At 48.2% G+C, this 144,179-nt stretch overlaps 1 protein-coding gene across 1 annotated transcript; it reads right to left on the bottom strand.

Moving 5' to 3' along the window:
- Positions 1-68,862: 68,862 nt before the first annotated feature.
- On the bottom strand, positions 68,863-123,365 carry metrn (meteorin, glial cell differentiation regulator). Its single transcript, XM_072480820.1, has 4 exons — positions 123,066-123,365; positions 120,369-120,820; positions 84,739-84,798; positions 68,863-70,906 (listed from the first exon to the last, which is right to left on the bottom strand). The coding sequence occupies exons 1-4, from the start codon at positions 123,164-123,166 to the stop codon at positions 70,590-70,592; spliced, it is 930 nt and encodes a 309-aa protein (XP_072336921.1). The 5' UTR covers positions 123,167-123,365; the 3' UTR covers positions 68,863-70,589.
- Between the last annotated feature and the right edge of the window lie 20,814 nt (positions 123,366-144,179).

The raw sequence follows: 144,179 nt of genomic DNA, 5'->3' as shown, positions 1-144,179 counted from the left end.
CACGTTGCCGGGGCAGGCTCGGCACAGCAGCTCTCAAAAGATCAGGGCGTCCTTTTTAAAGGGAAAACTAAACAAAAAACCCTCTGACAGACAAGGAACTCCCTGCCACGAACCTGCCACTCCCATGAACATGAGATCTCCCCCAGGACAGCCTTCTCCATGAACAACCAGGAATGACACTTATCCCCCACCCCCCCCAACCCCACCTCCCCAGGCACTGCCCAGACATACCCTTGCCCTCATGAGGGCTGTACCTACCTATGCGCACCCCGGCAAGTACCGTATGCCAGATCCCCGCTTTACCCCGCCGTTGTAAACAAATCACGCCAGTGGGAAGCGAAATCCCTACGGTGGGAGGACGATACAGCAGGGAGGCCTGCTAAGTGTATGTTAATATACGCTAATAAAGTTCTTGACCTTCCGGACAAATGCGAGGTGATGCATTTTGGACGATCAAATCTAGGTATGAATTATACTGTAAATGGCAGAACCCTTAGGAACGTTAACATACAGAGGGATCTGGGCGTGCAGGTCCACAGTTCCCTAAAAGTGGCAACACAGGTGGCCAAGGTGATTAAGAAGGCATATATCATGCTTGGCTTCATCAGCTGGAGCATTGAATACAGGAGTTGGGAAATCATGTTGCAGCTGTATAAAAGCTTGGTTAGGCCGCATTTGGAGTATTGTGTGCAGTTCTGGTCGCAAGTCACACATTATCAGAAGAATGTGGAAGCTTTGGAGAGAGTGCAAAGAAGGTTCACCAGGATGTTGCCTGGTCTCCAGGGTGTTGGCTATGAGGAGAGGGAGGATAAACTAGGATTGTTTTCACTGGAAAGACAGAGGCTAAGGGAAGACCTGATAGAGGTCTACAAAATTATGAGAGGCATAGACAGGTGGATAGTCAGAGGCTTTCTCCAAGGGTGCAAGAGTCAATTACAAAGGGGTACAGGTTCAAGATGAGAGGGGGAAGGTTTAAGGGAGATGTGCGGGATAAGTTTTTCATGCAGAGAGTGGTGGGTGCCTGGACCGCGCTGCCAGAGGATGTGGTGGAAGCAGACCGAGTAAGGGCAGAAGATTTTTTTTAGTTCGGGCATTATTATCAGCACAGGCTTGGAGGACCGAAGGGCCTGTTCCTGTGCTGTACTTTTCTTTGTTCTTTGTTCATGATGTGAACTCCATTGCATCATTGGTGAAGGTGGGGGGATAATCGAGCGGGGGAATTCCACCAGCGTTTTACGACTCCTCCTCAATTCTCTGTCCCCACCGCCATTCCTGCCCACTTCTCCCTCCTCCGTGGAGCCTTCTGAAAATCAACCTCGTCAGTCCTAATGTCTCCTTTTGGGGTGGCACAGTGGCACAGTGGTTAGCACTGCTGTCTCACAGCGCCTAGGTCCCAGGTTCATTCCCGGCCCTGGGTCACTGTCTGTGTGGAGTTTGCATATTCTCCCCGTGTCTGCGTGGGCCTCGCCCCCATAGCCCAAAGATAGGTGGTGCAAGGTAGGTGGATTGGCCACATTAAATTGCCCCTGAATTGAGAAAAAAATAATTGGGTATTCTAAATTTATAAAAACAAAAAACAAAAACTTTCTGTTGAGCCAGGAATAACAGGTGTCTTCCCCTGACTCCACAGCCCTGAGCCTCTCAGTTTAGGTACAGTACTGAGTCTGGGCCCAATAAAGAACAGGAACTTCTACCGTGATCAACCAAGTCTAAATTTTATAAGCAAAGACTCAGTGCACTTATCAAAATTTTCCATCAAATGTTCGGTGTTACTTGTTCTCAAAATTCATATTAACAGGAAATGATGTTTAGTGTGAAGAGGTTTTAAATAAACCTATTTAGAAAACTCAAATCATTATCATTGCGATAATTAGCCCAAGCTTCTGTGTTGCTTCTGTCTGGCAGTAATTGAAGCGCACTGAGTCTTTTTTTGTATCTGTTGTCACTGTTTCTTTTTCAAACAGTTGAGCCTGAATTCCCACCAGTTGGATGGCATTTTACAATATGAGAGACTTGCCAATACAGTGGGAATTAACACTGAACCAGCCCCTGTACACCCAGCACACAGACTCTCGTCCTCTTACACTTTGATACAGTCGGCAATGAAGGGTCATTGCTGTGAATGCTGATCGGTTTGTTATTCAGGGGTAGGTCCACACAGATAAGCCAGCCTCAAAAGTATGAATTCTTAGGCTGGGAAGGAACAGATCATTGCAAGCAGGAAATCATCACTGGAAATCTCCTTTCATTCTCGTCACCAAGGCCCATTCACATGCACGGTTAGTGGTGAAGGTTACCATGGAGGGCTGCATTGGCTGAGTTTGAATTAATGGGACTTGTTCTCACTGTAACTTTGTCTACCCTTTCATAATAAAAAGTAGTTGCATGCTGCCAACGGAAACGTCAAGGAAACAATTGCCCCATGTTATCTGACAGCTGAACAAAGCGAGCAGATACATGACGTGATGTTGTTTGACCAATATAGAGAATCTGCTCCATCGGTCATTCTAGGGTATGATTTATTGAAGTAAATTTGAAGCCTCCTAGACGTTACACTTTTCACAACAGAAGCTCAGGAAGAAAGAGCATGTCATTCTTTCTTGCATTATGCCAAAATTACCCAGAAATGTAGAAATAAAAATGAACATTGCAGTTCAGTTAACTGGGTTAAATAGGAACAATTTTGGGGTCATTTGCATGCTCCTAGCGTTGGATTCCTTCAAATTTAGTTTCAGATGAACCATTTTATTTTAATGGTTTGACATATACACAGATAAATGCTCATGTACAGCATAGTTTATTTCATGACATAAGTTTATTCTGCTGTTGATGGTTAATTCCCCGCTGTCTGGACTTTGAGTCAATGTACACTTACGAGAACAGTGGCTTTTAGTCAAATTCTTTGAATACATAGAGATTTGTAGGCTGATGGTAGGTTTGTCATCTCTGCTCTTCGTTGGCCTTGTCAGCCTTGGATATCTGAGACGGATAGGTCAGCAATATTCAATAACAACTTGCGTTGGCATGGCGCCTACAACATAGAATAATGTCCCCAGGTGCTTCACAGAAGCTTAATCAGGCAAAACTTGACACAGATCATAGAATCGCTGCAGTGCAGAAGGAGGCCATTTGGCCCATTGAGTCCACACTGACCCTCTGAAAGAGCACCCTACCAGGCCCACTCCCTCACCCTAATCCCATAACCCCACCTAACCTTGGGACACTAAGGAGCAATTTATCATGGCCAATCCACCTAACTTGCACATCTTTGGACTGTGAGAGGAAACTGAAGCATCCGGAGGAAACCCACGCAGACATGGGGAGAACATGCAAACTCCACACAGACAGTGACCCAAGGCCGGAATTGAACCCAGGGGCCTGACCACTGTGCCCTCATGTCGCCCCAAAAGGAGATATTAGGACTGGCGAATAAAGAGGTTGATTTTCAGAAGGCTCAATGGAGGAGGGAGAAGTGAAAAGGCGAACAGGTTTTGAGAGGTTTGGGCAGCACGGTAGCACAAGTGGATAGCACTGTGGCTTCACAGCGCCAGGGTCCCAGGTTCGATTCCCCGCTGGGTCACTGTCTGTGCGGAGTCTGCACGTTCTCCCCGTGTCTGCGTGGGTTTCCTCCGGGTGCTCCGGTTTCCTCCCACAGTCCAAAGACGTGCAGGTTAGGTGGATTGGCCATGCTAAAAATTGCCCGTAGTGTCCATAAGGGTTGGGAGGGGTTATTGGGTTGCGGGGATAGGGTGGAAGTGAGGGATTAATGTGGGTCGGTGCAGACTCGATGGGCCGAATGGCCTCCTTCTGCACTGTATGTTCTATGTAATCTATGAGAGTGAATTTGAGTCCTTAATTGTGGATGGATGAGGTGAAAAATGTAGGGTTGTACAAGTCCAAAGTTAGAAAGTGTTCTTGAAGAGTGTTTTGGGGTTACAGGAGTTTATAAATATAGGGAGGAGCAAGACCATGGAGAAATTTAAACATGAGAATGTTAATGTTGAGGCATTGCTAGACCGGGAACCAAAAGAAAAGTTTGAATGAGAGTTTTAGCTCCAGTTCAGTTGAGGCAGGGACAGAGACAGATGATATCCTAAGGGTGTAGGTATACAGTCTATGTCATGGAGTTGAAACCAATGAGCAATCCACTTCAGCATGGTGCTCTGACCATTGGGAGGTGTGAGTGTGGGATCAGTGGCAAAGAAAAGGAGTTTATGGCAGTGTCAGAATCAAAGACATGGCATTTATGCTGCAAATAACAGTAAGGCCAACAGGATTCACTTATTATGAACTAAATTGAACAGCAACCTAAATGTAGAAATCCAGAGATTGCTAATCGGGTTACCTTACTTTGAACCTTCCGAGATGCGCTCTGAAAGTGTTGATGTCGTTGCCTTCTTCCTTATCCAGTAAATATGCTTGAGAAAGATAGGATTGATATATCAGGCGCAAGTGTACTTTTAATGGTGTGATATGTCTCAATTACTGCCAAACAACTTCTCTGACAATGAAAATGTAATTTTGCAAATGTGGAGTTTCATTCCTTCAAAATTTAATTAGTATTTGAAATTTCAAAAGTAAATTTATTTTACCATCTCATCTTACTGTCTTTCTGCTTCATTTATCTCTTTCTTAATTTGATCTTCCTTTCTCTCTCTTGTTATTTTCACATTCTGTACATGATTTTCCAATGAATTGAACTGAATTTACGCTTCTTGGGTTAGCCTCTTTGGGGGGGGAATTGTATGATGCACTTCTCAGGAGGTTTGGAGGCTAAGAGCCAGAAAAATAAGAAAAAGTTATGTCAGTAACACTCGTGTCTCGCAAATGCCAATGACTAACTCCAACAGAAGAGAACCATCCATTTCTCCTTGACATTAAGTGGCATTAACATCACTGAAACTCCAATATCAACATCCAGGGTTTACCATTGAATAGACAAGTAGATCAAAAGTTTGGAATTCTGCAGCGAATAAATTACCTCCTGACTCCCCCAAAACCTGTCCACAAGGCACAAGTCAGGAGTGTGATTGAACACTCTTCACTTGCTTGGGTGAGTGCAACTCCAACAACACTCAAGAAGCTCAACACCATCCAGGACAATGCAGCCAGCTTGATCTGTACCATCCAACAGCTTAAACATGCACTCCCTCCACCACCGACACACACTGGCACCATACATAAAATGCACTGTAGGAACTCATTTGTTAGAACGAACATTCCAAGTCCGCAACCTCATACCCAGCAGATCGAAGCTTTGAGAGTCTGAGACTTGTGGTCACAATCAAACTTTGGGTTGTCCCTTAACTTCCACTTGTGAAGCAGGTGACCACATGGCCCTGCCATGAGAGCTGCCCACTGTCATTCACCTGAGGCAGGAACCGCAATCCGAAAGCTAGTGATTCGAAACAAACCTGTTGGACTTTAACCTGGTGTTGTAAGACTTTTTACTGTGCCCACCCCAGTCCAACGCCGGCATCTCCACATCACTGTCTTTGAAGGAGTGTACGGTTATTGCGGTAATGATGAGATATGAGTTGTTAATGCTACCTCTATCCCACAATTCTGTCTATCTGGATGGTGGATTAATACAAGGTTCGCTAATATTAGCTGCTGTTTCCTAGCTGCGGGCTTAGTTTTAATGCGTTTTTCAGGTCTTCATTCCTGGCCGCGAGGTTTGCTAGTGTCACCCGGGAGGGTTTAAACTAGTATGGCGGGGGGTGGGTACCGTATCAATAGGTCAGAAGGTGAAAACATTGAGGGAGAACTAGGGAATAGGGCCAGTATGGCTCTGAGGAATAGCAGACAGGGAGATGTTGCTGTAAACAGCGGGTCTGGTGGCCTGAAGAGCATATGTTTTAATGCAAGAAATATAACGGGTAAGGCAGATGAACATAGAGCTTGGATTAGTACTTGGAACTATGATGTTGTTGCCATTACAGAGACCTGGTTGAGGGAAGGACAGGATTGGCAGCTAAACGTTCCAGGATTTTGATGTTTCAGGCAGGATAGAGGGGGATGTAAAATGGGTGGCGGAGTTCCGCTACTGGTTAGGGAGAATATCACAGCTGTACTACGGGAGGACACCTCAGAGGGCAGCGAGGCTATATGGGTAGAGATCAGGAAAAAGAAGGGTGCAGTCACAATGTTGGGGGTTTACTACAGGCCTCCCAACATCCAGTGTGAGATAGAGGAGCAGATAGGTAGACAGATTTTGGAAAGGAGTAAAAGCAACATTGTGATGGGAGATTTCAACTTCCCCAATATTGACTGGGACTCACTTAGTGCTAGGGGCTTGGACGGGGCAGAGTTTGTAAGGAGCATCCAGGAGGGCTTCTTAAAACAATATGTAGATAGTCCAACTAGGGAAGGGGCTGTACTGGACCTGGTATTGGGGAATGAGCCCGGCCAGGTGATAGAGGTTTCAGTAGGGGAGCATTTCGGGAACAGTGACCACAATTCAGTAAGTTTTAAAGTGCTGGTAGACAAGGATAAGAGTGGTCCTAGGGTGAATGTGCTAAATTGGGGGAAGGCTAATTATAACAATATTAGACGGGAACTGAAGAACCTAGATTGGGGGTGGATGTTTGAGGGTAAATCAACATCTGACATGTGGGAGGCTTTCAAATGTCAGTTGAAAGGCATGTTCCTGTGTGGAAGAAGGATAAATACGGCAAATTTCAGGAACCTTGGATAAAGAGAGATATTGTAGGCCTTGTCAAAAAGAAAAATGAGGCATTTGTCAGGGCTAGAAGGCTGGGAACAGACAAAGCCTGTGTGGAGTATAAGGAAAGTAGGAAGGAACTTAAGCAAGGAGTCAGGAGGCCTAAAAGGGGTCACAAAAAGTCATTGGCAAATAGGGTTAAGGAAAACCCCAAGGCTTTTTACACGTACATAAAAAGCAAGAGGGTAGCCAGGGAAAGGGTTGGCCCATTAAAGGACAGGCAAGGGAATCAATGTGTAGAGCCAGAGGAAATGGGTGAGGTACAAAATGAATACTTTGCATCAGTATTCACCAGAGAGAAGGAATTGGTGGATGTTGAGTCTGGAGAAGGCTGTGTAGATAGCCTGGGTCACATTGAGATCCAAAAAGACGAGATCATGGGCGTCTTGAAAAATATTAAGGTAGATAAGTCCCCAGGGCCTGATGGGATCTACCCCAGAATACTGAAGGAGGCTAGAGAGGAAATTGCTGAGGCCGTGACAGAAATCTTTGGATCCTCACTGTCTTCAGGTGATGTCCCAGAGGACTGGAGAATAGCTAATGTTGTTCCTTTGTTTAAGAAGGGTAGCAAGGATAATCCAGGGAACTACAGGCCGGTGAACCTTATGTCAGTGGTAGGAAAATTACTGGAGAGAATTCTTCGAGACAGGATCTACTCACATTTGGAAGCAAATGGACGTATTAGCGGGAGGCAGCACGGTTTTGTGAAGGGGAGGTCGTGTCTCACTAACCTGATAGAGTTTTTCGAAGAGGTCACAAAGATGATTGATGCAGGTAGGGCAGTGGATGTTGTCTATATGGACTTCAGTAAGGCCTTTGACAAGATCCCTCATGGCAGACTAGTACAAAAGGTGAAGTCACATGGGATCAGGGGTGAGCTGGCAAGATGGATATAGAACTGGCTAGGTCATAGAAGGCAGAAAGTAGCAATGGAAGGGTGCTTTTCTGATTGGAGGGCTGTGATTAGTGATGTGCCGCAGGGTCAGTGCTGGGACCTTTACTGTTCGTAGTATATATAAATGATTTGGAGGAATATGTAACTGGTCTGATTAGTAAGTTTGCAGACGACACAAAGGTTGCTGGAATTCCGGATAGCGATGAGGACTGTCAGAGGATACAGCAGGATTTAGATCATTTGGAGGCTTGAGCGGAGAGATGGCAGATGGAGTTTAATCCGGACAAATGTGAGGTAATGCATTTTGGAAGGTCTAATGCAGATAGGGAATATACAGCGAATGGTAGAACCCTCAAGAGTATTGAAAGTCAGAGAGATCTAGGTGTACAGGTCCACAGGTCACTGAAAGGGGCAACACAGGTGGAGAAGGTAGTCAAGAAGGCATAAGGCATGCTTGCCTTCATTGGCTGGGGCATTGAGTATAAGAATTGGCAAGTCATGTTGCAGCTGTATAGAACCTTAGTTAGGCCACACTTGGAGTATAGTGTTCAATTCTGGTCGCCACACTACCAGAAGGATGTGGAGGCTTTAGAGAGGGTGCAGAAGAGATTTACCAGGATGTTGCCTGGTATGGAGGGCATTAGCTATGAGGAGCGGTTGAATAAACTCAGTTTGTTCTCACTGGAACGACGGAGGTTGAGGGGTGATAGAGGTCTACAAAATTATGAGGGGCACAGACAGAGTGGATAGTCAGAGGCTTTTCCCCAGGGTAGAGGGGTCAATTACTAGGGGGCATAGGTTCAAGGTGCGAGGGGCAAGGTTTAGAGTAGATGTACGAGGCAAGTTTTTTACACAGAGGGTAGTGGGTGCCTGGAACTCGCTGCTGGAGGAGATGGTGAAAGCAGGGATGATAGGATGGGAATAGAGGGATTCGGACGCAGGAAGTGTAAAAGATTTTAGTTTAGACAGGCAGCATGGTCGGCACGGGCTTGGAGGGCCGAAGGGCCTGTTCCTGTGCTGTACTTTTCTTTGTTCTTTCTTTCTCCTTTGTTCATGAATGGAATGGTCACTGTTTCTCAGGACGTTTTCCATCACATGGAGCAGAATGGCACTGTGCCAAATGGCATGGACGGTATCAGAGGACATCAGGAGCCACCCAGTTGTAATGAACTTAAGTGTCTCTGACATCGTCCTCATGGCAACATTTAACTTCATGTCCAGTTTTGATGAGGCGAGAGTGCAGAGTGATTCCCAAGTATTTTGGTTGTGGGTGCGCACAGGAGTAGCATTCTGGTAGAAAGATGAAGCAGTATTTTAAACACAGAGCTAACAATCCCACAACCAATAGTTCAGATCAAATCTTTGTGATCATGAATGGTGGTGAACAATTAAACAATTAATGGAAGGACAAAGATTCATGAATGTCCCCATTCTCAATGACGGGTGGCATGGTGGCACAGTAGTTAGCACTGCTGCCTCACAGCATCAGGAATCCAGGTTTGGTCTGACCTTGGGTGACTGTGAAGTTTGTACATTCTTCTCGTGTCTGGGTGGGTTTCATCCAGGTGCTCCGGTTTCCTCCCACAATCCAAAAATGTGCAGGTTAGGCGGATTGACCATGCTAAATTGCCCTTAAGTGTCCAAGGGTTAGGTGACATTACAAATTTGCCAGGATAGGGTGGGGGAGTGGGCCTAGGTAAGGTGCTCTTTCAGAGGGTCGGTGCAGACTCAATGGGCTGAATAGCCTCCTTCTGCACTGTAAGAATTCTATGGGAGAGTCCAGCACATGACTTGCTCTCTGCCGCTGCTCCAGGCAGAAAGATGCCAGCGATTTAAAATAAAAGGTCTGCTCCTGGATCAGCGCACTGATATCAGGATATCGCTGGGCTCCGGGTATGCTCACTTCTGAGGGGGCACACTTGCGCGAAAAGACCAGCATTCTGAAAGCCTGTCACAGTCAACATTTTTAAAAGCCGGGCGTGCCATTGGGCTCTACTTTCCACACTAGGGAACGCCGTGGCGCATGGCCCAGCGATCGGGATTGCCAGGACGCATGGCCCACGACCTTCCCTACACCCACCCACGATCCACCCTCAGTTCGTGACCCTCGGTTGAAAATGACTGCTCTACATGATATCAGGGCTAGGTTGCGTCTAGTTCTGGAGCACAGGTTTTCAGTATTACAGCTGGGGTGTTGTCAGGACCCATACTTTCCTATATCCCTTGCACTCAATCATTCTTTTTTAAAATTCATTTATGGAATGCGGGTGTCGCTGGCTCGAGCAGAATTCATTGCCCATCCCTAATTGCCCTTGAGGAGGTTGAGGTGAGTTACCTTCCTGAACTGCTACGGCCCATGTGGTGTAGATACACCCAGAATGCTGTTAGGGTAGGAATTCAAGGATTTTGACCCTGGAAGAGTGAAGGAATGGTGATATATTTCCAAGTTAGGATGGTGAATGACTCATCATACTTGACAACCAATAACCTGTTCACTGATATCCAGATTGAGTTCCACCAGACTCATGTAGCTACAACCATCATTACAGCCCATTAACAACCAACCTGGATTTCCTGTACTGTTCTGTCATTTGGCTTTCCACCCTGTGTCTTGGGTCAGACCTGCCTGGGGCACTTTTTGTCCAGGATTTCTTCTGTATCTGTATCTTTTGTGTTTGCGTATACGCATTATGCTGCAGACCCTAACCCAAATAGCTATGAGGGAGCATTGGGAGGCAGGTTGGTAGTTTGGGTTTGGGACAGTCCAGCAGCTGTCCAGGCAGGTGGGGTGCCCGCCGATAATGACACTATCAGACTCGAGACAGGTCGCGCAGTTTCAGCATTAGCTTCAAACACCGGATAAGGCCCGAGCGTCCCCCACAGCTCCCATGGTCTTGCCAGCATCTTCTCCCCTCCCCGTTCCCTTCTGCCAACCCAAACACTAACACCCCCTGTTCCCACAGACTTTTCAGTGGCACCCACCCCCCATTCTGCCCCTGCTGTCCCCATGGTGTCAGCACCTCCCCCCAACTATCACAAAGTGTCCCTTGTTCTTTTTGGCCAAATTAGGTCACCCTGTTCAGCCTGTTACAGCCCTGTTCCAAACATGGACTAAAGAGCCCTGAATTCTAGAGGTGAGGTGCCCTTGATATCAAAGCAGTATTTGACCCAGTGTGACATTACCACTATCCTATGTACTGATGGCCAGCTAGATATCAAATTTAAAGTTCTCCAGCCAGTTGGCAACCTCCTCATCAGCCTGGGTGGGTAGTGAGACAGCCACTGAAGCACAGTTTGGGAACTTGTGGATAATATGCATCATGGTTTACACTTCACCACAGTTTCGCAGGGGTGATTCACCATGTCCCCAGCGGAAGACGTTGTTGTGACAGGGTCCGACCCGGTGCGAAACCTGTTCAGTTTGACCCATTTGACACATGGGAGGTCGAAGCCTGGGATTTCCAAGGTGGGATCATCAACCAAGTGCTGATTCTGGGCTGTGTTGTTGGTGCTACAGGTCCTTCCACAGGTCAGCAGCAGAATTGCCTACCTCAGGCAGCTTGGTCTAGATTGGCCACCTTGAGATGAGGCATTTGTTGGGTGGTGGGGATGTCTTTTGCCAATGGCAGATCTGGATTTTTGTGCACTCTTTCCAGTGTTAGCTACATGGTGGATTTGTGGGTGCACAATGTTGCAGAGCACAAGTTGCCAATTTGTGTTTGTTAACAGGATTACTCCTGAGATGTTCCTCGTGGCCTCATTCAGCTCGCCATCTTCCAGTTTCCAGTGCACAGAGCTCTTCCAGACAGAACAGCAGTACTCAGCTACTGAGTAACAGACAACCAAAGAGGAGGTTCTTAACATTCTGGTGTCGGCTCCCCAAGGGTTTCCTGCTAGTTTGCTGATGAGATTGTTGTAAGTCTTCAGTTTAGCTGAGATTTTCTCGAGGTGTGTCTTAAAGGTCAGTGTGCAGGCCAAAACGACACCAAGGTGTAGGGTCGTGGTTGATGTGGCTGCCATTTAGGTCGAGGTCAAGTTCTTGGTGACGTCTTGCATTCTCAAGGTGGTAGACACATGATCCATAAAGGATCCCTAGTAAGGCTGAAGTCATTGGGAATCAGGAGGGAAGCTTATGGTGCTGTCACAAGGGAAGATGGTTGCAGCTATCAGGGGCCAATCATCTCAGTCCCGGGAGTTACTCAGGGTAGTGTCCTAGGTCCTACCATCTTCAGTTGGTTCAGCAATGACCATTGCTCCATCAAAAGATAACATTTAAAATGTTTTGTGATAATTGCACAATGTTTAGTTCCAATTGCCACTACTCAGATACTGAAGCAATCCATGCCCATAAGACCTAGACAAATTCATTTTTCGGTTGCGAAGTGACAAATACAATTAGTGCCAGGCAATGACCATCTCCAACAAGAGAGAATTCAAACATCTTTCCTTGACATTCAATAACATTACCATTATTAAATCTGCACCCATCAACATCCTGGGGGTTACCACTGACCGAAACTGAATTGGGCTAAATACATAAAGTGTCTGCAAATGCGATTGGAGACTGGATATTCTGCAATGTGAATTCACCTCCTGACCCCCCAAAGCCTGTCCACCATTGACAAGGCACAAGTCAGGAGTGTAATGGAATACTCTCCACTTGCCTGGATGTGTGCAGCTCCAATAACACTCAAGAAGCTCAACACCATCCAGGACAAAGATGCCCGTTGATTAACACCCCATCCACCATATTAAACATTGACTCCCTCCACCACCAATGCCCAGTGGCAGCCGTGTGCACCAACTACAAGATGCAGTGCAGGAACTCACCAAGGTTCCTTTGGCAGCTCTTTCCAAATCCGTGACCTTTACCACCTAGAAGGACAAGGATGGCAGACACATGGAAACACCATTTGCAAGTTCCCCTCCATGTCACTCACCATCCTGACTTGAGAATATATTGGCCGTTCTTTCGCTGGGTCAAAATCCTAAAACTGCCATTGGAACTGTGTTAGCAGCTTCATCACATGGACTGCAGTGAGTTAAAGAATGCAGCTGCCCACCACCATCTCAGGAGAATTGGAGTTGAGCAATAAATACCTGCCTAGCCAATGTGTCTCCTGATCCTGTGAATGGTCAAAGGAAAAGCGACAATCACCTGCTTGGGAAATGTGTGAACGACAAATTGGCTGATGTTAATGTGCCCTATGGTAGAGTCTGGGACATTAAAGTTCAATACTGTGGTACCCTTCACTGCCAATGATTGTGTTGATCCTGTGATGATTAGATGGATGTCAGTTTCCAGGAGATGGGACATCTTTGTCACTGCTACCTCAATGAAACAAAGCGTGCAAAGCAATATCCTCTGCTATTACAAGGCAGGTGCACCCAGCTTTGTGGGTAAGGGCAGTTCACCTCTCAACTAATCAAATATTAGAAATTGACTATTTGGAATCTCACATCTTTGCTGGAGTATTTTTCTACCTAAGCCACCATGTCGAATCATTTGTCATACCTTTTAACATTCCTTCTTTGCCCAACAACTGGCTAATTCCTTTTAAAAAGAATCTATAGTCCGTGCTTCAACAGAGGTCTTTCTAATCTTTAATTCTTTTAACGGTCAGTCATTACCAGCTCAGCGTTTACAGAAAAGAATTGACTTTATCATAATTTTAAAGACCTCTATCATCCCCCAATGTTCTCAGTTTTAGCATCTCCCTTCAGAACTGTAACCCCATGTAACGTCCTAGCTAATCTAAGCTATAACTTTAACTATGCTCTAACCCCTGATAACATCCTAGTTAATCTATACTGTAACTTTAACTATACTGTAACCCTGGTAACATCCTAGTTAATTGATGCTGTAGCTTTTCCACTTGCGCTCATGAAGTTTGCATACAATATTCCAGTCATGACCTCACTAAAATTTTGCACATGTTTCACATTTCTTTCTTGCTCCACAGCAGTTTCCAGTTTACCTTCTTCACCTGCCCCTTCTTCATTCTCTTCCATCATGTGGATCAGGAATAGCTGTCAATTTACAAAGTTATAATTGTGAAGCCTAAAACTATGGCAGTCGAACGTCTCGGGCAATTTTAGAAGGGTGTTATCCAAAACCATGACAGCAAGGCTGAGAATCCTGGAATGCTGCGTCGCGCCAATTTTGACAATGAAAGCAAGGCGAGTGTTGGATAATCAGTGACGCAATGATGTGACGCATTGAGGCCGTAGAGTTGGTGTTTTTGAGATGAATAATGAAGATACCTTGGACAGGTCACGTTACCAATGAAGAGGCGCGAGTAATCTCTGAGTGCAAAAGAACTCCGCTGACCATAGTCAGGAAGAAATGGCTGTAATTTCTTGGGCACGTGATAAGAAATCATGATTTGGAAAGTCTGATGCTGGTGGGGGAGTTCGATGGTAAAAGTGATCGAGGTACGGAAAGACCGATCTTTTTAAAGAGCCTCACAAAATGGATGAATGTCCCACTAATGATCCACACCTCCAGAGCGAGGTTAACATGGAGAGCCATGGGCGGGATTCTCCGACCCCCCGCCGGGTTGGAGAATCGCGGGGGGGGGGGGGGCGTGAATCCCGTCCCCGGCTGCTGCCGAATTCTCCGTCCCCCAAAAAATCCCGTCGACGTGAATCGCGCCGCCCACTTCGGAGAATGGCGAGGACCGGGGCGACGCATCAGGCCCCGGGGTCGCCCGAATTCTCCGGGCCGGATGGGCCGTAGTAAATCAAACCACCTATTTAACGGCGTCAACCAGTCGTGATGGTTGACGCCGGCCAGCGCGGAGGTAGGGCTTGGCGTTGGGCGGCCGCAGGAGAAGTGACGGCACGGCCGCAGTTGGTGGAGGGGCGGGGCGCAGGACCCGTTGGAGTGTGCGTGCCAGGGGGGGGTTTGGTGGGGAGGTTTGGGGCGGGGGCTTTGGGGAGAGCGGGGGGTTCATGGAGGGCGTGGGGGGGGGGGGTTGGGGGAGCGCGTGCCGGGGAAGGGGGGGGCGAGTGCCGGGGAAGGGGGGGGCGAGTGCTGGGGAAGGGGGGGCGAGTGCCGGGGGGGAGAGGGCGAGTGCCGGGGAGGGGGGTGTCTGGGAAGGTTGTCTGCCTGGCCAGGTACCAGCTTCCAACAATCGCGACCCTGCAGCCCATGGCACCTGGCTGCGGGGGGGCGGGGGGTATGGGCAATGATGACCATGGTCATCAAGGTTACGGTGGCCCTGAACTTTTATGCCACGGGGTCATTCCGGGTGCCGAGTGGTGACCTGTCCGGCATCTCACAGGCATTGGTGCACTGGAGCTTCCTTGCAGTGACAGACGCCCTACATGCCATTGCGGACCGCTACATCCACTTACTTCCCTGTGGACCGGGCCAGCCAGGATGCCCGGGCAGCGGGCTTCACTGCGGCGGCCAGGATGCCCATGGTCCAGGGGCCAATCGATGGGATGCACGTCACCATGCGGCCACCTGAGGATAACAGAGCCGTGTTCACAAATAGGAAGGGGACCTATTCCAAGAACATTCAGGTGGTCTGCGACCACCGCATGATGATTCTGCATGTTTGCGCCCGGAACCCGGGCAGCGTACATGACTCATTCGTATTGGCGCAATCTTTCATCCCCACCATGTTCGAGGGATGCCCCCCCCCCCCCCCCCCCAGCTGAGGGGCTGGTTGCTGGGCAACAGGGGTTACCCGTTGCGGTCGTGGCTGATGACGCCTATACAGAGGCCACAGACTGATGCGGCGAACTGCTATAACGATGCCCATGCACCGACCAGGGGTGTGATAGAGAGGTGCTTTGGCCTGCTAAAAAAGTGTTTCAGGTGCCTGGACCGCTCTGGAGGGGTCCTCCAGTACCCGCCAGATAGGATTGGCCGCATCGTTGTGGTTTGCTGCGCCCTGCACAACATAGCCCAGCAGAGGGGCGATGTGCTGCAGGCTGAGGAGGGGGATGGGGAGGAGCAGCAAGACGAGGCGCAAACCTCCCCAGATGAGGAGGATGGGGGCAATGGTCAGGACAGACGGGCTGGACATGGACGGGAGGCTGCCCATCGTTACCGGCTGGGCCAGCGGGCACGGGACAGGCTGATAGCCGCCCGGTTCACGGACGAGGGGGGGCATGTGAATCGCCGAGTATGGGCACAGACTGCACACTACGGCACCAGCCTACCACCCTCACCCCACCCAGCCACCAGCCTACCACCCTCACCCCACCCACCAACCATCAACCACCCTCACCCCACCCACATGCACACCACCCCTCCATTGCACATCCACCTGCGGCACAACGGGCCGGGCTCATACGGTCGCCTTTGGAAGCGTGTCTATTGCAGGCCATGGAGGATGATGACAACTCACTCTGGGCTCTACACCCTTGGTCAATGTCTGACCCATGGCCACAGTACCACCCTCCACCCGGACCGTCCCTGCTTGTGGCCGTGACACTGTAGCGCACGGTCCCGTCGTCTGCCCGGGGGGTGGCGAGGGCCACCCGGGGGGAGGGGGGAACACACTCACCTGAGGCTGACGTTCTATCACCCCTCACACACACACTGGCGCTCACCTCACACCACACCCCCGCACGCATCGGACAGAGCACTAAGGCAGCTTCTGTAGGTGTGAAAGTAATTTTAATAATAAACAGTTCATACACGTGCCTTAGCCCCAGAACTAATCTGTGCCCCGCACCAGTGCCAACTTACTCAGTGTCTAATTGTTTGGCCTTACGGGCCCTTTGACTACGTCGTGATGATTCCCCAGAACTGGAGGTGGACTCCTGTGATTTCTGCCCTGTGACTAGGGACCCCTTTGACGGCCGTTTCCTGGAGTGGCCCGGCCTAGATGGGCCAGGCTGCGGCTCAGTTGACTGGAATGGCGAGCTGCCAGCCTGTCCTGCCCGTTGCCAACCAGATGCACCTGGGACGGAAGTGGGGTGGGGAGTCCGAGGTGTCGCAGTATTCCGGGGCCTCCCCGACAGGGGGACCCGAAAGGGGCCCAAGCCCCCGGGCCTCTACATGGGTCGTGGATGCGAACGGACCGAGCATCCGATGCCCCCTCGACACCTGGCGCTGCCAGTCCTGGAGGCCCACCCTGGTATCAATAAGTGTCTGCAAGTTTGCAGCCATGGAGATCAGGGAGTTGGCCATCCCTGTCTGTGTCTGGGCGACGCCGGCCAGCACCTGGGCAGTGGCGCCGATGCCCACAGCGATGGCCTGCAGAGACTGGGCCATTGCCTGCTGAGACTGGGCCACGGCATTGAGCGCCTCTGCAATCTGCAGCTGGCTCTGGCTCATGGCTTCCTGTGAGAGGGCAGCCATGTCCTGGGCCAAGGATGCCGCCTGCACGGAAAGCCCCAGTGCATCGGTGTCCTGGCGTCAGTGTCCTGTGCATCAGTGTCCTGGGTGGGTGTGTCCTGGGTAGGAGTGTTCTGGGTAGGTGTGTCCTGGGTAGGCGTGTCCTGGGTAGGGGTGTCCTGGGTAGGGGTGTCCTGGGTAGGGGTGTCCTGGGTGGGTATTTCCTGGGTAGGTGTGTCCTGGGTAGGGGTGTCCTGGGTGGGTGTGTCCTGGGTGTGTGTGTCCTGGGTAGGTGTGTCCTGGGTAGGGGTGTCCTGGGTAGGGGTGGTCTGGGTAGGGATGTCCTGGGTAGGTGTGTCCTGGGTAGGTGTGTCCTGGGTAGGGGTGTCCTGGGTAGGGGTGTCCTGGGTAGGGGTGTCCTGGGTAGGGGTGTCCTGGGTAGGTGTGTCCTGGGTAGGGGTGTCCTGGGTAGGTGTGTCCTGGGTAGGTGTGTCCTGGGTAGGTGTGTCCTGGGTAGGTGTGTCCTGGGTAGGGGTGTCCTGGGTAGGTGTGTCCTGGGTAGGTGTGTCCTGGGTAGGTGTGTCCTGGGTAGGGGTGTCCTGGGTAGGGGTGTCCTGGGTAGGTGTGTCCTGGGTAGGGGTGTCCTGGGTAGGGGTGTCCTGGGTAGGGGTGTCCTGGGTAGATGTGTCCTGGGTCGGCTGCGACGGCAGCCTGTTCCTGGATCTGGCCCGCTGGCGTCGCCGCACTCGCACTAGATGGAACGTCGTCTCCCTGGTGGTCCGGATCGGTCCCTGGCTCATGGCCGCCCTGGATCGTCCTTGGGGCGTCGTATGCCTGATGGGCCGGGTCTGTCCCTGGCTCGTGGCCGCCCTGGATCGTCCTGGGGGCGTCGTATGCCTGATGGGCCGGGTCTGTCCCTGGCTCATGGCCGCCCTGGATCGTCCTGGGGGCGTCGTATGCCTGATGGGCCGGGTCTGTCCCTGGCTCGTGGCCGCCCTGGATCGGCCTGGGGACAGTCGCCATCCGCGGGGATGGGTGGGTTGAGTTTGGTCCTGCAATACACAATATGCATGGTTGGACACGCAGGCAGGGATAGGGGGCAGGGGGGATATGGGGGAAGGGGGATATGGGGAATATGGGGTAAGGGGGCCTAAGGGTTTGTGAGTGAGCAGGCAGTGGGGGGTCTCACTTGGTGGTGCGCCCCCAACCTCTGCATCCGCAACCTCCCGGTCTTCGGGGCTGCCTGCAAGTTCCAGAGCCCTCTCCTGATGGATGGTGAGTGGTCGCAGTTCGAGTGGACCCCCTCCGGTCCTCTCACGCTCCGGGTTGTTGTGAGCGCGCTTCTCCTGTGGGGAGCGGGAGGGTGGCAGGGATAAAGGGCAACAGTGTTAGGCAGAGATATACATACGGACCAGCGGCTGTGTGTATGTTGGCAGAGGTTCACAACCCATCCTGCCACTGCAGCCTGCATGGGTGAGTGCTGCCATGTCGGTTGCACCTAGGGCTGTGCCGCCCATCAGAGGTGGGGGGGGGGGGGGGGGTGGTACTCACCCTGGCTGCCCTGACAAGGTCATTGATCTGCTTGTGACACTGAACGCCTGTCCTTGCTGTCATGGCCACGGCACTGACGGCCTCTGCCACCTCCCTCCACAGGCGCTGGCTGAGGTGTGGTGCGACCCTGCGGCCGTGTCCGGGGTACAGGGCCTCCCTCCTCTGCTCCACTGCATCCAGGAGCGCCTCGATGTCCCGCTCTTGGAACCTCGGCGCTGCGCGGCAGGCGGCCATTTTGACGGGTCTCCGGGGGGGGGCCCGTCTTTTGTGCTGCGATGCGGGAGGGCCGTGTTTTGTGCTGTGACGCGGGGGGGGCCGTCTTTTGTGCTGCGACACCCTCGCGAATGGCGTCACGCCGCTGCTAGCCCGGGCCGGAGAATTCGCGACGTTTCAGGGGGCCCGCCATCGGAGTGATTCGCCGGGTTCAGGCCATCGCGCCGATTTACAGAGAATCCCGCCCCATGTTCACCAACACCCTCTGAGGGCATAGTATCAAAAGAGAGAGGAAGAGATAGTGACTTGTCCAATGTAAAGTAGCACTAAGAATAACATCTAGCACTAATCTAATACACCTCCAGGTGTTTTCCTCTAAATTAAATGCCAATTCTCTTGTCACCTGACTTCAAAGGTCTGCTTTATGCACTCAAGTAAGTGCACCTCCAGGAGGAATCTTGGAAAAGAGAGCTTGAGTACAAAAATCTAGGCTGTCACTCCAATGCAGCTTTGAGGGAGTGCTGTACTGTCAGAGGTGCCATCTTTCAGCTGATAAATTAAACCGAGACCCCATCTGCCTGCCCAGGTGGATGTAAATTGAAGGTCCTGTAGGATTATTTGGAAGAAGAGCAGTGGAAGCTGTACCTGGTGTCGTGGCTGATATTTATTCCTCAACCAACATCCTAGAAACAAATTACCTGGTGATTATCACATTACTGTTTGTGCGAGTTCCCTGCAGACTTCTGGCATCACAATAGCCACGCAACTTCAGAAATACTTCATTGGCTGTAAACCATGTTTAGATGTCCAATGCTCATAAAAATGCTATGTAAATGTAAACAGCTAATTTTGCTAAGATATTAAGTGACGCCTATCTTGAGATCCAATAGGAAGTTTTGGCATCTTTTAAATCTTTACATATTAGAATGTGGAGGAAAGTACAAGACTTGTATTTCCAAGTAAATTATGGCTCAATAATAATATTCCTGCTTCTAAAGCACACTGCAGAGACTTGAGCATGAAAGTTCAGGCTGGCACTGCAGTGCAGCACCGAGGCAGAGTGATACTGTCAGAGGTGCTGTCTTTCACATGATACCTCCAACTGATGACCTATCTGCCCCCGCAGTTGTACATAGAAGATCCCATGGCCCTATTTTAAAGAAATACAGGAGTTTCCTCCCTGGTGTCATGGCCATAAAGGTACAGTCGCCATGGTCCCAGCTGACCATAGGCTGCTTTCCCCTTTGAGGGAGAGAGCTGACTGGTGGTGATTGAACCTGAGGGTCACCTCAGGCAAGGAACAAAGTTGAGAAGGCAGTCTTCACGAATAACCTCAGCCGATTTGAGAATTGAACCTGTGATGCTGGTCTTGCTCACAAACCAGCTGTCTTGCCCACTGAGCTAAATCAGCCCCCTCAGGATTACCTGATCATTGTTGCCCTGCTGTTTGTGTAACGGTGCAAATTGGCTGCTGTGCATCCTACAACAACGACTGCACTTCAAAACGTACTTAATCGGCTGTAAAGTGCTTTGCAACATCCTGAGGTAATTTTAGTGCCTTATGTTGTTGACATGTATCAACGTGCTTCCCACAATGAATTACTTTCCTGAAGCACAGTGACTGGTGCTCTGTAGGTCGACACAGTGGCTCTTTTCATTTTATTTACTTCAACCTCTATATTATTTAAAACTGTCATCATTAATCTGCAAAAATAAATGGTAAAATTGTCTGGGTTATATTTGGTTAGATATCAAACTGTTAAAATAAATGCAGAAGAAACAGCTTTTCAGGAGGTTTCTGGTCATCTTTTGTAATGCATCTGGGAAAAGCGCAAATTTAGTTTACCCAAACCTCACAGCTTAACATGAACAAAAGCCATTCATTCAATTCCTAATTAGGAATCCACATCAGTGCATTCACATCTATGCGAGCCTGGCAGCACCAATTAAAATCCTTGTAAAAAGGATACAGGAACAATGTTGTGACAGCCACAATTTTTTTAAAATTCATTTGACTTCAAATTAGAGGAACCTTTTCTCTTTGTAATTGGCTTATCTGATTTGGAGAGCCAGGTTAGTTCCCTAAACACAACTAAATTTTGCTTGGTCAGAATTGCAAACGCCAGGGCCAATATTACAAACAAACACTTGGCAACGCAACTTTTTACCTGGCAGGGACAGCAAAATGCAACGGAGTTTGAATCAATTGACTATTAATTAATGTGCAGTAAAAGTGATGCATGAAATAGGCATTGTGCCAATCATGCGTCTTGAATAGAAGGTCACATTTATTTCAGGCTTTCAGTAAGCTTTTTGCTAAACCTCTTAAAAGAGTTGAAGAGTCCAATCATTTCCAGCCATACAGCATGGTACAAAATAACCTGAGAAATCAAATAGGTGACCCGGAGACCATAAGAAATAGGAACAGGAGTAGGCCATTCAGCCCTTTGAGCTGCTGCACCATTTAATAAAATCATGACTATCTAAAACTCACTGGGCTGGATTCTCCAGTGCCCCAACCACCTGTTTCTTGACAGCACGCCGTTCGCTGGCAGCGGGATTCTCTACTCCTGCTACTTGTCAATGGGATTTCCCATTGAAGCCATCCCACGCTGCCGGGAAACCCGCCGGAGACTTCCGTCCACTAAGTCCACGTTCCTTCCTTTTCTCCGTAACCCTTAATTTCCAAATTGATTAAAAACCTTTCGATCTCAGCCTTGAAAATGTTCAAGGACTTGGCCTCCACAACTTCCTGGGTTGAAGAATTCCAAAGAGTCACCACTCTGAGAAAAGGAATTCTTCCTCGAATCCGTCTGAAATGAGCTCCCCCTTATTTTGCAACCATGTCCTCTGGTTCCACACTCTCCCATGAGTGGAAACATCCTCCCAACATTTACCCTGTCTGACCCCCGAATAATCTTATATGTTTCAATTATATCATCTCTCATTCTTCTGAACTCCAAGGAGTACAGACCCAAGCTTTTCTCATATGAAGAGTATCAGTTGCTGATTCTGCCACACCATTTAAATTTTAGGTGTATAAAATTATGGGGGACATGGATACGGTGGATAGGAAAGTGCTTTACCATTAGTGGAGCGGTAAATAACCAGTGGGCATAAATTTAAGGTTAAGGGCAGACGGTTTAGCGGGGATGTGAGTAAAATCATTTTCACCCAGAGGGTGATTGGAATCTGGAACTTGCTGCCTGAAAGGATGATAGCGGCGGAAACTCTCACAACATTTCAGAAGTATTTAGATGAGCACTTGAAATGCCATAGCATACAAGACTATAGGCCAAGTGCTGGAAATGCAATTAGAACAGTTCAGTGCTTGATGATCAGCGTGGACACGATGAGTCGAAGGCCTTTTTTCCGGGCTGTAAATCTCTAAAAATAAAAATAAAAATATGAGCCTTGAAATCTTATGAAAATGTAATTAAATTGAGTAAATTTTACTTATGTACATTTATAATAATAATAATCTTCATTGTCACAAGTAGGCTTACATTAAAACTGCAATGAAGTTACTGTGAAAACCCCCCAGTCGCCACATTCCGGCATCCGTTTGGGTACACAGAGGGAGAATTCAGAATGGCCCATTCACCTAACAGCACATCTTTCAGGACATTTGGGAGGAAACCGGAGCACCTGGAGGAAACCCACGCAGACACAGGGAGAACGTGCAGACTCCGCACAGACAGTGACCCAAGCCGGGAATTGAACCTGGGACCCTGGCGCTGTGAAGCAACAGTGCTAACCACTGTGCTACCGTGCTGCCCCTATGAAATCACCTACAGTTGTGCACACTAGCACAATGTACAATGTCAAGGAAGTAAATTCCTACTAAATGAGAACAATATTCTAAAACATCTTCAAGTTCTTGAGATTCCTATTTCACAATTACAAGCATTTGCAATGTGCCACTAGAGACAGAATAAGTCAAATTCTGTTTTCATTATGTAAGCTTATGTATTTACCAATATTTTAATTAGTGTCTTGAGAAACGTTTTTCTATGAAAACTGCAAATCAAGTCTTTGATGCTATTTCTATTCCCCTCTCGCTTACTCAATAGGAGCTAGTGCTGATTCGCAGTTGTCAGGACAGTCCTTTAGTTAATTTAGCTAAGTTCGCCACATTGCTAATTTGATACTTCTGATCCCATTTATAAAGAATCCATTCACCGACTCTAATGATTTTGCAAATAAATAAGAAATGAGAAATCTTTCCACTATATCTATGATGTCACTTAAACAAACTGATAATATTTTACATAATAGTAAACCTGTATCACAAAACAGTTTCTTTAAACCTATCCTGTCAGTGCCCGAAGGAACCGTTCTAATTTAACAATGTGCTTCACCAAACTCTCGTGCTCCAACTGAATAATAATAATAATCTTTTATTGTCACAAGTACGAAGTTACTGTGCAAAGCCTCTTGTCGCTGTTGTGCTGGGTGCTCCGCTACACAGACGAACCAACACGGTTGCGGATGGTACAACGCAGTTTTATTTCAAACATCTATTTACACTGGTAGACTGGTTACTGTGGTTCGTTCATTACCCTTAAATCTGTGGACCTATCCCTAACACTATCTTGGAGTGGCACTCAGCACATGGTGGATGTCGGAGTGGCTTGCTGTGAGCTCTGTGCCCTGAGCTGTCTCCTGCTGGAATCAGCGGGAAGTGTCGTGTTCCCTGTTTTATAGTGTGTATGCTCTTGCCTGTGATTGGCTGTGGTGTTTTGTGTGTTTTGATTGGTCCGTTGATCTGTCCATCAGTATGCATGTATATTTGCATCATGATGTTTACCTGAATATCATGACAGTCGCCACATTCCGGCGCCTGTTCGGGGAGACCGGTACGGGAATTGAATCCCCGCTGCTGGCCTTGTTCTGCATTACAAACCAGCTGTCTAGCCCACTGAGCTAAACTGGCCCTGAGATAAATTTGATGAGTCGGACTTTACTGTCAATGCTTCTGACCCTCACTGCTTTTTCTAGAGTCAAGCTAATTTCAATATTATCTGTCGAGAATGAGGAGATTAGAAAGTTTACCATTGCCACATTCTTGACAAAGAGGAAGACAATGGGCCCGATTCTCTGACCTCCCCACGGCATGTTTCTCAGCAGCGGGAGGTGGCCCGCAGTTAGCCAGCAGCCGGATCTTCTGTTCCCGTTGCCGTCAATGGGATTTCCCATTGAATCCACCCCACCCAGCAGGAAAACCCATGGCGGGGATGCACCATTGGCGGAACCGAAAGATCCCGCCCATATATCAGCTTTCCCATGACCCAAGCACTGCAACAGTAAACCAGATAAGCTGCAGTTGGGTTTCCTAACTGGTGGCACAGTGGTTAGCACTGCTGCCTCACAGTTCCAGGGACCCATATGGAATTCCAACCTTGTGTGACTGCCTGCGTGAAGATTTCACTTTCGCCCCATGTCTGCGTGGGTTTCCTCCAGTTTCCTCAAACAGTCCAAAGATGTGCAGGTTAGGTGGATTGGCCTTGCTAAATTGCCCCTAGTATCCAAGGACAAGGACATCTTGCCACAGCAGAGGCATTGTCGGTTTTTTGCTGGACATTGCCGCTTTAAATGTGCGGCTTCACAGTTGCCGCACGTCGTGACGTCATGGCGTTCATTGCGCCACCGCGCATGCGCAGTTTGGTCTTGCGTCGAGCGCACCTGCGCATCACGTCCCTCTGCGTCAACATCTTTTTTGGCGCGCACAAACGCAGGAGGCCGCGGAAAGTGCGCGAAATGGCCGCCCTCGTCCGGGCCGCGGGCAGGGAGGAACCCGATCGCCTGGACCCGTTCGGCCTCGTAGGACGCCTGCCTTGCCGATTCGGGCGTGTAGGACCCCTGCCGTGCCAATTCGGCTGCTTGAAATTGTGAGTAGTGGATAGTCGCGTTTTCATGAAGGACACAGGCTTCGATTGCGGAGGCTAGGGTAAGGCCTTTAATTTTGAGGAGCTGCTGGCGTAGGGCGCCCGAGGTGACCCCGAAAATAATCTGGTCCCGAATCATTGAATCGGAGGTGGTGTCGTAACCGCAGGACTGCGTGAGGATATGGAGGTGTGTAAGGAAAGATTGAAAGGGCTCATCCTTACCCTGCAGGCGCTGCTGGAAGAGATACCTCTCGAAACTCTCATTTACCTCGACGCTGAAGTGTTTCTCGAGTTTGAGAAGGACCGTCTTGTACTTGGTGTTGCCCTGCCGTGGAGAGGAGGAGGGCGATTTTTCTGGTGTCCGAAGCGCTCTCCCTTTCGGTGGCTTCCAGGAAGAACTGGAAGCGCTGTTTGAACAGCTTCCAATTGACGCCGAGGTTTTCAGTGATTTGTAACGGCTGCGGCGTGCTGATGGTGTCCATGGCGCAGGATGGCGGATTCCTGAGGATTCGTAGGGAGGTCTCACAGTTACCGGGTTCCAAACCTGGTACCATGTGGTGTTGGGTGCTCTGCTACACAGACGAACAAACATGGTTGCGGATGGTACAACTCAGTTTTATAACTAACAATATTTACAATGGTAGACTGGTTACTGTGGTTTGTTCATTACCCTTGAATCTGTGGACCTATTCCTAACACTAATCTTGGAGTGGCACTCAGCACATGGTGGATGCCTGAGTGGCTTGCTGTGAGCTCTGTGTCCTGAGCTGTCTCCTGCTGGAATCAGCGGGAAGTGTCGTGTTCCCTGTTTTATAGTGTGTATGCTCTCGCCTGTGATTGGCTGTGGTGTTGTTTGTGTATTGATTGCTCCGTTGATCTGTCCATCAGTATGCATGTATATTTGCATCATGATGTTTACCTGAATATCATGACAGTCGCCACATTCCGGCGCCTGTTCGGGGAGACCGGTACGGGAATTGAATCCCTGCTGCTGGCCTTGTTCTACATTACAAACCAGCTGTCTAGCCCACTGAGCTAAACTGGCCCTGAGATAAATTTGATGAGTCGGACTTTACTGTCAATGCTTCTGACCCTCACTGCTTTTTCTAGAGTCAAGCTAATTTCAATATTATCTGTCGAGAATGAGGAGATTAGAAAGTTTACCATTGCCACATTCTTGACAAAGAGGAAGACAATGGGCCCGATTCTCTGACCTCCCCACGGCATGTTTCTCAGCAGCGGGAGGTGGCCCGCAGTTAGCCAGCAGCCGGATCTTCTGTTCCCGTTGCCGTCAATGGGATTTCCCATTGAATCCACCCCACCCAGCAGGAAAACCCATGGCGGGGATGCACCATTGGCGGAACCGAAAGATCCCGCCCATATATCAGCTTTCCCATGACCCAAGCACTGCAACAGTAAACCAGATAAGCTGCAGTTGGGTTTCCTAACTGGTGGCACAGTGGTTAGCACTGCTGCCTCACAATTCCAGGGACCCATATGGGATTCCAACCTTGTGTGACTGCCTGCGTGAAGATTTCACTTTCGCCCCATGTCTGCGTGGGTTTCCTCCAGTTTCCTCAAACAGTCCAAAGATGTGCAGGTTAGGTGGATTGGCCTTGCTAAATTGCCCTTAGTATCCAAGGACATGCGGGTTAGGTGGGGTTGCGGGGATAGGGCTGGGGAGTGGACCCAGGCAGGGTCCTCTGTCACGGACTGACTATTTTAGTAATATCGGATTCTAAATATTGGGAAACGTAAGGGTCAAAAGCCTGGGACTATTGTGTATTTGATTACAGTGGTCGTTTATTTTGAAAAATGATCCTGCTTTGCAGGACCTAGGAGCTTTTAGGAGCCAAAAGGTGAAATTAACCAGAGGAATGTGTCTTTCAATCTGGGCTAATGCACTGTGGTTTGACTGGGGAAGTCCATGGAAAGTTCATTTGTTTTTCAGCTTGGGGAGATGATGTCATTGCTGGGTGGAGCTAAGAGATTCAAAGAGGTTTTGCAAAAGCTTTTGGAGAGCGTTGAAGTCTGATCTGTCTGACATGTAGGATAGTTCTAAATGTGTGATAATAGTTTTAAGCAGAGCAGTCTTGTCTGAAGACAAGGAAGAGGCTGAAACGACCCAATTGAAGCAGCTATTTGAAGATATTCAGCCAGAGTCTGATGAGGTTCTGAAGAGGAGCCAAAATATGTTCTATAAAGCAAGTATTATGCCATGCTGAGTTTAAACTGGATTGAGAGCTGTGTGTTTCTTTATTTGTTGTTTAATGGGGAATTGAGTAGTAGTGTTTAAGGGGTAATTGTAAGCTGTTCTTTTTGGGTGGGAAGTTAAAGAGTTTAATATTCTATTCATAACAAAGTTTTGTTTAAAAAAATACCAAATCCCTATTTCTTCATGCAATCGCTCCTGGAGTGAATCACTCTTTCCTCAGCCTTACGATAACTAAAATATTGGGGTTTTGGTCCAGCATCCTAGCCATTGTTGGAGTCTGGTCTGGGATCGCATAGCTCTTTCAGAGGGTTGGTGCAGACCCAATGGGCCGAATGGCCTCCTCCTGCATCGTGGGGATTGTAAGGCTGCATGTTACAAAATGATGCCTGTCATTCACTACTCACCCATGGCAAACACTCATATAAACACACGGCTGTTTCATTGCATCATAGCACACCCATGCATCAGTAGAGCACAAATTCAATATGCAATGTATAACCGATGATCTGGACCCATTCATCTTTCAAGGCCATCACATCCCGAATAATTCTAACAGAAGCCAGCTGGAGAATTTTCTACCAATTTAATATAATGGGCGGAAAATCGTGGCCACTAACCTCGGACCCCAGTTCCCTCGGTATTGCCCTGGGAGGAGAAACTCAACATCAGGAGCACTAATTCATCACATTCATTCTTTAACATGACCGTATTATTTTAGATCCACGTGGACATAGATCACAGTCTTTGCTTTGGGAGCGGGTTTGCTGTCTTGATCCATACTGTGCACAAGTGCTCAGTAGAAAAGCATCCAGTTCAGGTATCTTTTGCACTCATTCAGATCATTAGCTAAACATCCTCCCTGACCACAAGCAGAGCCACAGTGGGTCAAATATACCGCAGTTGATTTCCTATTCTCCTGCAGGTTAAAATGGACCAAAGTCTGTCCCGTGATTTGTTTTTTGACAAGCTGCAAATCTATTTTAAAAATAAATTTAGAGTACCCAATTCTTTTTTTTCCCTATTAAGGGGCAATTAATTACCCTGCACATCTTTCGGTTGAGGGGATCAGACCCACGCATACATGGGGAGAATCTGCAAACTCCACACGGACAGTGACCCAGGGCCAGGTTCGAACCTGGGACCTCGACCCCGTGAGGCAGCAGATCTAACCACTGCACCACCATGCCCAGAAATTGCAAATACGAACCAAGACCAAGAAAGGATTTATTCAGTGAATGCATTGTTGATGATGATGATCCTCACTGACTTTCCACATAACGTCCATGAATCACAGTCCTCCTGGCCAATGTTTGAAGTGATATCAGAGATGGTGCCCTGCAGGGCCAGCCAGTTTCTGAGTTGACAGATAGCAATGACTTATATATGTATATCACATGTAAAGTGTTGATAGAAATGTAAGTTTGCTGCATCTCAAAGCTCCCAAAGTGTGTTTGATTTTATTTTGGTAGAATGCCTATTAGCTATGTTTCTTATTTTACTATAGGAGTTTTAAATGTCTCATGGACTGACTCCACAGGAAGATAGGTATAAATCAGCAGCCGCGGTGGCATTTTTATATTCTGCTAAATTTGGATATTAGTACTGTACATCCAGTAATTTCACATCCAGCCACCTGTACGGTTATGTTCTGGATGGGTCAAAGGATACAACTGGCACTGCCTGCAGAGTGCGTGTTTCAATTAAATCACTGGCTCAGACTGTCATGGTGTATCCCAGATGTTATATTTCTACAGTCCGGCAAAAACTACTACTGCGCAGATGCATTTCTTTACTCTTTCTCACACACATCCTCACAATCCCTCTCACACACACACCCTCAGAATCACATGCACACAACCACTCACACATACACACACACACCCTCACAAGCACACATACACCCTCACAATCACACACACACAATCACTCACACACACACAATCACTCATACACCCTCACAATTGCACACACACACAATCACACACTCACAATCACTCACACATACACACACCCTCACAAACACACACACACCCTCACAATCACACACACAATCACTTACACACACCCTCACAATTACACACACACACAATCACACACACTCACAATCACACACATACAATGACACACACACACACTCCCTCAATCTCACACACACACCCTCACAATCACACACACCCTCACAATCACACACACAATCATTCACACACACACACCCTCACAATACCACACACACACCCTCACAATCACAAACACACAATCACTCACCCCCCCCCCCGCAATCACACGCACATTCGCTCTCTCACACACACTCACAATCACACACAAACTCACAATCACACACCCTCACAATCACACACACTCACAATCACACACCCTCACAATCACACACCTTCACAATCACACACCTTCACAATCACACTCACACACACCCTCAGAATCACACAACCTCAAAATCACACACACCCTCACAAACACTCACACACAATCACTCACACACACACCCTCACAATCACACACACCCTCACAATTGAACACACACAATCATTCTCACAGACACACAATCACTTACACACACACACACCCTCACAAACACATACACACCCTCGCAATCACACACACACAATCACTCACACACACAATCACTCACACAGCCTCACAATCACACACACCCTCACAATCGCACATACACAATCACTCTCACAGACATACAATCACTTACACACACACCTTCACAAACACACACACCCTCACAATCACACACACAATCACTCACACACACCCTCACAATTACACACACACTCACAATCACACACACTCACAATCACACACACTGACTCACACACACACTCCCTCACAATCTCTCACACACACACACCCTCACAATCACACACACCCTCACAATCACACACACAATCATTCACACACACACACCCTCACAATATCACACACACACACATTCACAATCACAAACACACAATCACTCACACACCCAAACACCCTCACAATCACACACACATTCACTCACACACACACACAATCACACACACACACTCGCAATCACACACACCCTCACAATCACACACCCTCACAGTCACACACACGCTCACAATCACACACCCTCACAATCACACTCACACACACCCTCACAATCACACAACCTCAAAACCACACACACAATCATTCACACACACACACCCTCACAATGCATACCCTCACAATACATACCTTCACAATCACACACACACAATCACTTACACGCACCCTCACAAACACTCACACACAATCACTCACACACATACATATCCTCACAATCACACACACAATCACTCACACACACACCCTCACAATCACACACACAATCACTCACACACACGCAATCACTTACACACATACATACCCTCACAATCACACACACACAATCACACACACTCACAATCACACATACACCCTCACAAACACACACACACTCACACAGATTCACAAACACTCATCCCCTCACAAACACTCACAGACTTACACAAACACTCACACACAAGCACTCACACACACTCACAATCATGCACAAACATACACACTCACATGTGCTCACAAACACTTACACACACACCCTCAGAAACACTTACACACTCAGAGTCAAGCACCCACCTCAAAAACACACATTCTCAAACACTCACAGACTCTCAAACACACACACATACTCACAAACACACTCAGCAACACACACACCCTCACAAACACTCACACAATCACTCACACACATACATATCCTCACAATCACACACACACACACATGCACTCACAAATGCTCATGGACACACACATGCACACACGCACTCATACAAATGCACTCTTGCACAAACGCTCACACACTCTCATACAGAGTCACGCACTTGCACAAACACACAGGCAACACATACACAAGCACACACTTGCACAAACACACTGATACGCACATACACAAACACAGACAGCCACACACACACTCACACTAGCCTTCCATGGAATTTGCGGAGGACTTGGACATGCCTATCCCTGCAATGGTGCCGACCAGGACAGGAGTGCAGGGTTATGGGCTCTTGACCTGAACAAACCCTACATCCTTAAACGGGACTTCTGAAAATCAGAAACCCTGGGAATGGGGTTGGATATCTTGGGATCAAGCCCCAGCATCCATTTTCACCCCTCCATGGAGCCTCCCTAACTCCATGAGAACCCGGTCCTACATTTTGGTCTCGATGTGGGAGAGGAAGACATTTGACTCTCTGTGAGGGCGGGGGGGAGAAGGTGCAGGTCGAAGAACCCTCAGTGAAGGAGCCCGAAATTGTCTCTCGAAGTGCAGGCAAGTCTGTCCATACCCAGTGGGTCAAAATTCAAACAGCTTGAAGGGACAAATTGGACAGATACACATTGCCCCTTGAAAAGTCTTTTGTGTCAGGGGGCATTGCTGCCTCCCTCTATTTAATGGTTAAGGCAATGAGCCCCTTGCTGTGCCGTCTACAAGTGCAGTATGGATGTTGTACAGTGACCTTTCCCTTTTAGATGATTCAATTACTTTGCAGGAATCAAATTTCTCTGCCTATTACAAAGCATGTGATTCACAGGGTCTGATTCTCACCTATTTCAATATTTATTTCTGAATATAACTCACAACTGGAGGTGAATAATGTTCCAAAACATCACAAATTAATGTTTAAAACCCAGGCCAGTTTATTTCCAGTCTGGGGAAGATAGATGGAAACAAATTCAAACCTTTCCCATACTTGTACTCAAGTCCGTTTATAACTCGGGGAGTCCAGTTGACAGGACCCCAGTTCAGCCTTGGATTCAGCCTTGTACCTGCCGTGACGTGTGTTTAATTTCGATGAAAGGCATTTAAAGATGCAGAAGATGAAACCCCCACATTTGAAGTGCATGTTCACCCGATGGCTCAGCAGATTTCTCCAGTGGGCTGACTAGACCATCTATCTGCGCCGTGTTAGCTGAATTCGCCCAGAGTTGCATCTGTGGCATTCCAGTCGGTGCCGTTGCCTGGTGCCTGGGGAGGAGGAAGGCGACAAACGTTCCTGCTCATGGTGGCCATCCAGCTATCATCCATACACCGTGGTTATGGAGGGGCTAAACTAGACAACCTCACATTACCCAGTCCTGCTCAGCGCGATCCAGATAGCATACCAACTTTGTGGTGCCTGCTCATTGCCATGAGTGTAGCATTCAGCCAGAATTAACTGTGTTGCTGAGTGGGTTCCCTGCGTCAGCAGAGGGGCTGGGAGTTCAAGCTAGCCGCCACTATTTATAGGGAAGGTGTGTTGTGGCTGGAGCAAGCAGGAGTGCAAGTCACTCCATTGTGAAAAAAAAGTCTGAGGCTGGAATTCTCTGGCTGTTGGGATTCTCTGTTCCCGCCGGCAGTGTATTTCCCGCCTGATGGGTTTCTGGAGGTGTGGGGCGGCTTCAATGGGAAATCCCATTGACAAGTGGCGTGAAGAGAGAATCCTGCAGCCAGCGACCGGGGCGCTGCTGAGAAACATGCGGCTGGGGGATCGTAGAATCAGGCCCAGCAGACGGGGATTTGAAGAAAGAAGATGAACCTACTGAAGATGGATCCCCAGGAATGCGTTGAGGTTGGGAGGAGGACCACTTCATTTTCACTGAAGCTGGAAGACACTACTGTGCCTAACTACTGTGGTGTTGCATGATCCAGAGTCACTGGTGGCCTCCACCCCAAACACCAGGAGCGACATTCTCCGACCCCCCGCCGGGTCGGAGAATCGCCGGGGGCTGGCGTGAATCCCGCCCCCGCCGGTTGCCAAAGTCTCCGGCACCAGAGATTCGGCGGGGGCGGGAATCACGCCGCGCCGGTTGGCGGGCCCCCCCCTGCGATTCTCCGGCCCGGATAGGCCGAAGTCCCGCCGATAAATTGCCTGTCCCGCCGGCGTAAATTAAATCACCTACCTTACCGGCGGGACAAGGCAGCGTGGGCGGGCTCCGGGGTCCTGGGGGGGGCACGGGGCGATCTGACCCCGGCGGGTGCCCCCACCGTGGCCTGGCCCGCGATCGGGGCCAAGCGATCTGCGGGTGGGCCTGTGCCGTGGGGGCACTCTTTCCCTTCCGCCTCCGCCACGGTCTCCACCATGGCGGAGGTGGAAGAGACTCCCTCCACTGCGCATGCGTGGGAAGCTGTCAGCGGCCGCTGACGCTGCCGCGTATGCGCCGCCCGGAGATGTCATTTCCGCGCCAGCTGGCGGGGCAACAAAGAGCCGTTTCCGCCAGCTGGCGGGGCAGAAATTCCTCCGGCGTCGGCCTAGCCCGTCAATGTTGGGGCTCGGCCCCCAAAGATGAGGAGCATTCTGCACCTTTGGGGCGGCGCGATGCCCGTCTGATTGGTGCCGCTTTGGGCGCCAGTCGGCGGACATCACGCCGTTTCCAGAGAATTTCGCCCCAGATGTAGCCGCAGGCATTCTTCAAGTCACTCACAACTTCTGGACACCATGGGCTGGATTCTCCGACTCTGAGACTAAGTGCTGACGCTGGCATGGGAACTGTGGCCTTTTACAACCGGAAAAATGGCACAAAACGACCACCAATCTCCCGTCTGGTGGGGGGCTAGCAGGCACTCAGCGTCGAGCACCCGGCTCTAGCTGCAAATATGACCGGAGAATTGCCGGGTCCGTGGGTGTGTATGTGCACACCGGCGGCTTGCAGCAGCCGTGTCGTGCAACATGGCGGTGGCAGCGCGTGGACCCGGCCTGCCAAATAGTGACCCACTTTGGCCAGGCTCACTACCCCCGGACCACCCCCCACCAGTGCCCCCCGCCCCCACCAAAGGCCCCCCCTGCCCGCGGATCGGCTCTCCCCCGAATGTGCCGACGCTGGATTTAATCCGCAGCCGCCACGCCGAGTTCCCGGAAATAAATACCACATGCAACCGACGCCGTTGGGAACTCGGCCCATCAGGGGCGGAGCATCGGGGGAGGGCCTCAGGTAATGTCCTGAGGCCGTCCTTACGGCGGGCGGCGTACTTCTAGAGTACACCGTCTTTGAGGGGGCTGCGCTTCGCAAAAGTGGCGCCGCCCCCGATTTCGCCGCCAAAGTGGATTCTCTGGCCGATCGCCGAACGCGATTTCGGCGTCGGAGACCAGAGAATCCCGCCCCATGTTTTCACAGACATGTTCTGGACTGGTGTATTTTTCCATTGGTATCATGGAGAATTGGGTGTGGGGGTGGTGGGGGGTGGCGGGGGAAGATTCCAGTTGGGTCTTCATCAGCATCTCATTAGTGGGATGCAAATCAGTTTCACACTGACGTCCAGCTGGTTCCCTGATTCGTCATGGTGGGCACCAGCGGAAGATCCCACGGGAAAGTCATGCCAGGGTAAAGCCAATTTCTGGATCTCCCGCCAAATTGCCATTGAACCAGCCGGCAGGGGCACTGGAGAATTCCTCCCTGAGTAAAGGCACACGGTGGGAGCGAGCATGTTCCATGCATTTCAGATGCTGCACTGGAGACCTTCTTGCAGGAGCTGGAAAAGAGGAGGGAAGAGCTTCTGCGGAGCAGAGCAGGTGGCCCTCCAGGACACTGCTCAGAAAGCAGTTGGAGGTCAATGTCAGGAGGCAAGCACAATGACCTGCAGTGCCCCCAAAAAGTTCAATGACCTCAGTTGAGTGGTCAAGGTCAGTGAGTGCATTATTAAATGTCTTATCCCAACCACTGCTCAATTCGTCGCACCATCTTCACTCACCTATCAATGGTGACTCATACCTCACATTCAAAGCTGCACCTCACCCTCACTCTCCAAAGCTTCACACCCACATTGCTACCAATTTGTTTTGTATCTTCACACACAAGATGGGCGGGATTTTATGGCCCCGCCCCATCATCATGATCGTTCAGTTCTGCCGAAAGTCGATAGTTTTTTGGCTGGGCTGCCTAATCTCTAGATGGGGGAAGGGGGGAGGGGGGCGAAAATGAACAACATGGAAATTGCAACCGTCTCACCTATCTTTAACGAATATACAGTGTAAAAATTGTAGCCACCTGGGTTGTGTTGCTAACTATGCCTTAGTTTAATTGCTCTGTTTTATCACCTTTGCTCTTGAGTCGCCAGGTATCTTTATGATACCGCCACGTGGTTCAAGCCCGAATAATGATCAATAATCCGATTATTAAGATTTAAATCAAAGCACATTTATGATACATAGTAATCACTACTCAAACACAAATTCTACGTTTAAGCTACTTCTACAACTAACAGGCCTATACTTAACTTGGAACTGGCCCACCAGGTCAGGGATACAAATGGCCTTTCGTTCGGGTTCTGAGCCTGTGGGATTCGAAGTTGGTACAGGTGGTAGCTAGGAGCGCCTATCTTGTAGCGAGCGTTGAAGTAAGACTTACAGATTTGATCGGCTGCTGAAGAGTGACGAGAGCTGGAAGAGCTGGAAGCGAGCCGAAGAAGAAGAGCTGCAAGCGGTGGAAGAGAGCTGGAAGAGAGTTGAGGAAGAGAGCGATTTGAACTTGGGGCTCAATTCTTATAGTCCCCAAGGGCTTTCCGCCTTTCGGGGCGGACCCTGTACCTGGTCCCAAGTGATTGGACTTTGTCCCAATCGCTTGGTTCGATTTTCTCCAATGCTGGAGTGGTTCCCTGATCGATGGGCGGTCTTGAGGTGGTCGTTCACCTCCTTTTGTGTAGGTTTCTGCTGGCGCCGAAGAGTCTGGTTTTGCTTTGTGTGTCTAAATGTTGCTTATTGTTCCCGGGGATTGCTCATTAGTATGCAGATGACTGGTGTTTTGTTATGCTGATGGTTGCTGGTATCGATCTTGTCTGGCCTTTCCAGAGGTAAATACACAGCCAATCTGCAGCTGCTCGTTTTTGTCCTGCTGGCTGACTTTCCCATCAGCCTTTGCCGTTCGTCATTTTGAATCGGGAGTTGACCATTTTAAGTGGCTACAATCCCTCCTTGTGATCCTAACGCGAAGCGTGAAGGATCACATAACTATGTTGCTTTCCATTCCCTGACCTGGGGGGGGGGGCACTTCCTTCATGGCCTCTGCACTGACCATAGTTATGCAAAAATGTTTATTTTATTATTATTTTTTTTATTTATTATTTTTTTTTTAAATATATTTTATTCAAGATTTTTGGCCAAACATAACAGTACGTAGTGTTTCTTTTACACAACAATAAAGCAATATAAATAACAGTGGCCAGTTTTAAACAAATAAATAAATATTATATAAACAAAAACAAAAACAAAACTGAATGGCAACTGCCTTGTCCAAAATAAATACTCTCCAAAAATACAATCCAACAATCCAATATACAATTACCTGTAACAAATACCTATACATATTATACATATACAATAACATCTCTGAGAGTCCGTTCGATTCCTCCCCCCCCTTCCCCCCCTCCCCCCCTGGGTTGCTGCTGTTGTCTACTTCTCTTCCATTCCCTCTATCTTTCTGTGAGGTAATCGACGAACGGTTGCCACCGCCTGGTGAACCCCTGAGCCGAACCCCTTAACACAAACTTAATCCGTTCTAACTTTATAAACCCTGCCATGTCGTTTATCCAGGTCTCCACACCCGGGGATTTGGCTTCCTTCCACATTAACAATATCCTGCGCCGGGCTACTAGGGACGCAAAGGCCAACATGTCAGCCTCTCTCGCCTCCTGCACTCCCGGCTCTTCTGCCACCCCAAATATAGCCAACCCCCAGCTTGGTTCGACCCGGACCCCCACCACCTTCGAAAGCACCTTTGCCACCCCCACCCAGAACCCCTGTAGTGCCGGGCATGACCAGAACATGTGGGTGTGATTCGCTGGGCCTCTCGAGCATCTCGCACACCTATCCTCTACCCCCAACAATTTACTAAGCCGTGCTCCAGTCATATGCGCCCTGTGTAACACCTTAAATTGTATCAGGCTTAGCCTGGCACACGAGGACGATGAGTTTACCCTACGTAGGGCATCAGCCCACAGCCCCTCCTCAATCTCCTCCCCCAGTTCTTCTTCCCATTTCCCTTTCAGCTCATCTACCATGATCTCCCCCTCGTCCCTCATTTCCCTGTATATGTCTGACACCTTACCATCCCCCACCCATGTCTCTGAGATCACTCTATCCTGCACCTCCTGCGTCGGGAGCTGCGGGAATTCCCTCACCTGTTGCCTCGCAAAAGCCCTCAATTGCATGTACCGAAATGCATTCCCTTGGGGCAACCCATATTTTTCCGTCAGCGCTCCCAGACTCGCAAACGTCCCATCTACAAACAGATCTCTCAGTTGTACTACCCCAGCTCTTTGCCATGCTCCAAATCCCCCATCCATTCTCCCCGGAACGAACTTATGATTGTTTCTTATCGGGGACCGCACCGAAGCTCCCGTCCTTCCCCTATGCCGTCTCCACTGCCCCCAAATTTTCAATGTAGCCACCACCACCGGGGTTGTGGTGTATTTCTTTGGTGAGAATGGCAACGGCGCCGTCACCATTGCTTGTAGGCTAGTCCCCCTGCAGGACGCCCTCTCCAATCTCTTCCATGCCGCTCCCTCCCCTTCTCCCATCCACTTACACACCATTGAAACATTGGCGGCCCAGTAGTACTCACTTAGGCTCGGTAGTGCCAGCCCCCCCCTGTCCCTACTATGCTGCAAGAATCCCCTCCTCACTCTCGGGGTCTTCCCAGCCCACACAAAACTCATAATACTCTTCTCGATTCTTTTGAAAAAAGCCTTCGTGATCACCACCGGGAGGCACTGAAACACAAAAAGGAATCTCGGGAGGACCACCATTTTAACCGCCTGCACCCTACCTGCCAATGACAGGGACACCATGTCCCATCTCTTAAAGTCCTCCTCCATCTGTTCCACCAACCGCGTTAAATTAAGCCTGTGTAATGTACCCCAATTCTTGGCTACCTGGATCCCCAAGTACCGGAAGTCCCTTGTTACCTTCCTCAACGGTAAATCCTCTATCTCTCTGCTCTGCTCCTCTGGATGCACCACAAACAACTCACTTTTCCCCATGTTCAGTTTATACCCTGAAAAATCCCCAAACTCCCCAAGTATCCGCATTATCTCCAGCATCCCCTCCGCCGGGTCCGCCACATATAGCAACAAATCATCCGCATTCTTCTCCCCCCCGAGTACTCCCCTCCACTTCCTGGAACCCCTCAATGCTATGGCCAGGGGTTCAATCGCCAGTGCAAACAATAACGGGGTCAGAGGACATCCCTGCCTCGTCCCTCAATGGAGCCGAAAATAGTCAGACCCGCGTCCATTCGTGACCACGCTCGCCATCGGGGCCCTATACAGCAACTGTACCCACCTGATATACCCATCCCCAAAACCAAATCTCCTCAGCACCTCCCACAAATAATCCCACTCCACTCTATCAAATGCTTTCTCGGCATCCATTGCCACCACTATCTCCGTTTCCTCCTCTGGTGGGGGCATCATCATTACCCCTAGCAGCCTCCGTATATTTGTATTCAGCTGTCCCCCCTTCACAAACCCAGTTTGGTCCTCATGAACCACCCCCGGGACACAATCCTCTATCCTCATTGCCATTACCTTGGCCAGAATCTTAGTGTCATGATATTCAAACACACACATCATGATGGACACACTAACAGGCAAATCAGAGTACACAACACCACAACCAATCACAGACAAGAACACCAACCACATAAAAAGCACGAGCACGACACCTGGTGGTCAGTAGGTCTGGGGAGAAGGGAACAAGAAAGAGCTGTTAAAACACCACGTGCAGAGTGCAAAGACCAAACTGTAAATAGTAAGTTTAAATAAAGAAGCGTTGTACCATATGCAACTGTGTTGGCTCATCTGTGTGTCAGAACACCCAACACCACATGGTACAGGAGTGGATCGATACCTGCCTACTAACCTGCCATTCTGGACATGGACCACACCGGCAAACCGCAGCCGATGCAAGTCACGGGGAACCTAGGTACCAACTGGAAGCTCTACAGGCAGCGATTTGACCTGTACATCCGTGCCACCGAAAAACAGAATGTCTCGGATGACTCGAAGATTGCAATGCTCCTCTTCTACGCAGGTCCGCACGCAACCGATGTCTTTAACTCACTGGTGTTCGAAGAAGGCGAAAACCAAGCCAAATATGACACGGTCATCCTCAAACTGGACCAGCACTTTCAAGTTGAAGTAAATGAATGTTTTGAAAGATACATCTTTCAGCAACGCCTGCAAGGTAAGGAGGAGCTTTTTCAACCCTTTTTGACGCACCTCCGGATTCTAGCGCAGTCCTGCGGTTACGGCACCACTACAGAGTCCATGATCAGGGACCAGATTGTTTTTGGCGTTGCCTCTAGTGGCCTACGCCAGCAGCTTCTTAAAATGAAAAGCCTCACCTTAGCGTCTGCTGTGGAAGCCTGTGTCCTCCATGAAAATGCTACCTGCCGTTTTGCCCGATTTCAGGCGTCCGAGTTGGCACGGAGGGGGTCCCCAGCCGTCGAATCGGCAAGCCAGGCCGCCCACGACGTCGAACGCCGCAAGAACTCGTGTTGGTCAGGGCCCCATATTAAACTGCCTCCTTCTGACGCCATCTTGCTTTGTGCCTGCCTTCCTGGCCGCTGCTCTAGAGGATCCACCGCAATCCGGCCACTTTCCTCTCTTTTTTTCCATCCGTGTCCAGGGGGGATTCCCTTCTGGATTACAGCACAGTGTGTTTTGCCGTTAAAATTGCCGTTGGGGCTCCTATCAAGAGCCCAAAAGTCCGTTCCACCGGGAGCTGCCGAAACGTGCGACCTAGCTGGTCATCGCCGCACCCGGAAGTCCCCATGCAAAAATGTTTTAACTGACAATTCTAAGGGCGCTATGTCAAACGGACATGCATTACAAAACAATAAACTGGGAACCTCTAACTATTCTTAATACACTACACTCACTTAAACATTTCATTATCCTAACTTCCTCAACCATACAAACAAAATCATAGCAGTTTATACACAGTTTTCCTGGCTTGGCAGTCAAGCTCAGGATCGTACAATTTGCTCATGAACAGTTCTTTACATTTCTTTATTTACAATAAAACGCAAGTGAATGCTCTTTAGTATAGATCGCGGGGGTCGGGGGTCTGGTCGTATCCGAAAATAGGGGATCTGATCCTATATACCAGGGTTCGAGCACGGTAGGCTCTCCTTCTCCATTTCCGTAGACGCATAGTCTGCACTATGCAGCAGAGTAACGCTAATACCAGCAAGGTTTCTATTACATATGACAGGGAGTACCAGGTTATAAACCTGGCACACCAAGATGATGTGGTGTCGCTGGACACTGGGCTCTGGGTACTGCGGGGAAGTGAAACATTAACGGCTGGGGGGCTTGAAGTCATGGGGTTCGCGTTCACGTGCAACCAAATGTCCATAAAGATGGTGGCGATCCATGTGAAGGAAGTCCTCATGGCTCTTCTCTTTCCTTTTCTTTCTTCTCCGATCCTGGAGCTTCTGGGGTTCTGTGGAAACAAGCATAGTGTCTGTAACTATCTTTGTTGAATATCTCGTACGATAGTCTGTCTGTCCTTTAGTGCCAATTACTCCCTTTATAATTGGTCACTATGTGTGACTCCCTCATTTTTCGTTCTCCAAAAACCGAACTTTAGGACAAGACACACTTCCCAATAATGAACCAGTGCGAGCCGTCTCGCAGACTGCGCAATTTACCATCCAAATGTTTCAGGATGTAAATAGCATGTGGTTGGCAACCTAAGGGTTACCTGAAACATAACAAAACTTTTTGAACTGAAAGTGCCAAAATGAGGTGCATATGGGCCGCGACGGGTAAGAGTTGGATGGAGTCCCCGGGTAGGAAGGCTACCAATGCCGTGTCTCTCCTACCCGAGCGTAGTTGACCAGAGGGGGGGTTCCCAGGCAGGGTGGGTCCCAAGCCGTTTCTCCACTGCCTGAGCAACCAACAAGAATGGGCAAAAAATGTAGTCATCGTGGTGGGGTTGCCGTAGTGATTCTCTCTTCGAACCAGAAGGGCAGTTACGAACGGGCGTCTGGTACCTTAACCAGTGTCTGCAGACAAGCTCTCAGAGGTTTCAGCTGAAAAGGTGTGGGCGGTGAGAAAAAAATTCTCCTGTCGGACATACAACATTTAACAAACTTACAAACAACATAAAACATGCTGCAGGTTCCATCAGAAAGGACACCACTTCTCCCAAGCGGTTCCTTCTGAAACATCATCTGGACACCTCAGTTCTCGGTTGCGAACAGGGTCGCAAAGGGGTTCTCGGTATGGGAGTCAGACCCAAGGTCGTCACCTTCTCCCGGGTGCCAAACTCTTGAGTGTATCATGGCTGAAAGGGCTGCATGGTGTGAGGTGGGGTCACTCTCGTCGTTGCGGACGAGTCGGAACAAGTTATTTCGGTGCCAATAGTTGGTATCTAGTTGTGTGGGGACGAAATCGGGGTCGTCATGGTAGTTCGGTGGTCGGTGGTGGGGTTTGTTCAGGAAAGTGATCAGGAAGGGATCACTCGGATCGTAGTCGGAATCGCTGGGTGTGGGTCCTGTTGCATGGGGATAGTAGGGAGGCGTGCTGTGGCTATCGTCCAAGTCACAGTCGCTGTCTCTGCTGCTGCAGTCTGTGGGCGTTTCGGGGTGGAGTGTATATTTCGGGGGTGGAGTCGAGGTCGAGTCCGTGGCTGGGCTGGACGTGTTGGGGGATGGTAGGGTTACGTTGGCTGTGGGCGGGGTGTGGTGTGCTGCGTCGAGCACGACGTGGTGTGCATGGTTCGACTGTGTTCCATATGCCTTCAGCTGGTTTATATGGAACCACACAGTCTTACCGTTGGGGTACTTTATTTTATATACGGAGGGGCTTACCTTGTCCGCAATGGAATACGAACCCGAGTATTTTGGTGACAGAAATGTGCTGGCGTTATATACAGAGAGCATAACTTGCTGTCCGATACTGTACTCAGTCACATGCACTGTCTTGTCGAAACAAGCCTTGCTCTGTTTCTTTCTGGTGCCCAACTTTACTGCAGCTGCTAGCTGAGCCGTTTTAAAATTTTCCACTAATTGTTCGACTGCTTTCTCGTGTGTGAGGGCCGTCACCTCGGGGCTGGTCAAGTCTAAACCTAATAAATATTCTGTGCCTTTCATGGGGCGTCCGGTCATGAGAGTGTGTGGGGTGTAACCTGTGGATGTAGAAATTGTATTACGCAAAAACATCAGCGCAAAGGGGAGGACTGAGTCCCAAGTGGTGTTGTTCTGCTGGACCATTTTTCTGAGGGTGGATTTTAGAGTCCGATTCATGCACTCCATTATACCACTCGACTGTGGGTAGTACGCTATGTAGAATTTTTGGGTGATGCCAAATATCGTGAGGACGTTCTGCATGACACGTCCCGTAAAATGGGAACCTTGGTCTGATTCAATGCTGCGGGGGAGTCCCCATCTTGTAAAGATGTGGTGGGTCAAAATCTTGGCTGTGGTTTTTGCAGTGTTTGTGCGGGCTGGGAATGCTTCCACCCATTTCGTAAATGTGTCAATTACCACAAGTACATATTTATAGCCATTCCTGCAAGGGGGCAATGGTCCTATGAAATCAATCTGGAGGTTAGTCCAGGGGCCATTAACGGGTCGGGTGTGGCTGAGTTGAGCCTTTTTGGCATATCTGTCCGGGTTATTCTGGGCACAGATAAGACAATTCCCGATGTAATGGTTTACATCTTCCTTTAAATTCGGCCACCAACAAAGCTGCTTGAGATGTGCTGTAGTGGTATCGATTCCCTGATGTCCATGACCGTCATGGAACAAACAAATCAGTTGATTCCTGTCCTGTTCATGAACCACATAAAGGGTGTCTTTTAACACCACACCGTCATGTGTGATCAGTGCATTTTTGAACCTCTCATAGGGTGCTGGATATTTTCCTTTTACAATCTCCCTGAGATTGCTGTCCTGCCTCTGGGCCTCCACTAGATCCTCGATCTTTGTCTGTGAGACCTGAACTGCACTCACTGGTGCGCTTTCGGGGGGTGTCCAAAAGTATCCATGCCTGGAACCTGCTTTAGCCAGTGCGTCGGCTTTCACATTTCCTGGGGGGGAGGAATGATGTGACTGCGGACTTTGATTATCCCAAAAGTCCTGTTCTGGGCTCTCTGTAAAATATGACGGAGCAATGGGGCTGAGGGGAGAGGTTTTCCGTCTGCGGAAACAAATCCTCTTGCTTTCCACAGGGGCAGAAATTCCGTGAGCCTGTTGCAGACATACAGACTGTCCGAGTATATGTCTGCTGGGCTGGGCAAGGAATCTGGGTGTTACACTATATATGTGATGGCTGCGAGCTCTGCTGCCTGTGCGCCTAAGTGGCCTGGAAGTTTTAACGATATTTCCTCAAGGGCGCGTCCCTGCGCGTCCTCAACATAGATACCGCAACCTGTTATGCCCTTCCCATCCAAGACTGTGGAAGATCCATCTACATAGATCTTTATGGGCTCACACGTGTCCGTGTGCTGGGGGCTCTGGGTTGAACTACCTATCTTTCTGGGGGGTGTTTTAGCGATAAAGGGGTCTGTGTCGTGGTGTGGAGAGATGATTTCGCATTCATGGGGGGTTCCTGGGTACTGTAAGTTGTCAGCTAAATAGGTGTGCGTCTTTGTCCGTTTAACAGTGATGTCCCGTCCCTGCAAGAGAAGGGTCCATCTCGCTGCTCTAATCTGGCTTACTGTACCGTCCTTGAGTCGTCCGTCCAGTAAAAGTTGGGTGGGGGGGGTGTTCAGTGAGAATTGTGATGAAATGAAAATCGCTTATTGTCACAAGTAGGCTTCAATGAAGTTACTGTGAAAAGCCCCTAGTCGCCACATTCCGGCGCCTGTTCGGGGAGGCTGGTACGGGAATTGAACCGTCCTGCTGGTCTGCCTTGGTCTGCTTTAAAAGCCAGCGATTTAGCCCAGTGAGCTAAACCAGCCCTGATGGGGTTCAGTCCGGTAATATATGAAAAATACTGCACTGCCCAAAATACTGCGAGCAGGTGCCTCTCACAGGCTGAAAATCCCTCCTCCACAGCATCTAAAATTCTGGAGGCGTAAGCTACGGGCCTTAACTGGTCGTGCCGTTCCTGGAGGAGCACGGCCGAAAGGGTGCGGTCTGTGGTTGCTACCTCTATAGCGTAAGGGGAAAGCAGGTCTGGAACTTGTAGTGCGGGGGCTGCTATGAGTGCCTCTTTTAAAGAGTCCACAGCATCCGTATGCTGCGGAAGCCATTCCCAGGGGGCTCCTTTCTTTCGGAGGTCTGAGAGGGGCGCTGCCTTGCTGGCGAAACCGTCAATGTGGTTTCGGCAGTAGCCAACCAGTCCTAAAAACGACCAGAGGGCTGAAATGTTCTGGGGAAGGGGCAATTTAGCAATCAAGTTAATCCTTTTATGCTTGATCTCGCGTTTACCGTGTGTGATAATTATTCCCAAATATATCATCTTTTCTTCCAAGATCTGGGCCTTTTTGGGGTTGACTTTACAACCGATTGAGTGTAAGAGTTCCAGGAGTTCAGACAGAAGCTCAATGCGCTCTGCCTTGGTGTCTGTCTGCAGTAGTCGGTCGTCTACGTACTGTATCAGACATTCAGGGCGAGAGAATTTGGCTAAACCATTTGCCAGCTGTCGGTGGAAAATGGAGCAGGAGTTGTGGAATCCTGGTGGCAGGCATGTCCACGTGTACTGCTGTGCGTTAAAGGTGAAGGCAAATTTGTACTGGCACGTCTTTGCCAATGGAATGGACCAGAATCCGTTACTGACGTCCAAAACCGTAAAGAATCGGGAATTGAGTCCCTGCTTGAGCATGGTCTCGGGACTTGTGGCTACTGTGGGGGCTGCTGCGGGGGTGACTTTGTTGAGTTCCCGGTAATCGATGGTCAGTCGCCATGATCCATCGGGCTTTCTCACTGGCCAAATCGGGGCATTATTAGTGGAGGCTACTGATCTAAGTACACCCTGCTCTAATAAGGGGCGAAATTCTCCTACCCGCCCCGCCACATTTCTGCCCCGACCAGCCGGCGGGAGTCTCCGTAACACCGGCCGGTCAATGGGGTTTCCCATTGTGGGGCAGCCCCACGCCGTCGGGAAACCCCCGGGCGCCGGCAAAACGGAGACTCCCGCCGGCGGAGAATGACGCCCAAGCTTTCTATTACCTTGGAGATTTCTCCCTATGCCTCTTGGGGAAATCCATACTGTTTTGGGGGTCTAGGGTCAGGTCCTCTTATTTGTACGGAGCCAGTCATCCGTCCACAGTCGTGCTTGTGGGTCACAAATGCTGCCCTGTTCTTTTGCAGAACTGCCTGTAGCGCACAAAGACTCCGAGAGACGAGTAGAGTGAAGTCGATGAGGCTTTATTAAGCGTGACTGTTCCCCCGCAGTTCAGTAGTAGACTGCCTGCGGGGGAGGACTCCTGGTTCTTATACATCGCCTTCAGGGCGGAGCTAGAGGTCAACGGCCAACCAGGACCCGGGATCTGTCAGCCAATGACATCACGGCTTCACAGCCCCACATGACCCCTAATGCATACTACCACATTCACCCCTTGTTAAAAATGAACCCAGCGGGGTGATGCTCCGCATGGTGGTAAGGGTTTACAAGGCTGGTCCTGGGAGGAAAACCTTTGCATGTTATTACAGTATGTACAAGGTTTTTTTTTTGTTTCGAACTATTTACAGCAATCGTCAGGAGAAAAAGACAAAATGTTCTCGTTAAAAGTCCACATATTGTAGTGTTAGATCGACGCCACGAGTCGGTCGGGCGGTCTGGTCGTCCGTGTCGATCGCCTCGGCCCCGGTGGTGGTGGTGCTTGTTCTGGTGTTGTCGTCTCCGGGAGCCTTACGGTTTCAGCTTGGGCTTCACTCCTGGTCGGGCCTGGGAGGAGGACCGATCCTCCTGGGAAGGGGGCGGTCGCGGGGTGCGGTGGTGGCAGGAAGGGGGTGATTGGTGTCGGGGGGGTGTGTGTGTTGCCGGCGGGCGCCAGATCTCGCAGGGAGATCGTGTCCTGTCGGCCGTCGGGGTACTTCACGTAAGCGTACTGCAGGTTCGCGTGAAGGAGGTGAACCCTTTCGACCAACGGGTCCGACTTGTGTGCCCGCACATGTTTTCGGAGCAAGATGGGTCCTGGGGCCGCCAGCCAGGTCGGCAGCGACGTTCCAGAGGAGGACTTCCTGGGGAAGACGAGGAGGCGCTCATGAGGCGTTTGGTTAGTGCTAGTACACAGTAGTGACCGGATGGAGTGGAGGGCGTCCGGGAGGACCTCCTGCCACCGTGAAACCGGGAGGTCCCTGGACCGTAGGGCCAGTAGGACGGTCTTCCAGACCGTGCCGTTCTCCCTCTCTACTTGCCCGTTCCCCCGGGGGTTGTAGCTGGTCGTCTTGCTCGAGGCTATACCGTTGCTGAGCAGGAACTGGCGCAGCTCGTCACTCATGAAGGAGGACCCCCTGTCGCTGTGGACGTATGCGGGGCAACCGAACAGTGTGAATATGGTGTTCAGGGCTTTAATGACTGTGGCCGCGGTCATGTCAGGGCAGGGGATGGCGAATGGGAAGCGGGAGTACTCGTCCACCACATTAAGGAAGTATGTGTTGCGGTCGGTGGAGGGGAGGGGTCCTTTGAAATCCAGACTAAGGCGTTCAAAGGGGCGGGAAGCCTTAATCAGGTGCGCACCATCCGGCCTGAAAAATGCGGTTTGCACTCTGCGCAGATGTGGCAGTTCCTTGTGACTGTACGGACCTCCTCCAAAGAGTATGGGAGGTTGCGGGACTTAATAAAGTGGTAGAACCGAGTGACCCCCGGGTGGCAGAGGTCCTCGTGGAGGGTTTGGAGGCGGTTAATTTGTGCGTTGGCACATGTGCCGCGGGATAGGGCATCGGACGGCTCGTTCAGCTTTCCGGGATGATACAAGATCTCGTAGTTGAAGGTGGAGAGCTCGATCCTCCACCTTAAGATCTTGTCGTTTTTGATTTTGCCCCGCTGTGCATTATCGAACATGAAGGCTACCGACCATTGGTCCGTGAGGAGAGTGAATCTCCTGCCGGCCAGGTAATGCCTCCAATGTCGCACCGCTTCCACTATGGCTTGGGCTTCCTTTTCCACTGAGGAGTGGCGGATTTCTGAAGGGTGGAGGGTTCGGGAGAAAAAGGCCACGGGTCTGCCCGCTTGGTTAAAGGTGGCCGCTAGAGCTACGTCGGAGGCGTCGCTCTCGACCTGGAAGGGGAGGGACTCGTCGATGGCGCGCATCGTGGCCTTTGCGATATCCGCTTTGATGCGGCTGAAGGCCTGGCAAGCCTCTGTCGACAGAGGGAACGTCGTGGTCTGTATTAGGGGGCGGGCCTTGTCTGCATACTGGGGGACCCACTGGGCGTAGTATGAAAAGAACCCCAGGCAGCGTTTTAGGGCTTTTGAGCAGTGCGGGAGGGGAAATTCCATGAGGGAGCGCATACGTTCAGGGTCGGGGCCTATTATCCCATTGCGCACTACGTAGCCCAGGATGGCTAGCCGGTTGGTGCTAAAAACGCACTTGTCCTCGTTGTACGTGAGGTTCAAGGCTTTAGCGGTCTGGAGGAATTTTTGGAGGTTGGCGTTGTGGTCCTGCTGATCGTGGCCGCAGATGGTTACATTGTCGAGATACGGGAACGTGGCCCGCAACCCGTGTTGATCAACCATTCGGTCCATCTCTCGTTGGAAGACCGAGACCCCGTTTGTGACGCCAAATGGGACCCTTAGGAAATGGTATAATCGCCCGTCTGCCTTGAAGGCTGTGTACTTGCGGTCACTTGGGCGGATGGGGAGCTGATGGTAGGCGGACTTGAGGTCCACGGTGGAGAAGACCTTATATTGGGCAATCCGATTGACCATGTCGGATATGCGGGGGAGAGGGTACGCGTCTAGTTGTGTGTACCTGTTGATAGTCTGGCTATAGTCTATGACCATCCTTTGCTTCTCCCCTGTCTTTACTACTACCACCTGTGCTCTCCAGGGACTATTGCTGGCCTGGATTATGCCTTCCTTCAGTAGCCGCTGGACTTCGGACCGAATGAAGGTCCGGTCCTGGGCGCTGTACCGTCTGCTCCTAGTGGCGACGGGTTTGCAATCCGGGGTGAGGTTTGCAAACAAGGATGGGGGCTGAACCTTGAGGGTTGCGAGGCTGCAGATAGTGAGTGGGGGTATTGGGCCGCCGAATTTGAAGGTTAGGCTCTGTAGATTGCACTGGAAGTCTAATCCCAGTAATGTGGGGGCGCAGAGTTGGGGAAGGACGTAGAGCCTGTAGTCTTTGAACTCCCTCCCTTGCACCATTAGGGTAACTATGCAGAAGCCTTTGATCTGTACGGAGTGGGATCCTGCAGCTAGGGAAATCTTTTGTGCGCTGGGACGGATGGTCAAAGAACAGCGTCTTACCGTGTCGGGGTGGATAAAGCTCTCCGTGCTCCCGGAGTCGACCAGGCATGGTGTCTCGTGCCCGTTTATCAGCACCGTTGTCGTCGTCGTCTGGAGCGTCCTGGGCCGTGCTTGGTCCAGCGTCATTGAAGCCAGCCGTGGTTGTAATGGTTGAGCGTCTTCTTCGAACCCCATGCAGCCGTCGACGCTGGGGTCCGTTGTTGCCGTCCAAGATGGCGTCGGGGGTGAACAAGATGGCTGCCCCCATGCATCGCACATGGCTGGGGGGTCACAAGATGGCGGCGGGGGTGGACAAAATGGCCGCCCCCGTGCGTCGTACAGGTCTGGGGTGGTCCAAGATGGCGGCGCCCCTCCTCCCCTCGTGGTGGCCGGGACCCAAAATGGCGGCGCCTGCGGGTCGCACATGGGGCGCTGGGGGGGTTGGGGAGCGTTAGGAACACGCAGGACTCCCTCTTCTCTGGGGACAGCGGTGGCCGGGACCCAAAGTGGTAGCGCCGGCGGGTCATACATGGGGCGCGGGGCGGGGGGGTTGGGGAGCGTAAAAGGCGTGCAGGGCTCCCTGTTCTCCGGGGAGAGCGGTGGTCGGGACCCAAGGTGGTTGCGCCTGCGGGTCGTACATGGGGCGCTGGGGGGGGGTTGGGGAGCCTAAAAGGCGTGCAGTGCTCCCTGTTCTCCTGGGACCGCGGCGACCTCCCGGGACCGGCACACAGCCGCGAAATGGCCCTTTTTCCCGCAGCTCTTACAGATCGCTGCGCGGGCCGGGCCGCAGAAATAGCAGCGGGCTCCCCCGGTGCGACTTGGCATTTGAACCGTGCAAGGCTGTGGGGTGTCCGGGGGGGGGGGGGGGTTTGTCGCGACGGGTGCGTACGGAGCCCAATGGGATGCCGCGCGGTCGGGGCCATAGGCGTGGGTGTTTCGCGCGGCCACGTCTCGGGAGGCTGCTAGGGCCCGTGCCTCTGAGAGTCCTAGCGACTCTTTTTCTAAAAGTCTTTGGCGGATTTGGGAGGAGTTCATACCTGCCACAAAAGCATCGCGCATTAACATGTCCGTGTGTTCATTTGCGTTCACCGGCGGGCAGCTGCAGGCCCGTCCCAAAATTAGTAGCGCGGCGTAGAATTCATCTATCGATTCTCCGGGACTTTGCCGTCTCGTTGCGAGTTGATAGCGAGCGTAGATCTGGTTTACTGGGCGAACATAGAGACTTTTTAGTGCTGCGAACACCGTCTGGAAATCCTCTGCATCTTCGATGAGAGAGAAAATCTCCGTGCTTAACCGCGAGTGCAGGACCTGTAGTTTTTGGTCTTCTGTGACCCGGCCGGGGGCCATTCTGAGGTAGGCCTCGAAACAAGTCTGCCGGTGCTTGAAAGCTGCTGCTGTGTTCACTGCGTGGGGGCTGATCGTCAGGCATTCCGGGATGATCCTGAGCTCCATAGTCCTTTAGTCATGCTTAATAAATTGTAGCGCACAAAGACTCCGAGAGACGAGTAGAGTGAAGTCGATGAGGCTTTATTAAGCGTGACTGTTCCCCCGCAGTTCAGTAGTAGACTGCCTGCGGGGGAGGACTCCTGGTTCTTATACTCCGCCTTCAGGGCGGAGCTAGAGGTCAACGGCCAACCAGGACCCGGGATCTGTCAGCCAATGACATCACGGCTTCACAGTCCCACATGACCCCTAATGCATACTACCACACTGCCCTAACCTGCTTGTCCGTACTAAGCGTGGTCGGGTTGAACCAAAATTTGCCTACTGCGCTAATTTTGTTCATGTACTCTCCTATGTTGAGCGTTGCTGGGGCACTTGCGGATTTTGCCATCTTCCAGACACTGGTTGACTGGATCGAATGAAAGATTGTGGGAATTCATGAAATCGATTCCCAGAATGTGTTCTGCTGTGTGGGTAGATCGACTAAGACTACGGGGTGTTTGGTGGTGATGGTACCGATTTGAATAGGTACAGGGGCTGTGATGTGTCCCTGCTGTGAGTGGCCTGTAAAGCCGCTGAGGGTGATGGGGGCTGTAGTGGGCATGTGTCTTTTTGAAACAGGGTGGAGGAATTTATTGTGGTGTGGGATCCTCCTGTGTCCCAGAGAAATTCGATGGGCTGTCCCCGAATTTTTGCTGCAACTACCAGTCGTCCGGACCTATACCAAAGGGTGTCGCAGACCCAACTGGGGGAGCCCGTACACCGTCCGTCCATTCCGGTCAAGTCCGTCTGATCTGAACGGGCGCTAACGCTATGAATGGGCTCTGTCTTTTTCTTACTCAGAGTGCCCGTCTGCTGGGCTCTCTGTGGCTTTTTAGGGGCATTGCACTCCCTTGTGAAGTGTCCCAACTGTCCGCAGTTGTAACACTCCTGTGACTTGGGTGGGGGGCTGTTCTTTCCCTCATTCACCCATGCGGGGTTGTGGTGTGTTGTTTTTACTGCCTGCATATCTGCGGCGGCCTGCTTTTCCTCGGTATTCTTAACAGTGGGTTTGCTCTGTATAGATTGCTCCCAAGTGCGGGATAATCTTTTCACTACCCACTTCTCGTTATGGGCCTCCTCTGAGGGATCATAACTCGTGCAAGCTTTCTGTCCTGTTTCTGTCGCATGGGAGATAAGGGTGCGGGTCCATTTGGCCATGTTGTCTGGGGACAAATGGGCGCGGTCTAAGTCTCCAAAGACTGCTGCAAAGTGGATCCACAGGCGTCCAGCAAATGCTGTGGGGTGCTCGGATTTCTTTTGCCTGTATTTGTTGAGGCCATCTATGGGGTCACCCGGTTATACCCGATTTCATCCAGGATCGCGGTATGCATTTCTGCAAGGGTGCCTCCTCCTACATTCTGTGGGTCGGGAAGGGCTGCTGCTACTGAAGGGTCTAAACTTAAAACGGTGAGATTTACATGCTCTCGCTCATCCAGGCCGTACATGGTCACCTGACGATTAACTGTGGCAAAGAAATGGTGGGGGTCTGAGGTGGGGATGAACGGTGCGATCTTATCGCACGCATCCCGTAATTAGGTCACTGTTAAGGGGGTGGAGTATAGAAATTCCACATTGTCCGATGTGGCTGTGCGGTGGGTGGTTACTGGGTTCATTGGAGCTTGAACTATCTGCTCTGTAGGGGGTTGGGGCGCTTTTCTCCTTTATGGCTTTCCCTGCGCACATGTTCCCTGAACATATCTCTGCGCTGTTTCGTTCAATTCTTCCCAATCAGGGCTGTCTTCCTGATCTAATTTTTCTCCAAAGGTTTCCTGGAAACCTTTCTGAACTGAAAGCAGCGATTGCAGCTCTGCAATCTGCTTCCGGCACTTTGCGTGATCTAGCGTGCTTTGTCTTTGTTCTGTGGTGGGAGCATGGAGTGCTCTTAATGCTGCCTTTAGATTGCTGCACTGTCTCTGTAATGCTTCTACCTGTTTCTCTGTTTCTTCACGTACCAGGACTGCACGTTGCGTGTGCTGATAGGCCTTTTCGTATTGAGACTGGAAGCTGCTTAGGTGCACCAGACAAGACTGGTGTGCCCTTTTGGCATCCTCCACCTCTACATCTTTTGCTGCCAACTTCCTTCTCAATTCCAAATTCTCATTTTCTACCTCGCTTACATCGACCTTACTCATTCGATGTATGCCCTCAACTTCTTTCCGGAGCGTCCTAACGACCTCCTCTGTGCCTCGCAATTGTGCCAAGCAGGACACGATTGCCATCAGCTTGCGAGCTTTCCCTAAGCTCTTTTTGTGGATCTCGTCCTCCCAAATGGGACATTGTCCCACTCTACTACCGCTGGTCACTGCGACCGCAAGTTCCTCTGGGTTCATTAGGCGCTGCATTGCCTGCATTGCCATCTTTCCTATCCGAATGCTGCTCTTCAAATTTGGGACAGGGGTTTTAATCCGAATGCTGCTCTTCAAATTTGGGTCAGGGGCATTAAGGCAGTGCTGTAAATACGGGTACGGCTTTCGCTACTTTCCGATATACAAACCTCCGACAGTTTTGGAACAACAAAAAATCTATCAGTTTTACCTTAGCGCCCTGTAGTTACGCATGCATACACACACTTCCGAATTTATGAGTATTGATCAGAACTGCTTGAACACTTGTGGTTTTCTGTTTCCAATTGGATCTCTAATTCAAATTCTGGGTTCTCCCGGAGTGGTTTTCCACTTCTAGATCATGTCCCGGCAGAGTCGCCAAATAATGTTGCTAACTTTGCCTTAGTTTAATTGCTCTGTTTTATCACCTTTGCTCTTGAGTCGCCAGGTATCTTTATGATACCGCCACGTGGTTCAAGTCTGAGTAATGATCAATAATCCAATACACCAATTAGTAAGATTTAAATCAAAGCACATTTATGATACACAGTAATCACTACTCATGCACAAATTCTACGTTTAAGCTACTTCTACAACTAACAGGCCTGTACTTAACTTGGAACTGGCCCACCAGGTCAGGGAAACAAATGGCCTTTCGTTCGGGTTCTGAGCCTGCGGCATTCGAAGTTGGTACAGGTTGGTAGCTAGGAGCGCCTATCTTGTAGCGAGCATTGAAGTAAGACTTACAGGTTTGATCAGCTGCTGAAGAGTGACGAGAGCTGGAAGAGCTGGAAGCGAGCCGAAGAAGAAGAGCTGCAAGCGTTGGAAGAGAGCTGGAAGAGAGCTGAGGAAGAGAGCGATTTGAACTTGTGACTCAATTCTTATAGTCCCCAGGGGCTTCCCGCCTTTCGGGGTGGACCCTGTACCTGGTCCCAAGTGATTGGACTTTGTCCCAATCACTTGGTTTGATTTTCTCCAATGCTGGAGCGGTTCCCTGATCGATGGGTGGTCTTGAGGTGATCGTTCACCTCCTTTTGTGTAGGCTTCTGCTGGCGCCGAAGAGTCTGGTTTTGCTTTGCGTGTCTAAATGTTACTTATTGTTCCCTGGGATTGCTCATTAGTATGCAGATGGCTGGTGTGTTGTTATGCTGATGGTTGCTGGTATCGATCTTGTCTGGCCTTTCCAGAGGTAAATACACAGCCAACCTGCAGCTGCTCGTTTTTATCCTGTTGGCTGACTTTCCCATCAGCCTTTGCCGTTCGCCATTTTGAATCGGGAGTTGGCCATTTTAAGTGGCTACATTTGGCCACTTCCCGACTTAAAATGGAGGTCCGCAAAGACTACAGGGAAATTCAGCCAAGCCAGGAAAAACTAGCAAGTGCAAAGTCTCCTGTGTATTAGAACTTGCAGAAGCCCAGAAAGCACTGAAACTCACAGCCATCTGCTTACTAATGACCGATCCCTGGGAACAATTGAAACATTTAAGGTGAATAAGGCCAAGCCAGACTCCTCAGCGCCAGCAGGAGCCAAGACAAAGGAAGACCAACAGACACTCAGGGACCGCCCAGCGATCAGGGAACAACTCCAGTATTGGAGAAATCGATCCAAGTGATCGGAACGTAGTCCAATCACTTGGAACCAGGTACGGGGTCCGCCCAAAGGGGCAGGAAGCCCCTGGGGACTATAAAGTAGAGTCCCCAAGTTCAATTTGTCCTTCTTGGCAGGGTCACTCAGCAGCGAACCAACCCTTGACAGTGAATTGCCTAAGCTGCCGCATCAACCAAGTAAGTCTCCAGTCAACGTATGCTACGAGATAGGCGCTCCTAGCTACCAGTCCATACCAGCTTTTGAATCCTACAGACTCAGAACCTGAACGAAAGGCCATTTGTTCCCCTGACCTGGTGGGCCAGTTCCAAGCTAAGTATAGGCCTTCTGGTGATAGAGATAGCCTAGTAAGTAGAGTTTTATGCATGAGTAGTGATTGACTGTGCATAATAAATGTGTTTTGATTTGAATCTTACTAATTGGTGTGTTGAGTTATTCATCAGTATTTGAACTTGAACCTCGTGGCGGTATCATAAAGATACCTGGCGACTCTAGAGCAAAGGTTATAAAACAGAGCAAATTGAATCGACCAAAAGTTAACAACAAAATGTAAAACTTTAATAAAAATATTTCAACAGATGATCTCCACATAGTTTTGAGGTAGCATAAAATGGCCTGCAGCTAAAGAAGGGGCCACAAGGGTGCACAGGTGCCAACTCGCCAGCGAGTTGGGTGACACATGGATGGGAGTCAGAAGAGCACTTCAATGGAGCAGTTTGAAGCTGAAGGGGAGATGGTGACGTAGTATCAATGTCACTGGACTGTAATCCCAAGGCCCAGGCTAATGTTGCAGGGGCATAGGTTCAAATCCCACCCAACAGAAATTGAAATTCAATTAATAACGCATATCCCCTGTTGATGGGGATGTTTGAAGAGGCGATAGGGACGGGGATGTTGCCACAAACCTTGGGGCAGGCATCGATTTCCCTGTTGCTAAAAAAAGATAAGGATCCGACGGAGTGTGGGTCGTATAGGCCCATATCACTTCTGAATGTGGACGCAAAAGTATTGGTGAAGGTACTGGCGGGTAGGCTGGAGGAGTGCCTCCCGAAGGTGATAGATGAAGATCAGACAGGATTCGTGAAAGGGAGGCAGCTCTTTTCAAACGTTAGAAGGGTATTGAACGTCGTTATGGTACCGGCAGAGGGGAAGGAAACAGAGGTGGTTGTGGCATTGGACGCTGAGAAGGCATTCGACCGGGTAGAATGGGGGTACTTTTTTTGTTTTTGTTTAAATTTTTAGAGTACCCAATTCATTTTTCCAATTAAGGGGCAATTTAGCTTGGCCAATCTACCTACTCTGCACATTTTTGGGTTGTGGGGACGAAACCCATGCAACACGGGGAGAACGTGCAAACTCCACACGGACAGTGACCCAGAGCCGGGATCGAACCTGGGACCTCAGCGCCATGAGGCAGCAGTGCTATCCACTGCACCACCATGCTGCCCCAGAATGGGGGTACTTGATGGCAGTTCTGGAGTGGTTTGGAATTGGACCAAGATTTGTGAATTCGGTATAGCTACTATATAAGGCGCCGAGGGCGAATGTCCGCACAAACAACATCAGCTCATGATACTTTTCTCTCCACCGTGGGACTAGGCAGGGATGTTCTGTGTCCCCCCCCTGCTGTTTGCACTCGCGATTGAGCCGTTGGCCATCGCATTAAGAAGTTCGGGGGTATGGAAAGGAATAGTGCGGGGGGTGGGGGGGGGGGGGGAGGGGGGGATAGAGCATAGGGTGTCCTTATATGCCGATGACTTGCTGTTGTACGTGGCGGAACCGAGGGGGAATATTGGAGTTACTTCCAGTGTTTGGGTCTTTCTCGGGGTGCAAACTAAATCTCGATAAGAGTGAGTATTTTGTGGTATCTCGGCCGGGTGTGGGGACAGGGGTGGGGGGGGGGGCTGCCATCCCGTAGGGCAGGGTCTCACTTTGGGTACCCGGGGGTGCAGGTTGCCTGGGAGTGGGGGGGGGGGGGAGGGGGGGCGGCCCGCAGGTACAAGATTTCGAGTTTGATTGGGAGAGTGAAAGCTGATCTGGCAAGGTGGGATGGTCTCCCTCTGTCACTGACGGGTCAGCCACAGGCGATTAAAATGAACGTGTTGCCACGATTTCTGTTTATTTTTCAATGCCTGCCGATTTTCCTTTCAAAGGCTTTTTTCAGAGAGATTGAGGGAAGGATTACGTCGTTCATATGGGGAGGGAAGGTGGTCAGAGTTAGAAAGGTGCTACTACAGAGGGGAAGGCAGGCAGGGGGTTTGGCTCTTCCGAACCTGATGTATTCCTACTGGGCGGCGAATATGGAGAAGGTGCGGAGCTGGGTTAGAGGGGTTGCTTCCCAGTGGGTCAGAATGGAGGAGAGTTTGTGCAGGGGATCGGGATTGAAAGCATTAGCAACAGCGCTGCTCCCGATAGCCCCTGGGAAGTACTCAGGGAGTCCGGTAATAATAGCTTCATTGAGAATTTGGAGGCAGTTTCGCCAACACTTCGGGTTGGGGGCAGCGTCAAGGGAAATGCCGATTCGGGGGAACCACAGATTTGAGCCAGGGAGGTGGGATGGACATTTTCGGAAATGGGAGGAGAAGGGGATTATGACACTGAAGGATTTGTTTCTGAGGGGTCGGTTTGCAGGATTGAAGGAGCTGGAAGCGAAGTATGGGCTGGAGCAGGGGGAAATGTTTAGATACATACAAGTTCAAGATTTTGCCAGAAAGAAGATACAGAACTTCCTGGAGGAGCCGGCCTCCACATTGCTGGAGGAGGTGCTGACGACAGGGGGACTGGAGAAGGGGGTAGTGTCAGCGGTCTACGGAGCTATTTTGGAGGAGGAGAAGGCACCGCTGGAAGGGATCAAAGCAAAGTGGGAGGAAGAGTTGGGAGAGGATATGGAGGAAGGGTTCTGGTGTGAGGTGCTCCGGAGAATGAATGCTTCCACCTCGTGTGCGAGGTTGGGGCTGATACAGCTGAAGGTATACAGAGCACACCTCACGAGGGCGAGGATGAGCCGATTCTTTGAAGGAGTAGAAGATGTGTGTGAACGTTGCGAGGGGGGGGCCCCGCTAACCACGTTCATATGTTTTGGTCCTGTCCAAAGCTGGAGAATTACTGGAAGGAGGTTTTTAGGGTAATTTCTAAAGTGGTGCACGTGAAACTGGAACTGGGCCTCCGGGAGGTCATATTCGGGGTGTCGGACCGGCCAGGGTTGGAAACGGGTGCGGAGGCAGATGTTGTAGCTTTCGCCTCGTTGATTGCCCGAAGGCGGATCCTGATAGGTTGGAGAGCAGCCTCTCCACCCAGTGCCCTGGTGTTGCAGTGGGATCTGTTGGAATTCTTGACTCTTGAGACGGTTAAGTTTGAACTGAGGGGAAGGATGGAGAGGTTCTACAATTCATGGGCATTATTCATTATGCACTTTCAAGAACTGGATAACATCGAACATTAGTTGGGGTGGGTGGGTGGGAGGGTTGGGGGGGGGGGAGGTGGGCGGTGGGTGTTAAGGGTGACTATGGGTGATTCCTGATTCCTTTTTGTCATTTGTTTATGTGAACATGTGGGCAAATGTTTTGTGTTTGGTGGGAGGATGGGATCGTTGTTATCGATATGGGGATCAACATATTTGTTACTGATTCTTGTTTATTACTGATTACTGTTTATTGTTGGTGGGTGTAAATTTGGGAGAAAATGTGAAAAAGGAGGAGAATAAAGAAATACTTTAAAAAAAATAATGCATATAACTTAGGCTCAGTCTCCTTGACAATGATCATCGATTGCTGTAAAAGCCCAACAGGTTCACTAATGCCCTTCAGAGAAGCACTACTAGATCCTTACCTGCTGGTCTGGCCTACAAGTGGCGCTGTGAAGCAACAGTGTCAACTACTGTGCTATTTGCTACTGTGCTGCCCTTGGTGCGTTGGAAAACCTGCTGTCATTGTCCGACGCCTCTTGACACAGGCCTTTGTGTGCATTGCTTGAGGTCCATCCACCCCAGCAATGGAATTGATGGATAACTCCATTAGTCCACTTGCGAACCCAACCATGTTGCAGGACCTGATGACTGATGTCTTATACTCAAGTGCAGCACAGGCCAGAGCAGAAGCCACCCAACGCTCGCGTGTGGCAACGGAACCTCAGAATCATGTTCTGCAAGGTCACCTCATGCAAAATCAGACTGCCATCCATGGCGAGACACCTGTGTTTAAGGGGGTTTGCAGAAAATAGATTATTAGGATTTCTGAAGTGCCGCCACTGGGGATGAACAGTGGCTTCTTGGTGTGTGAAGCGATTTGGTGGCTCATTTGTACTACTGTCTTGGAGAACCATTCACTGGCTGTTAAAAGTGAGTTGACTCATAAGAGAAATCTGTTCTGTTAATAATTACCCTTTATTATCCAAACCATCATTTTTATTGTGAGACGTTGAATTGAAGCCTATTCAGAACCTGTCGGGCTTAGAAATTATTTTGAGTAGTTCTGGGTTTCATTTTCATGCTCTATTGTAACCATTCACATCTTTAGTACTTTTCATTTTAGCTTAGGGCCATAATGAGAAATTTGTGTTCCTGAATATACGTCACCCTCAAATCAAGGAGCCGGCCGATGCTGAATGAGGCCTGTCCAATAAATTTACATTTGTAATTTATTGCTTCCTCATGCGTGCCTGTGGATTATAGAGAAAAGTTTGCAGTATGGAATTAGTCAATGTAATATTAACTACATGCCAACCTACTAAACTAGCAAAAGACCGCTCACGAGAGATTTAGACCTGCCTTACTTGGGCTACAGCAATCCTGGCCACTCCTTTAAACAGTCTGAAGCAGCGGTGTGCAACCTGCGGGTCACATCCAGCCCATCTGGGTTCTGAGTGCGGCCCACAAGACATTTTGTTGACCGTTGCCCAAGCACGGAGTTTTTTGTTTTTTTCAAATTTAGAGTACCCAATTATTTTTTTTTCCAATTAAGGGGCAATTTAGCGTGGCCAATCCATCTAACCTGCACATCTTTGGGTTGTGGGGGTGAAACCCACACAAACACGGGGAGAATGTGCAAACTCCACACGGACAGTGACCCAGGGCCGGGATCCGAACCCGGGTCCAAGCACGGAGTTTGACACATTCCGCTGATTTCTATCCATGTAGTTTTTTTTCCTACCGGTATGACTGAAGTGATTTGCACGTAAAGCAAGAGTAAGCAAAGTGAGGTGCCTGCTGATTCCTCACAACACTGACTGTGAGAGTCGTGCACTTCCTCTGCAATAGTTTTATTAATGTATAAATGATTAAGCATTTTCTATAACTCATTATGAAATATTTGGCGTGTATAAAATGTATTTAATCTTATTCGTGGGGTCATGGTTCGTGAACAAGCCCAATTTCCGTGCGGCCCACTGAGATGAAGGAGGGTCACTCATGCGGCCCAATCACTAGCTTAGCTTGCCCATCACTGGTCTGAAGTCTCTTACATTTAGGGGTGTGCCTGTATTATCCAATATCAAACTATATGATAGCATGACTCAAGGGTATAACAATAGGAATTTCTTGTGATCTGAAGTGTATTTTGTGTTTCCCACATGCATCCTCATGTGCGTAGCCACAACCATTTTGAAGGAACAGGTACGAAATTCTGCTGAAGTAAATCCTGATATAAATTGTTCGCCGCTAATTTCACAGAAAGCAGCTGATATTACCGAGTAATAAGCAAAGCTAATTCCAATTACTTAACTCGATGTCACTTTTGTCCGCAGAAGGATGATTTAAAAAAATAACCCCCACACGAGAAGATAATTGGAATTTGACAAATCAAAACTTGTTGCAACTTAATCCTTGCATTGGCCGGGATTCTCCGTTGCGAGTCCGCCTCGCTACCGCTGCCAGCGAGGATGGAGAATTTGGGGCTCAGTTAATCGCCCATTCACTGCAGCAGGAGTGGAGATTCTCGCCCATTATCTTCAATCGACTCTAGACACTGCAATATCTTTTAGCAGTGGCCGTATAGAGAAATAAACCGAGTTACGCCTTTTTTTTCCTGAGTGGAAACATGTGGAAGAATTTTATGTTCCCGCCCGGCAAGTTTTGAGGTGGGGTGGGGGGATGGGGCGAGTGTGAAATTATCTGGACAGGAATCCCTATGGGTTCCCGTACGACACAACCTGGTAGCAATTTTACGCTGGGGCGGGCAGGGCCTTGGCATGGGGGGAAGCCTGTCTCACTAAGTGTAGTACAGGTTGAGCATGCCTTATCCGAAATTCCGAAAATCGACAAATTCCACAATCCACGCTTTTCCTCGAGTGCCGACGTGACGTCACGAGTCCCTGGGCGATGCACAGTTCCTAATGCGCCGTACATCCTCAATTCCCAACATGTGCCAAATATGCGGGAGCTTCCAACGCACCGCAGATGCACATTTTATTCCAAAATCCAAAAAATTCCAAAATCCTATACACACTCGGCCCCAAGCATTTTGGATAAGGGATGCTCACCTGCATCTTGAAATCTCTGTGTCTGAGTGGGTCTCATCCCCACAGCCCAAAGCTGTGCAGGGTAGGTGGATTGGCCACGCTAAATTGCCCCTTAATTGGAAAAAAAAGTGGGTACACTGAATTTATTTTTTAAAAACCTGCATCTTGAAAGACAGGCGACCACCAAGTAGGTTAACGAATAAGCGGTTTATTAAGGCAAATAACTATATAAAGAAAGTGAGACAAAGGCTACCATACTCCACGACGCCAAATCTTAATTAAGAATAAAACCGGCAATCAGCCCTAGGATTTGCACGTTCTGGCCTGATTGGCCCTAAAGGGTCACATGACCTTCTGAGAACTTGTCCCCTTAAAGGGGCACCGTATAACACTCTTGTAGCTCAATAATTTAAAAAAGAGGTAATCACAGAATAGTTACAGTGCCGCAGGAGGCCAATCGGCCTATTGATTCTGTGCTGGCTCTCTGAGGAGCAATATTCACCTAGAGTCTCTCTTCCACCATCCCCCGTAACCCTGCATATTCTTCCTTTTCAGATAATAATCCAATTCCCTCTTGAATAGCTCAATTTAACCTACATCCAACACCATCTACAATCACAAGCTTCCGGTGGCCTGCCATTTTAATTCTCCACCTTGCTCTCACGCTGACATCGCTGTCCTCAGCCTGCTGCACTGGTCCCAGTGAAGCTCAACATAAACTTGAGGAACAGCACCTCATCTTTCAATTAGGCTCTTTACAATGTCCCAGACTCAACATTGAGTTCAACAATTTAGATTAAGAAAGAAAGTATTACCTGTCATCTGACATGAATAAAATAACCAGGACAAGTAAAAGATAAAGTGGATTGGAATTTGTGGCATATTGTGCAGGAGGGCAGAGAGGAGATTGAATTACCCAAGAAGAGATTGGAAAGTCTGTGGAGTTTTAGCTAACACCTCAACTTGAGGGGATATGCAGACTGGGCAATGTAGGAGACAAAGGAAATTAAAACTTCAGTGATGGTTACATGGCGTGAAAAAGCCAGAGGTGGTTTATAACGGACTCAAAAATGGGCACCACTGCTGACTAAACTGTACATAGCCCCCCTCATGTTCCCTCTCCTGCTTCACAGTATTTAATGTTGGAAGAACTGAAAATGTTGAACCGAAGACTTCAGGGAAGACATTTGGGACCGGATGAAAACATAGGATTCAGTGTGAAGAAATAGAATTAATGGTGAAAGAACCTTTTGTCAATGCTGATATTTTCTCAGTGTCTGAGTAAATATTGCTGTCAAAGCCATGACTATGACTAAGTCGCATTCTTTGAAGCCTTGTGTTTGACGGATATTTCACAGAACAATGTGGTAGATGTCATGGATGATGCAAAACAGATACTTTGACGGAGTGAAATGTTTGGCCGGGAGATCTTACCTCTGGTGTCCAAAGTGACTGGGATGCTGTATTACAACAAGCAGCTACTGAGTAACTGCTTCAAAAATTATGTTTTTCTTTGAGTAACAATGATATAATACTGTGTCTGTATTTCCATAAGGATCAAACGTGATGTTTATTGTCACATCTTTGCCTTTGGCTATGAGTGGCATACAGCAGCTGGTGCATTGCTGATTTAGATGTAGGATGTTACATTCCATCAGTGTTTGAGCTGGAGCTAGGAGGAAGACTAGTATTTGCAAAGCACCTTTCAACATCTCAAAATATCCCAAAATACGTTGCAGCCAATGAAATATTTTTGAAGTGTTGTAATGTAGAAATGCGACTGCCAATTTGCATAAAGCAAAGTCCAACAAATAACAAGGGAACAACAACCAAATACTCTGGGTGGGATTCTCCATTTCAGAGACTAAGGGCAGGATTCTCCATCGACTGTCGCCAAAATCGGGAAACGGGATTGGGCGGAGAACCGATTCCGATGCCAAAATCGCAGCGTCTGCCGGTTTCACGCCAAATCACAATTCTCCGTCACCTTGACAGCAGCGTGAATGTGTTCCAGAACGTAGGTACAGTAAACATTGTTTGCATATTGTGAAATTATACAAATGTACAGCATGTGAAGAGTTAATGTTATGTTAAGCCTGGCCAGCAAAGGGAGCTAAGAATCAGTACTATATATTGCACTGACTCTTAAGCTAAGGGGAGGTGTTTAGGCTGGAGCTGAAGAAGATAAGATTCATGATCAAAATGAAATGAAAATCGCTGATTGTCACAAGTAGGCTTCAAATGAAGTTACCGTGAAAAGCCCCTAGTCGCCACATTCCGGCGCCTGTTCGGGGAGGCTGGTACGGGAATTGAACCGTGCTGGTGGCCTGCCTTGGTCTGCTTTAAAAGCCAGCGATTTAGCCCAGTGTGCTAAACCAACCCTTACAGTGCAGAAGGAGGCCATTCAGCCCATTGAGTCTGCACCAGCCCTTGGAAAGAGCACCCTACTTAAGCCTCACCTCCACCCTATCCCCTTTACCCACCTAAACTTTTTGGACACCAAGGGCCATTTAGAATGGCCAATCCACCTAACCTGCGCATCTTTGGACTGTGGGAGGAAACCAGAGCACCCAGAGGAAACCCATGCACACACGGGAAGAACATGCAGACTCCACAAAGGCAGTGACCCAAGCCGGGAATTGAACCTGGGACCCTGGAGCTGTGAAGCAACTGTGCTAACCACTATGCTACCGTGCTGCACTCAATAATGTATTGCAGAGTTAGTTAAGATATAATAGTTATAACTGGTAGATAGAGACAGTGTTAGTGAGTAGTTTAATTCTTACATGTGTATTTGCTATTCAGAATAAGTGTCGAACACAAATTTAGTAGTGTTAATAAAATTAGTTTAGTTCTTCAAGAGAGCTTTGTGTATCATTGTGATCACTACGCCTTCCATCGTGGAAACCCCTCGCAAAGATCACCACATGTATTATTAGCAGGCCCGACCCCTGTCTTCCCCGGGTCCTCCACGATTCTCTGCCTCTGGTGGGCTGAATTCCCGACGGTGAGGTTAACTTGTGCTTTTAAAAATCGTGAAAGCGGCGGCGTGGCCAATGAGGGAGAGAGAGGAGGTAGGACACTGAGAGATGCAGCTGTGCGTTGCCGGGCTGGACACTGGCCGGGCTGGCTGCGCTGGAGCGGCCTGCCAGAACGGGGTGATGGGGGGGGGTGGGGGAACGGGCCGTGTGGCCAGAGCAAACCCCCACAGGACTGGGGTGGTGCCCAGGCACGCACCGCCATTGTTGCGGCCTGCAAGGCAACGATCTTGCTGCGCACTCCACTGACCACCTACTTTGGCCCCTGGTACTGCAGAGTGACACCAGCCGTATGGATGCCCCACCCCCCACACCTGCATCCCAGTCCCCACTCGACCACTACCACACCCCATCCTCCGCCATACCAGCGCTCCCCTCCAGCCGCCACCCGCAGGTGGGGCATTCGCGGCCCACTCAAGGACAATGCCCACAGTAGCCCCTGTGGAGGCACTGGACTGGGGTCACGGAGTGTAACACTGGCAAGGGCAGTGCCAGCCGATGGTACCCCTGGCAGCAGGGACGGATGCCAGGGCTAGAATCCCCATTGGGCCGGGCCCGACAGGGCCAGGAGTGCGGAGATGGGCGAGGGGGTCCATGCGAGGGCAGAGTCCGCAGTGTCAACTGGGGGCACCATGTAGCCCTTTGGACCTGGTTGGGCACGAGGGTATGCATCATGCTAACATGTCGGTCTTTCACCCCCTGCAGACAATGGATATTGGAGTACAACCAGCAATGGTGGCCTTCCTGCTCATCGCCGCAGCCCTGGGGGGTGCCCTGCGGCTCTACGAGCTGGAGCTACTCGAGGAGGAAGCTGCAGCAGTGGAGCGTGCAGCAGTGGAGTATGCAGTAGTGGAGCATGCCCCAGGGGAATAGGAGGCAGCCTCGGCCTATTGGGCAGTGCAGGATGGCGAGGCAACTGCCCAACAGGCCGAGGAGGAGGAGGTGCAAAGTAGGCACGGCATGAGGCCTCGCATGTACAGGCAGCGCCTGTCGTTCGAGGACCTGCCAGATCATGGTGCTTCTGTCACCATGGGGGAATGGGGGAGGACACCCGCTCCCGGTGGCCATCAAGCTGACAGTCACTCTGAACTTTTGTGCCACGGGGTCCTTCCAGGCACTGAGTGGGGAGCTGTCCGGGATCTCACAGTGTTTGGTGCACGGGTCCATCCGTGTCATCACGGAGGCCCTATATGCCCGGTTGGCACAATACATCCACTTTAATTTGGACCGAGCGCACCAGGATGCCCAGGGAGAGGTGTTCACCACCATCGCCGTCTTGCCCCGGATCCAGGGTGCGATAGATGTGGTGCATGCCCCCCTATGAGCACCTGCAGATGACAGGAAGGGGTTCCACTCGATGAACGTGCAGCTGATATATGACCATCAGGTGTGCATCATGCACGTCTGTGCCCAATACCCTTCATCCAGGCACACTCGCCGACTCGTTACATGTTCGAAATGCCTCCCCAACTGGGGGGTTGGTGATGCGACCATCAATTCACTCGAAGACACGTGGAGAAGTAAACTGCGGTTTTAATCAGCTTAGAACTGAGCCTACCTGTGACTGGTACAACACTGAAGGCGGCCCCGCTGGTCAGCAGCTCTTATACTTCCTGTAAAGGGGGTGGAGCCATGGGCGGAGCCCGTACATGCCCCAACATATCCCTTGTGGGTGAAGCCACACAATGGCCCATAGGTAGAGCCCACAGGGTTAATAACATAACACAGTGCACTGGTGAATTATCAGTAATTATACATTCACCACATTTACCCCCTGTTTAAAAATGAAGTCCGGCGGGGGTGACGGGCTCATATAGATTCAGTCGGTCCAGTGCCCGGATCGTATGTTGCGACCGCTGAAGCACTGGTGTTGCAGCCGCTTCGGGTGGCTGTGGATGTGGGTCCGGAGCCGGCACAGGCGTGGACTCCGGGAGCGGCTCTTCCGGAGCTTCATTCCAGTGCGGCGGGTGGGAGGGAGCGCGGGAACCATATAGGGGTGGGGGCACTGAACATGGGAGGTTGGACGGGACATAGTGTGGTGGATGCAGTCGTGGGAGTGGTGTTGGAGCCTGCGGGCGCCAGGTCCCGGAGGGAGACGGTATCTTGCCAGCCATCGGGGTGTTCGACGTACGCATAGTGTGGGTTGGAGTGCAGGAGCTGGACCTCTCTACCAGGGGGTCGGTGATATGGCTCCGAACATGTTTTCGGAGGAGGACTGGACCTGGTGTCATCAGCCAGGGCGGTAGCGAGGCCCCCGTGGTTTTAATCAGCTTAGAACTGAGCCTGCCTGTGACCGGTACAACACTGAAGGCGGCCCCGCAGGTCAGCAGCTCTTATACTTCCTGTAAAGGGGGTGGAGCCATGGACGGAGCCCGTACACGCCCCAACATATCCCCTGTGGGTGGAGCCACACATTAGCCCATAGGTAGAGACCACAGGGTTAATAACATAACACAGTGCACTGGTGAATTATCAGTAATTATACATTCACCACAGTTGGCTCCTGGGTGACAGGGATTACCTGCTGCGATTGTAGTTGATGACACCGATTTGGAGGCCACAGACTGACCTGCTACAACGATGCCCATGCAACACCAGGTTAGTGATTGAGCGGTGCTTCAGCCTCCTAGATGTGGTTCAGAGGGCGGCATATGGCGCAATGGTTAGCACAGGGACTACAGCGCTGAGGACCCGGGTTCGAATGCCGGCCCTGGGTCTCTGGCCGTCTGCAGTTTGCATTCTCCCCATGTCTGCGAGGGTGTCAGTTAGGTGGATTGGCCATGCTATATTGCCCCTTTATTGGAAAAATTTTAAAATTAATTTGATAAAAGAATCCCTCGATGGCCTCGCCCCTCCCTATCTCTTTGATCTCCTCCAAGCCCACAACCCTGCGAGACATCTGTGCTCCTCTAATTCTGGTCTCTTGTGCATCTTCAATTTTAATTGATCCACCATTGGTGGTATTGTTTTTTGAGAAGTGACAGGGCACCAGCATCTCCCCCCCCCCCCCCCGCTCCCCCATCCCCCACCCCCCCCTTGTGAGCAGACTGGAATTCATAAGGAGTATACATTTAAAAAAATAAAAAATTCTAAGGACTGGTTTCAATGTTTCAGCAATGCTCTACGACAGCAAAATTGGTGCCGATTCTGGAACCATTAATGGGCTAGCATCGGCGCCACATGGAACACGATTCCAATGAAAAATGATGTCCGGTTCACCGGGGTCAGGATTGGCACTCAAGGGGCTGACAAGCTGCAGCCACATATTAGCACTCCATTCCCCACACCCACTCATTCCATCCAACAAGATGGCACTGGTTGCGTTGGAGCACGCCCATCCCATTGATGGGTCGGCTGGGGCCAGAGGATAAGGGGGGAAGGGGGGGGGGGGTTGCCCTGGGGGGACACCCCTATGACCCATGGCCCTAAGTTCACAGTGGGCAGACAGCAGTGTGCACAGTCCCATGGCTGCCTTGCCGGCTGTGGTAATGGTATTCCGTGACCGTCCATCCCGACGCCACAGCCCACCTCTTGGCCACCCCCATGCTCCCCCCCCCCCCCCCCCCCCCAAGCCCTGGCAGAAGCAACCCCGGCCAGCGGTACGACTGTCACCACACTATAGTGATGTTGGACACTTTTCATCTCCCCTCTCTCCCCCTCAGCAACCACATTTTTAAAATCACAAGTGAGCCTCGCCATTGGTAATTCCTCCTGGCGGAGGCGGAGCATTGCAAGAGCCCCAGAGAATGTTGGGTCATGCCTGTTAAGGATGTGCCAATATTAGAATGCATTGACGCCACTGCCGAGGCACCAGAGCATGGCATTCTGTCGGGCATCCAGCGCCGGCCATGACTTTCCCCTCACGCGCGATTCTCCGCCCAATTACGTTTCCCAATTCCGGGATCAGATGACGGAGAATCGTGCCCACTCGTTTTTACTCTAAATGTATTAATAACTGGATTCTTTGTCCCGTCCACCGCAAAAAACGCCACAGGCGAGACGCAGAGAATGGAGAATTCCATTGACCTCAGGCAGGATTCTCCGGTTATCGGGCAGCTGCGGCCGGAGAATCCTGCCCCTGGCGTGAAAGCTAAACGACATTTCTATAAGATTTGTGATGGTATTATTACCAGTTTTTCGTCACAAGGGAATTTATCAGTGAATCCCCTGACATCCAACCAATTGAGGTGGGTCACCATAGTAACCACAGTTCTCCTATCACAGGGGACTAGAAATGATTGACTAGCCATACTGTTGGCCACATGCACTAATTTTGTTGAAAATATTTGACACAATAAAGGCAAATGTACTTCATGCGCATATTTACTCAATTAGCCTCGGCAATTCAGTTCAAAGCGGTGCAACCTCCCTCTTTCACCTAGGTCTAGAACTCTAGCATGAATTTATTAGACACGTTTCTGGTTGCTGAGAATATTGACTGACAACATGCAAGTCAGAATAGGCTATGCTATCCATCCAGATCGAACATGGTCCTTTACTGTTTGCCTTTTATACCAATGTCATTCTCTGTTCGACATGCTCATTAATCAGCTGGCTTTCCTCCACTGGGATTGATCGAGGCGAGCAGGATGATGGTTCCCCTTTTGCTTCCCCACAGGGCTGAATCCAAACTTTCCACCTTGTGCCTCCCCCACTATCCCTCCAGAAGAATAACTGCAAGAGTCAGAGACATGAAACGCTAGGGTCAGACAAGAGAGAGTATCGAGAGGCCTTGAGCAAGAGCACGATGGAGACCAAAGCAGATGGAGAGAACTTGAAAAAAAAGAAAAAAATTGAAAGGAGCAATTAAGTGTGGCCAATTCACCTACCATGCACACCTTTGGGTTGTGGGAGTGAGACCCACACAGACATGGAGAGAATGTGCAAATTCCATATGGACAGTTAACCGGAGCCAGGATCGAACCCGGGTCCTCGGTGCCATGAGGCAGTCGTGCTAACCACTGCGCCACCGTGCTGCCCTAGATGGTGAGAAATTGCTTGAATCAGAATGGGTGGCACGGTAGCTTCACAGCACCAGGGATCCAGGTTCAATTCCCGCTTGTGTCGCTGTCCGTGCGAAGCCTGCACATTCTCCCCATGCCTGCGTGGGTTTCCTCCGGGCGCTCCAGTTTCCTCCCACAAGTCCAGAAAGATGGGCTTGCTAGGTGAATTGGACATTCCGAATTCTCCCTCAGTGTACCCGAACAGGCGCCGGAGTGTGGCAACTAGGGGATTTTCACAATAACCTCATTGCTGTGTTGATGTAAGCCTACTTGTGACACTGATAAAGATTATTATTATTTCCTAAGCACCTTGCTTTACTAGACTTTGGCACCAGTGAAATGCCTGTTCATGTCAAGGTGCAGCAGAAACCTGGCAGTGTGGGTTAATATATGGAAAAAGAGAGGTGGCCTTATATGATTATGTCAAACAAGCAAGCAGATAGTTACAAGAGAGATATTTTCCCACAAACCCCTCGAGCAATCAACTATCTCTGTAGTCCAATTTAATATTTAACACGTGGTCCCACAATATCCCTTTCATGTTCTACATTAGAAAATAGCATAATGTTTTTAAATGATGGATAACTCATTAACCATGAACCCCATTGTATTCTCTACACAATGTGGCTAGAAATATTGGTGTTTACACAAACTACTTTGTAAGAATTACTTTCCTGTTTTATACCAATTTGAGTCACTATCATTTTCTTTATTCCCGGCCATATGATCACAGCACAGAAAGTCTATCGTTGTGCGATGCAAATCATTCAAATGGACACAATTGCAAATAACAATTTGTTTCAGATTTTAATAAACTTTTCAAATGTAAAATCAAAAAACCTTTTTTTAAAAAAACAGATACATTCTTAAAAACAAAACTACAGCCCATATTTATAAAGAGACTCAGAAAGTCTCAATTTTTCCATCCATTGAATTTAGGATTTTTTTTCAGCATAAATATTTACACTATGTACACTTAAGCTAGCTGCAGACACACAAACTGAGACCACTGAGAATGGCAATATAGTAAATATTTTACAGGAGTAGACTTGGCAGCACTGTGTTTCTACAATACAGTGATACGGAAAGCCATGACAAGTACTAAGAAATAACAAAAGCACAGTAAAGATATTGGTCCATTTTCATCACTCTTTCCATGTTTAATTTGACAAAGATGCCAACTTAGATCCCTTTCAAATTAAATAATCCGATTTGAAGTGTTGTGGTATTTGTTTCTAATATTACAGGTTGGTAGTGGTAGCCGTCTCGTATACTCCTGATATTTACATAATACCCGAGCCTGGTTGATATTTTTCACTTCAAAAACAGAATACAGAGCCCTGTTTTGCCCTGCTTCCACAATAAGGAAGTGCGTACCCCACAGCTCCCTCTCCATTGCCAAACACTCCCAGTTTCTTCCACAAGAAATACTCCAGTATCAGGTTCCCCAAGAACACATTTTTTAATCAATGTTGAAAGTGGCTGACGCTACAATTACCATTCTGCTCACAAAGAGAATGTGCGGACAAGAAAACAGCTTTCTGATCATAAAGAAGGGAGTCTTGAATAGGATGAATGGGGAAACCTATATGGTTCCAGAGTCAAGGTTACCACAGTGCTAAGGGAATTGTGAATGGATTTGCGGGGTCAACGAGAACGTGAAATGGAAAGAGGTAAAACTGACGATGCTACAGAGCATGGTTTTTGTTACCAGTACTGTTGCTTTCAGTATTTGAACTGGCATTTATCTGACTGCTACCCCAATTTTATGGACTGTGGTCTCCTCAAAGTTGCACCAAATAAAATTATAAATATAACAAAAATATACAAAGTAAACACTCTTTTATTAAAACAGGGAACATACCTCAGCTGGATGGACAGAAATATTTATTTGCACTGGACATATGCTGAAGCTTCAGTCATTAATCCTGTAGGTCAATAACCTTTCTGTTACTGGCTGTTAGGTGCTTATGAAGATCTTTAACCAAAACTGTGTAATCATGCAACCCGTACACTTTACATTATACGTGGAATGTTCTACCAGGATGCTGAATTTCTTTTTTAAATTAATTTTGCTCTGGAGTACCCCTTTTAAGAGGAGTCAAAGGGAATTGTTCAGATATGACATTTTTACAAATTTATTCTTTAACCAAAATGGTCCTTCACAAAGTGTAACTGAGTGCACGTTCTCAATTGTTCACATTGGACAATAAATCATTCCCCATCCTCTCTAAGGGACCTTCACACACACATGAGGTTGCCTGTGCAATAACAATTATTCTCATTGAACAATAAATCAATCCCACAGTTCCTTTCTCAATGTCCTTTGCACAGTGAGGTTACCAGCACGGCCACAGTTGTTTCGGACAATGAATCAACCCTGCCCAGAACCTTTTCTTCAGGGATTCCTTCACAATGCGACTCCGAATGTACCGTGGCAGCATAGCGGCATATGTTTTACAGTCCTTTTCTGCCAATTAAAAAAAGCAGCCAAATTGTTAAGCAGCATCAGTCTGACTCAATCTCGCACGGATTCTCATGGGCTTCTTTGGCCACTTCGTAGATCCTCTTAAAGTCCTTGTTGCGAGGCGCGCACCCAAGCCATGCCTCTCCAAAGTGGACATGGCCGGTGAAAATGAAACTTCCGACTCCTTGCTTCACACCACACTTTAAGAATGTCCTCACTTCCCCAAAAGACTTTCCATATTTTCCTATTGGGTGAAAGAGCGTAAACTTCTGTCTATAGATTTTGGTGGTGCTGACGCTAACAACAGACTCCTGCCGCTCTGCATCATGGACCACATTTCGGATATGCCCTCGCACCACTGGAAAAACAAAAGAGAAAAACATCTTAGCATCTTGTGAACAACATTACATGTTAATGTCTTCAACAGACCTCAAAATTGTTCAGTTGGAGCGAGACTCAATTGGGTGGCCTGACTTTGTGTGAGTGTAAAATAGTCAAGCAAGTCAGCCGCCTGTTTAACATCACTTCTGACTAACTAATCTCAAATAGAAATAAAAATTGCTTTAATCTATTGCACAAAGTCAAGATTTACCCCGATCATTTTAGATTATAAAAGGCCACCATTAAAAAAAAAAATCTTCCTCTTCTTGTTTTTCCTGGGACCGGGAAAGGGGGAAGGAGACCCTGGCGGGGGCCTCCACGCTGGCCGGTTTAAGCCGGCTAGTGAAGGCGAGTGAGGTGGGGGGAGGGGTTGCGGCCATCGGAGCCTGGTAGAACAGATTTCGGTGAGTCTAGCTGGGGTGAAAAGTTGGGGGAAGGAACCGAGGTTGGAGGAGGAGTTTACAAGAGGAAGTGGAGGGGAGGAGTCTGGGAGGGTGGTGGGGGCGCTGTCTATAATTCATGGGTGTCATTCAATCCCTTTTGGGGATTGGGTGGCGTTGAATATTAGGGGGGGGGGGGGCTGGACTATATATGTCAATGGTGACCATAGGCGATTCCTGAATCCTTTTTCTTTTTTCCTTTTTTTTCCACCTTGGTAAGGTTTGTTTTATTTGATGCTTATCTTGTCAGGTGGGCCCTTGTTTGGGGGATGGTGGGAGGATGGGATTGTTGTTGTTAATAAGGGGATTGACATTGCAATCGTTACCATTTACTGTTTGTAGGTGGGGTGTAAATTGTGAAGAAAATGTGAAAATGGAGAATAAAAATATTTTTTAAAAACATCTTCCTCTTCAAAATGAAGAGAAACAGTTTTTTTTCCATGTGTTTCTGATCGCTCTTCAATTTTATACCATGTCATTACAAAAAAAACTAAATGCCGATAACTGTATCAGACTTGTAAAATTAGTGTAACAATCTTGGGCTGGATTCTCCGCCCCTCCCGCGCCACATTTCTGTTTTACCGCGCCGGCGGGATGCTCCGTTACGCCGGCTAGTCAGTGGGGTTTCCCATTGTGGGACAGCCCCATGCAGTCTGGAAACCCCCAGGCTGCCGGCAAAATGGACCATCCTGCCGGCAGAGAATCCAGCCCATGTGTATGTTTTAAGATACAATTGGGCTGGATTCTCTCACCCCGCCCGCAGCAAGAACACCACGGGCGAGCTGCATAGAATGGAAAACTCCATTGACCTCGGGCGGGATTCTCCAGTCGCCAGGAGGATGCAGCCGGAGATTCCCGCCCAATATTTTGACGTGTGTCAGTATTTCAGGCAATGAATCCAGGAAAATTTGACAGAACTGTAAGCGCTCCAGGTACCTCATACCTCCTGGCTTTGAACACAATCGTTAAGCTATTTTAAAATAACCCAGAGTTCCATGGCTTTACATGAGTACTTCAGGAGATGCTTGAAAGAATATATTTCCTCTGCCCTTTTTCCATTCATTTTTTTTTACTCTCTTCCCCATCTCCTGAAGAACCTTTTCTCTGCTGAAATATAAAGAGGCAAGTCCTTAATCTCACACGCCCAGCAGGGATCAAGGGGTTTGGTCCCTGAATCCTTGGATATCAATTCCTCTCCCTCTAATCCAAATAGCTATTACTCATATCTCAAAGTGGACAGAGATGCGAAGGCGTTAACTGAACTCAAACCTGCCACCCTATTCCAACAGAAGTCAAACAAGTGTAGGATCCTGCTTTCTGACATATTGAGGCTACTTGTAGTGCCCTAAATCACCAGCTGAGAATATCCTTTCACTCAGAACAGACTTCTAATGAACCTTGACCCTTTTTGGTCTACATGGCTCCCTGTTTTCAGCAACTGAACTGTTGGAAGAGTTCAAAAATGCAACAACTTGCATTTACATAGCACCTTTCACGCAGTTAAACCTCCCACAGCTCTGACCAGCAGTAATATCTGACCAAATTTGACACCAAGCTGGACAAAGGGTTAGGCTGGGTGACCAAAGACCTACTCAAAATGAGTTAAAGACTTTCTGGCGCAACTTGAGAGGAGGACTGACAGAGAGGTTTAGGAAGGACTTCGAAAGCAGGGCCACTCAATGGTGGAGCAAAGGAAGTTGGGATGCACAAGAGGCCCGAAGTGGAAGAACAGAGACCTTGAAGGGTTGGAGGACTTTAGAGAAATAGCGAAAAACAAAAAGGTTAATCATAATAGCAACAGCTACCACCACGACTGTTTGATGTAATCTTTCCCTCATTAGCCTAAAGTGAGTGCAGTTGCAAATATTTATGAAGAGAAACCAGAGTAGTGGCCATCTCTCAGAGTCAGCAGTATTTCAATTTGTAGTGGACAGTCAAATTCATTCACAATTCCAGCATTCAAACATGTGACAGTCCATTCTAATTCACTGCAGAAGCAGTGGCCTTTGAGTTATAATCGTGTTGTCTAACGGAAGCAGAAGGAAGTAATATCTGCAAATTAAGATGTAGCTTAAACTTCGAAAGTAATGCCTAGAACAAGCACGTACCTGAAACAAAAAGGTGCCTCAAAACATCGATCATATGAAAATACACAAGAGGTGTGTTTGACTCTGAACATCCCCCCTCGAGGGCAATTAGGGATGGGAAATAAATACCCAGCGACACCCATATCCTATGATCATTTTTTTTTAAAAAAGGATTTGAATCCTTTCATTACCATTGTAAAATACAATTTCAGCTCGAGGGTCCTGTTGTGTCTGGTGCACTGGAGTAACGTCATTCCTTCCCATTTCCAAACACAGAGCACAACTGTATAACATTGAAAGGTTCAGTGGGTGCCATCCCAATCAATGACAGGAAGATACTCCAAAAGTTCCCTGTTTCAGTCAGCCCCTGTTGTAACTCCATGGAAAACCATCAGAATGGTCAGAACCAGGTCTTGGCCTTCTATGGGAGTCTTCAGTGGCCTTGATATTTGGGGGAAAATGTCCTTTCCCATCTTCCCAGACCAACAAGGGCACCAATGCAGAAGGAATGCCACCTCAGCTTAATGGAACTCACTATATGGTTAGAGACCAGTAGACAACATAAAAAGTGATCAAGGGGACCTTCCAAGGAGTCCAGGCTACGATTGAGGCTGGCAATCTAGAGAAGGATTATTTTAATTTTACCTAGCCAACCCCTGGCCATGATCTACTACTTTCTGGGAGGAACCACAGTATGCATTCCCCCCCAAGCATCTGGGCGGGATTCTCTCATCCCGCGACAGAGTGTTCACGCTGTCGTAAATGCCATTGCGTTTTACGACGGCATGAACGGGCTGCTCCCAGGACTAATTCTGGCCCCTACAGCGGGGTTCATGCCGCTCCAGCTGCCGATCCCATGCGCGAACTGGGCGTTGCGGGATCCGCGCATGTGTAATGGCACCACGCATATGTGCAGTGGCGCTGGCGCCAACGCGCGCATGCGCATTGGCTTCCTTCAACGCGCCGGCTCTGACGCAACATGGCGCAGGACTACAGGGGCCGGCGCGTAGGAAATGAGTCCCCCAGCCAGAGAGGCCGGCCGCCGATTGGTGGGCCCCGATCGCGGGCCAAGCCGCATCGGAGCCCCCCCCTCCCCCAGGGTCAGAGCCCCTTCTCCCCCCCCCCACAGGCCGCCACCCAACCCTTCCACGCTGAGTTCCCGCCGACTGAGAGCAAGTGTGGACGGCGGCGGCAGGACTCAGCGTTTCCACGACGGCCGCTCGTCCCACGGGCCGAGAATTGGCGGGCCAGCCGCGTAGAGCAGCACGTGACCGGTGCCGCGCCAACCATGCCGGCGCCACTGCGGAGATTCGCGTGCGAGCATCGGGGTGGGGTGGCGTGGCCCGGTAACGGGGATTTTCCAGCCTGGTCCAGGGCTGGGAGAATCCTGTCCCTTGTATCCACATTTAGACCATAAGACATAGGAGCAGAATTAGGCCACTCTGCCCATCGAGTCTGCTCCGCCATTCAATCATGGCTGATATTTTCTCATCCCCATTCTCGTGCCTTCTCCCCATAATCCCTGATCCCCTTACTGGGTCTCTTGTCAGTACAGCAGTATAGCTAGCCATGTCCCAATGCTTCCACAGATTCATTCCTCCCCGTGAGACCACTGGCATTTTAAACAGTGTCATCAGAGAACACAATACTGGGCAATCATAGATTATCAGACCGATGCTTTACACAATTAAAAAGTCAAAAGAAAAATTAGAAAACGCATCTTTTTTATAAAAACACACACCAACAATAATAATCAGGCGTCTCAGCAATTTCTTACTGCCCTCAAACATAAGAAAGGGTTAGGTTAAGTCTCCTCTGTGATTTGATCGGTAAATATCTACCTTAGAGATTGTCACCCGATTGTGAAATTATGCAACAGCTCAGAGCATTAGCATAAAGAATCATACATCTTGCCACCTTCACATTTAATCCATGGACTGGCAACTGTTTTAGTACGCAGTCTTGTGAACTAAGACATTTGGAAACTGAATTCAACTTGGTCAAATAGCTTGGTGACCAGATCCTTGCTAACATTGGAAAAACAGGAGTTCCAGGCATTTAATAAGTGCGTGACTGGTTTAGGCAATTAGCCATCAACTTTTTTTTTTGAAAGCTGTTTCTAGAGAACGCACCATTAAATAAGGAGAAAAATGGTAGGAAATGCCATTGAACTCTGATAAAGGCTGTCTTGTGGAGTTTATTCTGTGATTATGGAGGCGGGATGTTTATTCTGGTTTATGCCAAGTGCTCCACCCAAACTCAACACTTTTATCAGTCAGGTTAACGCTGGATCGCACATTACTGATAATCCTCTGCACTGCTAATGTATTTAAAATAGGATATTTATTCTAGATAAAAATAGATTTGGGCTGTGTGCATGCCTGCTATGAAAACTAAAGAAATCGTTACTCATTACACAAGTTAGGTTAGCCTATATTATAAGCTAACCTTAAAATGATTGGAACACCCTTCATTCTGTGGGGATTTAAAATAGTACAGCAATGATTCCGAGCAATTCTACCGGGCAGCCTTCACCAGTGAGTTAATTATCTCCCCGCCACCACCCAATTTTCCTTCCCTCTTTGTTCACCCCTTTTTCAATGAACGAGCTGACATCATGGACACCATCCTTGGCACCAATGGCCCTTCTGTATATCTCTTTAAAGTGTGAAGCTGGCCAGTGAATAACAGTTGCCAATTTAGTAGGATATCACAGTATGCCCGGACATACGTGCATTATCATTTGCAGGAAAATGGATTCATTGCTTCCCTTTCTGTCTTGCCTAGGATACGGAGGCCAACAGTAGGATACCCGCACTGTCACCATCCAAGCAATCTGGTAGAGACCAGGGGCAGGATTCTCCGCAATCGGCGCGATGTCCGCCGACCGGCGCCGAAAACGGCGCGAATCAGTCCGGCATCGCGCCGCCCCAAAGGTGCGGAATCCTCCGCATCTTGAGGGGCCGAGCCCTAACCTTGAGGGGCTAGGCCCGCGCCGGACTGATTTCCGCCCCGCCAGCTGGCGGGAAAGGCCTTTGATGCCCCGCCAGCTGGCGCAAAACTGACTTTGCCATGCGGCGCATGCGCGGGAGTGTCAGCGGCCACTCACGGCATCCCCGCGCATGCGCAGTGGAGGGGGTCTCTTCTGCCTCCGCCATAGTGGAGGCCATGGCGAAGGCGGAAGGAAAAGAGTGCCCCCACGGCACAGGCCCGCCCGCGGATCGGTGGGCCCCGATCGCGGGCCAGGCCACCGTGGGGGCACCCCCCAGGATCCCGGAGCCCGACCGCGCCGCCTTGACCTGCCGGTAAGAGAGGTGGTTTGATTCTCGCCGGCGGGACAGGCATTCCAGCAGTTGGATTTCGGCCCATCGCTGGCCGGAGAATCGCCGGGGGGGGGGCGCCAACCAGCGCGGCGCGATTCCCACCCCCGCCGAATATTCGGTGCCGGAGAATTCGGCAACCGGCGGGACGGGATTCACGCCAGCCCCCGGCGATACTCCGACCCGGCGGGGAGTTGGAGAATCCCGCCCCAGGAATCAAACATGGGGCCTTCCTGATCCATGCAGCTCTGTCTGTCCCATGAGCTCACTGAATGATCAGTAGAACCCATATCGCTTTAATAATTTAAAATTAAACAGTCATAGAATTTACCAAAGCACTTTAAGGCTTTCTACAATCAGATTTGTAACATGGAACAGGCTGATGAACATCACAATGTTACAATCAACAAATGGAGCTGGCTATGCACCAAGTGCTGGAAAATGGGATTAGAATAGTGAGGTGCCTGATAGTCAGCGCAGTCACAATGGGCTGAATTGCCTCTTTTTGTGCTGTAAAACTCTACGAGCATGAAGAATTGGAAGATAAAGTCCAGGAATGCCTTTCCATCAGAATGCCAATGTTATATTATCAACAGATTGAATATTGATCTGTGTATCTTTCAGCAAATTTGTAAAATACATTATAATATTTGGATGATAAAGTAAACAAAGACCAAATGTTCCTCCTTGTAGGGCAATCCAGAACGAGAGGTCACAGTTATAGGTTGGGAGGCAGTAGATTTAGAACTGAGATGATGAGGAACTACTTCTCGCAGAGGGAGGTGAATTTGTGGAACTCGCTGCTCTATAGTGCGGTGGAATCTGAATCATTAAATGGTTTCAAGAAGGAGATAGATATATTTCTGATAGGAAAAAAGGTAGATAGGTTAAAGGGATATGGGGAACCGGTAGGAAGGTGGATTGAGACCAGGAAGAGATCAGCAATGATCTGATTGAATGGCGGAGCAGGGTTGAAGGGCTGAATTGCATACTTCTGCTCTTAATCCTTATGTTCCTGTGTATAATTATATAATTATGATAATGAAATAGCTCAATTTCAGAATCTGGTCAAATACAATGGCTGCCAGTTAGCACAAGGTAACAGCCAGTCTTCCATCGACTTATTTTAGAATCTGGCACTGTAAACGTGCCAATATAATCTTGATTTTTGATGCCTTTAAGATTCATAACATGGAGGATTTACAGATTTGAACTTTGTACACCACTGAGTTGTCATGGTAATCGATCTGAATCCTATCAAAGTCCAAACTGGCAAAAGGTCGGGAAACCTGGTTAACCAATCCAAATATTATCCCACTCAACTTCACAGTAGCATTTTTCTATGAAATCCGTATTATAACTCAGTGTTATTGGACTTGACCTCTATTTCTCCTCGTCGGTCATAGAAAGGATTAATTATGTTTCAAAATCACAAACTCCACAACAGACTGTCATATCTGAAGCGAGTGTGGAGAAACCATAGTAACAAGGCCCCTTCATTTTCATTTACAAAATTGCTTAAGACATGGTTCAATTGAGGAGGAGGAGACAGAGCTCTGCAAAAGAGTTGGCTTCGATTCGCAAACATGCTTTTCAAAATTACAATTAAATTGCTGTCAAAATGATGTAATATGCTTTTGTTTCTTCTCTTATGGGCACAAAACGCAAGCAAACTACTGCATGCATTGTTACTGTAGAGTGGGGATGGGGGTGTGCAGACAAATACCCTTTAACGTTACATACATCTACGACCTGCAAATCATGGTATTATCCAACCATGCAAGGATAAATTGCTCACTGGCCATTTACTTTCAGTAGACCATGAGCGCTCAAAGCAGAGCAGCAGAAGTTTAAGCTTATTAATTATACTTAGTACTGAATGTTTAGGCCACTAATCTTTACTACAGTGTAGTTCACAGGGCAAGCTATCGTTAACCCATTCACAGCCAGCAGCTGATTTTCACAAATACGCCAACGCTGTGTAAGTTGGTTATTGCCGGTTTTAAGATTTCGTAAATAACACAAGTAATTCTGTTGCATTTAACAACTTTAGATCGCAATGCGAGCTCCCTCTTTCTTAGACAGCCGATGCTGTTAATGGAGGCTGGATGCACCAGGGCCACTGGTATTGGAGTTGGCATGCGATGGGATCCTCTATTCATAGACAGATTACTGAGCATTCCCTCTCCCCTGGAGTCTATCCACTATACTCCTGGGGTTATGGAAGACTTATTCTCTTTGTCAGATGTTCCATGCTTTGCTGGCCCTCTGCTCCAGCCATTTACAGCTCCGCTGAGTTCTGGTTTGTTCCTTTACTTGTCCTAGCGTCACCACCTGCTTGTTCTCAAAATAGTACCATAGGATCTTTCACTTCCACCCAAGGGGGCAGGCGGAGGCCTCGACTTATGCCGGGGGGGGGTGGGGGGAGAAAACGAGCGGCCGGGGGGCGGGGGGGGAGAAAAATAGAGGCTGGGGGGGGGAGTAAAAGGGAGGCCGGGGCGGGGAGAAAAAGAGAGGCCGGGGGTGGGGAAAGAAAAAGAGAGGCCGGGATTGGGGGGGGCGGCGGAAAGAAAAAGAGGGGCCGGGGTTGGGGGGAGAAAGAGAGGCCGGGGGGGGGGGGTAGGTGGGGTGGCGATTAATTTTAACAATTAATTTCACTGTAACGTTAGTTTAGAATTGAACTTCTAAAGATTGTAACAGTAAACAAGATTAGCAACGCGATTATGTAATTGTAACACATGAGCATTTTTACATTCCTGTTTGTAAACCCAGGTGTCAATGCCCCCTTTTAAAGATTGGCATCATACAGCTCCAGTGATTTGCTCATAAAACAATGTACTCTTTATAAAAACTAATCTACCTGAAAGTTAAACTTATGTACAAGAGTCTGACTGTACCTGTTGCAATGTGAACTGGTTGCTCAACTCAACCAAATGATCCATGGCAGTCACACAGTGCAGAATGACATTAGCTGGCTGGCAAATATCCACAAGGTGCTCTTCCTGCCAGCTCTTTCTGGAGGTATATTTCCACTTAAAAGATAAGCGGTGAAGCTGTGCCAAGGAAAACAATGGCCTGCTCAGAGGCAAACATTGTTTCGTTAATAAATTTAGTTGTCAGCACGAGAATGCGGTATGAAAGAGAATCTCAAATGGAAGAGGCACAGGGCGGGATTTTCCGACCCTCCGCCGGGTCGGAAAATCGCCGGGGGGCGGCGTGAATCCCGGCAATGCCTGCTGCCGAATTCTCCGGCGCCGGGGATTTGACGGGGGCGGGAATCGCGCCGCGCCGGTCGGCGGCAGCTGGCAGCGGCCACCCGGCGGTTCTCCGGCCCGCTATGGGCCGAGTGGCCGCCTGTTTCTTTGCAGGTCCCACCAGCATAAATTAGAGTAGGTACTTACCGGCAGCGCAGGCAGCCTCCGGGGTCCTTGGGGGAGCATCTGGCCTGGGAGGTGCCCCCACGGTGGCCTGGCCCAGCGATCGAGGCCCACCGATCCGCGGGCGGGCCTGTGCCGTGGAGGCACTCGATTCCTTCGCGCGGCTGCTGTGGTCCTCCGCCATGGCTGACGTAGAGAAGATCCTCCCCTGTGCATGCGCTGGGATGATGCCAGCACACGCTGGCACTCCCGCGCATGCACCAACTCGCGCCGACCGGCGGAGGCCCTTCCCCGCCGGCCGGGGCGGCTCAAACCACTCCGGCGCCAGCCGAGCCCCTGAAGGTGCGGAGAATTCCGCACCTTTGGGGTGGCCTGACGCAGGAGAGGTTCACGCCACTCCTTCCCGCCGGAGTTGCCCGCCCTGCCGATTCCCGCCCACAGACTCCGAAGTGGCCCAGTGTTGTAAAGGGAATGTACTGTCGTATATTAATTGGCTTTGTTGAGATCCAGCTGGAACAAACTACAACTCTGAAGGTCCTGAAAATATACTGTGGGATAATAGCAGAGGTGTATTGCCTAACGAAAATCCACTCAAATTTACAGGGGGCGCCAACTTATTTATTTCATGGAATAACTTCCAGCCATAGAATTTTTCTTTCAAAATATTAATTATGGGAAATTCATTCAGAGAGCAAATCTGAAGCAATTATTGATACAACGGGCAGGATTCTCCGACCCCCCGCCAGGTCGGAGAATCGCCGGGGGGGCGGCGTGAATCCCGCCCCCGCCGGCTGCCGAATTCTCCGGCGCTGGGGATTTGGCGACGGCGTGAATCGCGCCACGCCCGTCGGCGGCCGTTGGCAGCGGCCCACCTGGCGATTCTCCAGCCCGCGATGGGCCGAGTGGCAGCCCGTTTTCGGCCGGTCCCGCCGGCGTAAATTAGAGTAAGTACTTACCGGCGGGACTGGCGGCGCGGGCGGCCTCCGGGGTCCTCGGGGGATCTGGCCCCAGGCGGTGCCCCCATGGTGGCCTGGCCCACGATCGGAGCCCACCGATCTGCGGGTGGGCCTGTGCCCTGGGGGCACTATTCCTCCGCGTCGGCTGCTGTGGTCCTCCATGATGGCCGATGCGGAGAAGATCCCCCCCTGCGCAAGCGCTGGGATGATGCCTGCACACGCTGGCGCTTCTGCGCATGCGCCAATTCGCGCCGGCCGGCGGAGACCCTTCGGCACTGGTTGGGGTGGTACAAAGCCCCATCCCCGCCGGCCGGCACGCCGCAAACCACTCCGGGGCCGGCCTTGCCCCTGAATGTGCAGAGGATTTCGCACCTTTGGGGCGGCCCGACGCAGGAGTGGTTCACGCCACTCCTCAGCGCCGGGACTCCCCGTCCCGCCGGGTAGGGGAGAATCCAGCCCCTCAGCATTGTAAAATCTTCTGCAAAACCATGTCAAGTTGAAACTTTAGTTCCAAAAAATGTCACCTGGAGAACAATTCGTATTAAAAAATGTCTAACTTTCTTCCCTCTCGGGCATTGATTCCTTGTTGGGAAGGCCTGTGGGCCGCATCCAAACCTTCCTGCATGAGCTATGGCAGGGAGTGCTAACAGTCTATTCCACCAAAGCAGCTTTGCAGCAGAGTCAAGTGCTGGGTCACCTGAGCACAATCAAAATTGGGAAGCTTGGATCGATTTACTCCTCTACATCTTACCACAATCATCTTGTGTGCTTCAAAGGGACTTTATGTGTTAATGTGACTGCTGTAGTTTACAATGTTCTTTGTAATCCGTGTTAACCTTAAAATCTGTGTGTATTTGTTAAACTAAAGGGAAAGTGAAGGAGTATTGGATCATACTCCAATTTCTTTCATGTTTGGTATAAAATAAATTCTTGTTGTTGAAACTAAATAGTGGTCCTGTCACATTGTTCCTCCATGTTTTATTTCTTTTTTATAGTATTTTGAGCCAGGGTCCCTTCTGGTATCTTCCCGTCCAGTAGCAGTAACAGTAATATCAGCCCATCAGAGTTCTCAGCAGCAGAACTCAAGCTTTGACAGTCTCTCACTTGTGCAATCACTGTTCCCTGCCCTGGCTGAAGATCCATCATGCCCTGTGTCTCACCACATGCAAATCCAAAATCTTCTAGGTTTCACACAGCACGGTATTTAATGGAGTCCACAAGGCTCACACCCATCAATTGGAGAGCTGGTTTGGTTAGAACCCCACGCTGCCTTTTTTTGGGATGGCCTGTCTACATTGTGCCAATCAGGCACTTGACAGGCCAGCTGCAGGCTTTCTTCTGCGATCAAGGGCCCCGGGGGCAGACGTCATGCCCACCAAAAGCTGTCGACCAATCAGAAGCCGGAAATTCTATTGAACGGCAGTGTCATCAGGGTGACTGCTGACGGCACAAGACCCACCCAAGGCCTAGAACCCAGGTCACGGTTGAGTGATGGCTGTCAGCAGGGCGCCGCCCTCACCCACCCACCCTATTTCCCAATTGCTGGGATCAAGCATGGAGTGCCTCGGAACTGAGGGAACTCCACCCATCACCCACACCCCGCCCCAACCTCCAGAAACCCCAAGTAACCTCATATTGCTGTCGTCCTTTCTGCATAGTGAACACCGCCCCAGCCACTGGGTTAATACAAATAGTGGTGGGGCGGGAATGAGGCCTGTAAGTGGGCATTAATTGCCCATCCAAGGGCCTCCATTAGCAGCAGGACGTGGAAGAAGTCTGTGTGCCTTCCAGCCACAGACTTACATCGGGCTAAAGGCGGGAAGCTGGTGGAACCCACCACCACCCCTAAAGGGCATTAAATTCTACCCAGAGTATCTGAGCTGCTGGCTTCACGTGTGGAAGCAAGCAACAGTGTTTTTAGTGCCTTTCTGATCTTCTACCTCTTGTCTCTCTACCACTGCCGAGCCAGATGACAGCTCCCGTGCCTCTGAAAGGAGAAAGATGTAGTGCAATGTTGGTATTAGGACAAGCAGGGGTGGAATTAAGTTTACTGCGTCTGCAGCTTTTAAATCAGTCAATGTTATGGGATGGGGGAGGGGGAAGTTGGGTTGAGTAGGAGGATTAAGTTTAATTATATCATCACCAATGTTTCAGGTCCGTTGCTGGTCAGTTTCAGTCATGGCTGCTCCAATGACGGCAAGAACCAGTTAACCCCTGGGGCCTGTGGTTATGTACCAAGTTGTTGGACAAGAGAGAGGGAAGTGTGTCAATGAGTGTGGTACTATATATTTGGGTGAGGAGGCTGCCGTGGTCGAAATAGCTGGCAGCCTGTGCCAGCTGTGAGATGCGACCATGAGGCTGGCTGCAGAATCTGTGTATTTTAGGCAAGGCTCGAGGCGAGTGACCAGTGAAGTGCGAACTGAGGCCATTGGCAGAGTATGGCAATTCAAAATCAATCTACAGACTTTGATCATTAATGGGATCTTTCACATCCATCCAAGAGAGCAGATGGAGTTTAGATTTAAACCACCCGAGTCGGTGGCACGGTGGCACAGTGGTTACCACCGCTGCCTCACAGCTCCAGGGACCCGGGTTCAATTCTGGCCTTGGGTGACTGTCTGTGTGGAGTCTGCACATTCTTTTTTTTTAATTTAAAGTATCCAATTCATTTTTTCCAATTAAGGGGCAATTTAGTGTGGCCAATCCACCTAGTCTGCACATCTTTGGATTGTGGGGGTGAAACCCACGCAAACACGGGGAGAATGTGCAAACTCCACACGGACAGTGACCCAGAGCCAGGATCGAACCTGGGACCTCGGCGCTGTGAGGCAGCAATGCTAACCACTGCGCCACCATGCTGCCCCTAGTCTGCACATTCTTCCCGTGTCAGCGTGGGTTTCCTCCGGGTGCTCCGGTCTCCTCCAACAATCCAAAGATGTGCAGCTTAGGTGGGGTTATGGGGGTAGGGTTGGGGAATGGGCCTAGGTAGGGTCCGCTTTCAGAGGGTCAGTGCAGATTTGATGTGCCGGATGGCCTCTGTCTGCACTGTGAGAATTCTATGGTTCGACGGACTATGCCTCAGGCAGTTCAGCATTCCCTCGGTACTGTACCGAAATGTCAGCCTGGGTAAGTCTCTGCCACTGGGAGTTGAATATTTTAAATATTTAATCGTAACTATCTCTTTCCCTCTGATTGTTAAATACAGAAAGATTTTCAGAAATCAATATATCTTGTTTGTTATAGCAGTCATGGAAAATGTCAAATAAACTATGTTGAAACATTAATAACTAATTCACAACTGTCTTAGGTGTCTTTTAATATACATCAACACTTGCTTTAACAGTAAAACAATATATATATTTAGCATTGTATCAAAACTCAAATTCTTTCCCATTCCCATTCCAAATGGAGCATCAATGATTATTCATGGAAAGTGTACTCAATTCATTTCAGTCCTCCTCACTACATCTATCTGGAACCGCCAACTCCGCATTCAGACACATTCTACCTTTTTAATATGTACCCAATGTATTAAATTGTTATCAGTAACATGAGAAGAAAACTAGAAAGGATTGAAGGGAAAGTGGAACAATGCAGAGCTGTGGTTGAAAATAATTCAAAACACTTACCAAAATCACTTGTGCACACAGCCATAAGGACCTCTGTGTCGTTGCATGGTCTACACGCTCCTACAACCAACACAAACACACATGTTTAGTCTTTCTGTCGGATTTTGGCTACCACACAGACAAACCCACCGAGAAGACAAATTCACATTATGGCCGTGGTTTAACCGCAAAAAATTTAGGCCCGGTTTTGGGTGTGTTTAGCAGGATGGCTCTCGGCGCGACACCCGGCTATTGAAGGGCCTTTTGCCATTTATTTTGCCTCAGGCAGTTTGTTTCCAGAAAGGCCACACTTAGAGTCATTGAGTAATTTCCTGCTGGCGATCCCAGAATGATAGCTCTCGCAGCTCAGGGCGCCATTTTGTCTGGCTGTCCCCTCCCCCGTCCTTTGTCAACCCACCCCTTCCCAGCCTTGCAGTGCTACCCGGGCACCCTGGCAGTGCCAGTGTGTTGCGAGGTCTCCTAGGTGCGGCTGTTAGGTCCCAGGCACCGGGAGAGTCTCGTGAATACACATTTAAATGAGCCTAATGGCTCATTTAAATATGCTGATCTGGATCACGCCCAGTAAGGGCGAGACTTCATTAAATCTGGCGTTGTTTTGAGCGTCGCAAATCTTATGAGAGGCCGCTTGCGAGATTCAATGGCCTCGGCCCGACATGTCGGCCCCAACGACGCCGTCGAATCATGCCCTGTCTTTCTAAACTTAACAGAATTCAATGCCTGCGGTCGAGATTTTTGCTGGGGTATAATTGCATCGGTACCTCGTCTGATTTTGCGTGTCTTCACCTTTAACCCTGGGCAGTACACGTACACACACACACACACACACACATGGGGGGGGGGGCATGCGGCCCAATGAGGCTCGGGTCGAAGCACTTCATTCAGGTGGAGTTGAGAGGGGCAACTGGGGGGGAGGGAGGGGGGGAAGAAGCTATTGTGTGACAGGGGAGGGAGTGAAGCTCAGTGGAAAGGATCTCACAAAGTGGGATGCGCATGGGTGGATGTTCCAGATCCTGAGAGGGTTGAGGGTCAGGCCATTATCAGGAATCCTCATCGCTCACTTGGATGTTCTCCTTTCAGTTTTTGATTCTGGAAAATCGTGGAGCAAATCGAGCTGACAGTTCTCGATTGACCTGCAGCAGCGACATCAACGTGCTTCTGCACGCGGCCAGGAACAGCATCCTGCAGAGGAGGGGGTGTGCGGCAGGGCCTATTGATCATCCAGGAGCAGGACGCCAGATGGCGGACCCTCGGTGGAGACTACCGGCCATGGGTGCTCCGACATAGACCTTCCTAACTCCAGATGTCAGAGGTGTAGTACAGGAGAAGACTTCTTGTGTCTCCAGGAATGATGGACCACCTGTGTCAGGTGATGCAAGAGTTGGCACCTCGTGGACTGGGAGGTTACCATGGATGTTGGGGGTTGGGGGCCTGCACAAGGAGCAGTGCAGCATTACTGTGTCATCAGTGTGGGAGATTGGAGAAACATTTCGCTGCCATTCCCAAACTGCACAGTGAGGAAGTTACGATTTTGCATGGGTGTTTGTGGAGCATGGTGTCATGATATGACAGCGTGGAAGCTCTTTATAGGTGATCAAAGGGATTTTTAATGCGAGTTAATTATTACTACTGTGCCCTTTCTCTAATAGTGCCTAGGTTCACTCGTGCCCACATTTTCTTAGTCTCCCTCATCCTCCCACTATGTATAGACAGGATCCACAGCTGAGGTTGAGGCAGCCTGCTGACTTCCACACTGTGGTGCCCCACGTATGGCTGTTGTACATATTATTGTATTTACTCACTGTTACTGTTGTTGTGTTGATGTTGTTGTTGGCTCCGCCTGTGGCTCCGCCCCTCTGAGAAGGTATATAGCCCATCGATCCGGGACAGCCTCTCAGTGCGGGAGGAGCTACTGGTGGGCACATTCTAGCTGATTAAAACCACAGTTCTTGTTAACTACCATTTCGACTGGATTGATTGGTATCACACACCCTGTGGCCTGAGGTGACCTTGGCCGACGTCCCGAGGGGGGCCTGGACCTCGAGGGTCCCGGCCAGCTTCCAGGCAGCACATGTGCTGCGGTGCTGCCCTCCTTGGTATATGGATAGGCTGAAGGTGTATCACTCAGAGAGGAGGGTGTCAGATGGGCTGGATACCCTGGGGTCCTCTGGGTTGAAGGCCCCAGGCTGCGCTCCTGTCGATCCTCTTTCCTTCGGGTGCCTGGGACCCTGGGCTCCTCCACAGGACAGAGGGACAGGGAGCACGGTGGCGCAGTGGTTAGGACTGCTGCCTCACAGCGCCGAGGTCCCAGGTTCGATCCCGGCCCTGGGTCACTGTCCGTGTGGAGTTTGCACATTCTCCCCGTGTTTGCGTGAGTTTCGCCCCCACAACCCAAAAATGTGCAGGCTAGGTGGATTGGCCGTGCTAAATTGCCCCTTAATTGGAAAAAATTAATTGGATACTCTAAATTCATTTTTAAAAAAGGATAGAGGGACAGTTGGAGTGAGATCCAGAAGCCCTCTGGCACTGACACTTGTGGAATGGCACTAGTGCTTGCACCGTGCAGTTGAAGTCCTGCACCATGGTGTCATGCCCCCAGCCATGGATGTCATAAGCTGAACCTATGGATCATCAAGTGTGCGGTGCTCACTAGTGAGTGACACAGAAGCCTGCCTACTACATAATCCCACCGAAGTGTGAGTGTCTGCGCTGGTGGAGGATGCGGGTGACAGGTGCGACTCCTCTTCAATGTTGATCTCCAAGATGTCTCCCTTGGAGCTGATAAGTGCTGGGACCCTGTGAGGTGGGTGGGAGTGTGGTCACCGTGGAGGTGTGAGGACTGTGTTCAGAGGTGAGAGGGAGATATGGGAAGCCAGACTTACCCCTGCTACATGAAGAAGGTCATTCACCTTCTTACAACACTGCTTTAGGTTGGAAGATTTCAATGTGTGAGCACACAGTGGAAAATGTGAGATACTTAGGAGTGCTGCTATCTGACTTTATGCTCCTGATCACTGTGGGATCTTAAAGCTTTCAAGCCGTGTCAACATTATTCCCTGAGCTAGCAAGTGATGTGATGCAATAATTATGGAACTAATGATATAATTACACACTTGCCTGGTCAATTTAGAAATTTGAAGACATTGAAACAGCTGATAATGCAATTTTCTCCCCAAGGCAACATATGTATTCCACATCTGTCCTGTATCTCTGATCTCGAAAACAAATAATCCTCTGCCTATCAAATTTATCTTTCTTGAAGCTTATAGATGTTATTCTGTAATGAACTTGAATATAATATAAATCTCCATTAATACAGAAGTGACATGTCGCTACAAGTTCCTTGCAACCACAGTTAAAGGAATGAATGATTCCAGTTTCCCCAAATAAATCATTGGTTGCTCAGAAGCAGCATCTCCGGAATGAAGATTTCCAAACATTTAGAGGCATTTTTAACACGCCAGCTGGCAGCTAATTACAATCGTAGCAACAAAAAAAAAAACATTGCTGACTATAAAACAGGAAAGGTTAGACCATTAATCACTTTTGTACCAACGTTTACTTGACGATAGAGAAAAAAGATCAGGCGCCAATTCCACATCACCTACTTTCCATCCAACCACAAAGTTAGAATTATCTGCAAAGACTTCCATTCAGTTTTTGCGAAGCTGAAGTAAGCAAAGCTTTAATTTGTCACGTTTTTGGTTTCGGGCAAATGTTTCACTGAAAACGTGTAATCTACTTGTCAACTGGTGGGTTTTATTTAATCATCTTTTGGGAACAAAACATCAGGGTCCACAAAGGCCGATTCACAGCCACCGTAATTTCAACATTCATGCTCGGCCTAAATGGTATTTCTGTTCAATAAAGCCTCTCTTATTCTCAAATCAGTAAACCACAGTCAGAAGCTGTTCAGTAGCAGGAGTTTTTGTATGATGCTCGATGCGAAAACATAGTCCAAATCCTCTTCGATTACACTGAGCTACATTGTTTTATATCTGCCGGTGGAGGAAACCCCATTGGCACAATTGCAATTGCCTAACTAAGGAATACTTGCTGTGTGAACCCAGACTGTTGGAGTGCACTATAACGAGCAAACCACAATAGCCCTTGAGTAATGTCAAATCTAGGTCATACTGGAATACTTTTTACAAGCACGCTGCATGTATTCTCTGTCGATAGTATTACATCCCTGAGAAACCGGAAACACATTCAGCCCTTTTTAAAACAATGGTACACGTTTCCATCAAGGTGGAACACAGCTCAAAAACACTGGGTGGGAGGGTTACACATGTCTCAATTGTTATGGGGCAATATTTAGTCCTCAAGTAAGCTCGCCCAACATATCAATACATTTAGGTGATAAAGTTATCCTTTTTAACACAAGCACAAGTGAAAAGATATTCCCCATTTGCAATGGCAAAATTACTCCTAGTATGTTGTTGTCTACCAAATGTAGAACGCCCAAATCCCCCTGAAAACCAACATTTAGAATCCATAGAAAGATGTCATTCAGCCCATCGAGTCTGCACCTGCCCTTCAAAAGAGCACCCTACCTATGCCCACTCACCCGCCCTAATCCCGTAACGCTGCCCATAGATTATGGTCAATCTACCTAACCTGCACATCTTTGGACTGTGGGAGGAAACCGGAGCACCCGGAGGAAACCCACGCAGACGTGGGGAGAACTTGCAAATTCCACACAGTCACCCAATGCCGGAATTCTGGAGCTGTGAGGCAGCAGTGCTAACCCTGCTGCCCCAAGTTCTGGCCCTATTAATCAACCTGTTCATATCCCTTTCCAGTCTCTTTCTATTCTCCTCGCAGCTCATTTCCCCAATAAATTTTGGATATGTTGCACTCTAATCCTTCGACTAAGTCATGAATGTAGATTGTAAGTGGCTGAGGCCCAAGCACGATCTCTATGTTGCCCCACCATTTACGCCTTGCCACCTCGTTCCCACTCCATTTTCTCACGGTTAACAGATCCTCAATCCTTTACATTAATTCATAACTGCCCGTCCCACGGACTATATCTCGTGTAACAACATCTGGGGCGACATTCTCCCCAACGGCGCGATGTCCGCCGACTGGCGCCAAAAACGGCGCCAATCAGACGGGCATCACGCCGGTCCAAAGGTGCGGAATGCTCCGCATCTTTGGGGGCCGAGCCCCAACATTGAGGGGCTAGGCCGATGCCGGAGTGATTTCCGCCCCGCCATCTGGCGAAAATGGCATTTGTTGCCCCGCCAGCTGGCGCGGAAATGCGGCGCATGCGCGGGAGCGTCAGCGGCCGCTGACCGTTTCCCGGCGCATGCGCGGGAGCGTCAGCGGCCGCTGACAGTTTCCCGCGCATGCGCAGTGGGGAGAGTCACTTCCGCATCCGCCATGGTGGAGGCCGTGGCGGAGGCGGAAGGGAAAGAATGCCCCCACGGCACAGGCACGCCCGCGGATCGGTGGGCCCCGATCGCGGGCCAGGCCACCGTGGGGGCACCCCCCGGGGTCAGATCGCCCCGCGCCCCCCCCAGGACCCCCGGAGCCCGCCCACGCCGCCTGGTCCCACCGGTAAATATCAGCTTTGATTTACGCCGGCGGGGCAGGCAATTTCTGGGCGGGACTTCGGCCCATCCGGGCCGGAGAATTGAGCGGGGGGTCCCGCCAACCGGCACGGCCCAATTCCCACCCCCGCCCAATCTCCGGTACCGGAGACTTCGGCGGGGGCGGGATTCACGGCGGCCAACGGCCATTCTCCGACCCGGCGGGGGGTCGGAGAATGACGCCCCTTGTGTGGCAGCATCACCGATGTCCTCTGAAAGTCCAAATATGCTGTATCCACTGGGTTCTCTCTTGTCCACCCGGCTGATCACAACAGAAGAAAACTCTTGTCCTTAATGTTTCCATTCTTTGGCATCTAATGCCACAAAGAGTCTTCGAGCTTGCAAGTGACCTTTGACTGAGAGCAATAATCATTGTAGAGCGATGTTCTTCTCCACTGTCACCCGACAGAACGGAGTGATAGTTTTTAGTTGTTTTACTGAAATTTCCTCATGTGCTCTTAAATAATTACAACACAGGCCCAGTCACACTGAACACAGGCCCAGTCACACTGAACACAGGCCCAGTCACACTGAACACAGGCCCAGTCACACTGAACACAGGCCCAGTCACACTGAACACAGGCCCAGTCACACTGAACACAGGCCCAGTCACACTGAACACAGGCCCAGTCACACTGAACACAGGTCCAGTCACACTGAACACAGGCCCAGTCACACTGAACACAGGCCCAGTCACACTGAACAACACTTTAAGTTACTGTCAGTTTAAACAGACATATATGTATTGTCATTTTGGTTAAGATGGAAATCTTATAATGTATGAAATTCTAGTTTGCCCCCGTTTGGTGCACTCACCTTTCGAGGAAGTGCCCTGAATTTATGGGGTGAGGAGGGTGGTTATGGAATGGGGATGGGTGTATCATCCCCAGAAGCAGATCGGAGGCAGCCACAGGGACTGTTGGGCGCTAAGGCAGATAGTATAAAGGTTGTGTCTCAGTAGTCTGGAATGTTATCCCAGTTCTTTGCTAAATATTAGGCACTCGAGCCCTCCCTTTCACACTCCATCACTCTCACCCACTCTCCAAGTTCCACCCATGTCACCCCTGCGGCCCGTTTTAGCCTCCATGCCAACTAAATGCCAACTCATACTGACCCACACCCCACATCAACCATCCTTTGCCCTTACACCCTCCATGCCAATGCACCCAGCACTCATCGTGGGCAGATCTCAGAAGCCATGCTCAGATTAAATAGAACAAAGATTTCAATATCTATTACAGCTTTCAATATAAATATTTTTAAAAAACACTCGTATTCAAAGTGTTAAAAGCCTCTTAAGTAATTAGTAACTTATCAAAATTTGTATTAATAACTTCACAACTAATCCTTTGTTAACCTCTTGAGCTGTCAATCAGACTGTAAACTCGCATTCCCCCTGCTGGGATCATTGTAGCTTGTGGAAAGCAACCAAACATTAACGGAGTCATGTGAACAAACAGCTATTATAACAGATTGTTTTCAACTCTGTCACAGACAGGCTGGTTTTATTTAATTTTATTTTAAAGGGCTGGGAATTTAAGCTCGACAATTCTGGAGGAAAATGTAACTGGTCTGATTAGTAAGTTTGCGGACGACACAAAGGTTGGTAGAATTACGGATAGCGATGAGGACTGTCAGAGGTTACAGCAGGATTTAGATTGTTTGGAGACTGCCGGAGGAGATGGTGGAAGCAGGGACAATAGTGACGTTTAAGGGGCATCTTGACAAATACATGAATAGGATGGGAATAGAGGGATATGGTCCCCAGAAGTGTAGAAGATTTTAGGTTAGACGGGCAACACGGTCGGCGCAGGCTTGGAGGGCCGAAGGGCCTGATCCTGTGCTGTACTTTTCTTTGTTCTTTGCATAACATGCCCACCCTTCATTAGCAGATCTCCTCCAAAACCTTGGACTGCCACACTGTTGATTCAGGTCCTTGCTACAGTGAAAATGAGGTCTGTAATGTTACAGAGGTATGTTGACTAAATCTCAATTTCATCTGTTGGCCTCACGTATAGAACTTAAAAGAAAAGGCAATTTCTACTGTTAAAAAAATGGCACTGTTGTAAGATGGCTGTCACAAATCACCTGGTGTTTGAAACTGCAAATTGGCCAAACCTCTCGAAGCTTCTGGAAATGGATTACAATGAACATGCTAGACCATATCCTTGTCAGGACTTACCCCAAAACAGCAAGGACAATAAGACCTCAGGTTCTCTGCCTCCAGGCCCAATAGGTAACATGAAAATGATTATGCACAAAGGAAATGCTTAGTGGGGCCAAGGAGGGTTGCTTTCACCCTTCCTCACCAGGTTGTAAGTGCAGTACGAAATGCAAATTATCCCATTATGCTCTGGTTCCCTGTCTGCAGATTTATGCGTCCATTGGTCACTGTCAGTGCCAAATACAATCAAGCCCCGGAAAGAACTTGCTGCACTCCATTGTAAGGTGCTAGGCTAACTGTGCAATTGTCACATATTGTACCTCACCTCCATGTACTGAATATATCTACATGCACTGACGTGAAACAGATGGGCCCACATTTAGGGGGCAATTCTCCAAAATGGAGACCAAGTGTTTGCGCCGTCGTGAACGCCGCTCCAGCCTCCCTTCCCGGCGCCAAATGGGCGCTGCGCCAACCTGCGCTTGCGCGGGGGACTTCTTCAGCGCGCCGGCCCCGACTCAACATGGCGTCGGTGTTTCAGGGGCTGGCTGCGCAACCCGGGGGTGAGAGGGGGGGGGGGGGAAGAGGCCAGCCCGCCAATCGGTGGGCCTCGATCGCAGGCCAAACCCCATCGGAGGCTACCCCCGATGAAGGATTGCTTTTCCCCGCCCCACAGGCCGCCCTCCGACCCTTCACGCAGAGTTCCTGCCGGCAGCGACCAGGGGTGAACGGCGCCGGCGGGACTCGGTCGTATCTGCGCGGCCGCTCGGCCCATTTGGGCCGGATAATCGGCGGTCCCGCCAATTCCAGCGGCCCTTGGCAAGCGGCGTGTCAAACGCGCAGGCGCAAATGGCGCCGATTCTCTGCACCTTGGAGAATCACGTGCCGCCGTCGGGGCGTCGTGGCCCAGAGCCGATTATCCGGCCAGGCGCGGGGCTCGGAGAATCGCCCCCAGTATCTCTAATGCACCAGTCCTACCCTGGCAGCCTGATTTTGGTGACATTGCTATAAGTAAAATCAAAGCGCAGTTATTGTTTCTGTGGACAGCAGGACTTGCCTTTTCATTTAAAAATATCTCCAGAGGGCACAGCACCCCTTCAGACTTTTAGACTCAGAACTCATCCATGCCCGACGATGACCGGAATTCTCCAGCCATTGAGATTCTATGTTCCCGCTCGCAGTGCACCCCACCCATGGGTTTCCTGATGGTGTGGGGTGGCTTCAACGGGAAATCCCATTGACAAGCGGGGGAGTAGAGAATCCCGCCATCAAAGGACAGCGCGCCATCGAGAAACAAGCAGCTGGAGGACCGTCACGCCCAATTTTCTTTTTCCCCACATCATGACCACAGCAGCCTTTTACAGCCAGGGAGAATATTTTTAATTAACAATACTGACCTGAAATGGCGCACAGATTAGATAAAGGTAAAATTGGGTATGGTGCCTCAACCTTCTGACTCAAAGGCCAAACTGGTAGCACAAAACGATACTAATGCTTCAATGCAGTGGTGCGGGAGTACTGCACAGTCGGAGGCGCTAGGTGAACAAACAGACATGGACAGGGGTCGAATTTACTTCACTCCTGATGAAAATGTATAGAAAGGTCTAATGATGTTAATACCTTGACTGGAATTCTCTGGCCGTTGGGGTTCTTTTTCCCACTGGCAGTGCACCGCTGTTTCCCGGCGGCCTAGGGAGGCTTCAACGGGAAATCCCATTGACAAGCGGAGGGAGTAGAGAATTCCGTTGCCAGCGAACGGTGTGCTACCGAGAAACACGCGGCTTGGGAAATCGGAGAATCCAGCCCCCTCAGTTTCAGGAGATGCAGAGGAAAATTTGGGGTCTGTGAAGAGGAAAATAAAACAAGTCTTTGGACCTGGATTCAATCTCGGCCCCGGGTCACTGTCCGCGTGGAGTTTGCACATTCTCCCCCGTCTGCGTGGGTCTCACCCCCACAACCCAAAGATGTGCAGGGTAGGTGGGTTGGTAAAGCTAAATTGCCCCTTAATTAGAAAAAAAAATGAATTGGGTAATCTAAATTTATATTTAAAAAATCTGAGGCAATGATTCTGCTGCCGAGAAATGGATAGTTGTTGTAAGAGTATAAAAGCAGAGGACATTGTTCTGCCTAAACTCTACTAAACATAAAATGTGACTTCAGATGCTTATTAAATGAGTGCAAGTAGTTCAAGGGCCTTCTTCAAACAAACAAACAAATAAACACACTTTGATGTTGTTAATGTTTAGAAATTGTGACATTGGGGCAGGAGTTGAAATCCCAGCTGCAAAATAATTTGCTGTTTTAATGGCTAAAGGCTTTTGGAATTAAACAAAGACTTTGGCCCTCGCAATTTAATAGCCTCAAACAGTTTGGTGGGGTGAGTGAAGTGTAAACAATTTCAGACTATTGCCCATCAGACACCTCCAGCTGTATTTTATGACCCCACCTTAACTCCTTCAGGCTTGCTGTTTGATGGATGGTTTAAGTCAGGTTGCGTCAAGCCTATTGAATTCGACTGAACTCTTCAGGGGTCACTTGATCTTCAGTTTGGGTGTGTTTTCACTATTGTTCCTTCAGAAATTCCATCACATGAACATATTCACCTTACAAAAACTGTTGTATGGCATCAGGTAAACTTTCAACAACAAGAAAAATAGACACCTCGTCAGACTGGGACTCCTCATCCAGCAGATTGAAACTGCTCCGATAAGTCCAACCACAAAATTAAAGTGAGCAAAGTTAAATTAAATTTCAAGCCTTTAAATGCAGCAGTCAAGAAGACAACTTAATTGGCAGGAACGTCCATTAAAATAATTCTAAATGCTATCATTTGCTGAATGGGTTCAAATTTTAAATTAAAATTGAATGTAATAAAGGTTTCAATGTCTGTGTTTTCAGAATGTTTTCGTCTTGATTTAATTTGGCTAAAATTCTTACTTAGCTTTTTAATGGTCCCATCAAAAGTTAGCTTGAGCATTTTACTTTCAACAAGTTATTGTTGTGGGTGTGTCAAAATGTATATTATGCACATTTAAAGAAATATCAACCGGATGTGTTTTTAACATAAAAATATAGTCTGATATCATTACACTGAGGTGTAATGAATAGTGCCACAGAACAGTGCCTTCAATTCCCCGCACAGCTGAATTTCCAATTTTGGTCATGTCACCAGGGGAAACGTCAAGCAAAGTGAGGGGTGGGCATTTTACAAGTCCCCCATGTCTCTTCCATTATTCCAATTACACCAGAAACACTTATTACCTATGCAATATCTGGCCACAGTTTATAAGCTGGTGCCTCGAGAGAATGAGGGTGTCAGGCGGGCAGGGAGAAGCAAGAGGGGAATGTACTTGGTCAATTTTCAAAATTAAAAATTAAAAATCTAAATGTACAACTATGGCATTCTGAAACTATGTGCTTAAGTAAGAACCCACAGTTGGAGCTACTTCTGAGCTTTGCGTGTAGGATCAGAGCTATTTGCCATCTTAACAATTGCCAATCACTTTGTAACAAATTGTAAGCCCTCACACTTATAGGAAAGTATGTGTCATGCGGGCGGCTCGGTAACACAGTGGTTAGCACTGTAGCTTCACAGCACCAGGGACCCGGGCTCAATTCCCTGTGTCTGCGTGGGTTTCCTCCGGATGCTCCGGTTTCCTCCCACAAATCCTGAAAGACATGCTTGTTAGGTGAATTGGACATTCTGAATTCTCCCTTAGTGTACCCGAACAGGCTCTGGAGTGTGGCGACCAGGGGATTTTCACAGTAATTTCATTGCAGTGTTAATATAAGCCTACTTGTGACACTAATAAAGATTATTATTATGTCCCAATTGTAAAAGCTATCCAATTAAATATTGTGATAAATAGGTTTCATCTGATTACTGTATAGTTTATTAAATACCTGACTATCCAGCGAGGTCCATATTAGTCAATATCGGATAATTGTGTAAGTGAATTGGTTTAGAGAGAGTGAAAATCTCACCTGCACTGTTTGGATTAAAAACATTGCTGCCGCCTGCAAGGCATTTACCTGAGGCTAGATTTAGGCTGCTTAAATTGGGTTGAGTAGAACACCTGCATTGGCAAAAGCAGCAGGTTAGTGAGCAATTAACAGATTAGTCTATTGGGGAAAATTGGGAGCTGGCCAATCCGGGGGGGGGGGGGGGGGGGGTAAATTGCCCCTTAAGTGGAAAAATAATAATTGGATATTCTAAATTTTAAAAAAAAATAAGTGCTTATTCGTTTAACAGAAGGGGAGCAGTATTAGCAAGAGGAGAACACACAAGAGTCCAAAGCAGTTTCTGTAATGTGGAATAATTTATTGAAGGAAACTTTACAATCCTCAGTTAGAGAAGGGTTTCAACAAACCAAAGCATTAATTCAGCGCTTTGGTGAAGTTTGCTTAATGTTCCAGTAATATTTTGGCCTGGAATGACCCTAATCCCATTTGCACCGATATTTGTACTGGTTTCTATGCCAACTATGCAGATGGGAAATCAAATGCAAGCTCATTTTCCCACACCAGAATATAAAAACCAGTATAAAACAAATGCAAAAAAAGCTGCACTCCCAAGTGTTAAAAGGTGTCCTTGGCAGGTGCTTCAGAGATCTTTGCCTCTGCTACTCCTCCAGTATTACTATACATAACAGGGGTATGCCCATGAGAGCCCGGATAACACAGTCAGTAGAGGATCTGACTTTTAATCTGAGGGTCCAGGGTTCAAGTCCATGTTCGGGCGATGATTTTAAGGGGCTGGTTTAGCACATTGGGCTAAACAGCTGTCTTGTAATACAGAACAAGGCCAGCAGCACGGGTTCAATTCCCATACCGGCCTCCCCAAACAGGCGCCGGATGTGTTTTTCACAGTAACTTAATTGAAGCCTACTTGTGACAATAAGTGATTATTATTATGGGGAAGGCCTCTCCTGTAATGTAAAAAGCGGCGGCGGGCTGAAAACTTTTAGGTGCACTGAGATGGACAGCACTTTGATAGAGTATAGTGCAGGTCTGCATCACAAGATATATTTAAAAGTCAGTGAAGATTTCTATCCAACCCCGAAAGTCTCAGTTCTGCAAATTTGGACTGTGCTGTGGTTAAATCTGGAGGCGTACATTTACATAAAGAAATTGTACAGGAGAGCAGTGCCCACGTGTAAAATCAGCATTTGACACTTATGTGCAAGTCTTTTTGGTTTTGGGGAGAGGGAAACGTGCACCAAACATAACAAAGAAGTTTCACGCATTCATATTTTGCGCTGGTGATTTTTGCATTACACCAAAGCCAACTATTGCACTTTTTAATCTGTTAATTTTTCAGCAGAGCTAGTCTCACTCCACTAGTTGGCTACAGTTTCAATTGTTATTTATTTGCAGCCAACTTTATCGTTCCTAGTATATTGCCTTTTCCCTAAAATTGTAAATATTGGCCGGAATTCTCGTCATCGGGATTCTCTTTTTCCGCTGGCAGCGCATCACCCGCTGTGGGTTTCCCACAACGTGGGGTGGCTTCAATTGGAAATCCCATTGACAAGCGGCGGGATGAATTGCGCCAGCAGCGAATGACGAGGAATGATGGCTCATGGACCGTAAAGTCCTACTCATTTTACTGATCATTGCAAAACTCTTGCTACATTTAAACACAATTGCTATAATTCAAGAATGATAGACATCGACTGCTCTCTGAAAAGATTCCAATATTTAGGCCAGTATTTCTGGTGAATTCAAATTGGTGAAAAATGTGACATGGACAAAGAAGTCAATGTTTAAATGTTAGTTTCCATCCCACTGACTTCGACTGCACTCAAGTCAGCAAACCTCGCCCACTACTTGGATTGCTATCACCTCTGGGGACTATCTGCTACTTTGAGCCAGTCAAGTTAGGCAAAAGAAACATTTGTGCACAATTTCAGCAATTCCAAAATCACTTATCTCCCGACCAATCTACACACTCCCATGTGTGGTTAATCGTTGCAGTGTCCCACATACTCTGCATGTGACATGGGTCACATGTTGAGGATGGTTTCCAGCTGTACTGAAACTCAACTCTGCCAAGTAACACAATACACAGGTGGTTTAAATTTAACTCTTTTGTCCTGTGTTTCCATACCACTTCTTTCAAAGTGTGCGCATCAGCCGCACAAATCAAGTAGGATTTTTTTTCAAAACAAAGGCGTACAGTGAGTGCTGTTTTTTCACTGAATACAGCACACTTAACCAGCACCATGGTTAACCATACAATGAACATTTTGTTAATCTGAAGGGTTTTGAGAGAGTTAATTAAATCAACTTTGCTTTTTTTAAAAAAAGTTACAGAGATCTTTGTTCTTCCAAAATGTCTGAATCAAAAGTTACCAATCAACTGTTCCAAAAATTATCTGGGGCGAAATTCTCCCCCAACGGCGGGATGCCCGCCGACTGGCGCCAAAGCCGGCGCAAATCAGACGGGCATCGCGCCGGCAAAAAGGTGCGGAAGTCTCCGCATCTTTGGCGGCCTAGCCCCAACATTGAGGGGCTAGGCCGACGCCGGAGGGATTTCCGCCCCGCCAGCTGGCGGAAATGGCGTTTGTTGCCCCGCCAGCTGGCGCGGAAATGCGGCGCATGCGCGGGAGCGTCAGCGGCCGCTGTCAGTTTCCCCGCGCATGCGCGGGAGCGTCAGCGGCCGCCGAAAGTTTCCCGCGCATGCGCAGTGGGGAGAGTCTCTTCCGCCTCCGCCATGGTGGAGGCCGTAGCGGAGGCGGAAGGGAAAGAGTGCCCCCACGGCACAGGCCCGCCCGCGGATCGGTGGGCCCCGATCGCGGGCCAGGCCACCGTGGGGGCACCCCCCGGGGTCAGATCGCCCCGCGCCCCCCCCCAGGACCCCGGAGCCCGCCCACGCCGCCTGGTCCCGCCGGTAAATACCAGGTTTGATTTACGTCGGCGGGACAGGCAATTCCTGGGCGGGACTTCGGCCCATCCGGGCCGGAGAATCCAGCGGGGGGTCCCGCCAACCGGCGCGGCTGGATTCCCGCCCCCGCCCAATCTCCGGGAGCGGAGACTTCGGCGGGGGCGGGGGCGGGATTCACGGCGGCCAACGGCCATTCTCCGACCCGGCGGGGGGTCGGAGAATGACGCCCCTGGTTTCACTCATCTTCTACATTCCTAAGGGCGGGACAGTGGTGAGAACTGTTGCTTCACAGCTCCAAGGTCCTGGGTTCGATAGCTTGGGTCACTGTCTGTGCGGAGTCTGCATGTTCTCCCCATGTCTGCGTGGGTTTTCTCCAGGTGCTCCGGTTTCCTCCCAAAAGCCTCGAAAGACGTGCTTGTTAGGTGAATTGGACATTCTGAATTCTCCCTCAATGTACCCGAACGGGCGCCAGAGTGTGGCGACTAGGGGCTTTTCACAGTAACTTCATTGCAGTGTTAATGTAAGCCTACTTGTGACACTGATAAAGATTATTATTATTACATATGGGACTTTTTGACGACTTAAGTAAAAGCAAGTGTTGGCTGTGTTTGATTTTTTTTTCTTCTGCGAATCTTTTAAATCTAGACAGCACTACATGGACTGCCAAAGGTTTATTCTTGGGATAACAGTGGTGACAATTTAAAACTTCATTTCCAAAAAGGGGTTTGCCAGCCCTCAGATAGAAAATGGGCGGCATGGACAAGCTGGGCCGAAGGGCCTGTTTCCATGCTGTAAACATCTATGACTCTAAGATGACATCCATAAATCTGCATAACGGATCATCCAAAAACAAATAACAAATCTGTTTTTTTGCAACCCTATTGATTTTGAATACAGGCTACAGTTATTTTGCCAAGTTCCGGTAAGTGGCACTAATGTCCTTCGAAATTATTATTGTTATTTCTCCTTTTCACTTTTAACAAGAATGACATCAAAAACGCAGTTCAGCTTTATTGAATAAGAGGAATTTGACTGCTCAAGGGCCTATTGAAGAGCTGGGCTGAAGGATGCAGAGATTTTGCATTTGAAAATACTAAAAGATCCTTTCACTATTGGGTAAAGGTGGAGATTGGTTATACAGCTTAAATATAGAGAGAATATAGCAGTGGTGGTGGGGCATCACTTGAATTTACTTCACAATTAGAGTAGGACTTTATGCAGGCTAGGTGTGTTGGCCATGCTAAATTGTTCCTTGATTGGGGGCAAAAAAAAGAATTGGTTACTTAAAATTTAAAAAAAAGAATAGGACTTTATGAATTATGAAGTTTTTATTCCTGGAATTAATCCATTCCAGAGGCATCAGTGCTCCAAAGCAGCGAGAAGTAACATTTCTGAAAATTATTTTGATACCTTTAGGGCAGCACGGTAGCATAGTGGTTAGCACAGTTGCTTCACAGCTCCAGGGTCCCAGGTTCGATTTCCGGCTTGGGTCACTGTCTGTGCGGAGTCTGCACATTCTCCCCGTGTCTGCGTGGATTTCAGCCGGGTGCTCCAGTTTCCCCCCACAGTCCAAAGATGTGCGGGTTAGGCGGATTGGCTATGCTAAATTGCCCTTGGTATCCAAAAAGATTAAGTGGGGTTACTGGGTTACGGGGATAGGGTGGAGGTGTGGGCTTGGGTAGGGGTTCTTTCCAAGGGCCGGTGCAGACTCAATGGACCAAATGGCCTCCTTCAGCATTGTAAAGTCTATGATCTCTATGACCTCCTATGAGGAAATTCCCATGGAAATCATGGACTGAAATCCATGCTTCCGATGGTTACAGCCAATTGAGAATAGTTAATAACTACAGGCGGATAGTGAAGTTGAGGCCACAATTAGATCAGACATGATCTACACAGGCTTGAGGGACTGAATGGCCTACTCCTGCTCCTAATTGGTACGTTGGTATGGATGGGCGTGTTTCTTTCACAAGTGTAATGCTCATTTTTATTGGCGAGAGACACAAATATTAGGGAATTATGAAAACAAACTAAATGCTTCATTAACTTTGTTTATCCATAAATATAACCCAGTCAGTAACTTGATGAAATGCCTCATGTGACGTGTGACTTAAACGTCAGGTGTTTTTTTTTTAAATGTGCAGGCAGAAAAAAAACCCTAAAGATTTGTCAAACATTTTCTTTCCCCCTTACACAGATCCTTTAGACCTTGAAAAAGATACACTATTACATATATTCCAATTGGGATTCTTAGTTTATGAGGAGATCCTGGGGATCCATGAGATTCCTGCCTATCAATCACCAGATATTTACATTTGTTCCAAGTTGTCCACTAACTAGCACATTTATATTGATGGTTGCAAATTGACAAAAAATATATATATTTTCTGTAGCATTAACATTATTTTTCTTTGGCGAATCGATTGTCTTTTGGTCATTAGCACAGGGATTCTATGTGCATCAATATCTGTATGGGATTCCTCAACACGCCAAACATTAAAAAACACCCATGTTATTGCAAAGAGCTCTCAGATACTGCCTGACCAAAGGACAGCATATCATTGCAAACCCTCGTTAGTAAAGACTGCAGTTCTGTCTGGTAACAATGACTGTACCCTGTGTTGTCTTTTATTGATTGTGACTAGTGAAATGAGTTAAAATAATTGAATTTATCCAGTAAAATAGCAACTACAGTAGTTTTAGGACTGTTGAGTCATGCTTTCTCCATGCTTTCCCATGTTTTTTCATGAAGGATAATAACTCACATAACATGTTCTCTTCCACTGTAATAAAACAGTCAGATGATATTATGCTTCATGGTGCATGAAGTCAATCTTCTAGTTTTACCACAAAATGACTTGGGGGATTAAAAAAAAAAGAGCTGAAGCATGATAATGAAGGGACTTATTCTGCCTCTGATGACAGGTCTCCTTTGTTGAGTTAATTGACCGGATTTGACCTGAAAATGCAAACTGATGTATAGCACTTACAGTGAAGTCAAATGAATTCATACTTAATCCAAACAAATATCGGAGCATAGCGCTTATAGCACTGTTCCTCTCATTATGCGAAGACTAAAATCAAATCACAGTTTTTTTCCCTTGACAAACTACCTACAGATGGATCTCTATTCAAATGTTCTTCAGATGCAGAGGATTATCACACTGTCCTTGGACTTCTGGATCATGGTTCAACTTCAGTTCAAATAAATAAAATTAAAAATACTTCTTTCTTTGTTGCCTGGGTAGCGGGATTAAATATTACAACAAAAAGTGTTCAGGAAGTAACATTGATACATCGGTGTATATTCTGTTGTATGCATAAACATGTATATGTGTGATCATAGCCATTTTCCTGGCCCTCCTCCCAGTGGGATTTTCTGGTCCCACCGACGCCGATCTACTTCTGAGCGGCTCGTTGCATTTACCGGCTTCACACTTCCTCCTCCTGCCCTCTACAAACCCCCCCCCCCAACCCCGCCCATGAGAGGGTTGGACAATTCCACTCATAGAGCTATTCCAACACAGAAGGAAGCCATTTGACCCATTAAGTCCACAGGCTGTGCTTTACCCTCTTCCCCCTTCCCCACATCGTTATTCTTTAAAGTTTCTGCGTCAGTTTAGTTAAACCACCTGTACAGGTAAGGGGAATTTTTAAACATTTACCACTCAGCCTTAACATTAAATTACACGACTACCACTACAATACAGCTCTCCCTATTCTTTCTCAAGAAGGAGTCCAAAGTGTCAGAAAAGAACAGCTGCAGCCCTAATGTGACCTGTTTCGAAATACCAGCAAAACCACCACCTATGTATTTCTATAATACAATATCCCATCGTGCTTCACAGAGAGTTACAGAACAAGATTTGACACCAAGGTTGAAGTCTGGTTCAGCCTCAAATAGTTTCCACGGAAAGTGATCCATTCATCCATTCAGTCGGTGGCAAGGAAAAGGTATTTGTGAAGGGAATCAAACACAAGGGGCGGAACTTACCGACCACCCCGCCGGGTGTTTTTCAGAGGTGGACGCAGCCCATCAGTGGGATCTACCGACCCCGCCATTGGCAATGAGATTTCCGGTGACAACACCCCTCATCACCAGGAAACCATTGCGCCGGTATGGGACCATAATTTTCCGCTGGTGCAAACAGCCTGTAAATCTCGCTCAAGAACTTCTGTCTTTCCTGTAATTAATTTATGGTAATTTGGGCAGCACGGTGGCGCAGTGGGTTAGCTCTGCTGCCTCACGGCGCCAAGGTCCCAGGTTCGATCCCGGCTCTGGGTCACTCTCCGTGTGGAGTTTGCACATTCTTCCTGTGTCTGCATGGGTTTCGCCCCCACAACCCAAAGATGCGCAGGCAAGGTGGTTTGGCCATGCTAAATTGCCCCTTAATTGGAAAAAATTAATTGGGTACTCTAAACTTATAAAAATGATGGTAATTTCTTCTCATCCAATACCGATGTCGGACATGCAGTCAATCTGGATACAGTGAAGGGATCAAGAAAGTTGGAAGTGCATATAGTCAGCGTACATGTGAAAACTAACATTGTGTTGTGTTTTGGGATGACGTTGCCAATGGGGGAGCATGGCTGAAAATAAGGAAGGAAAGGAGTCATGCACAATTTTTTATAGGGAACACCAGAGCTAATGGTGCAGGCATGAGAAGTCATTACAGATGATTCTCAATTTTGACAGGATAAAAAGAATGAAACCCAGCCAGTGGTATCGCACCCAGCAGACTAATGGTGGGGTGGCATTGGAGCCAAATTTTGTGCTCAACAGTGGAAAGTTTACCCAAGTCACCAACGAAGGTGCCATTTGTGACTTTGCACAAAGTGGAAATCTGATTAGAAGGATTCGCACCAGATATTCTAAGGAGGGAGGGCATGGATTTGGAAGGCAACAATACATTCAATGGCTTGGCAGGAGAGACGGATTGGAGATGGGGTACTGGTTTGAAAGGGCAGGGGGGTGGGCAAGGATTTCTGACGGTGGGGAAGACGATTATGGTAGAGTTAAAGGATTGCGAGTGTCTTCTGGGTGGAAGTACACATCTCGGTAGTTTTATGTTTTGGGCCCATGCCCATTCAGAAATGGACTCACAAACTGTGAATTATGTTCCTCAAGCTTTAAGGGTGGCATCTAAAATGTAATTTGAACCCTGATCTCAGGTGATGAGCAATGCCTTTCTAGCCCCCTGTGCCACCCAGTCTAGAGATTGTTCTTTCTGATCATAAACACCGCTACAACCTTTCTTCAATTTACTTAACATTTTCCATTCACAGTTAAATATCTACAAAAACAATTGATCAAAAGCATTGTTCATCAATACTTTCTTAAAACTCTTCAATTACCTGGGGCGGCACGGTGGCGCAGTGGTTAGCACTGCTGCCTCACGGCACCGAGGACCTGCTGCCTTTTTCAATTCCTCTCTGAACCTTCTATATTCGTCTTGGTTCTCAATTGTTTTATCCACCGGACATCTGTCATGAACACACCTTTTCGGCTTCACCATAAATCTACCTCTTTCAGCATCCAGGAAGCTTTGGATTTGCTTGCCCTACCTGTCCCTTTCACAGAAATATACCTTGACTGTGCCTGCCCGTTCTCTTTTTCTGCCAGTCAGTATTTGATTCCAGTCTGTCTGGGTCAGATCCATTCTCATCCTATTGAAATTGCTTCTCCCCCGGTGAATTATTCTTGCTCTGGATTTCTCCTAGTACGTTTCCAGACCCAACCTAAACATTGTAATACAATGATCACTGTTCCTTAAATGTTCCCCTATTGACACAAGTCTCACTTGGCTCACCTAATTACTAAGAGCCAGGTCTAGCAGTGCCTTCTTTCTCGTTGGACTGGATACATACTGCTGTAGAAAATTCTCCCGAACACTCTAGGAACTCTTGTCCATCTCTGCCCTCTTACACCTCTACTATCCCTGTCAATATTTGAATCATTGAAGTCCCTCATCACAACGACTCGAAAATTCTTGCGTTTCTTTATAATTTCCTTGAAAATGTGTTCCTCTACATCTTTCCCACTAGTTAGTCGCCTATAAACTACACTAAGCAATGTGATTGCATCCTTTTTGCTCCTTAGCTCGAACCAAATCGATTCAGTTCCTGACCCCTCTCGGACATCCTCTCTATCCAACAATGCAGTGCTCTCCTTAATCAATTCTGCCAGTCTTCCTCTTTTCCTGAACATCTCGTGTACATAAATATTTAATACCCAGTCGTACCCTTCAAGCCAGATTTCTGCCATTGCGACATCATATATTTCCACATTGCAATCTGCACCTGTAACTCACCACACATCTATGCACCGTAACTCTAATTTAGAAGAGACAGATGTTACTGCGTCCGCAGATGTGAATTCAAGCCGGTGTGTTGCTTCGTTGGTACCAGAGTCAAGGATGTCACTGAATGGCTGCAGATGCGGGATGGGGGAGGGGGCGAGGTTGTTAACAGCCAGCAGTCAAGAGTCCATATCAACAATGTAGGCAGAAAGAGGGGTGTAGCCCTGCAGTCAGAATTCAGGGAGCTAGGTTGGGAATTAGCAAGAAGGACCTCAAAAAGTACTAATTTCCAGTTACTCCCAGTACCACAGGCAGGTGACGATAGAAATAACATAAAGCAGTGAATGTGTGGCGAGTGAGATAGTACAGGCGGGAGAGCGTTATATTCTTGGGCCATTGGGGTCAGTTCTAGGGGGAGATGGGACTTGTACATGCCGAGTGGGTTTTGCCTAAACAGAGTTGGGATATAATATCCTTACAGAGCAATTTGCTACTGCTACTGGGGAGGGTTTAAGCTAACTTGGCTGCAGGTAATACAAGAGAGGGATATCAAATGTGCAAAGAATATTGGGAAGATGGATGGTACTAGAGCAGCCAATAGTAAAGTATTAGGTGGGTTCAGTTTAAGGGTGAAAGTAACAAGGGTTAAATTCGGATTACAGTGAATGATTTACAGCTTTGAATGTCTACTGGCAGTGCTTGGCAGCAGCTAAACTTCAAAATGATTGCAGGCACACATGTCAAACCTCAATTCTAGTTCGCAAAGTAAGGGCAATGTTCTTTTGGTAGTGCATCTCTAACCTTCACTTCCTCAATGGTGGTTACTGAATCAGAGCAAAAATCTGTCCCTCAACAAATATAACTTGATATGCAGATCTAAGCAATCTATTATTTTCAACACAGGACAGTTGTAAATAGAAATATATTATTCAAGTGATGATGTCTGTTGAAATCCATACCCAATTCACTCATTTTGACTATCTGACTTAATTCCATCCACTTCCTAAACATGCTTTCAGAAATTAAGGATTTTATTTTTGGGAGTTAGAAGTCTCACTGTCCTTCTGACCTTTGACTCTATGCTGGTAGCTTATCACTGTACCATACAGAAAACAAAATCCAGAACTGGTCAGCATTCTGCAGTGTAACGAACCAAGTTAACCCCAGGGCTTTGGTGAGAAGATTAAATTAAGCCTGAAGAACAGGCAGGCAACAATCATCTTGGTTAGTTCCTTTTCCCTATTGCGCATCCCAGTTTGAAATGTAATGGCAATGATATCAAGAATTCCAGGAAAACCATTCATTTGTTTAATTGTGTATATTCAAGATAGAACTGCCCCAGGCTTCCAAAATCTCTTGCTTTGGATCCTAGATACCAGAAAGCATAAGGATGATATTATATTCATAGAACATAGAAAATACAGCACAGAACAGTCCCTTTGGCCCACAATGTTGCGCCGAACTTTTGTCCTAGATTAAGAACAAATTAATCTACACCTCATCATCCTACCATAATCCATGTACCTATCCAATAGCCGCTTGAAGGTCCCTAATATTTCCGACTCAACTACTTCCACAGGCAGCGCATTCCATGCCCCCACCACTCTCTGGGTAAAGAACCTACCTCTGACATCCCCCTATGTCTTCCACCATTCACCTTAAATTTATGTCCCCTTGTAATGGTTTGTTCTACCCGGGAAAAAGTCTCTGACTGTCTATTCTATCTATTCCCCTGATCATCTTATAAACCTCTATCAAGTCTCCCCTCATCCTTCTCCGTTCCAATGAGAAAAGGCCTAGCACCCTCAACCTTTCCTTGTAAGACCTGCTCTCCATTCCAGGCAACATCCTGGTAAATCTCCATTGCACGTTTTCCAAAGCTTCCACATACTTCCGAAAATGAGGCGACCAGAACTGCACACAGTACTCCAAATATGGCCTTACCAAGGTTTTGTACAGATGCATCATCACCTCACGGCTCTTAAAATCAATCCCTCTGCTAATGAACGCTAGCACACCATGGGCCTTCTTCACAGCTCTATCCACTTGAGTGGCAACTTTCAAAGATCTATGAACATAGACCCCAAGGTCTCTCTGCTCCTCCACATTGCCAAGAACCCTACTGTTAACCCAGTATTCCGCATTCATATTTGTCCTTCCAAAATGGACAACCTCACACTTTTCAGGGTTAAACTCCATCTGCCACTTCTCAGCCCAGCTCTGCATCCTATCTATGTCTCTTTGCAGCCGACAACAGCCCTCCTCCTATCCACAACTCCCCAATCTTCATATTGTCTGCAAATTTACTGACCCACCCTTCAACTCCCTCATCCAAGTCATTAATGAAAATCACAAACAGCAGAGGACACAGAACTGATCCCTGCGGTATGCCACTGGTAACTGGGCTCCAGGCAGAATATTTGCAATCTACCACCACTCTTTGACTTCTATCGGTTAGCCAGTTTGTTATCCAACTGGCCAAATTTCCCACTATCCCATGCCTCCTTACTTTCTGCATAAGCCTACCATGGGGAACTTTATCAAATGCCTTACTAAAATCCATGTACACTATATCCACTGCTTTACCTTCATCCACGTGCTTGGTCACCTCCTCAAAGAATTCAATAAGACTTGTAAGGCAAGACCTACCCCTCACAAATCTGTGCTGACTATCCCTAATCAAGCAGTGTCTTTCCAGATGCTCAGAAATCCTATCCCTCAGTACGCTTTCCATTACTTTGCCTATCACCGAAGTAAGACTAAATGGCCTGTAATTCCCAGGGTTATCCCTATTCCCTTTTTTGAACAGGGGCACGACATTCGCCACTCTCCAATTCCCTGGTACCAGCCCTGTTGACAGTGAGGACGAAAAGATCATTGCCAACGGCTCTGCAATTTCATCTCTTGCTTCCCATAGAATCCTTGGATATATCCCTTCAGGCCCAGGGGACTTGTCTATCCTCAGGTTTTTCAAAATGCCCTACACATCTTCCTTCCTGACCAGTATCTCCTCGAGCTTACCAGTCTGTTTCACACTGTCCTCTCCAACAATATGGCCCCTCTCATTCATAAATACTGAAGAAAAGTACTCATTCAAGAACTCTCCTGTCTCTTCAGACTCAATACACAATCTCCCGCTACTGTCCTTGATCAGACCTACCCTCGCTCTAGTCATTCTCATATTTCTCACATGTGTAAAAGGCCTTGGGGTTTTCCTTGATCCTACCCGCCAAAGATTTTTCATGCCCTTTCTTAGCTCTCCTAATCCCTTTCTCCAGTTCCCTCCTGGCTATCTTTAACCCTCCAGCACCCTATCTGAACCTTGTTTCCTCAGCCTTACATAAGTCTCCTCCTTCCTCTTAACAAGACATTCAACCTCTCTTGTCAACCATGGTTCCCTCACTCGACCATCTCTTCCCTGCCTGACAGGGACATACATATCAAGGACACGTAGTATCTGTTCCTTGAACAAGTTCCACATTTCAATTGTGTCCTTCCCTGACAGCGTATGTTCCCAACTTATGCACTTCAGTTCTTGTCTGACAGCATCGTATTTACCCTTCCACCAATTGTAAACCTTGCCCTGTTGCACGCACCTATCCCTCTCCATTACTAAAGTGAAAGTCACAGAATTGTGGTCACTATCTCCAAAATGTTCCCCCACTAACAAATCTATCACTTGCCCTGGTTCATTACCAAGTACCAAATCCAATATGGCCTCCTCTCTGGTCGGACAATCTACATACTGTGTTAGGAAAGCTTCCTGGACACACTGCAACAACACCACCCCATTCAAACTATTTGATCTAAAGAGTTTCCACTCAATATTTGGGAATTTGAAGTCACCCATGACTACTACCCTGTGACTTCTGCACCTTTCCAAAATCTGTTTCCCAATCTGTTCCTCCACATCTCTGCTGCTATTGGGGGGCCTATGGAAAACTCCCAACAAGGTGACTGCTCCTTTCCTATTTCTGACTTCAACCCATACTACCTCAGTAGGCAGATCCTCCTCGAACTGCCTTTCTGCAGCTGTTATACTATCTCTAATTAACAATGCCACCGCCCCCCCCCCCCCCCACCACCTCTTTTACCACCCGCTCTAATCTTATTGAAACATCTGTAACCAGGAACCTCCAACAACCATTTCTGCCCCTCTTCTATCCAGGTTTCCGTGATGGCCACCACATCGTAGTCCGAAGTACCGATCCATGCCTTAAGTTCACCCACTTTAATCCTGATGCTTCTCGCGTTGAAGTGTACACACTTCAACCCATCTCCGTGCCTACAAATACTCTCCTTTGTAAGTATTACCTTCCCTACCGCCTCACTACATGCTTTGACATCCTGAACATCGGCTACCTTAGTGGCTGGACTACAAATCCAGTTCACATTCCCCTGCCAAATTAGTTTAAACCCTTCCTGAGGTTCTTCTGTGATAGAAATACCTTGGCATTTTTTAAATATAAATTTAGAGTACCCAATTCTTTTTTTCCAATTTTTTAAAGCAGACCAGCAGCACTGTTCAATTCCCGTACCAGCCTCCCCAAACAGGCGCCGGAATGTGGCGACTAGGGGCTTTTCACAGTAACTTCATTTGAAGCCTACTTGCGACAATAAGCGATTTTCATTTCATCAGGGACAATTTAGCGTGGGCAATTTACCTACCCTGCACATCATCTTGTGTTGTGGGGGTGAGACCCACGCAGACACAGAGAGTATGTAGAAACTCCACATGGACAGTGACCCAGGGCTGGGATCGAACCCGGGTCCTCGGCGCCGTGCTGCAGCAGTGCTAACCACTGCACCACCATGCCGCTTAATAGCTTGGCATTTTTGACCACAAAAAAAAGGCCTTGCCTAGTGTTTTCACATCAGTATTGGTGTAGCCATCTGGGATGGCCACTTCCAGAATACAAAATGGATGCTCGCAATGAATGTAGGGAATTATGGACAATGTTAAGAAAGCAGGCAGGCACAGAGCCTGTACGCATATTGAAGAAACAGCTCCCAGATGGGACTGAAACTGTCGGGCAATTAACATATTGATGGCCCATCTCCGGGAACAAAGGAAAGACACTCAAGCAACCGATCTAGCTCCAGACATCGCGGCGCCAGTTCTCCAAACCGAAAGCGTAAACAAAGCAAGGCCAACGGCCACATAGGACCCGCCCAGACTACAAGGCACCCACCCCTTTATTAGTCAAGATCAATACAAGTGACCAAGATACGGCCCAATTAATTGGGGCCAAGTTCAAGGCCCGCCCAAAAGCACGCGAAGCACCTTCGGGCATAAGAAGAAGGCCCCGAGAGAGAATCATTCTCTTGGAATTGGCTCTCAAAGTGGAGAGATCCTTCCACCAGCTCCACCAGAAGCAAGTCAGTCCAAGGTCAATGCTCGCTACCAGACGGACGACCTTAGCTGTTCTCCTGTACCCCTTCGAACCCAACAGCCTCAGATCCGAACAACGGCCATTGTTCCTCTGACTGAGTGGGCACCCGAAGCAAAGTATAGGCATTAATGCTAGAGATAGTTTAGTTTGTAGTACTTTGTGCATGTGTAGATATTACTGTGTGTGTAAATAAATAGTATTGACTTTGAACTAACTAACTGGTGTATTGGCTCTTTGATCATTATTCGGGTTTGAACCTTGTGGCGGTATCAAAAGATACCTGGCGACTCTAAAGCAAACGTAATTATGATTAAGGAAGGCGACCATATTGACCGCCATATTCATAACCAGAGAAACAGAGCAACACTGGGGAACACAGTAACACAGTGGGTAGCACTGTTGCTTCACTGTGCCAGGGACCCGGGTTCGATCCCAGCCTTGGGTCACTGTCTGTGCGGAGTCTGCACGTTCTGCCCACGTCGCCGTGGGTTTCCTCTGGGTGCTCCGGTTTCCTCCCACAAGTCCCGAAAGACGTGCTTGTTAGGTAAATTGCACATTCTGAATTCTCCCTCAGTGTACCTGAACAGGCGCTGGAGTGTGACAACTAGAAGATTTCCACAGTAACTTCATTGCAGTGTTAATGTAAGCCTACTTGTGACACTAATAATCTTTATTATTATTTCCTAAGCACCTTGCTTTACTAGACTTTGGCACCAGTGAAATGCCTGTTCATGTCAAGGTGCAGCAGAAACCTGGCAGTGTGGGTTAATATATGGAAAAAGAGAGGTGGCCTTATATGATTTTCATTTTATGAAACTGTCCATTTAAACAAAAAATATATTCGGATAGCTTGGCTTGCCGCAGTTGACTACTTACTCTGAACAGGGCTGCTGGAACCAGTCAGTGAAATCTGAATCTAACACAGTCTGAGAGCCTCCCACACTGCATTTGATTTAACAACTGAACTGTAGGTAGAGGACTGAGAACAGTTTTGAGCATACACCTTAAGAGGAATATATTGACCTGGAAGAGTAGAGTGTAGTGTAGATTTACTCGAATAATACCTGCACTCCGAAGGTTAAACTACGAGGAGCAATTACACAAACAAGGGTCAAATTCCCTGGAATTTAGATGGTCAAGGGGTGATTTAATTGAAGCATTCAAGATATTAAGGGGAACTGATAGGATAGATAGAAATTATTTCTGCTGATTGGACTGGAGGGAACAGACTTAGAATTAGAGCCAGACCTTTCAGGAGTGAAATTAGGAGACATTTCTCAACAAAAAAGGGTGATAGAAATTTGGAACCCTTTTCAACGCTCGATAAATTGTTAGTTTTTTTGTTTTAATTTAGTGCACCCAATTCATTTTTTCGAATTAAGGGGCAATTTAGTGTGGCCAGTCCACCTACCCTGCACATCTTTGGCTTGTGGGGGCGAAACCCACGCAAACACAGGGAGAATGTGCAAACTCGACACGGACAGTGACCCAGAGCCGGGATCGAACCTGGGTCCTCGGCGCCGTGAGGCAGCAGTGCTAACCACTGCGCCACCGTGCTGCCCTAATTGTTAATTTTAAAACGGAGGGTGTCAGGTTTTTGTTGGCCAAAAGTGTTACGGAACATGTGGAAAAGATGGGTATACTAAGTTAGGTTGCAGAATAGCCATAATCTCGCACGAAGACTGAAATGATCTCCTCCTGCTCCCCGTACCCCTCTCATATGCAGTTGGTTCTGAATATGCAGCCATGGTGCAATCACAGGATCAAAGAAAGGCGGCGAAACAGGAGCAGAAGATGCAGCTGAATACATAAAGGACGATGTGCTCACATTCGGCTTTAATTCCACTGAAATTAGTTCTAGTTCAGAAAGCTCTCTCAACCATCTTCTGCAAGTATTTTAAGTCTTGGCTGCTAAAGGTGGAACGGAACAGTGGGAAGGTCAAAGATAGACACAATGTGCCTGAGTTAGAATTTTCCAGTTGGTTTTGAAAGAAGTAATAATAATTCAAACGATGTTGCTATTTAGCTATCAAGCAGCAAAAATAAAGCTTAAAATATATCTTTGATACATAGCAGGAGTAGAATACCCTGGCTGGATAACAATGCTTTCACATTTTCAGAATTTTAATTGTGCAACTAATTTTAGTAGTTCAAGGAATTAGACGTGCGTCTTGATTTTTCCAGCTATTTGACTGTGAATGTTTTTTTATAATTTGCCAAATGCTGGGAAAGGATGTTGATGTTGCTATATAAATGATTTATTTTTGTAAAATTGTCTGAAAAAATTCAGCATCACATCGTCCATCGAATTAGTAACGGTGGGGAATGAGTGCATTATGTATAATAAATTCATAAATACATTTGTAAAAGGATAAGTTCACAATTTTGAAAAAAATCTTTACCTATTATTAAATGGAAGGTAAGAGAACAAACCCTTTCTATATATTCTGCTGACACCACAAATAAATCATTTCACATGTTTGTTTTTTAAAATTTCTAATTAATTTTATTGTGGCGTTAAAAAAAAGGATTTATTTTATACTGTGCATTTTAAATGCAATTATAGTGTCACACAGAAGTAACACTGACCTCATATTATCGATGTTGCTTCGAGTTTGCGAGATAATTTGGAAAATGTGGTTACATGGAAGGAAAACACTAATAGGCTGTTTTGCACTTTAAGCTATGTTGAGGAAAGCTTTGCAGTGGCAAGATCCACAAATCTTATTTCTACCTACTTCCTCCAAAACAAACTAAAAATCTCAAAACGTATGTGCACCAGGTTTTTTAAAAAGCTAAACAAAACGACATGATGAAATACTTGACAATCGCCATGGCAACTGTACTAATCCTTAATCTTTCATGCATCTCAATAAAAAGGCAAAGTTCTGTCTTGGACCCAACACACTGGGCTATTGTCTGTGCCACCACAAGGGTGCTATTGGGGTTACAAAGACAAGAGCATTCTTGACCCTAATAATGCACTTGTTCTTCGGAAAGGGAGGAAAATTCTGTCCCTGCGTCATGGGAAACAAAACTGGGGTGGGATTAAAGCCTTGGAAATACCCATTTTCAAGTTGATGTTCAGACACACCTGGCTGTCCCTGTGGACGAGCAACGTAAAGGCTTTCACTGCGCTTTCAGGAGTGCAAAGTGGAACCTGGAAGAATTGCTGACAGTGCAAAGAATCTCAGACCACACAACCGCTACTGTTTCAAGCTTCGTTCAGTCCAGGAAATAAGTTTTACATCCAAAATTGGATCAAATACTCCACACTTGGAAATAGAAACATCTTTCAGTGCTGTCATGTATAACTACCAGATTAACCCCTGTACAGCAAAACTGTAAAGCCTCCATTGCAAACAATCTCCTTTTACTTTCGCTAATAATAGCGGGAAGTACATACGAACAAACAGTAGATTACTTTCTGAAGTGTTCCCCATGATGACTGCTTAGCGACCAGTTCCAGAAATCACTGACCAAGTGGAGATTCTCCCAGTACCAAAGCCTTATAATCTAATCAGAAAAATAAAGGATTTACACGCATTCTCTTGACCATAGTCAATTGTGTATACTTAAGGAATTTGTAAAATTGCCAAGCAAGTTGTGAAAAAAATCGAAAGTTGAAAACAGGATGCTCCTGAATTAGACTGCAGCTTGGAAGGACTTGAAATAATTCAACAGAAAAACTTTGCAGCATTGTAGGAGGGAAGGCCCTATTGAAATCCCAATTTAAAAATGCTCTGCTCAGGTCATTTGTAGTTTTCTCCAACAAAGAACAAATAGTCAGAAACTAAACTGACGATAGTTTCTGAGAACAAGATCATAACCCTGAGATGTGCTGGAACATAATCAATTTTAATCCTAGATAAAAATAGTTTCAGAAAAACAGATTGAGACAATTAGAAATATTGTCCTTTTGGATTTTACTTTCCAAGCTTCTCTTACAGGAAAAGAGGCCCATAAGACATAGGAGTAGAAGTAGGCCATTCAGCCCTCCGGATCTGTTCCGCCATTCAATGAGATCATGACTGATCTGATGTGATAATCCTCAACTCCACTTTCCCACCTTATCCCCATAACCCTTGATTCCCTTACTGATTAAAAACCTGTCTGTCTCAGCCTTGACCAATTGTATTTCACTTTTCCATGGAGAAAGAATTGGGGTTTTTAATTAGGAAATTTCTCCCAATGGGTCATCATCAGGTTTATGAAAACTTGAAGGAACATTTCTCCAAACTTTTTATTTCAATTAAGTCGAGGTGAAACTGTATCAAATTAAAGTAATGTCATTGATCTCTCAAGCCCACGGGGCAAACTCTCAACTTCTACTCCATACTGGACGTTGGCAGGCATATTGAACATCACTGACATTGTTTTTGTTCATGATGGTCTGCTTCACAGCATTTATTTATATTCTTTCATGACATGTGGGCATCTTTGGCAAGGCCAGTGCTTGTTGCCCATCCCTGACTGCCTTGGAGAGCAGTTAACAGTCATCCATGTTTCTGTGGGTCTGGAGTCATATGTGGGTCAGGCGGGGCAAGGATGTTAGGTTTCCTTCTCTGAAAGATATGAATGAACCATTTAGGTTTACATCACATTTGATGATGATCACCATTAAAAAGACTAGGGCCTGGACTTCACTGAGACAGGTCGATTCGGGAGTCCTTTTAAAAAAAACAAATGGTGGGCAGGTCCCCATTCTGAAATTCCCAACCCCTTTTCTGATTTTTGGGAGTGCCTTTAAAGTGTGCGGGCTGGTTCCTGTCAAAATCATGCACCCAATGCTCCCAACCTGGCCAGCTCGATTGTGGGAATAGGCATCACCGGCTCTTCCACAATTTCCATTGATTCAGGCTGGGATTTTAGAGAGTCACGGTTCACGACCCCTCAAAGGAGTCATGAAGCCGAGTCTGCATGAGGGAAGCTTTTGAAAGGTTTGTTAAAAAGGTCGCCCACCGCCATGCACTCAATGCCAAGCTATGGCACTTCCATCCGCATTGATTCTAGAAAGTGCACATCAGTGAACCCTCTAGTGTACAGTAGTATGCTTTAAATTCAGCGATAACTTCCTCCTGTGTTTAAATATAATCTGTACTACAAGCTAATAAAAGTATCATCCGGGCCCTTTAAAGAATCAAAAGCCAAAAAACACAAAACACTTGAAACCACTTAACTTGGGTGTACACAAACATTGTACAATTGATAGTAGAGGGCCTGAGCCAGCAACCAAACAAGGTTTCCTCTGGGGAGCAGGTATTCTAGTATCCTACTAGCTGTCTGGGCTCTCAGTCAAGCATATGACAGTGGGTCAATGGGCATGATAGTGCAATAGATTAGCATAGGGGACATGAAGGGCCATAAGGAGTTGGTGGAAGGGCAGAGCTTAGCATAGGGAACATGAAGGAACATAGAGGGTGGGTAATGAGAGAATTTTCCCAATTCCTCCTACCCACCTCAAGGATGCAAATCAATGCCCAGCTTTCAATTCCATTGAATTTAAATTCCACCAGCTGCAGTAGTGAGATTTGAACCCGTGTCCCCAGATCATTAGGCTGGACCTCTAGATTATTAGTCCAGTGACATTATCACAATACCACCATCTCCCCAGAGTGAACAGAAGGGTCATTAATACAGTAACTTTCTAACCTGCAACCATTTTAATCCTCCCAGGTCATTTCCATTACCACTAGGCACCACATTTCTAAAGTATTAATGAGCTGTAAATCATTTTTGGATATTGGTGGGATTCTCCGTCCCTGAGATGAAGTGTTGACGTCAGGGCAGGATTAGTGGAATTCTACAGCAGCAAAACTGGACTAATTCACCGACTTTTAGGTGGCTAGCATCGGCATTGTATGGAACACAATCGATTCCTATGAGAAACGGTGCGGGATTCGCCGGTTTTGGGATTGACACACAGGAAGCTGACAAGCTGCAGCAGCATATACACGTCACTCCCCACACACACCATCCCAGCCGACAAGATGGCACTGGTTGCGCTGGAGCGCGCCCACCCCGTTAATGGGTCGGCTGAGGCCAGAGGGCACCTGGGGGAGGGGGGGGGGGGGTGACCTGGGGGTCACCCATACGACCCATGGCACGAAGTTCACAGAGGGCAGTCAGCGACATGCGCAGCTGCATGGCTGCCTTGCAGGCTGCGGCAATGGTGTTCCGTGCCCGCCCACCCCAACCACACAGCCCACCTCTCGCTATTTCCCCTGGCCCTGGTAGAAGCCCCCGATTCTGGTGTCAACCAACAGAGACTCCCCCCCCAATGTCTTTCTCTCCTTCACTGCGTGAAAACTGATTGGAGGCGGAGACGTACCCTGAATGAAACTGAAATGAACTACAATCTTCTTTTCAAGGGATAATGGTGACACCTCCCCCCTCCACTCTTTTCTACACAAGTGTCAATCTCCTCATTGTAGAATTAATCAACATTCCCTGGACTATGTTGGTGATTTTATATCATCTCAAGGCGGAATGTCCAAAGACAGACAAGCTGGCTGGTTTTGCTCATTCACTGCCCTTTATGTTTGACAAATAGAGGATTGCTAATTAAGGGCAGACTTCGGGTTGCCAACCCTCCAGGATTGGCCTGGCATCTCCAGGAATTGAAGATCACTCTCCAGGACACAAGCTGTGTGTGACCCTGGAGAAAAATCATTGGGACATTAAGGTTTTTTTTATTTCCCTTTACCATTTATCACAATGTTGAAAATGGGGGGGGGGGGAGGAATGGCTGTCTGACTGACAGTCAAACATCGTCCAGTTATGTAATGAATGTTTTTGCTTTCCAATTGTGTGTGGCACAGTAGCACAGTGGTTACCACTGTGGCTCCACAACTCCAGGGTCCCAGGTTCGATTCTCGGCTTGGGTCACTGTCTGTGCGGAGTCTGCACGTTCTCCTCGAGTCTGTGTGCGTTTCCTCCAAGTGCTCCGATTTCCTCCCACAGTCCAAAGATGTGAAAGTTAGGTGGATTGGCCATGCTAAATTGCCCTTAGTGTCCAAAAAGGCTTTGGTGGGGTTACTAGGATGGGGGTGTGGGCTTAGGTAGGGTGCTCTTTCCAAGGGCTGGTGCAGACTCGATGGGCTGAATGGCCTCCTTCTGCACTGTAAATTCTATGATTCAATTGGGGTAGGAAGGCCATGCTTCACTACGATGAATATGCTCGCTGATGAAACACATGACTTTGTCTTTCACTGTGTTAAAACTTACTCCCGTTGGAGCGGTACCCTGAAATGAAAATGAATTGAACTACAACCTGCTCAAAAAATGTTATCTCCTTCTGGCATGGGGGGGATAGTCATGTGATGAAACCTCCAGGAATAGATTTAATCATAGTTGGCAACCCTAGAAGGACTGCAAATGCAGAAACTAGGAGCAGGAGTGGGCCATTTGTCCCCTCGAGCCTGCTTCACCGTTTAATAAGATCATGGCTGATCTGATTGTGACCTCAACTCCACATTCCTGCCGAGCACCCCGATAAACTTTGATCCCTTGTTAGCCAAGAATCTATCCACCTCTGCCTTAAATGTATTCAGTGACCCTGCATTCACCGCTCTCTGGAGAAGAAAGTTCCAAAGATGCACAACCCTCTCAGAGAAAAAAATATTCTCACCTCCGTCCTTAATAAGAGAGCGCTTATTTTTAAACTGTGACCCCTGGTTCGATGTCTCTCCCACATGGGGAATCTCCTTTCAACATCAATCCTGTGAACCCCATTCAGGATCTTATATGAATCAATAAGATCACCTCTCAATCTTCTGAACTCCAATAAATCCAGGCCCAAACTTGTCCAACCTTTCCTCATTAGATAACCTCCCATCCCAAGTAACAGTGAAGTGAACCTTCTCTGAACTGCTTCCAACTCAGTTTTAATGTACTCAGCACTGACATATGACAGGGAGGCATTGATTTAAAGGGAAGGGGCGGGGAATTTAGAGGGGTTTGAGGAAATATTTTTTCACCCAGCGTGTGGTGGAAATCTGAAGCTCATTGCCTGCAAGGATATTGGAAGCAGGAACCCTCACAACATTTAAGAAACATTAAGATGAGCACTCGAAACGCCGTCGCATCCAAGGCTACAGACCAAGTGCTGGAAAATGGGATTAGAGTAGATTGTTAATTTGCACATTCTCCCCATGTCTGCGTGGATTTCACCCCCACAACCCAAAGATGTGCAGGTTAGGTGGATTAGCCACACTAAATTGGCCCTTAATTGGAAAAAAAAATAATTGGGTACCTAAATTTTTTTTTAAAAGAGTAGATTGTTAAAATTAAATTACCGTGGAAGCTGGTATCTGAAACAAAAAAAGAGAGAATACTGAGCAATCTCAGGAGGTCTGACAGCATCTGAGGAGAAAGAAGCGAGCTAGCGTTTCGAGGGGCAGCACGGTAGCATTGTGGATAGCACAATTGCTTCACAGCTCCAGGGTCCCAGGTTCGATTCCGGCTTGGGTCACTGTCTGTGCGGAGTCTGCATGTTCTCCCCGTGTGTGCGTGGGTTTCCTCCGGGTGCTCCGGTTTCCTCCCACAGTCCAAAGATGTGCAGGTTAGGTGGATTGGCCATGATAAATTGCCCTTGGTGTCCAAAATTGCCCTTAGTGTTGGGTGGGGTTACTGGGTAATGGGGATAAGGTGGAGGTGTTGACCTTGGGTAGGGTGCTCTTTCCAAGAGCCGGTGCAGACTCGATGGGCCGAATGGCCTCCTTCTGCACTGTAAATTCTATGAAATTCTATGAGTCCGGTTGACTCTTTGTCAAAGAATAGATTGGTGTTTGATGGCTGCTGCAGATATGATGGGCTGAAGCGCCTCTTTGTGTGCTGTAAAACTCTATTCCAATGTCTGACTCTATTCCAACTGAGATGGATCAAGGGTCTTGAGCCTGCCCCATAGTGAAACTCACAACAGAAGCAGGGGTGGCATGGGGAGCAGTGGTTAGCACTGCTGCCTCATGGCACCGAGGACCTGGGTTCAACCCCAGCCCCGGGTCACTGTCTTTGTGGAATTTGCACATTCTCCCCATGTCTTCGTGGGTCTCGCCCCACAACCCATAGATGTGCAGGTTAGGTGGATTGGCCACGCTAAATTGCCCCTTAATTGGAAAAAAAAATGAATTGGGTACTCTAAAAAAAAAATTAAATTAAACAGAAGCAATGGTTTGGCAACCTTCAATGACGATGGACCGAAGGGCCTTTTGTTTGCTGTAAAAGATTATGATACCAACTGTAAGCAGGGACAGCCAATCCAATATATATCTACGTCACAGTATGGCTTCTTACTTTCAATCTGTTGAGGGAGCAGCAGTCCAGAGCTCCAGTCCCCGCGGAGTTCGTACTTAAATGCAGCAATGCGGCGGCTGATGTCCCTGTGAAGTGTTGACTGGATGAAAAGAGCCACCTTCTCACCGGCCAAGCGGCTAAAACAATGCACTTTTGCCTCCACCGCGTCCTGGTCCTCTTCCTCCAGCTGCTGGTGTTGATCCCGGACCAGTAGCTGCAGCTCCCCGTTCCTCTCCAGGTAGATTTGCGCCCCCCTGAAGTTCTCAGCTGGCTTGATACATGCCGTGATGCGGCCCCCGGAGCTCCCCCGGCTGGCTGGGGCCACCGGCCCCGGTGGGAGCCGGGGAGATAGGCTGAGGCGCAGCGCTCCCACTGGGTACAGCCACTCCACATCTCCCTCGGCACAGTGCAGGAAGATCTGCTCCACGCTGCCGGGCTCCTGGGATAGACCACTGCAAGGGAACACAAATGTCTATTAGATACACCAAATAAACCCAGCCATCTACTCACATTTTAAACATTGTGTGCAATGGATCTGTGTGGGTTACACTCACAACTGCATAGTTATTAGGATGGATAGGACACACCTAGAGTATAACCGATAACCTTATTTAATAGAATGATACAGCGCAGAAGGAGGCCTTTCGGCCCATCAAACCTGTGCTGGCTATTTGGGGGGGGGGGGAGATTATGCAATTATTTACAAACGCCTTTTTTGCCTCAATGCCCTGTTGATCCCCCCTCCACTATACAATGTACAATATATCCAATTCCCTTTTACTGTTGAATCTGCTCGTACCACCTTTCCATCATCCCCACCTCAAACACACATCTATCTATGCAGTGCCACCCCTCCTATGTTGTCAGTTGCCACTTGTTTCCAACGGAAACAAGTTTCTCCTTCTGTACTCTTGTCAAAAACCCGATAACTAATGGCGAATACCTCTTTTGAACCTCGCCTTAGCCTTCTTTGCATTGAGGGTGAGCTGCCTGCAAGTTATTGAAACTTTTATTAAACTACATCTGACCCCTCCTATCCCCAAGAATGGCGCAATGGGTGGCACTGCTCCCTCACAGCGCCAGGGTCCCGGGTTTAATTCCAGCCTTGGGTGACTGTGCGGAGTCAGCACGTTCTCCCCGTGTCTGTGTGGGTTTCCTCCTGGTGCTCCAGTTTCCTCCCACAGTCCAAAGTTATGCAGGTTAGGTGGATTGGCTGTGCTAAATTGCCCCTTAATGTCCAAAAATGTACAGCTTAGGTAGGGTTACGGGGATGGGGTGAAGGAGTGGGCCTCAGTAGGGTGCTCTTTCCGAGGGTGGGTGCAGACTCGATGGGCCGAATGATCTCCTTCTGCACTGTAGGGATTCTAATATATTAAAGTGCGCCATGAGCCCACACTAAGCAACTGCAAAAAATACGCAAATCCACCTGCTCTGACCTGTTCAGAATGAATAAAACGCAAAGAGTTTGAGCTGTGCAGGTACTTCTCGAGGAGAGTAAACTGGACAGAGCTATGTGAACGTCTAGCACATTTATTAAAATGAATTAACCTGCTAACAAGCACTGGTTGTGAAATAGTTTTCTCATTTGACTGGACTCTGTGCATTTATAACCAACAAGCTCACATCCATGATACGTTCAATGGAATAAGGAGCAACAAATACTCTGCTGGTTAAATCGGTCTCCCCACCCCCACGAGTTTTAATCTCCACCATCTCCCCCCAACACCCCCAGCCACCCCAGTCAAACCCAATGTACAAATGACCCCATCCCCTCCATCACCATCCCCCTCATGAAAAAAAAGTTACTTGCTCACAAAATAAGCGGATAAAATGCACAGTCGGTCCCACGCTCAGGAGATGCGACAGATTGCGATGGGATTCCGCTTGTCAAGCGCATCACTGCACTTCACCCAGTGGACAATAAAAGTTCGCGCCAACGAATAACAAAGGGCTCGCATTTTAATAAAAATGCTGAATGCAAACTCACAATTATGGCAACAAAACTCCCCCCAATGTGCAAACAGAAAGTGCAGCCCTAAAGGCTAAAACTCTTTTTTTTAAAGCCCTCAAGGGTCCCAATTAGCCCAGCGATGTTTTGGATAAGAATTGAAATGAGCTAAAGGAGGACTAACAACAAGAAGAGTTCAAGACAGGGTGAGGTCGGAATGCGAGGCAGTGAGATCAAATAGAATCGTTTAATTGATGCCCAAATTATCCTTTATAATAAATATTACCAGTGCATTAAACACATATCTCAATGTGTTCTTCCCAGATAGAATAATATTCTGGAGGATTCGTCCGGTTGCTCTTAACTGCCTTCCAATAAGATAAACAGATTTTAAAGGTCTTGTTGGAACGGTATAGTTCCCTTTTTGACAACAAACAGATTAATGAGAGTCTAGAATGTAAACCCTTCAGTTTTTCGCCAGGTAAATTTACAACAAATTACAAATCAGAGACTTAGAAATCATTTCTATTGACAAAAAAAAAGTTTCTGGAGAATAAAGTTTCACACCAGCCGGTGGAAATGTAGGGCAGTGTTGGGCAGGGGGCGCCATTCGTGGGGAACTTGAGATGGGGGGGGGGGGGGGGGATAACTTTGTCCCGTTTCTGACTGTTCCCCAAACATCACAATACAGTGGAGGGTTTTAACTGGTGCATTTGGCTGGGGCAACTTTAAAGCGGGCAACCTCCTACCTTCCTTTCCAATTGCACTGATCTACCGAGTAATCAGAATACGCCGCTTTCAGCAGGCAGAGTAGGAAAGTCCAAAGTGTGAAAGGTATCAGCAGAAGCATCTTCAAAGCCCGGGCGCGTAAAATCCTGATTTAATCAAGCGGGGATCCCATGAAAACTGATGTCCACCGAGGAAGGGGGTACACATGTGAACATGCTGGTGTCTCCGGAGGGCAGATCTGCTGCTTGCTGCCCTTTTCCCTTTCTTCACTGTGCTTCCATGGCCACACAGCTACCTCTCTGACAGACTGAGCAAAGGGCGCCTCCTCTTCACATTTGTTCCACTGGCCGGATTGGGCAATTGCATTTCACCCAGAGCCAATCAACGAGAGATGTAGATATCGCCGGAGGGCACGCCCCTTATCGTGACGTCCAGCTGCAACAACCCCCCACAAACACCGCACACTTAAAAGGGCAACGATTAGCGCTCAACAGAGCATTTCAGTCAAATTTCTCTTTATCGACCCCCCCTCCATTTAAAAAACAGCAGCGCTAATATTGTCCTGAGTGTGGAAGTGCTAGGAGATATAGCCTGGAGGACGATGAACGAAACTTGAGTCATAATATTCCTGAAATATTCGTTTGCAAGGGATGCTCTCTGGACCCTACCCGCCAAAAAGGGATCTCTCAGACTATTGTCCATCCAGCTGCACATTTACTCTCGGAACACGAACAGTAAGGCAGCAAGCCTTGTAACTCAGTGAAATATTTGATAAATCTGGAGGGGGGGGGGGGGAATATTATGGGATTGTCAATCTATCAACAGAATCTCAGCCACTGGGATATTCTTTCCCTCCCCCCAAAAAATACGCTCATAAAATGTATAAAAGTACATTGCAAAACACTTCCACTTGAAGATTAGAGTGCAGTAAAATTCAACTTGTCTGCGTACAGCATGTCCCACTCTGGGGCTGCCTCAATAATATAGCTCGTTTAACATTGATAATGTGCATTCCGTATCAAGCACACAGCCTGAGGAAGGACGCGACACAGTTGCCAGCATTCGCCCCCCCCCCCCCCCCCCCCCCCCCCCACACCACCACCACCACACACGCACCCCTCCGCCCATCGCTATGTGGTCTTAGACAGGGACCTCGCTATGTGGTCTGAGACAGGGTCCTTTCCCCATTGCGCCTTTGCATAGATTTTGGTTCCAGACTTTGCAATGTGCCACTCTGCGGCACTTGGTGGAGGACATGGGGCGGGGGGGGGGGGGGGGATTTTAAACGCTTAGATCCAAAATTGTTTCCCCCCCCCCCCCCCACCCCTCCAAATCAGACATCTCATTCCAACAAGACCGTCGCTGTATTTTACGACCCTCTGTGTCTGACCCGTTTCCAAGTGTAGCAATTTCAGATTGGATTTCATTTCATTTTTCATTTTGGAATATGAGTTACAGGATAAATGGGGGATGCTTTGATCGTGTAAAACGAGTCGTTTAATTTGTTACTCGAGGGGCCGAGTGGTTTGCTCCACCTAATTCATATGTCCGTATGAAATTGTGCAGAAGTCTCACTATGAGAGGAAACTTAGATGAAGTTTCTTTTTTTTTTCAATATTCTGGCTTCAATCTTAAAAAGTGGCTTGAAAATAGTTATTGTGCATTGCATATATTCTTAACCAGCCCAAAATGTAAATGCAAAATAGGCTTCAGCCCAATAATTAAACTCCCACTCTGTCCCAATTCAATCTCAACCTTCCTTGGAGTGATTCGGTGTAACTAGTACTGATTTAAACTAATTATTTTTGTGGCCATTTCTGCAATAGGAACTATTTCGGACTATAACTTCTATTCAGAAGTTCTGGCCCTAATATCCCTTCAAGTATTCTTTCTATCGACATGTAAAAAGTAACAGTAACATATTGTGTGTCAGTGTGAACAGTAACTTTGCCTTGGATAGAATGAGAATTCCCTGTTGCTGTCTGGCCTTTTTAAGTTGCATTCGTTTTCTTAAGGACATCCAGAGACTGTCCTGGCCATCAGCTAATCGCCACAGTGTTATTATAAATGCATGTATACATTATGGTTTGAAAGGAAACGCTTTTGAAAAGACTATTGATTTTTTTTAATGCACTAAATAGTCGTATCGCCCGCCAAAATTTCAAATAAAGAGCCAGCGACCCGCTGACAATGCGGGGGGGGGGGGGGGGGGGGGGAGAGACAGACGGGCGGAATTCTATGCAAATTGCTGATCAGGGGCACGCCTGCCATTTTAGACAGTGCTCTGTAACCCCAGCAACCCCTCTTCTCTGGGATTATTCCACTTCAATCTATTCAGACTGGCGGAATCTGCAGCCATTTCTGATGTGTTGTTTGCAGGCAGAAAGCTGAAATGACCTGAGGTAAACGCACTACTCGGGGGCTACCCCCCTCCCACCCCAGCTCCACTCGGTTCAATAATCACAGGTCTCCACTTTATATACATATATCTGTCCAATGGATTCCTGATCACATTTTGCCCACTCTTTAAGCGGCTGTTATAACATGACATTTTGACCATCAGTCTTCAGCCTCGTCATTGCATCGCAAACAGCACCAATGAAGGGACATTTTAAGACAACTCCGGCAGAAAAGGCCAGCATGTGGTTTCTGCTACCTGTTAACATTTACTTACAGGCAGGCGGGGGGGGGGGGGGGGGGCGGTAACTGGCCACTGGTTGCATTTCCCATTTCCCGGCTTCGCGACATGTAATCGGGATGCCATCCCGATGAAAAGGTACACAAGTCAGATCAACACCGGCTGCACATTCTGCCGCCAAACAGAACAAAATGCTGCTGGTGTTTAGTACATAAAATGCGGCGATTCTGCATCGCGAGGGTGAGTTGGATCCTGGTAGTCAGGGTAGCAAAGATATCAATCAGTTGGACACACAGAGAGCTGAGCCGAGAACCTTGATGGTGTGTGTGTGTGTGTGTGGGGGGGGGGGGGGGGGTTGAGTGGTGTGTGTGCGTGGGGGGGGGGGGGGGGGTGAGTAGAGGAGTGGAGTATTGAGTGAGGGTGGGTGGTGTAGGGTGGGGGGTGGGGGGGTGAGTGGAGGGGTGGAGTGTTGAATGGGGATGTATGTAGGGTTGTAAGTGGGGGGTGGGGGAGTGGTGTGTGGGGGGGTGAGTGGGGTGTCTTTGGGGGGTGAGTGGAGGGGTGCGGTGTGTGGGGGAATGTGTGAGTGGGGGTGTGCGTGGAAGATGGAGTGGTTGTATGTGTGTGTGTGGGAGGGTGTATCTGGGGAGTGTGTGTGTAGGGTGGGGGTGTAAGTGGGGGAGGTGAGTGGAGGGGTGGAGTGTTGAATGGGGGTGTGTGTAGGGTTGTAAGTGGGGGGTGGGGGGTCTGTGTGTGGGGTGTCTTTGGGGGGTGAGTGGAGGGGTGCAGTGTGTGGGGGAATGTGTGAGTGGGGGGGGTGCGTGGAAGATGGAGTGGTTGTATGTGTGTGTGGGAGGGTGTATCTGGGGAGTGTGTGTGTGTGGGGCGTGTCTGTGTGGGGGGACTGTGTGTGGGGGGGGATGTATGTGGGGAGTGTGTGAGGGGGTAGTGGGGTGTATGTGTGTTGGGGGAAGTGGGGTGTATGTTTGTGGGGGGTGTATGTGGGGAGTGTGTGTGGGGGGAGTGGGGTGTCTGTGTGTGGGGGGGGTGAGTGTGTGTGTGGGGGGGGGGTGAGTGTGTGTGTCGGGGAGTGTATGTGTGGGGGGAAGTGGATGTATGTGAGTGTGGGGAGTGTGTGTGGGGGGGGAAGTAGTGTGTATGTGTGTGGTGGGTGAGTATTTGTGTGTGTCGGGGTGTATGTGGGGGGTGTATTTGTGGAGGTATATGTGTGTGTGGGGGGGAGTATGTGTGGGGGTGTATGTGTGGTGTATGTGTGTGTGAGGGGGAGGTGGGGAGTGTGTGTGGCGGGTGTGTGTGGGGGGATGTTTGTGTGTGGGGGGGGGTGTATGTGTGGGGGTGTATGTATGTGTGTGGGGTGTATGTGTGAGGGGAGAGGTGGGGAGTGTGTGTGGGGGAAGTGGGATGTATGTGTGTGTGGTGTATGTGAGTGTGTGGTGTGGGGAGTGTATGTGTGGGTGAGTGTGTGTATATGGGGGGGGTGTATGTGTGTGTGGGAGGGTGAGTGTGTGTGTGGGGTGTATGTGTGTGCGTGCGGGTGAGTGTGTGTGTGGGGGTGTATGTGTCTGGAGTGGCGCATGTGTGTGTGAGGGGGAAGGTGGGGAGTGTGTGTATGGGGGTGAAGTGGGGGGGGGGGTATGTGTGTGGGGTGTATATGTGGGGGGGGGGGAGTGGGGTGTATGTGAGTGTGTGGTGTGGGGAATTTGTGTGTGGGGGAGGGTATATATGTGTGTGTGTGGGGGGAGAGTGGGGTGTATGTGTGTGGGTGGGGGGAGGGTGTATGTGTGTGTGGGGGGAGTATGTGTGTGGGTTAGAGAGAGGGGGGGGGGGGGGGGCGCTTTCAGTCAGACGCCAGAAGGCGAGTCCTGACCCTACTTAACATATCCCGCCAAAATAAGCGCTACTCCTAGAGATGAATAGCCAATACATTCCAATTGGTCCAGCTATTGTTTAAATACATATGTATATTTAAAATCTTTATGAAAACATTTCCATATAAAGGAAATATTTATCTGATTGGAATGACAATAATACAACAATGATTTGATTTCTTTATCTAACCCCTGTCCCTGACGCGTGGCTCTGGATCCAGTTACACATTGGGCTCCGGCGCTGAACACACTGCTTTGGAATCAGGCTGAGATCACATCAAATATGAACCCAAGCAAAACGCACCGAAATGTAGCTCTTGCCCTGTTTGCGAACACCTGCCCCACAACTCGCAAGGAGCACAAACTGAATCGGTGATCATTGCAGGCTCTCTTAGTTTGACACATGCCGTGTGAAAGTAAATACATTGAACAGTCAGACAAAGACAACATAAATTAAAACCGCTTTTCAGCAAGCCAGACTCTTAAACGACACTTTGCAGTTTCAACACCCTCGACCCATGTCCACTGATCATTCTGTACGAAGTGAAACTGCTCTGAATCAGGGTCAAGACAAAAGCGCCTCTGAGACTGGGGGAATCCTGTCCCAAACAGGTTAAAAGGCAAAAGGGTTTGTGATCCCCTCTGGCTGGGGCGCCACCTCATCGTTGGGCGAGTTTCACAAGGGATGCAGTGTAAATCCAGGGCAGTGTAAAGCTGCAATTTAAAAGTGTCCAAGCAGTTTGATGGGCCTCCTAGGGGCTTATTAAACTTGCCTTTGAATGTTTGCATTGTTAGCAGATAGCAGATGTTCCGGCCCTTTCCTTAACATTAAAAATCTACCCTTCCAGTGATGGTTACCAGGATTAATGAGGGAGGGAGGGAGAGAGGCAGTGCTAATTGTAATTGGAAATGGGGGCGAAGGGCTGGATCTGAGAAGTGCTCTTGTTTAAGAAAATACCCAGGGTCATATCCGCCAAATAACATTTCCTCTCAAACTCCTCCAGTTCATAATTTAAAATGGAATCAGTGACAGGAGGTAATCGAGGATAGTCAGCATCAATGCAAGCACCTATTTGCCTAATTTTTTGAAATAAAAAAATTTTTTTTTAGCGTACCCAATTCATTTTTTCCAATTAAGGGGCAATTTAGCGTAGCCAATCTACCTAGCCTGCACATCTTTGGGTTGTGGGGGTGAAACCCACGCAAACATGGGGAGAATATGCAAACTCCACATGGACAGTGACCCAGAGCCAGGATCGAACCTGGGACCTCGGCACCGTGAGGCAACAGGGCTAACCCACTGCGCCACCGTGCTGCCCTGTTTGCCTAATTTTTAACCTAAATTTAGATTACACAATTTTTTTTCCAATTAAGGGGCAATTTAGTGTGCCCGCCTGTCGATGATCCCGGTGGCGGGATCAAGGCAGCCCCTGAGTTGGTTGGTGGGCCCGTGTCGCCCGCCGCACTCAGTGTAGTGGAGGATTGGGGCCCGGAGGGCGACTGTCCGAAGGCTGTCAGCCGCCCAATGTTGGCAGCGCAGGGTGCACGAGACGCTCTGTAGCGGGGTGCAGGGCTCACTCGTGCCTGACACTGTGTCGCCCCTCACCTCCTCTGGGGAACTCCCAGAATCTGGCACATCATAATTGAAGGTTCTTTTGTTTTTTGCCTCTGTAGATAGTTCAGGCAGTGCCCTATTGCCCCCCTCCTCACCAACACTCCGACTCCCTCCCTCCCCACCCCCCTTCCTTTCCCTTCTGTTGATAGAGAGGTGAGGGTATCTGGTCTCTCCAGCGCAAAGTTTACTGCTTGTACCATTTGTTTTTTGTAGAAACGTGTTGTGAACTGTTTTAATAATCAGCGTATCCACCCCCCCTCCCCGTACATTGGTACTGAGGGGAGGGTACCCTGTTTCTCCAACACAAAATTAGTGTTTGTACCATTTGGCCTTGTATATATTTTTACTGTTTTAATGAAAAGATCTGGCCAATCCACCTACCCTGCACATCTTTGGGTTGTGGGGGTGAGACCCACGCAGACACGTGGAGAATGTGCAAACTCCACACGGACAGTGACCCGGGGCCAGGATCGAACCAGGTCCTCGGCGCCGTGAGGCAGCAGTGCTAACCACTAGAACATAGAACATCGAACACACAGTGCAGAAGGAGGCCATTCGGCCCATCGAGTCTGCACCGACACACTTTAAGTCCTCACTTCCACCATATCCCTGTAACTCAATAACCCCTCCTAACCTATTTTTGGTCACGAAGAGCAATTTATCATGGCCAATCCACCTAACCTGCACGCCTTTTGGACTCTGCACCACTGTTTGCCTAATTTATTGGGATTTTTATTTTGAAGAAATCACAGCATGCAGAGAGAAAATGACTGTGATTAACATACATGTGGCAAACATGAAGCTTGTCCATAATACACCTTGGATTTTCGTTTCTGTCGCAGTGCATGCAAGGTTTAAATAAACAGTTTCACCCGAAGAAAATCATTTGTTTTAATTGCAGAGTTTGAAAATGTCGACATTGCGCTGAGACAGCTGCCAAGCCATTCAATAAAGTGCACGCAGATTGTGAGTTATAGGAAAATATATGTTTCAGCTTTTTAACTTTAAGAGTCACGCAGTTACATTTCCTTCATTTTAGGCTGATCTTTGGAAAGTATTTCTCAGTCTGTCCTGTTCAAATCCATCATCCATCTGAAACCCTGATGGAGGATATTGTTTCTATGGACCTTTAGGAGACAGTTGAAAAGTTTCTGCGCAAGAGGTTGTTAGCAGCAGCTGAAGTGTTTGGAATTGGAGGGAACATTTTGACTTGAGTGGTAGTTGGATTGGAGGGCAGAATGGGACAGGAAACCAAAAGGGAAGGGGCAATATCTTCTGATGGCTGGGACACAAGCGTTTTGCTCCAAAGAACAATGAGAAGTACAGCACAGGAGCAGGCCCTTCAGCCCTCCAAGCCTTCACCGACCATGCTGCCCATCTAACCTAAAATCTTTTGCACCCCTGGGGCTCTCTACTCCCATCCTATTCATGTGTTTGTCAAGATGCCCCTTAAACGTCACTGTCGCACCTGCTTCCACCACCTCCTCCGGCAGCGAGTTCCAGCCACCCATTACCCTCTGTGTAAAAAACTTCCCTTGCACGTCGTCTCTAAACTTTGCCCCTCGCACCTTAAACCCATATCCCCTAGTAATTGACTATCCATGCCCCTCATAATTTTGTAGACTTCTATCCGGTCGCCCCTCGACTTCTGTTGTTCGAGAGAAAACAAACCAAGTTTATCCAACCAGGACCTGTACAAGTGACTCAACTTCTCACCATATGTATTGATGTGGATGAAGGAATATACATCACTGTGTTTGGGTAAATGAATAGATTTAGTAAAAAAAAAGGGATTAGAGCAAACAGGCCTGCATTAGAGTAAATCACTGTCACAATGTTATTTGCAAGGGTATCCCAACTTGGAACACCAGTTCATGGTGGTGTCTAGTTTTATTTTAGGAATGGTGTGAGGAGACAAGTGAAACCCCAGTGAAAATAAGTAGCCCAGTCACCATGTCACAATTATTAAAGAATAATTATTAAAATAAAGAAAATACAAATGCACATGCAGGACTACTCTACGACAATTAAGGTATATGAATTACTAAACACACACAGTTTTATAATAATAATCTTTGCTACCGTCACAGTAGGCTTACATTAAAACTTCAATGAAGTTACTGTGAAAATCCCCTAATCCCCTATTCGGGTGCACTGTGGGAGAATTCAGAATGCCCAATTCACCTAACAAGCACATATTTCGGAACTTGTGGGAGGAAACCGGAACGCCCAGAGGGAACCCACGCAGACACGGGGAGAGTTTATGCAGAACATAGCCTTGTCTCAAAATATATCTGTGATTCCTGAACTCCTTTCCCATTTCCCCAAACAACATCCAAATTAAATAAATCTATAAGTTAAAACCACATAATACAGGGATGAAAATCAAGACATTTCCTGGTCCAGCGAGGATATTTGAACGGCCTTTACCAAGGATTTCTGCACTGCCTTGTTTATAAGACTGAGAGGCTGTTGGCTAGAAAATGGCATTTCTGCTTCCTAAGGCTGCTAAGTGTTAACTGGTCTCCCTTGCTTCTAAGGGTCCAGTAAATTATACCTTTGTTCCACTTTGATTTTGCCTTCGGTGTATGTGGCTGTCTGTCCCTATCAAATTCCTTGACTCTTTCCTTATCATTTGCATACCTCATTGACTTGCCCAACTGTCTCAGTAATTTGCTTCTACTCAAAATCGATTCACGTCTGATTCTTATCGAAACTGCCTTATAATCCCTTTACTGGGATTGACTCATCTCATCCAGCCTTTTGAATAATGGCTGCTGCTGTTTCTAGGCAGATTTCTACCTGTTGGGACTTCCGGTGATGGCGGGCAGGAGGCAGCCACACATTGGAGGGCTCCCATTCGGGAACGGCATTTTCGGGATTTAACGCCCGGTCCCAGGGGCAGTGGAGGCGGCAAAAGCAGGGAAAAGGCACAGTGAAGAGAAATGTCGAAAATAAGTTTAAAAAACGGCCATGAAAAAAGCGGCTGAAAGTCCGTTGGGGAGTGGAAAGGTCACCACGGGGACGGCAAGAAAAGTGGAGGCTGGGGCACCAGGGGAGGCCGCATTGCCCACGGCTGAAGAAATTACTAAGGTGATGGCCATGGAACTCGAAAGGCAGTTCACAAAACACATGGAGGCGGTGAGGAATGAGATGGGGCGGTATTGAAAGTGCTGGTGCAGGAGGCGATTGCCCCGGTGAGGGTGGCGGTATTGAACGCAGTGGCAGAGGTGCAGGAGCAAGGTGAGGCGCTGAAGGAAGTGGAAGAGACATTATTGCAGCACAGTGATCAACTTACCTCGATGGAGAAAGAGATGCAGAAGGTGATAGAGATCAACAAGTGTCTGCGAGCCAAAATGGACGACTTGGAAAACAGATCCAGGCGACAGAATCTGAGGATTGTGGGTCTGCCCGAAGGAGTGAAAGGCCCGAGACCGACTGAGTATTTTGCCACGATGTTGGCGAAGCTATTGGTGGAGGGGGATGATCCCTCCCGATATGAACTGGATCAGGCTCATCGGTCGTGGAGGCCTGTACCAAAGGAGAGTGAGCCGCCAAGAGTAGTGACTGTGTTTTCGTAGGTACAGTGTGAAGGAGAAGATCCTGTGCTGGGCAAAGCAGAAGCGGGTGGTGCAGTGGGCTGGAGCTGGTATACGCATATATCAGGACTTTACGGTGGGACTGGCGAGGAGGCGGGCTGCCTTCAGCCGGGTGAAGAAGGCACTGTACATCAGTAAGGTGCAGTGCGGCATAGTATATCCAGCTAAGCTGAGGGTGACCTACAAATCCAAGGACTTTTATTTTGGGACGGCGGAAGCAGCGGAGGAGTTTGCGAAGGCAGGACTGTGGCAGAATTGAGAAATGTTCATGTACCGATGTAGCCTCATATAACTGTATTTTTTCACTGCGTGCTGGTGTATGTGTTAAATGGGCCAACGTTGTATATATTTGGACAAAGGAAGAGATGGGACTTTCACTTGAAATGATGGTTCTTTGGGGCTTGGGTGTGTATGTGGGGTTTGTGTGCTAAAGGGGATTTCTTGGTTTTCCTGGGACCGGGCAAGGGGGAAAGAGACCCGGACGGGGCTTAAGCCGGCCAGTGAACGGGAGTGAGGTGGGGGGGAGGGGCTGCGGCCATCGGAGCCTGGCAGAACAGGTTCCGATGAGTCTAGCCGGGGTGGAAAGTTGGGGGGAAGGAACAGAGGTTGGGGGGAGGAGTTTTATAAGAGGAAGTGGAGGGGAGGAGTCGTAGAGGGGGGAGGGTTTACAATTCATGGTTGTCATTTACGGTACTCTTTCGGGGATTGGATGGCATTGAAAGTTAGGGGGAGGGTAGGGGGTGGGGTGGACTCGATAGGTCAATGGTGACCATAGGCGATTCCTGATTCCTTTTTCTTTTTTTGTTCCTTTGTTTTTCCCTCCGTGAGAGGGTTTGTTTTATTTGATGCTTACATTGTCAGGTGGGGCGTTGTTTGTGGTGGTGGGAGGATGGGATCGTTGTTGAGGATAAGGGGATTGGCTTTGTATTTGTTACCGTTTACTGCTTGTTGGTGGGGTGTAAATTCTAAAGAAAATGTGAAAATGGAGAATAAAAATATTTTACAAAAAAAAAGATTTCTACCTGTTGCTGGGCAGGTCGCGTCCTATTATATTTTGTCAAATACATTTTGCTGCTGTTGCCAGGCAAATTTGTGACAACCACATTTTAGTTAAATGCTTCTTCCCCGAGTGAACTTTACACACCCTCAAGGACAAGAGATCAGCAGGAACCCTCCAGCACGGCGTTGGCTCTCTACGTCAGAAGAAATAACCTCTAACTAGGAGGAGACAAAAGCCAAGCTATGGGTGAAGGTTTAATAATAAACCTACGTAGACAACATCATAATTTTAAACAAGGTTCTGTGTACTGACTAACTATATAAACAGTGTGTATCCTTGAGATAGAGGAAAGAGCTTTATTGGAGTTCTTTCCCTGTGAGAGCTGTATTAGAGGAGAGTGCTGCTTCAGAGGTTTCTCTGGGAGAGTGCCCTCCATGCTTGAATCATGAAGAAATGATTGTAACTGGCCCCTGAGTCTCCTGCGGTTAGTTGGAAGAAATCCACCACAACAAATCTGTATCAATGTTTGCAGATGACACTAAGTTCGGAGGTATAATAATAATAATAATAATCGCTTATTGTCACAAGTACGCTTCAATGAAGTTACTGTGAAAAGCCCCTTGTACAAGTTGCATAGATAGAAGTACCAGCCTCCTGAACATTTCCCGGAATGGGGCGACTAGGGGCTTTTCACAGTAACTTCATTTGAAGCCTACTTGTGACAATAAGCAATTTTCTTTTTTCAAGTAGGAAGTTACAAGGAGACAGAAAGACACCAAGTGAGTGGCAGCTGGAAATGTGTAATCAATTTCATTGGATCTGAGAAAGACACACTGGATTATTTTCCTAATGGATAAAGACAAGGAGTTGTAGAGGAACACAAAATGTGTGTCCATATACAGAGATCACTAAAAGATACTGCAGAGAGTACAAACAGCAATCAGAATTGTTAATGAGAAGTTTGGCTTTATCTCAAGGAAGTTGGAGTATAAGAGTGGTGTTTCAGTTGTACACAGGCTTGTTCAAAACCCAGCTGTAGGATTGCATTCAGTTCTGGATACATCCTCAGGAGAGATATATTGACCTTGGACTGGGATACAGTATAGATTAATCACAGGTTCCAAAACTAAAGGATTACATTTTGAAGTCAGTTTGTATAAGTTTGGTTTATATTCCTGTAAGTACTGACATTTGAGGAAAGATCTAATCAAGGTATTGATTCAATGGGTTACATATAGGAACATTAGACTGGCTGGGATCAGGGTGGGCAGGGGTCACTGATTATGCATCTATCAGTGGCTTTTTGACCCAACCATTTTACTTCTGGGTTTTCTGTCCAATTACGATCAACGGACATGGTGCCAACACACATGTTGCATTTCAACTCCAGTATTTAAAGGGACATGCAAGTGGAAGGAGGGTTTTAGTTGGGATGGAGAGTCACAGACCTGTTGCGATGCATGGCAAAGTCTGTGCCTCACTTCACCATCACCTTCCCGGAGGCTATAATAGCCCAGGATGAAATGCTCTTCCGAAATGATAGGAGGGAAATGCCTGCAGGCGATGCCAAGAAGTCTTCAAACAGATCTAGCAACTCAAGACTGGGCATCCATGAGGGGCTGTTGGCCATCAGCAGGAGCAGAATTGTATTCAACCATAATCTGCAACCTCATGGCCTGCCATATCCCCCACTCTACCATTACCACCAAGCCAGGGATCAACTCTGGTTCAATAAAGAGTGCAGGAGAACAGTTGAAGACATTGGATACTGCAAAGGCTATGGGCCCTGACAATATTCCGGCAATAGTAGTGAAGACTTGTGCTCCAGAACTTGCCGCACCCCTGGCCAAGCTGTTCCAGTACAGCTACAACACTGGCATCCAACCGGCAATATGGAAAATTGCCCAGTTGTGACCTGTGCACAAGAACAGGACAAATGTAACCCAGCCATTTACTGCCCTATCAGTTTACTTGCAATCATCAGCAAATTGATAACAGGTGTCATCAACAGTGCTATCAAACGGGATGTACTCAGCAATAAGCTGCTCACAGACGCTCAGTTTGGGTTCCGCCAGGGTCACTCAGCTCCTGACCTCTTTACAGCCTTGGTTCAAACATGGACAAAAGAGCTGAATGCCAGAGGTGAAGTGATATCTCATGACTGCCCTTGACATTAAGGCAGTATTTAACCGAGTATAGCACCAAAGAGACCTAGATAAAATGGAGTCAATGGGAATCAGGGGAAAAACTTGCCGCTGGTTGGAGTTATACCTGGCACAAAGGAAAATGGTTGTGCTGGTTGGAGGTTAATCATCCCAGCTCCAGGACATCATTGCAGGAGTACCCCATGGTAATGTTCTAGGCCCAACCATTTTCAGCTGCTTCATCAATGGCTTTCCTTTCATCATAAGGTCAGAATTGGGAATGTTTGCGGATGACTGCACAGTGTTCAGCAGCATTTGTGACTCTTCAGATAATGAAGCAGTCTATGTCCAAATGCAGCAAGACGTGGACAATATCCAGACTTGGGCTGACAAGTGGCAAGTAACATTCATGCCACACAAGTGCCAGACAATGACCATCTTCTACAAGAGAGGATCTAACCATCGCCCCTTGACATTCAATGGCATTACCATTGCTGAATCCCGAACAATCAACATCCTGGGGGTTACTATTGATCAAAAACTGAACGGAACTAGCCATATCAATACTGTCGCTACCAGGACAGGTCATAGACGAGGAATCATATGGTGAGTGACTCACCACCTGACCCTCCCAAAGCCTGTCCCCTAAAGCCTGTCCACCATCTACAAGGCACAAGTCAGGAGTGTAATGGAATACTCTCCACTTGCCTGGATGAGTGTGTCTCCAAAAACACTCAAGAAGCTAGATACAATCCAGGACAAAGCAGCCTGCTTGATGGCTCCTCCTTCCACAAACATTCAAACCCTCCACCACCGACGAACAGTGGCAACCGTGTGTACCATCTACAAGATGTACAGCAGTAACTCACCAAGGTTCCTTAGACAGCACCTTCCAACCCCACAACCACTACCATCTAGAAGGACAAGAGGAGCAGATACCTGGGAACCACAGAACCTGGAGGTTCTCTTCCAAGTCACTCACCTTCCTGACTTGGAAATATATTGCCGTTCCTTCAATATCGCTGTGGCAAAATCCTGGAACTCCATCCCTAACTGCATAGTGGGTGTACCTACACCTCAGGGACTGCAGCGGTTCAAGAAAGCAACTCACCACCACCTTCTGAAGGACAACTAAAGGTGGACAATAAATGCTGGCGTAACCAGCGACGCCCACATCCCGGAAATTAATTTTTTAAAAGATGCGGTTAAAGGTTGACCAGGAAGTCAACAGCAAGTTTGTGGTGTCAGCCTCTGGATGGAATGCAGGAATTCCACATGGTAACGAAGTGAGATTTACATATTACATTCACCCCCATGGATGTTGTGCTGAGTGTGGCCTCCTGTGAGATGAACCTCGCTGTTGATCCCCTCTCTCCTGTGGAACTCCATGTCTGTGAACAGCAGGTCACTGTTGCTTCTTCTCCTGTGATAGCACTTAAAAAGGGTGCAGAGGAGATTTACCAGGGTGATCCTGGTAGAAATTTGGTCATATTGCAGAAACTGGAAATGAAACTGTTTATTATTGAAATTATTGATGATAGGTTGGGCAGTATAGTGGTAACATTTCTGCACGACTAATACAGAGGTCTGAACTAATAATCCAGATTTATGTGTTCAAATCTCACAGCTGACAGAGAGTTATTTCAGCTAATTAAATAAATCTGAAATAAAAAGCTAGTATCAATAATGGAGACGTCAAAGCTACCATATTGTTGTTAAAAACTCATCTGGTTCACGAACATCCTCCAGGGAAATATATCATAGAATCATAGCATCCCTGCAGTGCAGAAAGAGCCATCAAGTCTGCACCGACCCTCTGAAAGAGCACCCTACCGAGGCCCCACCTTATCCCCATAACCCCACCTAGGGGCAATTGAGTATGGCCAATCCACCTAACCTGCACATTTTTGGATTGTGGGTGGAAACGGGAGCACCCGGAGGAAACCCTTGTAGACACGGGGAGAATGTGCAAACTTCACACAGAAGATGCATCTCAAGATACCCAACGTCGGAATTGAACCCGGGTCACTGACACTGTGAGGCAGCAGTGCCACCATGCCACCCCAAGATCTCACGTGGAGATCTTTTGGATATCTTACTCTGTTATAGGCGCTGCATTGGTGCATGTTGCTATTGTTATATTGATTGCGGAGATCTCCAATGTCGACAGGATCCTTCCACGACTGTGAGATGACGGACATGCAGAAAATCCGATGGCAATAGGATCACTTTATACTGTGCAATTTAGCTGATGCCCGAAGAAACAAGTTTGTGAGAGACAGATTCTGCAGCTGTTGCTGTGTAGGGAGAGATTTTCAGGTGCAATTGTGGGGGCCTGATTTTGGCATGGCGCCCATTGCTAAGCTGCTGTAGACGCTGTCATCACGGTGATGTACACAGCCCACACATAATGTTAGCATTTACTCCTGTTATTGTCTATTGTCTGCCGCTTGTGAAAGTCAATGTTTAGAGCCTTCATGTCACTTGTAAACATCCTTGAAGCAGCGATGTGGGAGGCACGGTGGCATAGTGGTTTGCACTGCTGCCTCACAGCTCCAGGGACCCGGGTTCAATTCTGGCCTTGGGTTACTGTCTGTGTGGAGTTTGCACTTTCTCCCCGTGTCAGCGTGTATTTCTTCCAAGTGCTCCAGTTTCCTCCCACAGTCCAAAGATGTGCAGGTTAGGTGGGGTTATGTGGATAGGCGGGGGAGTAGGCTGAAGTAGGGTACTCTTTTGGAGGATTAGTGTGGACTCGCTGGGCCAAATGGCCTCCTTCTGTACTGTAGGGATTCTATGGTTCTATGGTATGGTTCTACTGGTCTTGTGGTTTCAGCTGCCTCAACATACAGAATATTCTTGGGAAGGGAATGTGCTTGATCCTACAGATGTGCCTGAGCCAGTGAAGTCATCTTGTTGAGAGCAAACATACCTGGGAGATTTACCTTTGAGTGGACTGCCAATTTTGTGATTGTTCTTCGATGAGATACTGGGAGTGCACCGCAGACAGCAAAGATAAACATTTTTAAAACTCTGTTTCATGACAGCTGTAAGTTGTCCGTGCTTCACAGCATACAACAAGGAAGTGAGGATACAGTGCTTTTAAACCTGCATCCTGGTCCTAAGGGTCAGACTGTTGTTCTGTGAATTAGCCAACGGAGGTACCTGCTTTCCCTATGAAACTGTCAAGTTCTGCATCGAGAAACTGATTATCAGCATCAACACAAGATAGGAAAACTTGCTACCCAATTCCACTGGGGTGTTGTTTAGTGTGATCAAGGGCAGAGGTGTGACACCATGTCCCTCAACTATTGTTTTCTTGATGCTTATAATCATGGGAGAGACAATCCATGAGACTTTGTAGCTGAGTTTCAGTGAGAGCGTCTATTGGGCATTATCAGCATAGATGAGTTCTCTGATCAGGACATGCTGTATTTTTCCCTTCTCTTTCGGTCTGGACATATTGTAAACATTGCAGTCTGACTTAATATGCCGGTAAACCCCTTCCTTATCTGCAGGGAAGGCTGGGAATAGGAGCATGGGGAGAAAGATGCCAAAGTGGGGGCTTTGCCAAAAGGACACAGCCCATTTTCACTCCATTCTTCACTCTGAAACCTATGTTTCAATGGCTGATTGAGAAACTAGAAGTGTGTCAGCTCACAATAGATTTCATTGCCATTGTTGCATAGAACATAGGAGTTCTTGTGGCACGGGATAGTGTCACTGCCTCTGAGCCAGAGCTCTGGGTTTGAGTCCCACCCAGGACTTAATGGCCAAGGACGGTGCATCAACCTGCAAAATCCTTCCAAACACACCAATGGCTGGCAGTAAGAATGGGAGCCACACTTGATGAGGAGTGGCAGCCATCAAGCTACAAGCCTCTGGCGGCAGACTAGCGATCTGTTCCAGGAATAACCAACCTTGAAAGCAGACAAAAGTCGGCCTTGGTGCACCACTCGGTGCAGGAAGAGAATTGAATTGTAATTGTGTATAACATAGTGTGTGTTATCCCTTGTCTTTGATCGCCAAAGTAGCTCACAAGGTTGCTCACCTGATTATACAGTCAGAATATTTTGATCAGAGTTAACTTAAGAAAGACGACAATAAATAGTTTTCCAATTCGAAGGTGATTTTTCAAGTGAGCAGGTTTTTAAATTTCCCTTTGAGGTGAGCAACAATCTCTGAGTGGGGAGATGGATGAAGCTCAGAATTGTAAGGAGACTTCCAGCTGGAGCTTCACAGCCAATGAAATACATTTTAAAGTGCAGTCAGGCAATGTGCTCTCAGTAAACAGTACTGTGACCATGTGTTTTTGGGACGTTGATGAAAGGATAAATATTGGCTAGGATGGGCGGGGGGGGGGGGGGGGGGTGAGGGGGGGTAATTCACCTGCTCGTCTTCAAAATCATGTCATGGGGTTTTTGACATCCACTCAAGCAGACAAATGGGGGCCGGGATTCTCCGTTGCCCGACGGCAAAATTGTAATCAGCGATTGGGCGGAGAAACTTTTCCGACACCGGAATCGGGGCCGGCGCCGGTTTGCGATGCTCCGCCCCCTCCAAACCGACATCATCGTGACGTGCGCCGCATGCAGTCGCATGGCCGTTGACGCCTCATCGGACTGCCCACCCACGATGCTCTGTCCCCGATGGCCCGAGTTGCCGACGGCGTGGGACATGTGTGGTCTGAGCCAGCGTGCAGGCGGCAGACTGTGTCCAACACTGCCACATTCGGCCGGAATCTGTGCCGCTGGCCTGGGGGGCATCTGCTAGGGCTGGGGGACTGGTGGAGGGTGGCCAGTGAGTGGGCTGTGAGGTTGCGGTTTGCAGGTTAGGTTACGCGCACGGCTGGCGCCATGTTGTACGGCACGACTGGCGCAGGTCGTTAGCCGTGCACATGCGCGGCCCGGGACCTGCCCATTCTCAGGCCATTTTCGGCATGATCCATGGAGGTTCACGCGGAGCCAGTCGTCACCGGTACTGGAATCAATGAGGGATTCGCGTCAATTTTCCCATCGTGATCCACTCACGGATTATCCGTTCGAGCCGCCACTTAGCTGCAGAAATGGAGATTTCCGCCCGGGGTTTCTGAAAGATGGACATGCCAGCACTCCCTCGGTATTGCACTCGAATGGCAACCTTGATCTTTGTTTGCAAGTGCTGGCGTGGGATTTGAACCCAGAATTGTGTGATTCAGAGGTGAGATTGTTACTAACCGAGTCACTGCTTGTGCACCTAATCAATAATGCAGCTCGATTTCAAGTCTAACCTGATCAAGATTCATATCTCCAACCAATACTTGGCATTAAATACCACCACCAGTTTGAATATCTATCCCACCAAGGATATACAACAGAACACTCTTGGTTCATAGCTGGCTTTGCTCAGGCACACCTTCTCAAGGGTAATTAGGGATTGACAATATAAATGCTGACCTAGCCCAACACCCCCACAGCCCATGGAAGAATTAAAACATATCTCAATATCGCAATAAAGTAAATTGGGCGGCACAGTGGTTAGCACTGTTGCGTCACAGCACCAGGGACCCGGTTCAATTCCAGCCTTGGGTGATTGTCTGTGTGGAGTTTGCACATTCTCCCTGTGTCTGCGTCGTGTTCTTCTGGGTGCTTCGCTTTACACCCACAGTCCTAAGATGTGCAGGTTAGGTGGATTGGCCGTGATCAATGTGCGGGGTTATGGGGATAGGGCGGGGAAGTGGGCCTAGGCAGGATGCTCTTTTGGAGGATCAATGCAGACTCGATCGGCCAAATGGACTAAATTAGTGGACTAAATCTAGTCCACGTACGTTGCCTTTCCTTGATATACAAACGCTTGACCTCCTATTAGAAAGTTTGTTCATTCTTTTTAATTAAAAATAAATATTAATTATTTGGGTGAGTGAAGAATAAGTTAGGTTAGAATAGGCTCGGTGAATTGGCTATGCTAAATTTCCCTTTAGTGTCCAAAGGTTAGTTGGGGTTATGGGGTTACGGGGATAGGGCAGGGGATTGGGCCGAGGTAAGTTGCTCTTTTGGAGGGTCTGTGCAGGCTCGATGGGCCGAATGGCCTCCTCTGTACTGTAAGGATTCTATGATTCTATGAAATGACGGCAAAGAATTTTATGTGGCTTCTGCACTGTGGGGACTCCGTGGATTCTATGGAATCAGTGCATACTCTGAATAGAAAATAATCTGGGATGACACTGAAGTGAATGAATTGATCTGTGGAAAAAGTTGGAGAACATCACAGGATAGATAGAAAGGCAAACTACTTTCTCCAATCATTTTTGATACAGCACTCAATAAGATTCTGATTTGCTTAAAGAGATCCGAATTGTTTTAATTGCCTTGAAGGTCGTTCTGAAGACCTGGGAAGAGAATGACTCCACAGGGTGTACTAACCCAGCCATAGGGGGATGTCGTGTCGCACCTCCAGCTCGTACCCCAAGAGAGATTTGATTTGTCAGTTTCTAGATATGTTGACAGCGATTGTGACCATTGTTTTGCAAGTAACGAGAAGGTCAAAATTCAGAGACCTCTGTCGGAGTGGGAATATAAATTCTGGTCGCTTTGTGCGTGAGCTTGACCGCAGGAGCAGGACTCGGGTGGAACCGTGATTCCTAAAAACAGTACAAAAATCTGAAATGTTTGCTGTTATCAACCACCACGAGTTAAACATCGCTTTTTAAAAAGATCCAGGGTGAAACCCGTATGAAGCTGTTTCATATTGTGATCATTGCAACTGCCCATGGGGGTGTAATCGCCACTTATTCTTCAAACTAAACTCTCCACAGATTAAACATTCTGACCACTGACTCCTCACACACCGGCTAAAGTGTTTACCCTCCCAGTGAACCTTCTGTTGCTTTTTCTTGCTACGCAATCTCTTGACTTCTATCAGGATATTTGTTTTGCTCTTTTTTCATTTAAAATAAATGCACCTTCGCACAGACCTCTACAATGTCCTCGGCTGACTTCAGACTCGAGAAAGCTGGAAAAACCGGTTCAATCCCCTCCTGTTTATCTATTCTACAAATGTTGCTTAACCACCATGTCCTGTCAAACGGAATGTTATGTTGGGATTTAACCTCCGAACAGGACCAAACAACTCGATCATCCCAAATCTCACCCTTTCAGATTTCACTTTAACACCAGCAGTGCCTCCTAAACCGCTGTTTAAAATACTGCCAGGTCGATCAGGGTCCAGGAATTGAACTTCTCAAATGTACTCAGGGTCGGGATTGACTCTCTTAAGGAGCACCCAGTGGTCACACCCAGAAACTGAGATGTGCACAGATTTAAATCTAGGAATTCCCAGTCGATCGGCTTTGTTTCAAAAGCCAAAGTAGCCATGATCGACTTGATCATATCAATCACACATGGGCAAGTTCCTCTTGCTACCTCAACATAGTTTTCCTTCAATGCCAGCGCTTTGAAGTGGTTCCTCATTGTCCTGCAGCTGTTTATCAAATAAACAGGGGTCGGTCGAGGCCCTTAAAGCTCCCGCGGTGTTTTATTTATTAGCTTTTAGCCACGGGTGATACATTCACACTTTACCACCCTTCAGCCCCTAATGGCGATGGAGGGAGGGAGTCCCTGGTTTCTTCGGAGAGACATTTTATTACCCAATGGTGAGTGTTTTTTGTTTGGTCAGTGTCTCAGGGTGTGATTTGATTTTGTGTGTGAGTGCCAGAATAATTACGAGCTAGTCCCACCAGTGTCATTTCCCTCACTTTCACTGACACCCACCCTGCTGAGTTCAGAGCGACAGGCAGCATCTGATATCATCTTCAGAGACTGCTACTGATACCTTCCCCCACCCCTCTCAGTCCTCTTCTCATTCTCAAACCTCCCCTCCCGCTGTCACTCCAGGTTCAACCCCTGGATATGTTCAATGTTCCTAACTGCCCCAAATCCTCCTTCACAGCCCCATCGTGCCTCCAACTATTTTGAGGGAAAACAATTAAACTGAATTAAACAAACTGAGGGACAAAGTAAAAACAAAGAGCAAATTAACTTCAAACATCAAACCAAAATGTAGTTGAAAGGGTTAAAAAAAATGCACCCCAGACCCTGTGACATCCACCGGGCATGGAGGGCCTTGGCGGTGCCCGTGGACACCACATGCTCCATCCGCAGGGACATCCAGCCACGAGGGCAGACAGTCAGGTCAGATAACCCCCTGGACCTATTTATGGCAAGTTAAAGGCATCATGCAGCACCCAAGGTGAGGTAGGTTTAATTAAGTTTATG

Source organism: Scyliorhinus torazame, chromosome 17 (assembly GCF_047496885.1).
Source record: "Scyliorhinus torazame isolate Kashiwa2021f chromosome 17, sScyTor2.1, whole genome shotgun sequence".
In the NCBI taxonomy this organism is placed as follows: domain Eukaryota; kingdom Metazoa; phylum Chordata; class Chondrichthyes; order Carcharhiniformes; family Scyliorhinidae; genus Scyliorhinus; species Scyliorhinus torazame.
The sequence above is the reverse complement of the archived record's forward strand: the minus strand, read 5'-3'. Positions and strand labels throughout refer to the sequence as shown.

Coding starts and splice junctions, on each gene's coding strand:
- metrn (XM_072480820.1), bottom strand. CDS start 123,166: ATGCTTCTGCTGATACCTTTCACACTTTGGACTTTCCTACTCTGCCTG. Junction 120,821..123,065: donor CAGTGCAATTGGAAAGGAAG/GTAGGAGGTTGC, acceptor GTTCCCTTGCAG/TGGTCTATCCCAGGAGCCCG. Junction 84,799..120,368: donor GCTCCCTCAACAGATTGAAA/GTAAGAAGCCAT, acceptor TGTTGGTTGTAG/GAGCGTGTAGACCATGCAAC.